The sequence below is a fragment of the Theropithecus gelada genome, chromosome 4 (genome assembly GCF_003255815.1).
Source record: "Theropithecus gelada isolate Dixy chromosome 4, Tgel_1.0, whole genome shotgun sequence".
NCBI classification, from domain to species: Eukaryota; Metazoa; Chordata; class Mammalia; order Primates; family Cercopithecidae; genus Theropithecus; species Theropithecus gelada.
The window spans coordinates 116,990,272-117,134,450 of NC_037671.1; the positions used below are offsets into that span (position 1 = coordinate 116,990,272).

Below are 144,179 nucleotides of genomic sequence, written 5' to 3' on the forward strand. Positions count from 1 at the left end.
TGCAATCTCAGCTCACTACAACCTCTGCCTCCCAGGTTCAAGCGATTCTCCTGCCTCAGCCTCCTGAGTAGCTGGGATTACAGGCATGCGCCACCACGCCTGGCTAATTTTGTATTTTTAGTAGAGATGGGGTTTCTTCACGTTGGTCAGGCTGGTCTCAAACTCCTGATCTCAGGCGATCCGCCCGCCTTGGCCTCCCAAAATGCTGGGATTACAGGCGTGAGTCACATTTTTTATTTTTATGTTTTGTAGGAACAGGGTCTCACTATGTCGCCCAGACTGGTCTCAAACTCCTGGCCTGAAGCCATCCTACCTCGGCTTCCCAAAGTGCTTGGATTACAGGCGTGAGCCACCCCGCCCGGCCAATTGTTGACGTCTTTATGTCTGTGTATACCTATCGTTTCACTCCCACGTGTAAGTGGTTTTCTGTTTCTGTGATAATTCACTTAGCATAATGTTCTGCAGCTGCGTCCACGTTGCTGCAAAGAGAAGCCCTGTTTTCTTTATCCAGTCCTCCACTGATGGGCACCTAGGTGGATTCCACGGCTTGGCTGTTGTGGACAGTGCTGCAATCAACATGTGAGTGCAGATGTATTTTTGGTAGAATAATGTATTTTCCTTTCAGTACATACCCAGGAATGGGATTGCTGGGGTGAATGGTGGTTGTATTTTTAGTTCTTTGAGAAATCTCCCAACTGCTTTCCACTGGGGCCGAATAATTTACATTCCCACCAACAGTGTATGAGCGTTCTCTTCTCTGCAACATTGCCAACATCTTTTATTTTTTGACTTTTAAAAAGTAGCTAAGAATGACTGACTTGCTAGATGGTCACACAGTGTGCACACAAACAAACATTTCATAAGATCATAATTAAGGAACATTTCAGAAGCTTTGCTGAGTAAGGATAGTCATTGCAAAAAACAAGCTTCCAAAAATGGTTAACTAAAACTAGGAGGGAAAGATATTGTAATACAGACAACTTACATTTGTGTGGCATGTTGGCATTCATCAAGCAAATTTCCATTTACTGTATTATGTACTTTACTGTATTATGTACATTTCCATGTACTGTATTATGTACTTTTCATATTAACGGTGAAAGTACCATTAATATGCTGTGAGGTAGGTTTTAAGTCCCATTTTATGGATAAAGTGAGGCTCATGGGGTGACTTGTCTGAGTCCTTCAGCTGATGGGTATTGGGTTCCAACTGTGAAGGACAGGGACCAATCCAGGGATCTCTCCAGTACACCTGTGGGCAGTGTTGGGACAGGGCTTCTTTGCTACCTGCTGCTTTGTGGCTAAGTAAGCCCGCCTTGGCCTCAGGCAGCCTAGCTGCTGATATCAGCTCTACCCCCTACTATTTGCTGTGTGTCCTTAGGAAAGTATCTTAGCTTCTCTGAACCTCAAGTTTTTCATTAGTAAAAAGGGTGCAAAGAGTATCTGACATATTGGATCATCAAGAAGACTAAATGAGCTACTGTAACTAGAGCCCCAAGTGCAGTGCTTGACAGCTTACAGCACAAAATGCTGGCAATGATCATTACATTGTTATCCAAGTAAATCATAAAACTAATTGAAGGAAGTGACTAGGGGATGCTCTGTAGCCTCTGTGACACAAATATTGCTCCATGAAGATATAGATTTTCAGTAATTTATTTTAATGTTTATTTTATTATTTATTTTGTTTTATTTTACTTTGAGACAGAGTCTCACTCTGTCGCCCAGGCTAGAGTGCAGTGGCATCATCTTGGCTCACTGCAACCTCTGTCTTCCAGGTTCAAGTGATTATCCTGTCTCAGCCTCCCGAGTATCTGGGATTACAAGCATGTGCCACCACGCCTGGTTAATTTTTGTATTTTTAGTAGAGACAAGGTTTTGCCATGTTGCCCAGGCTGGTTTTGAACTCCTGACTTCGGGTGATCCTCCCACCTCGACCTCCCAAAGTGCTGGGATTACAAGTTTGAGCCACTGTGCCTGGCCTGATTTTCAGTAATTCTGAAGCACAAAGTACTCAGGCTGTTGATGATTTCACCATCAATACAAGTAAGCAGTCAGCTTCGTTAGTGGTCTGCTGTTGTGCAGATGTAGAGAACTGATAAACAGCATGGAAGGAGAAAGGTACGCCTCATTGCATGGTGTGGGAACACATGTACGTAGTGCTAGAAATACTAGTATTTAGTATTTTAGTATATTTAGTAAAATTTAGTAACTTTAGTATATAGTATTATTGGGTCAATTTTGTTCTTAGTTTCACACTTACATTCTTGGACATTTCGATATTCAGATGCCTCGTGGGGAATTATTAACATATCTCTAAGGTCTTGTCCAGCCCTAACATTCCATGATTTCTAAAAACCACCCCAACACATTTACATAGCATCGCTGACCAACTTGCTTTGAAACGGAAAAAAGTATGTTCTCATTTCATGCGGTTTTTTCCTATCCTACTACAGAAATAGTTCTCCCCCTCAAATCTCACTTCAAATGTGGGTTTGAGGCATGATTTTTAAAGAGCTTCAAACATTGCCGTGGTGTTGGCAAGGATGCCGGGAGGGAGCCCTCCAGAACATAGGACTCCACTCCTTTAACCTCTGCAAGGCGGGAGGAAAAGCACAATCGAAATTCTCTGGAGGGGAAGGCATTGGTCTGCTTCAGCTAACTGAGAAAGGAGCTGAGCAACTGTAATCCGCTCCAGTCCTGAATCCTTTATTCTCTTTACACAGAGTGGCTAGAAACAGACTACCCAATACCCAATACCCAATGGTGGTGTCCCTTCAGACCCGGGGACGCATGTCAGAACCAGAACCGACCAGTAGGTGGCGCCATTGTAGCACAACAAGCATTGACCTGGATTGGCGACTATTCTGAACCTGCTCGCGATGGAACTACCACTGGCTCTCTCCCGTGTCATGGGGTTCCCACAGGCCTAGCAGCTCGGAGCCCCAGGTCAGCAGCCAGTGAACAGCTGAGGATGATGATGATAAAATACAGGAAAAAGCACCGGCACTTGCACCCTGGCAGTTACAGCTCTTTGTGATGGAAGATGTAACAGCTACAGCAAATTAAATACATTTTCATTTAAAATTCATAAGAAACTATTTTGAACATACATAAAATTAGTGTACGTATGACTATTGTAACAAATGCCTGATTTTTTTTTTTTTTTTTGAGACAGGGTCTTACTCTGTTGCCCAGGCTGGAGTGCTGTGGCGTGATCTTGGCTCACTGCAGCCTCCGTCTTCCAGGTTCAAGTGATTCTCCTGCTCAGCCTCCCAAGTAGCTGGGGCCACAGGTGTGCACCACCACACCTGGCTGATTTTTTTGTATTTTTGGCCATGTTGCCCAGGCCTGTCTCAAACTGCTGAGCTCAAGTGGTCCTCTTGCCTCAGCCTCCCAAAGTGGCTGCCTGACTTGAATTTTAACACCTTGCCATGTTTGCATTAATATTTTATTTCTTTTAATCATGATTTGTAATTTTCTTTACAAATGTACAAGTGCATACTTTGTTAAAATTATTTCTGAGTACCACGTAGATTTCTACCACTATTGTTATTATGAACGGGTTCTTTTTTCTTCACAGTCTGTTATTGGTGTATTTTGTGTGTGTGAATAAACTTTGAATTCCCTGAATACTTTATCTAAATCTACTGAGATCATTACATTTTTCTCTTTCATCTTTGCATATGGGATAAGCCAGTTAGTTTTCTCCTTTAGCACTGATCAAAAAAATTCTGTTTTTAAAAATAATATTATGGCCGGGCGTGGTGGCTCACAGCTGTAATCCAGCACTTTGGGAGGCCGAGGTGGGTGGATCACTTGTGGTCAGGAGTTCGAGACCAGTCTGGGCAACATGGCGAAACCCCGTCTCTACTAAAAATACAAAAATTAGCCAGGCATAGTAGCGGGCGCCTATAATCCCAGCTACTTGGGAGGCTGAGGCAGGAGAATCGCTTGAACCCGGTGGGGGGTGCCACTTCACTCCAGCCTGGGCGAAAAGAGTGAAACTGTCTCTTTATAATAACGTGAGCATTTCCTCATCTTACTATAAACTCTGTAAGGATGATCTGTGGGAACTACATTTTCCGCAGTGGAGAGACTAAACTTATTGCACATTATGTCTCCTTTTTTGCTATTATAAATAAAAATACCTTTGGCATAAATTGACCCAATTAGATGCAAGCAAAGTATGTGATATTTTTAGGCCTCTGACACCTGTTCTCAAGCTGCTTTTGTGAAAGCCGTGCAATCGTATACCATCACCATCACCAGCAATGCACGTCATCACTTCTTCACCAGCAAGACTTCATTAAAAACAATCCCCCAAATTACTGTCATCAGCACCACACCAGCAACGTGGTAAGTGAAAAGCTTCAGGTTCATTTCTTTAACTTTTTTCCCCCATAGGATTATTAACACGTTTAATTCCTCTTTGGTGAATCATCTATTCAAGTATTTTACCTGCTTGGTGATCAGAATCTTGGTGTTTTTAATTTATTCATGGTAAGAACACTGTAACTATTCAGAATAGCAATCTTTTGTCTGTTTTATTTGTTGTGAACCTTTTCCTCTGTTTGCTTTTTTAAATTCGGCTGTTTTGATGTAGCGATGCTTCCAATTCTCCTGTTTCCAGCGCTTTCTGCTGCTCTGCCTGGCTGTGAGTGCCGGCGCGGCTCTTTTTGTCTGGCCCCCTCCCATTGGCCATTTTACTCTGTGCTTGAACCATCACTGACAGGTGGCTGCCTCTCTCTGGGAACACACCTCAGGGGCCCGCTGCCCCTGATGGCTCTATTGGATGTCCCCCTGGCATTGTGCTGCTCCCATGTACCCACTGCTCTCTGTGTTCCCTAAATCCATGAATGCCACAGTCATCCACCTGGCCACCCCCACCAGTCGCGGGCGACACTCCCGATTCCCCCTCTGTCCACTTTCTCACCAAACCTCCTGGTCGTTCTGCCCTCACCTGCCCATGGCTTCGTCCCCACAGTGAGTTCTGTGAAATTCCCTCTGGATTATGTAAATTGTCTTTTTGCCCCCCATACTTTCTTTAAAAAAAGTTTTTAAACATATAGAAGTGCAGAAAATGTCATAACATATACCTATGCGTCTACTACTCAGATTTTATAAATGCTACCATTAGCCATTACGTGCTTTGAATTTTTAAAAGAATGAGACTCCTATAGATGTCACTGAAGCCCTCTTTACAGCTTTCTGGATCCTGACAAGAAGAGTGAGGATGATGGTAAATCAGGAAGAGCGTTTCTTAGCAGACACGTGATTTGGTAATGAGCAATGAGTCCGGGCTTGTTTGCATTAGGGAGGATGGGGAAGGAGGAGGAGCCCGGAGCCAGCTTCCCCCTGCTGCTGTTTGAGTGCTCCCCCATCACAGGCATTGTGCCCAGTGACTTCCATACATTACCATTTCATCCTTGCAGCCAATCAGAAAGTAGGGTTTAAGATGAGAACACGAAGGCAGGCAGGGGTAAATGACTTGCCCAAAAATCTCTTCTTTTCGGACATCACGGCTACTTTTACAGCTTTCTCTGGATCCAGAGCATTCGTAGGAATAGCCATCCAGCCAATGCTATCCTGTGCCCTTATGAAGCCCTTTCTTCCTACTGCCCAGGCAGAATACAGTTTAGGCCATGATCAGGCTATGGAGATATTTGAAATACATGGGGGGGCACAGCGGCTGCAGGGAGAGTGGAGTTGCTGTGACTGCTGAGCTGTATTGAGTCCCCGGGAAGGATAATAGAGCAAATGAGCAGTTTGAGGCTGGGTGTGAGAGCCAGTGGCCTCTCTGTAGCTTCTGAGGAGGCTTTTGTCTCCTGTAGTGAAAGAGCTGATGCAGCTGACCAGTGGATTGAGGATCTGATAGTCCCAGGACTTTGGGGATGTTTAAATACTCAGTCAAGGCAGCTGTGTTGTGCTGAGGTCATTCATCTGGCTGGGAAAACACAGCTTGCAAGCATGGGATGGGAGCATATACATAGATGCCTCCCAGGACATGGGCTTTGCAGACCCCTAGAGCCCCCGGAGCTTGCAGATTTGGCCCACCCTTCCCTAGTGAGAGGTGCCTTGTGCTGGGAGACACTGCAGAGGCCTCTGCCCAGCCACAGGTGCCTCCTTAGGAGCTGCAGTCACCTCCTCTCCTGGCTGCCAAACTGCAGACAGGCTTCAATCCCAGCACACACCTGCAGCTGCCCAGGGAGGACAGCAATTGTCCTCTAAAGGATCTGAGGGGTTGGCCAGTGTGTGCCTGCAGGAGTCAGGAGAGCACCTCTGAGATTGCATTTTGAGGGGGCTTGATCAAGGAGGCCAGAATATAAGATTGGATAAGCAAGAATCCATCAGTTTGGGGGTGTACTTGGGGGACACAGGATTTAACACCCTGGCAAGGACTCCAGAGGATGGGGAAAACTGCTTTGTGCTGTTGGGAGCCTGGAAGTGTGACAGTCAACACAGAGCGAAGCGACAATGCCCACATGGCTCTAACAGATAGACAGGAAGGAATAAAGAGCCTGAGGGGGCTCACACCTGTAATCCCAGCACTTAGGGAGGCTGAGGAGGGAGGATTGCTTGAGTCTGGGAATTTGAGGCTGCAGTGAGCTATGACTGTGCCACGGCACTACAGCCTTGACAATAGAGTGAGGCAGAATTAAAAAAAAAAAGAACCTTAGTTGAGTGGTCATGCTGTAAATCATCTTACTGAGACCAGAAGACCCCAAGTTGTGTTCCAGAGAGGGCCCTGGGGCACACTGAGGGTGTCAGGAATGCCCTGATGAGAGGGACACTGACGTCACTGGGGTGATCTCTAGTGGCTTCCTCTGCAGCCCAGGCTTGGTGGTAGAAGGGATGGTTGCAGAGCTGTGCTCATTCACGGTCATGCCCCACCCCATGGTGTAAAGGAGCTGTGGCAGCCTGACATCAGGCTGCAGTGACCCTGGAGAGCAGCAAGATGGGAGTGGTGGAGGTGGTTATCACAGCATGGTGACCCTAGAGGCCACATGGACGGGTGGCCAGTGGGATGCTGCTTAACACCTACAACCAGAAAAAGGCAAAAGTGGAAGAGCAGAAAGCTCAGGGCAGCTGCAGCTGCCCAAATAAAGTCATGAGCCTTTCCTCGGTCATGCACCAGCGTCTATTTTCAGATCTGGGACCAATTAACTGAGGAGGTGGCCACATTTCTAGGAAGGAGGATCTCATAACACTGTCACATGCATCCCATACTGAGCCCTCGAACCCTCCCCCAAAGGGAACCGTGGCCATTGACTCAGGTGGCTGAATGCTGGGAAGGGGCAATGCCCAGACATTTTGAGGACTGGTGGACACAGGGTCTGCACTGACACTGACATGCATGGCCCCGAGTAACTCTGGGACCCTATTGTTGGAGAAGTAGCTTACTGGGGCTGGGGTAATAGATGGAATCCCAGCTACAATTTGGCTCTCAGTAGTCCGCTGAGTCCACGGTCCCACCTGTGACCATTTCTGCAGTCCGTGAGTGCGCAATTGGAATTGATGTATTTGGCAGTTGGTGTCACCACTATCTGGGGTCCTTGACCCGTGGGATTCTCTATTCCCACTCCACCCAACCCCCATCCCCTGCCGAAAACATACATCAAAAACACCATTGCACCCCAGGAGAAATGGTGGAGATTAATAACCCCAGGAAAAATGTAAAGAGTAAAGAGGTGGTGGTCCCATCATATCTCCCTCCATTTCACTGACTGGCCTGGCCCCTGTGGAAACTGGATAGATCTTGGAGAGACAGCATGGACTGCAGGCTCAACCTCAACCCGATAAAAGCTCTGATGTCAACTGTAGCATCGGGTACGGTATTGTTAAAGCAAAATGAGAAGGCCTGAGGGACAAAGAAGGCCTTTGAGTTGGCAAATGTATCCTTTCCTATTCTAATTGGAAGAGAGGATCAGAAAGTTTGCATTCATGTGGATGGACAACAATATTCATTCACAGTTTACCTCAGGGCTACGTTAATTCTACTGCCCTCCCTCATAATCTAAGCCAGCGCCGTCTGAACTACGTGGCCTTCCCATAGAACAGCACAGGGCCCAGTGCACTGATGACTTCACGCATGCCCATCAGGTAGGACGAGCTAAAGGTGGCGAGTGAGCAAAGCCTAGGTAAGATGCAGGCCCACTAGCAGGTGGGAGGCAAACCCCATGAAGATTCAAGAACCTGCCACTTCAGCGAGTTGTTCGGAGGCCCAGAAGTTAGGGGCATGCCCGCATATCCGCTCCCCAAAATTAAAGACAAATTGCTGCATCCTGCATCAACAATCACACAGAAGAAAACAAAGTGCCTGGTAGGCCTCTTTGGGTTCTGGAGGCAACACGTTTCACACCTAGGAACACTTCTGCAGCGCACATACCAGGTGACATGAAAAACTGTCAGCTTCACGTGGGCTTAGGAGTAGAAGCGGCTCCCTCGCAGGTCCAGGCTCCCACTAAGCAGCCCTGTTGCTTGGGCTGTAAGGCCCAGCCAACCTCGTGGTGCTGAAGGTGCAGGTGGTAGAAAGAGATGCTGGGTAGAGCTTACAGCAAGCTCAGTGGGAGAATCCCAGCGCAGAGCTCGGAACTTTGGAGAAGGCGGTGCTATCCATAGCCAAGAATTAGCCTGCTTTTGAAAAGTAGCTCCTGGCATGTTACGGGCCCTTGATCACAGGGTACCAAGTGGCCAGGCATCCAGAAGTGTCTACTATGAGCTGGGTTCTGCCAGATTCACAAGTTGTAAAGTTGAATGGCTCCACCATCAGTCCATTTAATGGGGGGCATGGAGGGTCAGGCCCAGCAGAATCAGATGGCACAAGGTTGCATGAGCCGGGAAGGGGGTCCTGACTTACTGTCACTCCCTTCCTCAGCTTACACCTATGGCCACCAGGGAGGGTCCTATACAACCAGTTAAGGAGGGGGACAGAGCCCAAACTTGGTTTAAGGGTGGGTCAGCTCAGCATGGGGGTGCAAGCTGAAAATGCATGGTGACTACATTCCAGTGACATGGGGTGGCTGTGAGTGTCAGTGGAGGGAAAACCTTTTCTCTGGGTGGAACAACGAGCAGTGCCCCTGGCCATCCACTTTGAGTAGAAAGAGAAGTGGCTCAAGGCGAGACCCTGCTCACCAAGGCCAACCGAGCTGCTCCTGCCTCTGACTTCCCAGCCCGCCAGCACCAATGCCAAGCCTCTTGGTGGGACGGCTCTGCGAGGACAGCCACCCGCGACTCCATTCGGTCCAATCTACTCATACACCACTCCCTGCGACTGCTAAGCTGGGCAAACTGTGCCTGTAGAAGCCCCCTCTGCACTCGATCTCTGCTGCTGGGCAGGGCAGTGTGGAACAGGACCTGTGAAGTCACTGTGAAGGGGATGCCGTCCCCTGCTGGGCAGTGAGGGTGTCCGTGCCTGTGGGTAGGGCACACAGTACCACGTCTGTGCCCAGGATTCCTGCAGGCTGTTTCTAGCCACGGACCAGCACAGTGGGTGCTGATGCAGGTCACCCATAAAGACAGCTGCAGCTCGAGGGCTCCCACAGCCCTTTCTCAGCCTGGCACAGCAGCCCAGGAGCCTGTCCATCTAGTCTTTCCTTCTCCCATTCCCCATGTACCCCTTCTCTCTGTGCCTCTAGCCAGGCCTCAGTGGCTGCTGCAGCTGAGCTGTTTTTTGGATGTAAAAGATCCATCGCCGGCCCATTTCTCAAGGGGTGTGGGTCTATAACGAAATTTGAAAATGTTCAAATAAAAGACAGCCTTAAAAATCAGTTAAGCTGGCCGGGTGCAATGGCTTATGCCTGGAATCCCGGTACTTTGGGAGGCTGAGGCGGGCAGATTACCTGAGATCAGGAATTGGAGCCTGGTCAACATGGCAAAACCCTGTCTCTACTAAAAATACAAAAAAAAAAAAAAAAAAAAAATTAGCCTGGTGTGGTGGCACATGCCTGTAATCCCAGCTACTCAGGAGGCGGAGGCAGGAGAATCGCTTGAACCCAGGAGGTGGAGGTTGCCATGAGCCGAGATTGTGCCACTGCACTCCAGCCTGGGTGACAAAAGTGAAACTCCACCTCAGAAAAAAAAAAAAAATCAATTTAGCTCTGTAAGAATTCAGTATTTTGTTCTTTTCTTTTTTTTTTTTTTTTTTTTTTTTAAATTTGCTACAAATCACTGAAAAAAAAATCAGTTCTGGATTGGGGATGATGTGAAGTCTGGCCTCTGAGAACCACAGGTATAAAACGCACTGGGCACTCCTGGTTTCCCCAGCACAGGTGGAAGTTTGCACTTATATGGTGGTAATTGATGTGTATTTTTCTCATGTCTGTTTTGTAGATGGGCACACGTAAGTGTAAATGCCCTAACGCAGCAAATGGAGGTGGTGGGGAAGTGCCTATTGTAGGCAGAACTTCATTCTCATGCAGCAAAGGTGATGGCTTCACTCTGGTTGTCAAACAGCCTCTTCTGAGACAGAGTTGGGAGAGGACGGCAGGAGGGCTTGGACCTCGACTGCTCCCTGCAGCCCAGAAGCCCTGCAGTGAAGCTGTTGCTTCCTCTGCTTGGCACTCATGTCCTATGATCAATAATCAGGCACTTTGAAGTTGGCTGGACCTCATTTGTGCTGTCTTTTGGAATTAATTGAAACCTTAATACTCTGCTCTAATAGTTTCTTTTGAACTATGGAAATAGCAGCCCTGTAAGAAAATGTTTCTGAAGGGAATGCTGAAAATAGCTTAAACTTTTCTCTGTAAAGTTTTTCCCGGTGAGCAATGTTTTTAACTGAAAATGTTCCCTTGTAATTATGCCTCTGTCTGTATTTGTGCTTTTCTTTTGCTTGACTTCCATTCTGTTTATTCAGCAGTTAAGGGCCATGCCACAGTGATCAGCTGACCGAAGGACAGCCTCGTGATGTGCTTAGAAAGCAAGAAAGTGGAGCCCAAATAAAGAAACCAGACGCGCGGCTTCCCTCCCCAACACAGCAGTTAACGTGGAGAGGAATGATCTTTCTGAGATGCCCTCCACTCTCCCTTTCCTATTAAAGATGGGAGAGAGACAGAGAGAGAGAGAGAGCGTGAGCGTGAGAGACAGAGAGCGAGAGATCAGATGATCAGATTTAGGAATCCATCCAACCTAAAACAAAGAAAAAAGAAATCATCAGATGTGGCTGAGGTACCACAACTGCAAGACGCTGCTAGTGCAGTATCTGGAGCAGAAGCCGCCGGCCTTCAGGGAGTTGTGGCCCAAAGCTGTTACTTCCCATTTCTCTTTCCACCCCACCTCAACAACAGCAGCAACATCACAGGCAAAATCAGTACCAAGTACTTAAAAGCTAATTTTTATTTCTTTAAAATTTTTTTTTTTATTTTTTAGCATTTAGCAACACCCCTTGACTAATGAGTTTCTTTATTATATCACAAAAAGCAGAAGCCAGGAAAAGCATTAAGGTTTTAGGTTTATAGTTTTTTTTAGTAAAGTTCCCTTGCATCTATTTCTTATTTGTTTATTATTAAGACAGGGTCTCAGTCTATCACTCAGGCTGGAGTGCAGTGGCATGATCATGGCTCACTGCAGCTTCAAACTCCCAGGCTCAAGGGATCGTCCCACATTCAACCTCCCGGGCAGCTGGGACGACAGGTGCACCACCACACCTGGCTAATTAAATTTTTTTTTTTTGTTGTTTTGTAGAGACGGGGTGCTGCTCACGCTGGTCTCAAACTCCTGGCCTCAAGCAATCCTCCCTTCTTGGCCTCTCAGTGTTGTGGTTATAGGCATGAGCCACCCCACCTGCCTCCCTCTCATTTCAGAATTTTATTTATTCTTCTGGATTTGAACATATGCTACTAAAGAGGGAATCTACAATGAAAATAAAGCAAGACCACTCTCAAAGCACATGGCAGCACATGGAGCAGGGTCTTCAGCATGCACAGGGCCTGACAGCCAGTCCAGGCCCAGGGGAGCCAGGACGGTAGGTGAACACAGGGGTCTTTGTGTCTTGTTCACTGCGGTATCCCCAGAACCCAGGCCAGGCTTGGCACATGGGATGGCACTCTGAGTGAAGCAAATGAAAGTAAGATTTCTAAATCAAGGCTTAACTCTGGGAAGCAGAGGTGTCTGATAGTTGTCTGGGATTTGTTAGGCAGCATAAGATGCTACATAGTGAATGTGACCAGAGTTAGTTTTCTATAAAAGAGAATCACTGGACATACAGTCAGTCAGCCCTCTGAATCTGTGGGTTCTGCATCTGTGGATCAAACATATTAGGAAGACAAACATATTGGGAAAAAAATACCATAATAGAATATAAGCTGGGTGTGGTGACTCACGTCTGTAATCCCAGCACTTTGGGGGAGGCTGAGGTGGGAGGATTGCTTGAGGCCACAGGTTCGAGACCAGCCAGGGCAGCACAGGGAGACTGCACCACTGCAAAAAATAAAAAAATTAACTGGTGTGGTAGCGTGCACCTGTGGTCCCAGCTACTTGGGAGACTAAGATGGGAGGATCGCTTGAGCTGGGGAAGTCGAAGCTGCAGGGAGCCATGATCATGCTACTGCACTGCAGCCTGGGTGACAGAGCAAGACCCCATCTCAAACAAAACAAAACAAACAAACAAAAAATAAAGACCAATACAGTATAACAACTATTTACAGAGCATTTCCATTGTATTAGGTATTATGAGTAGTCTAGAGCTGATTTAAAGCGCAGGGGAGGATGGGCATAGGTTATATGCAAATACAACGCCATTTTATATCAGGAACTTGAGCATCCGAGGGTTCGGTATCCATGGAGGTTCTCGAGTAAAACCTCTGTGGATTCCGAGGGATGACTGAATATTTTAATGGAAAAGATACTCGAAAACAGAACTAGAGGTAGGCAGCTCCCTGGAGAACATCTCTTTAATCCAAGCTGTGAGGAGGCCAGAGGCCATGCCTGCAGGACGTCCATCCCTGACGTTGGTATCCCTTTATCGACCATCAAATAGTGGTTGCATGGGAGTGTGGGCACCACTAGGACAAGGCAGCTCTTTCCTCCCTCAAAAGAGTGATCCTCAGCAAGGACCGGAAGACCAAAGTACCAGGATGGCATGGATCTTGGTGTACATATGGCAACATTCACTTGCACAGTCAGTGGGTCACACCGAGCTCCCTGGAAGAAAATGATGACGACACAATGCTCCTAACACAGGGTGACCACAAGCAGTTATCTTTCTTAGCATTAATTCAGTAGTGTTATAGTTGGAGAAGAAAACCATGCAGATATGTGGTGATATATTATAGAGGAACTGATATATATATTACTAGTATAAAGTGAGTTTTAAATAAAACCGAAGTTAGCAACAGTATGGGTAATGGACTATCACACAGGAGGGCATCTCGTAGCTTTGGCTTTAGATACGACGAGGTTCTGTTTCACATCTGATCATTACTAAGGCAGTACCTCGTGGGTAGCTTGCTTTGTGTTCTGCTTTTCCCCTCGTTGGTCTTTCTCATGGATGTAAACATAGTAAACATTTCGTCTCCTAAAGATTTTTAAAAACATTATTTTTGTTAATTTTTTTGAGACAGGGTCTCACTCTGTCACATAGGCTGGAGTGCAGTGGTGCAATCTCAGCTCACTGCAGCCTTGACCTCCCCGTTCTTAAGCAATCCTCCTGCCTAAGCCTCCAGAGTAGCTGGGACTACAGGTGTACAGGTACCCCATGCCTGGCTAATTTTTTTTTCTTTTCTTCTTCTTCTTCTTCTTTTTTTTTTATTTTGTAGAGATGAGGTCCCACTATGTGGCCCAGGCTGGTATTTGTTCCTTTTTACTGCTGAGTAGCATTCCAATATGTAGACACACCAGCATCTGTTTACCATCCACTGTTGATGAACATTTGGGTGGTTTCCAGTTTTTGGCCATAAACTGCTCTCAACATTTAAGTCTTTATATGGACTGATTTCTTCATTTCTCTTGGGGAAATTATCCCCAAGCTTTTCATGGCTAATTTTTGCCTATTTCATTAAGTACACTCTTACTTGTCCTCCACAGAATATATGTTTTCCATCTTATCTTCCCTAGCTTTTAGCCAAACAAGGTTACCTGCAGATCCCTATACCACCCCTAGAGTTTCTAAACTCCACCATAGCTCCCACTGTTTCCTGTGTCTGGAATGTTTCCCCCTCTGTCAGAGTCTCACCCACCATTTGAGTCTCATCTCAAATGCCTCCTTTTCATTAACTGTCCCTGACTCAACCACGAGAAATTGTCTCTCTTCACTGAACTTTGTAGCTTTTTGTATAGCACCTGCCCACAGTTAATCTCATTATTAATAAGTGGTAGTTATGTTCTATAAAGTCTCCACAAACACTGATTTAGCAAAGAGTGAACAGTGACTTGCTCCTAGGGGAAATGCAGGGTTAGGTTCCCACGAGCCTCTGCCCATGATATTTTCACCAGCCCATGAATACATGACCTTGTTTTATGTGTTTCTGTTTAAAGATACTTTATTAATGAACATTGAACTCATAACCAATGGGGCTACAACTTGCGCATGAACAGTTTTCTAACACGTATTTTCTCGCTAAGGCCCATCCTGGCATTCTTGGGCTTACACTAGACAGCATTTCAGCAATGTTAAGGGCGTTTTAAACTGCAAAATCACCAATAAAAATGCAAAAAACGTATCACTAAATAGACTGCAGAAAGGACACTTGGTTCACAGTACAGGAGCTGACACAAGAGGCAGACCATTGTGTGGCTTGACCTGAGATGGGAATACGAGCATTGGGTGACTGAAATTTGTCACTGTTCTACACATATCTGCAAAGGACTATGAAAGTGCCATGAAAATTTTTAGTGAATAGGCAAATTCACAAACGAATCCACAGATACTGTACTTGCATGCTTACTTCTCCTTTATAAGCTCTAAGATGGTGACTGTCTCCCATGTCATCAAACACACTGCCTGACATGGCAGGAATGTGATATTGAAAAGCATTTGTAGAAAATCATAGAAAAATAAAGATAGATCCTGTCATCAAATTTATAACATAAAATTTGTTGCCCACGTACTATGTGCCAGGCCTAAGCTGGGAGCAGGGTACAAAGCAGTGAAGGAAATGAGAGAATGTGGCTAAGATTAGGAAGACTAGCAAAAGGAGGAAGTAGCAAAGTTGAAATGTGAAATTTTTGAAATATAAAGATGATTCTGCAGATTGAGAGCTGATAAATTACTATCGCTACCTTAGAACAAACTGGAATCAAAGGGACAAGATGACAGCTGACCTAAGGTTTTCAGTGAGTACTACTTATTCTTTACTTGTTTCCAAATTTGGGAGCCCCTTGTTTCTTGTAATGTGAAGCCAGTAGTTACCTGTTAACTGTTAGCATATTAATAATAAACAGTAGATGCTGGGCGCAGTGGCTCACGCCTGTAATCCCAGCACTTTGGGAGGCTGAGGCGGGCAGATCACCTAAGTTCAGAAGTTCAAGACCAGCCTGGCCAACATGGTGAAACCCTGTCTCTACTAAAATACAAAAATTAGCTGGGCATGATGGCAGGTGACTGTAATCCCAGCTACTCGGGAGGCTGAGACGGGAGAATCGCTTGAACCCGGGAGACAGTGGTTGCAGTGAGCCAAGATTGCGCCACTGCACTCCAGCCTGGGTGGCTGAGCTAGACTCTGTCTCAAAACAAAACAAAACAAAATAAGCAGTAGAAAGGAAAGAGATTGTAGTTAATAGAGTAATACAGGTGGAAGTTTAAAAATCTTTGCTGCGTGTTTTTGTCATTTGATATTGAATATAATCATGTTTTGAGATACTTCATAACAAAAATCACCTATTGTCATTCACTGGAATGGAAATTGCATATATTGCTTTTCATTCATTACCTTAGCAGAGGTTGGTTGTCTGGGTTAGCAAATTGGTGTTCTAAGATTTGTATGCTGTTTTATTACAAAAATAATTTGGCAGTTCAGCAAAAGGGCATGTGAAAGACTTCTGTTAAAAACTAAAAGGTAGTAGTTAAGACTTCAGTTCAGATAATAAAATGTAGGCTTGTTTCATGTCACTCACCATCAGGCAATGTCTTGGTTATCAGACCCAATGGAGTATAACCAGTGGAGTCTCTGCTCTCCACTGCTAATCCTTTAGTCAGAAGCCTGTCTTGTCACCTTTCTTAGGAAAGAAGACAGGATTATTACATACTTTGTATTTAATTTTCTTCTTTCTTTCCTTTTCTCTTGACCAGTGTTCTCCAGAAAAATATTCTCCCATGTCCCTGTGCTTCAATTTTGAGGAAAAAAAAAAGACATTCATTATGTCTAAGAAGAAGCCACTCAAACATTTAGGTCCATGAAAAAGCAAACTTTAAACTTTGAAGTAAAGTTAGATGTAACAGAGGCCTCAGGTTGAAATGCCAATTTCTGAATTTTCCAGAATATCCACAAAGATCTCTACTTCTTCATCCCCCTCTGGCACCACACGGAAGATACCAGAAACATTATTTCTTGGTTTCATTGTTACATTTATGTATCCCAATAGTATGCCTGTGCTTATTTCAGTTTTTCAAATGCAAAGCATTCCAGCTAATTAGTGGGCTGGCCTGGGAACTTACTGCTTGTAATGCTAGTTCTAGGGGAAAATACACACTACATTCAAAATGGCTGTACACATTGGTTAACTTGAATAAATGTTAGAAATTAACTTGGACTTCACGTTAAGTAAGAGTCATTATCATCAAGTCTGGGTGCGGTGGGGCGCGTTTGTAGTCCCAGCTACTTGGGAGGTTGAGATGGGAGGATAGTTTGAGCCTAGGAGTTCAAGTCCTGGCTGGGCAACATAGTGAAAACCTATCTTAAATAAAAAAAGAATCATCATCAACTACTGACCTTTTGCCACATATGAAGATATTTGCTATGGGGACACAAAGACACACCTGCCCTGACAGTCATACCTTGGAGATATTGCAGGTTTGGTTCCAGACCACCATAATAAGGTGAGTATCACAATACAGTCACATGAATTTTTTGGTTTCCCAGTGCACATAAAATTATGTTTACACTGTACTGCAGCCTATTAAGTGTGCAACAGCATTATGTCTAAAAACAAAATATACATTCCTTAATTAAAAATACTTTACTGCTAAGAAATGTTAACAATCATCTGAGCCTTCAGCAAGTCATAATCTTCTTGCTGGTGGAGGGTCTTGATGGTCGCTGAGCGATCAGGATGGTGGCTGCTGAAGGATGGGGTGACTGGGGCAATTTCTTAAAATAAGACAACAATGAGGCTTGCTGCAGCAACTCTTTCTTTCATGAAAGATTTCTTTGTAGAATGTGTTGCTGTTTGGTAGCATTTTACCCACAGTAAATTGGAATCAATCCTCTCAAACCCTGTGGCTGCTTATTAACTAAGTTCATGTAATATCCTAAATCCTTTGTTGTCATTTCAATAATGTTCACAGCATCTTCGCCAGGAGGAGATTCCATCTCAAGATACCACTTTCTTTGCTCACCCATAAACAGCAACTCCTTATTTGTTCAAGTTTGATCATGACAGTGCAGCAATTCAGTCCCATCTTCACGCTCCACTGTTAATTCTAGTTCTCTTGCTATTTCCACGTCTGCGGTGACTTCCTCCACTGAAGTCTTGAAGCCCTCAAAGTCATCCATGAGGGTTGAAATCAACTTCTTTCAAACTCCTATTAGTGTTGATATTTTGACCTCCTCCCATGAATCACGAATGTTCTTAATGTCATCTAAAATGGGGAATTCTTTCCAGGTTTTCAGTTTACTCTGTCGAGATCCATTAGAGGAATCACTATCAATGGCAGCTACAGCCTTATGAAATGTATTTCTTAAGTGATAAGACTTCAAAGTCTAAATTATTCCTTCATCCACAGGCTGCAAAATGGATACATTAGCAGGCATGAAAACAGTAATCTCCTTGTACATCTCCATCAGAGCTCTTGGGTGACCACGTGCATTGTCAGTGAACAGTAATATTTTGAAAGAATTTTTTTTTTTTTTTTTTTCCTGAGCAGTAAGTCTCAACAGTGGGCTTAAAATAATTCAGTAAACCATGTTATAAACAGATGTGCTGCCATCCAGGCTCTGTTATTCCATTTCTGGAGCACAGAGAGCGTATATTTAGCATAACTCTTAAGAGCCCTAGGATTTTTGGAATGGTCAATGTGCATTGGCTTCAACTTCAAGTCACCATCTGCATTAGCCCCTAACAAGAGAGTCAGCCTGTCCTTTGAAGCCAGGCATTGATCTCTCTTCTCTAGCTATGAAAGTCCTGGATGGCATCTTGACACCTTCTACCACCTTAAGGCTGTTTCATCTACATGAAAAATCTGTTGTTTCATGTAGCCACATTATCTTAGTTTGATCTTCTGGATAACTTGATGTGGCGTCTACATTGGCACTTACTGCTTCACCTGGCACTTTTATGTTATGAAGATAGCTTCTTTCTGTAAATCTCATGAACCAACTTCTGTTATTGTCACTTTCTTCTGCAGCTTCCTCACTTCTCTCATAGAATTGAAGAGTTAGGGCCTTTCTCTGGATTAAGCCTTGGCCTAAGGGAATGTTGTGGCTGGTCTGCCTTTCTATCCAGACGATTAAAACTCTCCGTATCAGCAATAGGCTGCTTCACTTTCTTATCACTTGTGTTCACTGAAGTAGCACGACTAATTTCCTTTGAGAACTTTTCCTTTGCATTCACATATGGCTGTTCGGTGCAAGAGGCCTAGCTTTCAGGCTATCTTGGCTTTCAACATGCCTTCCTCACTAAGCTTAACCATTTCTAGTTTTTGATTTAATGTGAAAGATGTGTGACTTTTCCTTTCACTTAAAGTTAGAAGCCACTGTCAGGTTATTAATTGGCCTAATTTCAATACTGTTGTGTCTCTGGGAATAGGAGGCCCAAGGAGAGGGAGAAAGAGAGGGGAATGACTGGTTGGTGAACAGTCAGAACACACACATTGGCTGGGTACAGTGGCTCACGCCTGTAATCCCAGCACTTTGGGAGGCTGAGGCAGGCAGATCATGAGGTCAGGAGATCGAGACCATGTTGGCTAACACGGTGAAACCCTGTCTCTACTAAAAATACAAAAACTTAGCTGGGCGTGGTGGCAAACACCTGTAGTCCCAGCTACTTGGGAGGCCAGGGCAGGAGAATCACTTGAACCAAGGAGGCGGAGGTTGCAGTGCACCGAGATTGCGCCACTGCACTCCAGCCTGGCAACAGAGTGAGACTCCGTCCCAAAAACAAACAAAAAAACACATATTATCAAGTATTGGTTAAGTCTCACACAGACAGGGTTCAAATATCAATTAAGCCTTAACGTGGATATGCTTCGTGGTGCCCCAGAACAATTATAACATCAAAGATCACAGATCACAAACCATAACGAATATAACAGTAATGAGAGTTTGAAATATTGTGAGACTCACCAAAACGTAATACAAAAGACACAGAGGTACATGCTGCTGAAAAAAATGGCACCAATAGATTTGCTCAATGCAAGGTTACCTCAATATGTAAAACCTTCAATTTGTAAAAAACACTTCTGTGAGGTGCAATAAAGTGACACACAATAAAACAATGTATGTCTGTATCTAAGTGGAGAGGTCAAAGTAGCAATGAGTGCCCAGTAGGCAGAAAATATAGCAAGTGCTACGAGAAAAGGTGCAGTTTGGAAAGGTGTCACGATGGTGACCCTTGATCTGATCACTGGAAGTTAAATTTAAGTACAAAGACAAGGCAAATGGCATGGACAAAAGTACACTGGTGGGGAGGTGCAAGGCCTATTAAGGGAAGTGATCAGACCAATTTAGTTTTAAGAGGGCTCTGTTGGAAAGTAATGATCCTGAAGAGACGGGTAAGGAACAAACAAGTGTTACAAGTAAGCCCAGTGAACAATGGGGAAATAATAAAGATTTCTGAACAGGAGCGTGGGCATAGTGTTATTTCTGTAATATACTGTAATCTAGCTGCAGTGTGCAAGGAAAGAGTAAGAACTTGGAATCAATTAGGTCACAGTGTGAAAGGGACAAAGCCTACCAACAATCCATAGATGAGTTCAAAGGTGAAAATTAAAACAAAAAAAATCTGTAGCCAGGTGCAGTGGCATGCATCTGTAGTCCCAGCTACTTGGAAGGCCAAGGTGGGAGGACAGCTTGAACCCAAGAAGAGGCCAGCCGAGGTAACGCAGCAAGACTTTGTCTCCAAAGAACAAAACCAAAAACCACTGGAAAGCATTTCCATGGTGAAGATATGGCAGTCTTTGTTCACGGCTATGAGGATCAATAAACACTTCTGGAATAAGATCAGTAAGCTGTATTGGTTCCACGTCACGTCAGAGGAAGGCTGCCCTCAGAAGAGGAAGAAGGGAGTAAAGAAGGGAATCCGTAAAGAGCGAGGCACTAGAGAGAAGTGTGCTTTGGGTTCATTTTAGGCTTAAAACAAATATGCAGACATGCAAACACTACAGTAAGTTATTTGTTTATCCTGGAGAAATAATTTGTTATACTCCATCATAAAATGTACATTCTTTAGACAGCTGAACATATAATAGAAATATAAACATACCTGATCTTCAGGTCAGCCTTCCAAAGTTTAATCTTTTCAAAGCTACCTACCTTTGACATTGAGGGAACAATTCAATCTCAGTGATTGAAACATCAAATTCTGATCCATTGAGATGTGCCTAGACCAATTCAGATAGATAGCAAACTTACCTGTTAATACTGTTGAGAGAAAAATACTTCAAAACCCATTCATGTAAAAACACGACCCACTTTTAGGACAACGCAGTTCCTAGTCAAAGAGAAGGGGTTGGCTCAGATGATAGTTTTACATTAATCCTTACAACACCCCTGTGAGGTGGGTTTAGCATTAATCTAATTACCTTGGTTCCACAAGGAGAGGCAATACAAGCAAGGAACTGTGCCAGGATTACAGGGTAAATCCATGAAGACATCTGAAATCACAGCATTTTGGGCCATGAGGATCACTTGAGGTCAGGAATTGAGGCCAGCCTGGCCAACATGGTGAAACCCTTTCTCTACCAAAAATATAAAAAAAATTAGCCAGGCGTGATGGCGTGCGCCTATAATCTCAGCTACTGGGGAGGCTGAGGCAGGATAACTGCTTGAACCCGGGAGGCGGAGGTTGCAGTGAGCCGAGAATGCTCCACTGCACTACAGCCTGGGTGATAGCGTGAGACTCTGTTTCGTTTAAAAAAAAAAAAAAAAATTGGTTTTCTTAGGCCTTTTCTCTCAGTTGTCTAATTGTATTTTCAGATGGAAGCAATACAAATTAAAATGCAGCTGAGCCATTTCAAGTAAAATGGACATAAAATTGAAGCACCAAAAAAGCTGAAGCCAAAAATATATTCATCTGCCATACAGAAATAGAAGTACTTTGTGATATTATATGGGAAGCTATGCTGATATCCAGCATATAGTTATTAAATCTGGAGCAGTCCCTGGTGCCACTACGTTATTTTCTAGGGCAATATGGCCAACTTCCATTACTCATGGGCTGAATATTTTATCTTTCATTTTTTTTTTTGAGACAGAGCTGTGCTGTTGCCCAGGCTGGAGTGCAGTGGTGCACTCTCGGCTCACTGCAACCTCCACTTCCTGGGTTCAAGCGATTCTTGTGGCTTAGCCTCCAGAGGATCTGGGACTACAGGCGTGTGCTGCCATGCCTGGCTAATTTTTGTATTTTTAGTAGATGGGGTTTCCCCATGTTGGTCAGGCTGGTCTCAAACTCCTGGCCTCAAGCGATCCACCCACCTTGGCCTCCCAAAGTGCTGGGATTACAGGTGTGAGCCACTGTGCCCAGTCTGAATATTTTATCTCATACTGTTTACCTCTTAAACCTATCCTTGCTCACTAGAATTGCTTGTCAACATTATGTTGGGATAGAGAATACTGGTGACACGTCAGCTAGTTTTGCTATTTACAGCTGCTTTAATAAGTTTAAAGCTAACAATGAGTTTTGGACTACCCGTGCAGCTGATTTTCTGCATAATTTCCCCAATATAAAGTTAATTAATATTAGATCAAAGGCAACACAGGTTGGTCATTTAAACAAAAATTTTGAAAGAAAAATAAAATTTCAAATTTTTTTTCCCATAAATATCCGCAGTGTAACACACATCTTTGTCTAAAGTATTAGTTGTCACAGGAGGCATTTGGCTGACATTTTGTTAATATAAAAATTTTCCTGAGAAGTCTAGTTTACATGAACTGCCAGTTCCTCTACCTCCGAACCCCAAATGACCAACATGTCCAGTCCTCATATTCATTGACAAAGAGTATTTCCTTCCTATTAAAAGATCACTTAAGGAAGACCTTTCTACAACTGCATCATGGCGAGATCAGCAAATGCTAGTTTGTTCTTTTCAGCCTGAGAAAAACACCTGAGTTTTTGTAATTTTTTGAAAACTGTAAATATAAAAGTTCTCTTCAAGAGAAGCACCACCATCCTCATGAACTGCATTACACATCAAGGGACAGAACTAATATTAACGAAGTGTTTACTTCAGGTTAAATGGTCCCATAAATCACATTTGTCTTTAACAATGGGGTAAGTTTTGAAAAATCCAAAGGAAATCAAAGGGAAAGCTATCACAAACTATGAAAAAAGAAGTCTAGGGCAACTGATAAAAATACTCCAAGAAATGCAGCTGAATGTCATAATGTCACAAGGAGACTCTACAGAAGAAGTTTTCTCTGATTTCCATTAATGTTTAAATGATCTGATGTATAAATTATCTCCTGTCCCACAAACTGAAAACAAGTCACAAAATCCACATTAGAATATAAGTTTTTTAATTTTTATAAATAACTTATCTGTTACAAAGATAGTTTACCCAGCTAAATCACAAAACCATCAACTCAAGATATCCAAATTACGTTTTATTAATAAAACAAGTAAAAACTGATTTATCAATCTTCACATAGAACTGCAGATGAAGCTGAAAAACAAGGCCTATTTTTAAAATAAAATGCATCAAACCTAAGGGCTTTGGGTCTACGGTTTAATTACCTAGGATTGTCTTATTTCTTCCCATATACAAAATGCAAAGCCTGAAAGTTAAGGCTCTGACATTCATAGAGATCAACTTTAATAATCCCATTTAAAACACAGCCACTTGCAAACATTTACAGTGGGTGATAGTCTATATTATCTTCCATCCTTTGCTCTATTTCAGCACTTCCCTTAGCCCCATTCTAAGCACTCATATAATTTCATAATTCTGTCCTTTTAAATGCATACTGTTATTTTTTCTTGATTTCATTTAGTTATATACATTCCTGATCATCTGAATATTTATTTTCCTTACAAAAATATATCATCAAAATAAAGAGATGCTTGAGGTTGCTTCAGTGTTCAAGTTTGCTTGTTTTTCTTTTTTTCCAGCTTTTCTTCAGTTGTCCTAAATATGGCTAGCCTTGTTTTATAAATACACATGATACTGTCACCAAGTCAGGATTAGAAATGGACTGCCCCAACAGTAAAGCATTTAAACTTCTCTCCAAAAAAAGGGCTGCAGGTACTGCTGCTGTTGGTGGTTTTGAGACTGTACTTTCCCAATAACAATCGCTTGTGCAAGTTCTGTGGGACACCAAGCAGATGAAGTTTAACCTTGTTGTTCTGTCAGTGGGTTAAAAATATCTTTTGTTTTAAGCTTCCCTGTGGAAGACAAAACACTGTGTTGTGTCACCCACTGCTCAAGTCAGTATTTAATGTGACCTACAGACATCACTTCTGTAATATCATCTGCAATTCACTGTGCAGCATCTCCCTGTCTTCACACAACATTGGAACTCATGAGGGCAAAGTACAGAATAAGTAGAGGAAAGTTATTCTGTGCATAGTTTCATCTCATTAATGCTTTTTTATTTTAAGGCATTGTTCCTCTCAGGTAAGGCGTAAAAAGGGACATGATCGTGCTTAATTACTAAAAGGAAAAAAGAAAATTAGTTAACAAAAGGCTATTACACTATACATATAGAAATATAAGAAAATAATCAAGAAGAAAAGAAATCACTTAAAGCAGACTCGAGAGATCTGTACAGTAGGAAAAGCTTTGGGGGTATTTCACTGCACATTTGTACAGACAATGCATGCTGCTTTCCTTTGCATCTTTAGCCCCTAGATGCTGGCTTCACAGAGTGGAGACGTGTTCAGGGAAGACAAAGACAAGGCCAAGAGTACCACAGATTTCTGAAGTTCTTCCCCTATCCAATGGCATTATGCGGCAGCAGTTCTTAAATAGTTAAACCTTGTTCCTTTTCTTCATGTATGTAGTGTTTCACTGAAAGCTTTACAAATAAAACAAGCTATCATTCTATTCCTTCCTCCTGTCAAAATTCAGTAGTGACATGAGGGGAAAAAAGTAATGGGAACACCTAGGCGTTAACATATTGAGAATTATCCATAATAGGATACTGGTAACACTGTACACAATTAGGCAGTGGGCAACCAAGTCTTTTAGCAGATTACTTTTCATGTGATGAATTTCAACTGCTCATGATATTATACTGAGGTATTATTAGCTCTGTGGACTGACATTTAACATTAGCACAACACCATCTTGTCACACCTTCAATTTGACAAAATCCTATGTAGCAGTGAAACTTTTTCCCGATGACAGACAAGTTTCTTGAAATTTAGATGTGGTTTTAGAGAAGATACAGGGCCATTTGGCTCAGAAATGCCTGGGCATCTCACACTGTTCACAGCGAATTAAGGCTGGATGGTTCAAAAAAGTACAGGCAGTACAATTCCACTGAGCTCCCTCATCATCTTCTGTGTCTTGAGTCTTTGGTGTTTTGATGATGGACCTTTGATCTGTAAGAAAGAAAAGAAATGGTTTTATAAGTAAGAAATCACAAAGTCTAAAAAATTACAGACAACTTTAAACACCATTTGTAGTGCACAGCCTGAGGCAGCTTGCTCCCTAAATGAGGCATCTAGCTGAAACTGACACACATGCTTGATCACTACCAACCTCTATCTAGCTGGCACTTCTCCCTCTGGGAAATACAACATGAACATGATGTAATCACCTCCATATCTCCTTAAAGGAGAAAACAGCATCATTATCTCCAATTTATAGTTGAAGAAAGGGTATCTAATTGCAAAGATTCCCATAATACTACTCAAGATTGTAAAAAGGTGTCCTGCTGCAAAACAATACTGTCACTGCACGTAAGTCTCATTAAAGTTAGAGTTTCGTTTCCCACTGCAGTAGTATTTATATTTGTTTTCTACCAGACAGGGAAGTTTTTTTGTTAATTCATGTTCTCTATCTGCCAAAAATGTAAGCCTTGGATGACACAAATAAAATATAAACTAGTATCTAACGTCTTATCCACAGACTCTGGAGAAGTAAATCTATATAAAAATTTTACCATACTTTATTTTTAAAAATCACATTTGGTATCGTAGAGTAGAAAGAACACTAGAATTTACAGTTGTGAGAATGGAGTTCTGTTCCAGGCTCTGCTACTAATTCCTGAATATTTTGCTCCGTGATCTCAGATAAATCATATACATTGTAGGTCTCTTTGTTTCTTACTTATAAAATAAAGGTCACTGGAGCTCTAAGAGACCAATGTTCTAGAATGTTTATATGGATAGTGGTATCTTAAATACAGAGAATAATTATATTCCTCAAAGATTGTCTCTAACAAGCGATCACATTTATAAAACTACTTTTAAAAATCTGGGTCGCACAATGAAATTACAACAGTATTCCTACAAATTAATTTTGGGAGGTTTAAAGTAAAAGGAGCATGCATTGTTGAATTTTTCTGGTCAAGGTTACTAATTCAAAGCATCAAACCTATGTTAAAACAATGTACATTAATATGCAAATTCTACTTACCCTACTGGTATCTTTTCTATTTTAAGAGAGACATTGTAACAAGTAGATAAAAATATAGAAGTCAAATTTTATGACAAATTTTAAATAATTAAATGATATTTGGTACTCTGTATCCCTTTAGCACACCTTTCTTACTCATTATATAGAAATTTTCTTGCTAAGTCCTCAACTTTAGGTGTTGGCTTTCCATTGTCACAATTTTTGCCACATGCACGACTAACTTGAATAGTATCTATACAGTATTTTCCCCAAACTGAATAATTTTAAAACAAACATCGAATTAAGTCTTATCCTAAGTAAAAATATCTAAAAAAAAATCAAGGATCTGACAATACCAGTTACTATGCCCAGAAACACATGAAAAGAAATACATTTTAAAAAACTTTGACTTTTTACCATGTAAAATCATTTCACATTCCACATCTGGGAAACATTTTACAGAATAATTGTTTTAATCTGGGGATCCATCCTACTTATTAGAATTTTGGTCTCAGGCATTAGAAAACATTTTCACCTAGCACGTTTTTAGTAAAACCTTGCTGATTCTGTTTAACTGCAAAGGTTAAAATTTTAGGAAGAGTGACCATAAAGAAGTACCTTTTTACACTTCAATGTATTACTAAATGCCAGCATATTTTTCATTATTTAAGTAATATCTAAGGCAATCAATAAGGGATCTACAAATTTTTTTTTTTTAATGAAAAATCTCCAATGTTTTCTTATAAACCCACTTGGTACTTAGAATTATGAATTTTTTTTTAAATTAGAGGTGTTTGGAAACTAAATAACCAAAAAATCGGAAAAAAGGAAATTAGATAACAAATAATGGTCTAAACACATTTAATTTTAGCTGTTAAAAAAATCTCTACATTGTGAAGCAGAACTGACTTCAAGGACTAAATAAATTTCTATTCATGAAGTTAATGTGTATTTTAGCCTTATTGCAAAAAATTATTGATTCCTTATTTCTCCCAAAACAGCCGGCATACAAACTTCTATCTTTCATGTAAAAACTTTTAAGTAATGGATGTTTTTATTGGACCTTTCATATTTATTATGGAAAATTTCGAACATATATAAAAGTAGAGAGGATAGCAAAATGAACATGTACTCATCCTACTTCAACAACTGTCAAGACCAATTTTATTTCACTTATGTGAAATAACAGATTATTATTAATCTGAAGTAACAGATTATGTTGAAGCAAAACAGGAACCTTTTCATAAGAAAAAATTCTTATTTTTCAAAAAGAGTAGGAAGATTGTATTCAGGAAACTCATTTAGTGTCTGAAATACACATCTTGCATATTTTTTAAAGAGTTAGCGCTTATACTGCTGTCATCTCTATTGCTTTATTCAATTAACATCCAAATAGCATCTGAACATTTGCTTACCGTGTCAAATGCCTTAATCTCACTCTGATCTTCTGTAATAACTGTTCATTGTATTCTAGCTATATTTAAAAACATTTAAATAAAATACAAGGACAGACCTACGTCTAATTATACATAAAAATGCAGGGGACTGGGTGCGGTGGCTCAAGCCTGTGATCCCAGCACTTTGGGAGGCAGAGGCGGGTGGATCACCTGAGGTCAGGAGTTCGAGACCAGTTTGACCAACATGGAGAAACCCTGTCTCTACGAAAAATACAAAATTAGCTGCGTGCGGTGGCGCACCTGTAGTCCCAGCTACTCATGAGGCTGAGGAAGGAGAATGGCTTGAATCTGGGAGGCAGAGGTTGCAGTGAGCCGAGATCATGCCATTGAACTCCAGCCTGGGCAACAAGAGCTGAAACTTTGTCTCAAAAAATAAAAAATAAAACCAACAACAAAAAAATGAAATAGAGCACAATAAATGAGAATGTGAAAGGAGAATGTGAAAATTCTTGTAACAAACTGAAGACCAGTAATATACTAGTTCTTCCTTGTTCCCATTTCTTTTTCTTTTCCTGCAATAAAACTTTATTGACAAAAACAGATGGCAGGCTGGATTTGGTCCATGGGTCACTGTTTGCCAGCCGCTCTTCTAAAACCCAATTTAACATGGTATTCCTACCAGTATGTAAGCATGTGAACAACTGCCTGATTCGTAAAATGTTTTTCTCAACCTCTCCTTTTCCTCCCCTATGTAAGGCACTGAATTTCTCAATGACAGTAACTATACATTTTTTTTAGGGTGTCCTGTTCAGCTTCACAGGAAAAATGTACATTTTCCTGTCCACAATTCATACTTTCCTGTTCCTACAAACCATAATGTTTCTTAGGAAGGAAGAAGTAACACAAATAATTTGTATCTCTGAAGACATTTGAAAATATAAACATATGTGGAACAAATTGTAAGTCTGGAGTATTTGTTGCAGCACACTAGTGAGGATGATGTAACCCTATGAGTGCTGACCTGATTCACCATATGACTGCTGACTTCCAGAATTTGTGTGAATGAAAACTGTTGTTTTGCTGTCTTTGTTTTGTCTCCCCCACAACTTTATTGATGTATAGTTGACAGTTAAAAATTGTAAACTGTACAACTTGATGATTTATGTATACACTGTGAAATACTTATTACAGTCAAGTTAATTAACATATTCAGCACCTCATATAGCTTATCTGCCCCCAACCCCACTGTGTTGAGAACACTTAAGATCTCCTTTAGCAAACTTCAGTTATATAATAAACTACTGTTAACTAGTCACACTGTTGTACACCAGATCTTCAGAGTTTGTCTTATATAGTTGAAACTCTGTACCCCTTTGACCACAATCTTTCCATACCCTCTTCTCCCAGCCCCTGGTAACCACCGTTCTGTTCTCTGTTTCTAGGAGTTTGACATTTTTGAATTCTACATATAGGTGAGAGATCATGCAGTATGTGTCTCTCTCTGGCTTATGTCACTTAGCATGACATCCTCTAGGTTCACCCATGTTATCACAAATGAAAGGATTTCCTTCTTTCTTAAGGCTGAATAAATATTCCACTGTGTGTGTGTTATGTGTATACCGCTCACGTTTACTTTATCCATATACAGACATTTATGTTGTTTTCATATTTTGGCTATTGTGAATAATGCTGAAAGGAACATGAGTGCAGATTATCTCTTTGAGATACTTATTGAATTTCCTTTGGATATATGCTCAGAAGTGAGATTGCTAGATCATAAAATTTTAAAGTTTTTGAACCTCCGTACTGTTTTTCATAATAGCTGCACCAACTTACATTCCCATGAAAGTGTACAAGGGTTCTCTTTTCTCTATGTCCTCATCAATGCTTGTAATCTTTCACCTTTCTCATAGTAACCATTATGATAGGTTTGTAAGATGGTATCCCATTGGGTTTTAATTTGCATTTCCCTGATGATTAGTGAGGTTGAGTACCTTTCAATATACCTGTTGGCTATCTATATACTTTCTTTTGAGAAATGTCTATTCTGGTCCTTTGCCCATTTTAAAATCTGGTTATTGGTTTCTATTACTATTGATTTGCATGAGTTCCTGATACATTTTGAATATAAACCCTTTAGGAGTTACACAGTTTGTGAATATTTTCTCCCTTTCTGAAGGCTGTCTTTTCACTGCTGATTATTTCCTTTGCTGTGTAGATGCATTTTAGTTCAATGTAATCCCACTTGCCTATTTTTGCTTTTGTTGCCTGTGCTTTTTGTGTCATATCCAAAATATTACTGCCTAGACCAGGTCAAGAAGCTTTTCATCTATGTTTTCTTCTAGGAGTTTTATGGTTTCAGTTCTTATGTTTACATTTTTAATTCATTTTGAGTTTATTTTTGTATATGGTGTGAGGTAATGATTCAATTTCATTCATCTGCATGTGAATATCCATTTACTGAAGAGACTATCCTTTCCCCATTGTGTGTTCTTGGCACCCTTGTCAAAGATAAGTTGACCATAGATACATCAATTTATTTCTGGGGTCTCTATTCTGTTCCACTGGTCAATATGTCTGTTTTTATGTCAGTACCATACTGTTTTACTATAACTCTGTAATATTTTTAAAAATCAAGGAATGTGAGGTCTCCAGCTCTGTTGTTCTTACTCAAGATTGCTTTGGCTATTCAGGGTTTTTTCTGGTTGCATATAATTTTAGGATTTTTTTCTGTTTCTGTAAAGAATGCCACTGGTATTTTGATAGGGATTACATTGAATCCATAGACTACTTTGCGTAGTAAGGATGTTTTAAGAATATTAATTCTTTCAATCCATGAACACAGGCTATGTTTTTATTTATCTGTGTCTTTAATTTCCTTCATCAATGTTTTACAATTTTCAGTGTATTCCTAAGTACTCTTCTTCTTGCTATTGTTAATGGGATTATTTTCTTGATCTCCTTTGATAGTTCCTTGTGTACAGAAACACAATTGACTTTTGTACATTGTTTTTGTGTCTTGCAGTTTTACTAAATTCAATTATTACTTTTAAAAGTTTTTGGTTGAGTCTTTAGGGTTTTCAACATATATGATCATGTCACCTGCAAACAGAGATAATTTTACTTCCTCCTTTCTGATTTGGATACCTTTATTTTTCTTGTCTAATTGCTCTGGCTAGGTGATATGGTTTGGATGTTTGTCCTCTCCAAATCTCATATTGAAATGTAACCCCCAGTGTTAGAGGTAGGGTTTAGTGGGAGGTGTTTGGGTTGTGGGGGTGGATCCTTCATGAATACCTTGGTGCAGGTTTCTCAATAATGAGATACTGCTCTGAGTTCAAGCAAGATCTGGCTGTTTAAAAGGTGTGGCACCTCCCTCCATCTCGTTCACCATGTGACATGCCTCTGCTTGCTTGCTTCACCTTCTGCCATGAGTAAAAGTTCCCTGAGGCCTCTCCAGAAGCTGAGCAGATGTCGGTGACATGCTTCCTGTATAGAAAGCATGTGGATGTCCGTGACATGCTTCTTGCAGAACTGTGAGTCAATTAAACCTTTGTTCTTTATAAATTACCAAGCCTCAGGTATTCCTTTACAGCAACACAAAAATGGATACTACATTAGAACTCCCTGTCCTACACTGAAAATAAGTGGTAAGAATGGCACCCTTGCTTGTGCCAGGTCTCAGTGGGAAAGCTTTCGGTTTTCTCCATTGTTATATTACCTATGGGGTTTTAATATATGGCCTTTATTCTGTTAAGTTCCTTCCATATACATATATATATATATATATATATATATATATATATTTTTTAAGACAAGAGTTTCGCTCCTGTTGCCCAGGCTGGAGTGCAATAGCGTGATTTTGGCTCATTGCAACCTCTGCCTCCCAGATTCAAGTGATTCTCCTGCCTCAGCCACCTGAGTAGCTGGGATTACAGGCACCGGCCGCCATGCCAGGCTAATTTTGTATTTTTAGTAAAGATAGGGTTTCTCCATGTTGGTCAGGCTGGTCCCAAACTCCTGACCTCAGGTGATCCACCTGCCTCGGCCTCCCAAGGTGCTGGGATTACAGGCATGAGCCACTGTACCTGGCCTGAGAGTTTTAATTATGAACAATTGCTGAACCTTTTCAAATGCTTTTTATACATCTATTAAGATGACTACATGGTTATTCCTTTCATTTTACTTCAATGTGTGTGCTGTATCACATTAATTGATTTGTGTATGCTGAACCATCCTTAAGTCCCAGGGATAAACCCCACTTGGTCATGGTGTATGGTCCTTTTAATGTGCTGAGTTTGGTTTGCCAGTATTTTACTGAGGATTTTTTGTGTTTATGTTCGCCAGGAATATTGGTCTGTAGTTTTCTTTAGTTGCAGTGTCTTTGTCTGGTTTCGGTACCAGGGTGAGGCTGGTCTCAGAATGAGTTTGGAAGTGGTCCATCTTCTCATTTTTGGGAGAGCTTAAGAAAGGTTGGTATTAATTCTTGTTTGAATGTTGACAGAATTCACTCATAAAGCCATCTGGTTCTGGATGTCTCTTTGTTGGGAGTTTTTTTTGTTTTGTTTTGTTTTGTTCTTTAAATTTCTAAATCCATGCTGGGTGTTTGTTGGGAGATTTTTGATTACTGATTCAATCTCATTTGTTATTGGCCTATTCAGGCTTTCTAATTCTTCTTGATTCAGCTTTAATAGGTGGTACGTTTCTAGGAATGTATCTTTTTTCTAGGTTATCTAGTCTGTTGGCATAAAATTGTTCCTAATATTCCCTTATGATCCTTTTATTTCTGAGGCATCTGTTGTCTCCATTTTCAGTTCTGATTTTGTCTTCTTTTTCTCTCAATTTATCTAGCTAAGGGTTTGTCAATCTTGTTGATTTAAAAAATCACCTCTTAGTTTTACTGACATTTTTCTGTGTTTTTAAATCCTCTATTTTTTGCTGTAATCCTTATTATTTTCTTCATTATGCTAACATTAGGCTTAGCTTGTTGTTCTACTAGTCCCTGGGGTATAAGTGAGATCTTTTTTTTTTAACGTACGTATTGTCTCTATAAACTTATCTCTCAGTACCGCTTTTGTTGCGTCCCATAGATGCTGGTATGCTGTGTTTTCATTTTTGTCCGAAGATACTGTTAAGATTCCCTTTTGATTTCCTTCTTGACTCAATGATTATTCAAGAGTGTGTTTAAGTTTCCACAAATTTTCTGGTTTTCTTGCTGTTACTGATTTCTAGTTTCATTCCACTGTGGTTAGAAAAAAATACCTGGAATGATTCGTATCTTCTTAGGTTTGTTTAGACTCGTTTTGTGAACTAACATATGATCTATCCTACAGAATGTTCCGTGTGTGCCTGGGAAGAATGTATATTTTTTTTGCTGTTGGCAGAGAGTTCTGTGTTTGCTATATCCACTTGGTTTAGCATTTTGTTCAAACCAGCTGTTTATTTGGTTTCTGTCTGGATATTCTATAATATTGTAAGGGGGGTACTGAAGTCTCCTACTATTGCTGTCAATTTCTGTCTTCAGATCTGTCAATATCTGCTTTACATATTAATGTAGTCTGATGTGGGGTGTGTATATATTTATAATTTTTATATTTTCCTGTTAAATTGATCCTTTTACCATTATATAATAATCCTTGTCTCAACAGTTTGGCTTAAAAATCTATTGTTTCTGATATAGCCACTTTTGATTTCTTTGAGCTACCGTTTATATATAAAATCTTTTTCTATCCCTTCACTTTCTGCCTGTGTCTTTAAATATAAAATGAGTCTCTTGTAGATAGTGTATTATTGGATCCTATTTTTATTTTTCTTATTTCATTTTAAACAAACAGTTTATTTAAACAAGAAGCTTGACTTGAAGGGAAAACCTTCTAGGATTCTTTCTTTTTTTTAGAGTAATTTATCCCTACTTAAAGACGGACTGCCCTACACGTAACAGCTACATACACAAAAGTTATAAAATTGTCCTTGGTTTTACAATGATAAATGAAAAACATTAAAATCCTCCAATTGAACAACGTATATGAGAATTTTTTGTTGTTGTTGTTGTTAAAACAGTAAGAGCAAAATAACTTACTGGAATATAAAGATAGGAGCTGAATGAACATGCCACTAATGGAGAAAGGTGGTATTCTCACAGAATCAGTATTTTTTCCCATCCTGTCTCCACTTGACGTCAATCAAAACATACCATTGGCTGTTTGGTTTGAAGAAAAAAGCAATATGCTTGTGCACATATGCCAGTTACGTCATGTATAATAAAGGAATGTGGAAGGGGAAAAAAAGAATAAACTATAGTAGTCAGAATGTGGTGGAACCAAACTGCAGTTTTCTAATTGAGAATGTAATAATCGTGGTCTTTAAAGAACAGCGTTCTGGAGTAAAGAAGCTGTGCAGGTGTGTCTGTTCCACTGATTGATTGGCCATCAAATCAGAATCTGATCTGCTTCATTGACAATCTCTGTCGTTCACAACAGGCTTTCATTAGTTTACTAATTGGTGTATGCCTCTTAATCTTAAACACCACCACAGAATCACCATGTCCCGCCACCTTCAAATTAATATGATCCTTGTTCTCAGTCTTGATTCCTTCTGTGGGCTTTTCGTCAGCCATGGGGAGCATCGGAGTCTCCTCAGCTGCTGCTTCACAAAAGAAATGGCAAGTCCGCAACTAACGAGCACACAAGCAGCAGCAGGAGCAGCAGGAGGTGACAGTGGTGGATGAGGGAGAGGGTGTGTGCACGTCATGGGCTCCCTCCCCTCCCACTGTGTGCACTAGCAGGAGTTCTTGGGGCCTCCCGTTGGCTGCTGCCAGATCCTGTTTTTAAAATCCATTCATACAAACTCCTTGTGAGTGGTGAGTTTAATCCATTTACAGTTAAGGTAATTACTGATAAGTGAGGACTTACTATTGCCAGTTTGTTGCTTCCTGTCTATTTGACAACTGTTTTGCTCCTCTTTTCCTGTTACTGTCTTCCTTTGTTATTTGATGACATTTAATCATGATTTACTTTGATTGTATTTGGTTATACTCTTCTATTTTAAGTTGATAACAACTTCAATTGCATACAAAAATACTATTGTATCTTTACAACCTCCACCCACCCACACTTATGTGCTCTTGCAGTTTGCTTCTTTTAATACTATATATCCATTAACAAATTTTTACCTTTTAATTAGAGTTGAAAGTAAATTATATACTACAGATAAGTGTTAATCTATATATATGTCTATATCTTTACCTTCAGCAGTGATATTTATGTACCTGTTTCCATTTCTATGCATATTTTAATGCCTGGATCAAAACACACAGATATACGGTTTGGTGTGCATATATTCTGAGAATATCAATGATGTAAAATGATAGAAGGTAAAAAACTATTCATCTGGAATTTAGGGTATTTTGATTACTTAAAGTTATATATAAATTAAACTGAATATTCATGGGGGGAAAAAAAACTTCCCCAAGGTATCTTCCTTATCATTTGTCTAAGGTTTTGAATGATACAAATTTTAGTACTTAGTAATTTTTTTTAACCAAGACTTGCTATTATTGGTTGGGAGTGTATAGTGCTTCCTAAGCTCGTGCATATTACTCTTAAAAAGCTAAGAATATTACATCTTTGCATCCTCCCCAACCCCAAGCATGTAAATGAAAATAAACAAACATCTTCTTAACGAATTCATTTAAGAATGCCAGAGTTTGAAGCAATTCTAGAGAGGAAGGTTGCTGAACAGGAAAATTTTTCTAAAATTTTGCTTTTCAAAAGTAACAGTTTTCACATTTAATGGATACACTAACCTTTGGGTTTTGGTGGCACAGGACCTACAAATCCAATATTGTCATAAAAGTTATGGATAGCGCTGGGATTAAAATGCGGTCCTGAAATATATAAAAAGTAAATATATCAATGCTTATAGCTCAAAAACAACTTTACCTTTTAAAACAAGTATTTCTTTCTAAAAAAAAATCATGCTATAAGAAATGCTTTTCATTTATTTTGCCCTTCTAATCTCCAATTATATCTAAGATTTCAAAACATATTTCAAATATATTATCTTAGGTATAACGTAGTACTCATAAAAAATATATTATCTTAGGTAAAACGTAGTACTCATAAACATAAATTTACCACTTACTCAGGGTAAGTGGTAAATTGTGAAAGAAGTCAAAGTAATGCTGGTAAGACATTAACAGAAGTAGAAGTAGACCCCTGTTCTATGTGGCAAGTTAAAATAACTTAAAATTTCACAATTTAAAATGTAATTTTAAATGATCAAATACGGACTAAACAGCTTTACCTCAAGTAAATATAAAAACCTTGCATTAATGTAATAGAATGGTTAAAATTTTACACAAAAAGAGTAAGTTCAAGGATTGTAGTTTCTAGAATAGCACCAACTTTTTCTCTCCAGAGTTAAATTATGGTATTTTTCTATGAATGTTTAAAGTTAAATAGCTTAATCAACATTTAAAAATAATAAAAATAAAAATAATCATCTTCCAGTTTTACAGATTCTGGAACACAGTCCCAAATGTATTGAAGACTTCTCTTTCGGTTAGATTCCTTCCCCTTCCTGTCTTTTCCATTTTATATCTTTTTATTATTTATCCAACTTCAGAATTAGGTTTAAGTGATAACATTTCCTTTTAGTTCTCTATGGAACTGAATTAAATTGTAAACATTATTTACTATAAATCATTGCTTGTCATTAACAGCTCAAGTATAAAAAACTATCATTGTCTAAAGAGTGTATAAACCTTATTTTTATTATCTTCTCTATTTTATCAGTTAAGATAGTGCCATTGAGATGGGGGTGACTTTTTAAATATATTCTTAAAACTGTATCTGGTTCTAAAGCCACATGTTCTGAGACAGTGAGATTATGATTGATAAATCTGTTTTTAGCCACAGGAAAACTGCTGGTGAATTAATACGATGAATTTCAGCTACGTATACACTGAACTTTACCTCGGGCTTGAAAAAGATCAATTTCTTTGGTTAGGCAGTCAATGTCAATCTGGAGTTGTCTATTACAACTTCTCAACTGCTGCATTTCTTCGAGCTGAAAAATAATTCTATGTAAGTAAGATTTGCACTGAATTCTTAGTCATTAATTAATAAAGAATGGAGTTTGGCAGGGGAAAGTTAGGACAGAAAAACAAGAGTTAAGAACATCTGAAGAAAACTAGATCGAGATATTATACTTATGTTAGATGGCCTACTCTCACGTTCAAGCAGAGAGATCACAACAGTTACATAAAGACTTACGGAAGGTATTTGGGATATAGAATTTGATCTTTTCAGGCGCCTTCGAGTTAGATTATTTTCCATTTCATTAACCTCAGATTTTAATTTATCCAGCTTTTTCTTTTGAATCTCAAGTTCTCTTTGAAGTCGTTCCATTCTGGCCTTCTGGTGTACCAATAGAGCTGCAACACATATCAGTAAACATGAGGACCTACCCACTTTAATCAATTAACCTTTAAGCAGACTTGGAAAAACAAACAAGAATTTGTCAAAAATCCCAAAGCTACATTAAAACAAAATATGGTATGTTTAGGCATTTAAAATCTCAAGTTTTTTTTTTTTTTGACACGGAGTTTCACTCTTGTTGCCCAGGCTGGAGTGCAATGGCGCAATCAGCTCACTGCAACCTCTGCCTCATGGGTTCAAGCAATTCTCCTGCCTCAGCCTCCCAAGTAGCTGGGATTATGGGCAACTGCCACCACACCGCACTAATTTTGTATTTTTAAAGAGATGAGGTTTCACCATGTTGGTCAGGCTGGTCTCGAACTCTTGACCCCAGGTGATCCGTCTGCCTTGACCTCCCAAAGTGCTGGGATTACAGGCTTGTGCCACAGTGCCTGGCCAAATTCCAAAAAATTTTTACTTAAAAATTGTTTTAGTTATTTAAATAAATGCTACTTTTCAAATGTTTTTTTTTAGGATTTGGAGAAATTCACTTTATGAATGAAGACAGCATTTTTAGGCTACAACTTCTCTAAAGGTTTTAGTATTTTTAATTAACCTACTTACTGTATCTAATTTACATCTACCCTCGGAAAGGACAAGCTCTCTTACTTCAGAGTGTCATGTTTGGTCTATGAATGAAGCATTCTAATATGAAAATGTTATAGATATTTTAGCAGGGAATGTAGAATGGGTTGAATCCATTTTGATGTATGCAAGAAATAAAACAGGAAGATTGATTTTACTCCACATGAATGTTAACATTAAATTATCCCAATTGCCACTTATATTTTTGTATATTCAGATTATATTCTGTGAAAATATTTTCCAAGATCTTTAGAGAAACAAAATAAGCAATCAATCCCGCAGCATGAATGAACTACTTGGGAAACCATAATAAACTACAAATACTGGTATATGTTTTTGTGATCTATCCCTGGACATGAATCTCATCCTTTAGGATACTGGACTGGAAGTGAAGATACTGGAATCTACTTTTTATAAAGAAACAACATGGGATGATTCTATCTTGAGAAAAAAAAAGGCAGATTTGGAAAAGCACTTTAAACAACCTCTAGAAATAAAAGTCATTGAAATGAAAAAGCCAGACAGATTACATACAAAGACAGCTGGTGACCTGGCAGATAGACGTAAGAATATTACCCAGAATGCACAATGTGACAGAAAACATGAGAGAAGAGTTGAAAGGCCTCACATACATCTAAGAAAAAAATTCCAGGCTGGGCGCGGTGGCTCACACCTGTAATCCCAGCACTTTGGGGAGGCTGAGGAGGGTGGATCACTTGAGGTCAGGAGTTTGAGACCAGACTGGCCAACATGGTGAAACCTCATCTCTACTAAAAATACAAAAAGTAGCTGGGCGTGGTGATGGATGCCTGTAATTCCAGCTACCTGGGAGTCTCTGAGGCAGGAGAATTGCTTGAACCCGGGAGGCGGAGGTTGCGGTAAGCCGAGATCATGCCACTGCACTCCAGCCTGGATGACAGAGTGAGACTCCGTCTCCGCTGGGGGTGGGGGTGGGGGTGTAGGGGGTGGGGTGGGGAAAGACAGGGAGAAAAGAATTCTAGAAGGAGACAATAGAGAGGATAGACAAGAGGCAAGATGTGAAGAGATACAGGCTGAAAATGTTCCAAAATTGAAGGGAAAAAAGGAAGTAACAAATTTTAGAAGATAAAATAATTTGTTCACCTAATTAAATTATCCAAGAATACAGATGAATAAAGGTATTTCCAGAACAAAGTCTGGGGAAATTCAACAATCACAGATAGCTGCTGAAATAACTACTAAAGATATGTTTTGATAAGAAGGAAATTAAATACAAAAGAATGGAATAAGATGAGTAAATCTGGGAAAAAAAAAAAAAAGCTCTGACAATAAAACAAAGGAAAAGACTATGGCAGGGCAGGGGAGCAGCAGACATTGTTTAAAACAAAGTGAAAATAAAATACTGGAAAAGAATAACAAGACACTGAAGTGCAAAGATCAGAGGTGAAGTATTCTAAGGTCTTGAAGGTATTTAAGAAGAATACACTTAAATGTTGCTAAGCCAAATATACATGCTCAGTATTTAGGGATCAGTACTAAAAGAAGTTCAACAGAATGTGCAGTTTCTAAATTAAAACAACCTAAGGAGAAATGAGGGAAATTTAATTAAACCTAGGTAGCAGGAAAGGAGGGGATAAAGGAAAGAAATGCAAAACAAAAACCTGACTGGGATAATTCCAAATATACTAGAAATAACAATGAATGCAACCAAATTAAACATATCTGTTGAGATGAGATCAGTAGACTGAATTGTAAAAACTCAGCAATATGCGGCTTATGAAAAACACTCAAAACATAATTCACTTATCTATTCTTGTAATAAGTTGAGGGTCTAGGTTTCAGGTGTTGTTGTAGGCATTTTGGAAGTCCACGAACAAAATAGGAAAACATCCTTGCCCTTGTGGAGCTCACATTACAATGGAGCATAGATCAGGGCCAGGGAGTAGGGCAAGAGAAAGACTCTAAACAAAGGGTAAACAGGTAGGCAAACGATGGCCCAGGGGCCAAATCTAGCCCACTGCCTGTTTCGTCATTAAAGTTTTACTGGAAAATACAGCCTTGCTCATTTGTTTACTTGCTATCTATGGCTGTTTTCATTTTACAACAGCAGAATTAAATAGTTGTGACAGAGATTATGTGGCCTACAAAATCCTAAATGATATACTATCTGGCTGTTTACCAGATCATGTAGAGCCTTGCTGACCATATTAAGGACTCTGAATAGAATGGGGATCTATCATAGCACAGAAGGGTTCAAAATAAAAGGACTCAAGTAAAATAAGTATCTTGCACTTCAGGCACTACTCTAAGAAGCATAGAGTAATAGCAGTCAATTGCTGGAAGTATCTGAAGACTGTGGTGCACTGAAGGCAACAACAAAACCCAAACCCAGCTCCACTCCTGACTAAATTGATGCAATGACTCATAATAATAACCTGAAAGAAAAAGAGATGTCCTCATTTCTGGGTGTAAATACCATTTACTTTAGTCTCCTCTGTTCCTTTACATACAATATGTGGCATTCAATAAAAAATGAGACATACAGAAAACCAGAAGAAAAATGGAATTCATCATCAAGAGATAAAGTGATCAACAAAACTATACTCAAAGATGATATAGCTGGAATTACCTGACAGAAAACTTAAAAGATTTAACTATGATTAATATGTTAAAGGATCTAGTTTAAAAGGTGGACAGCATGCAAAAAAAGATCCACAATTTGAGGAGAGCGGTGGAAATCATGAAAGGGTCAAATGCTAGAAATAAAAAATTATTTATCAGACATAAAGAGTTCCTTGGACAGACTTAGCACACTGGACACAGAAGAATCAGTGAACTTGAAGACAGAAATTACCCAAACTGAATACACCAAGAAACAAGTGAAAAAAAGAACAAAAAAACCTTAAGAGTTGCAGAACTAATATCAAACAGTCTATGTGTAATTGGCAAAAGAGGAGGAAAAAAGGCAGGAGAAATATCTGACATGATAAAGACCAAAAATTTTCCAACATTAATGAAATACAACAAATCACAGATCTAAGAAGCCTATAGATCACCAAAAAATGCTAAAACAAAACCCCTAGACACATCACAAAGTGCTGAAAACCAAAGATTTTCATATATTTCAGAAAAAAATCTGACTTTAGGGCAAAACATATGAGATAAAGATGTCCTTTACTTAATGATAAAAGGAAAAAATGCTAGTATACAACTCTGCATGGAAAATCATAAAAACAATCTAATTTGTTTCCCAACAAATTCATTATAAAGTATACATTCCAGGATAAGGTTGAGCATTCTCCCAGTCACAGCTCCATCAGCAATCCCCAATCCCATATCCCTAACATCTTCTATCAAAACAAGAATAGAGTTTGAGAGATACACAGAAGGCCAATATTAGTAGGAGCCAGACTTTAACAGCAGGCAGAAATCTGATTCAAAGATGATTTAGGAGACTTGAAAGAGTCACAGTTGCTACACATACGGTTGTGAGGTGTTTTGAGGTTCAAAAGTAAATTTTTCAGAATATATCTGAAATAAGCATTGCATCCTTAGATATTCAAAGAGGTTTTTGCAATGGCTGAAGATGTGGCTTACCTTTGGGAGTAAAGGCAAAGCATCTCTTATGATTAGTCTGAAGCTCTAAAGTAAAATATTGCAAATCCATTTACAATTACTTACAACTTATTTATGAGGCATTTCTTTGCACTTTAAACAAAATTATAGAGTTATAATGACTATATTACTTAGAAACGACATACCTAGTTGGTTGACTTGTCTAGGTATGGCTGTTATAAACAAGCTAAAAATGCTATGAATATACTAGGAAAGCAGTTCTCTGTTTCTTAGCATTTTTTTCTTCTAAGTGGCTGAATTTTTATGTGTCTAGTTCACTTTTCATTTGTGGTTTGAGATCTTTAGATAGGAATCTGAGAAAGACGAATTACAGAGAAAAAAGGGATCAAAGTGAATTTCTAAAAATCACTGTAAAAATTCGGCTAAAGTCAAAACTCTTCTCGAGCTGTGAGTTTTGTCTGCAAGTTTAACCTTGACTATACAAAATAATATCCAATATTTGTCCATTATGAAAAAATGTGATTAGATTCAATATGAAACAATGTTGGTAGATAAACAGCAAAGACAGTTTTGCTCTAATTAGCCTCCACTAAATGAAAAAATCTGTCTCCTGAAACCCCATAAAAATGAGGTATGAATGACAAAGGTTCAATCTACCAACAAATAAGAAAAAGAAGGCAATTAATTGACAACAGATGTCAACAAGTTTCTGGAAAGCTAGAAGCAGATGAAATGACAGCTGAATGAAGGAGTGGAGAAAGCTGAAGTCTCATGCACAAGGAGGGTGCTGTAGACAAAATGGCAGCTCATCTGCCCAGCAGAAACCTAAAAAGGCTCTTGACTTTGGAAAAAGGAGGTAACAACAGAAGGCAGGAGTTAGGAAAGGGCCAGAACACAGAGGCTTAATTAGCTATCTGTATATGGAACAGTCAACTTCTCCCCATCCTAAAGGGAAGGTAGCTGTAGGTTTAAGGATCACATAGTTGAAGAAAATCTGATATGAAGGCAGGTGGATCATCTGAGGTCAGGAGTTCAAGACTAGCCTGGCCGACATGGTGAAACCCCATCTCTACTAAAAATACAAAAATTAGCCAGGTGGTAGTGGCTTGTGCCTGTAATCTCAGCTACTCAGGAGGTTGAGGCAGGAGAATTGTTTGAACCTGGGAGGCAGAGGTTGCAGTGATCGCGCCACTACACTCCAGTCTGGGCGACAAAGTGAGACCCTGTCCGCCCCCCCCCCCCCCCAAAAAAAAAAAAAAAAAAAAAAGAAAATCTGATATGATTGTGAAAGATCTGCATAAACAGAGAAAAAAACTAAATCCAGATGAAGACAACATAGTAGAGAGACGAGAACTTAAATTCTAATTATCATTAAGAGATTTAAGTACCAATAAAACAACAATCTTCTTCGAAAAGCAATCAGAGAACTAGCTCTTGGAAATTAAAAACATAACTGCCAAAATGAAAATTTCATATGGGAGTTGGAAAAAAACTTAAGGAAATCTCCTACAATGTAGAATGGAATGATAAGGAGGGGCCGGGTATGGTGGCTCATGCCTGTAATCTCAGCACTTTGGGAGGCCTAGGAGGGAGAGTCATTTGAGCCCAGGAGTTTCACCAGCCTGGGGAACAAAGAGAGATGCTGCCTCTACAAAAAAATTCAAAAATTAGCCAGGCGTGGTGGTGCACACCTGCAGTCTCAGCTACTCGAGAGGCTGAAATGGGAGATCACTTGAGCCTGGGAGGTCGAGGCTACAGTGAGCTGACAGCACCACTGTACTCCAGCCTGGGCAACAGTGACACCCTGCCCCTGCCCGACACCTCCAAGAAAGACAAAGATGTGAAATATACTGAAGATGTAACGAGAAATAGATAGAAAGCTCATTCAGGACATTAAACAGCTGAACAAGAGGAGGTCTAGAAACAGACAATAAAGAAACCATAGTGGGGATCAGAAAAGCATTTCCCAAGGCTGAAGGGAGACACTAGCCTGTAAAATGGACGAGTCTAATAAATGTGGGACAGGATGATTAAAAAAAAAAACCCTATACCATTGTAAAATTTCAGACTACTAAAGACAAAGAAAGATCTTAAAAATTTCCAGAAAGAAAAAAAGTAGATCACATACAAAGATACAAGAATCATATTGACATCATATTTCCTCAGTAATAAGGAAATCACTACATTTTTCTGTGGAGAAATGATATTCAACCAATAATTCTATATCCAGCTAAAATTATGAGGGGATTTCCAGATATTTAAGGACTTAGAGAATTTACCTCCCAAGTCTCATTAGGAAAATACTTAAAGACATGTTCTAGCAAATTGAAGGCATAAACCAAGAAAGAAGACAATATAAGATCCAAGAATGGTGACTCTAATTTATAACAGGGAAGAGAGAACTCCAGGAAAAACGAACAGATGGTATCTTGGAGGTGCCGAAAGGATATGATAAAGGCAGAGAACAACAACAACAAAAATTAACAATTCCAAGGAAAACAGATAAATACCTGGGCTTTGCAGTGAACAGATGATGAAGAAGGAATTACAGGTAAAGAAAACAATATTCAGTATCTTTTAAATCCTCTTTCAAAGTTAAATTTTAATGGATAAAAGTAATTTAAGCATGCAACTCTCTCTTGTGGTTGTTGTTAAAAATAAGTGAGTACTAAGTGAACTCAAGCAGCAGGGCTCTTAAACCACTGCTACAAGCATTCTAAATGGTTTATACAGAAAGCTCAGTACTTACCCAACTTTTGTCAGCTCATGAACAATGAAGAAAATTTCTTCGTTACTCAATTTTATTTGAAATTTAAAAAACACACTTGAAGTTCCAGATGGTGTTAGTTTTATTAATTTTAGTTATTCTTTACTGTAAATAATGTCAAATTTCTCCAGAAGTTAAAAACAAAAACACAAGAATTTGCTTACTGAAAAGAGACATATGTCATTGGAAAACATACTAGGGACTTGTAGATACAAAGATTTTAGGCTTGTTTAAATGAAAAAAGAAAAATTTTGCTATTGAACAACCTAATAGGTACTTACTTCTGGAATCTTTTTGTTTTTTGTCTGTAATGACAATTTTACATGTCTAAGTCAGGTACATGCCTAAGTCATGCCTAAGTTGTTGTACCTAGGAAAGTACAATGTCAGCTTCTAAAATAAATCAAGATTTTTCTACGCTGTAACTTTGTTGACAACAGGAATCATATCTGTTTTATATATCACTGTATTACCATAGTCACTTATTTGGTGACTGAGTCATAAAAGATTTAAAGATGGCAATTATAACTTTAAAGCAAACTGTTTTAATCTATTTTGTCATTTTTTTTTTTTTTTTTTCCTGAGACGGAGTCTGGTTCTGTCGCCCAGGCTGGGGTGCAGTGGCCGGATCTCAGCTCACTGCAAGCTCCGCCTCCCGGGTTTACGCCATTCTCCTGCCTCAGCCTCCCGAGTAGCTGGGACTACAGGCGCCCGCCACCTCGCCTGGCTAGTTTTTTTGGTATTTTTTAGTATAGACGGCGTTTCACCGTGTTAGCCAGGATGGTGTCGATCTCCTGACCTCGTGATCCGCCCGTCTCGGCCTCCCAAAGTGCTGGGATTACAGGCTTGAGCCACCGCGCCCGGCCTATTTTGTCATTTTTAAAGGCAGTTTGAAATCAGATCAGTGCTGCAACTGGGCCCACAATTTGGGCAACAGATGTAAAACAAAAGTATGAGGAATGATGCTTAATCTCTAACTATTTTTAATAACTTAATAAGAGATGAATTTTAGTCATTTTAGCATAACTGGTGAGACCTCTTGCTAGATGATTTGCTGGCCTTTATTTTACATAATTAAGATTCTGCATGTAATCTTACGGCATTAAGATATAGGTATTATCTAAAACTTTTATTTTAGACAGAAGGAAAACAGGCCTAGAGGCACCAAAAGAGCCTCAGAACAATAAAACTGGATGAATCATTATGCGACGTGGGCGTGTTTATGGCTTAGGTTTATACTTTTTTTTTTTTTTTTTTGACGCAGAGATTCGCTCTCTTGTTGCCCAGGATGGAGTGCAATGGCGCGATCTCAGCTCATGGCAACCCCCGCCTCCCAGGTTCAAGCGATTCTCCTGCCTCAGCCTCCCCAGTAGCTGGGATTATGGGTATGTGACACTACGCCCAGCTAATTTTGTATTTTTAGTAAAGACGGGGTTTCTCCAGTTGGTCAGGCTGGTCTCGAATTCCCGACCTCTGGTGACCCACCCGCCTCGGGCTCTCAAAGTGCTGGGATTACAGGCATGAGCTGCCATGCCTGGCCAGGTTTATACTTTAAAAGAGGATATGGTAGCTGTTTTCAAGTTTTTGAAGGGATGCCATGAGACCCATTCAATATGGTTTCAAGGCAATACTAAAGAGAAAATATACTGTAAGATTTCTGGCGTGGGGTGCAGGGGCTCACACCTGTAATCCCAGCACTTCGGGAGGCCAAGGCCGGTGGATAATTATGAGGTCAAGAGATTGAGACCATTCTGGCCAACATGGTGAAACCACGTCTCTATTAAAAATACAAAAATTAGCTGGGCATGGTGGTGCATGCCTGTAGTCCCAGCTACTTGGGAGGCTGAGGCAGTGGAATTGCTTGAATCTGGGAGTCAGAGGTTGCAGTGAGCTGAGATTGCACCACTGAACTCCAGTCTGGGTGACACAGCAAGACTCGATCTCAAAAAAAAAAAAAAAAAAAAAAAAAAAAGTTTTTTTTTTCCCCCCCTCAAAATCTTGGAATACGGAAAGGCTTTCTAAATAAGACACAAAACCCAGAAGCCATAAGAGTAAATTCTGAGAAGTCTGAATATGTAAAAGTAAAAAATTTGTAAGGCAGAAAAAATTTTATTGACTAAGTAAAAGGTAGTAACAAAGTAGAAAGAATAGACTAGGCATTTTACAGAAATATGTAAGTTCACAAGATGAGAAATACAAATGGCTGGAAAAAGAACACATGAAAAGATGTTCAACCTCAATCATATTTAAATATGCAAATTTAAGCTCCCAAGAAAAAGATGAAAACTTAAAAAAACCCAAAGCAACAATATATTTTTACCTATTAAACTGACAGATATACTTTTTTCCACCACCTACAAAATATGATGAGTGGAGAAGGGAAAGAGGAAAGATTATCCTTATAAATGTTACCAAAAATGTTCCCTATTTATAAGTACGGGAGTATAAACTGGTAAAATCTCTTTAGAGAGCCTCAAAATTGAAACTGGCAACATTTACTGGCAGTCATTAGTGTCCTTCCCCACATTCTTTTGTCTGTCTGTCTCCCAGGTATGTGGTAGAACTGTGCCTCCCTGTTGCTGCTGAATTAGGTGTGGCTGTGTGCTTTGTTTTAGCTACAGAGTAACATGCGTTGAGGCAGAGGCTTAAGGAGCCACTGCTCACCCTCTATGTTTCCTTGGTCATGGAAGCACAGAAATGGAGCTTCCCTTAACCTGGGTTGCTGGGTGAGGGTGATGCAGAACAGAGGCCACCAGCTAACCTATATGGGATAAGAAATGTGAGATAGAAATAAATCTTTGTTGTTTTTAAGACATGGTTTGTTACTGCAACATAACCAAGCCTAAATGATACATCTATCAAAATTAAAAACACATATATCCTTGGACACAGCAGTTTCACTCCTAGTAATCTCATAGTCTGCCAAGATACTTGGACATGGGTACATCTATGTATACACAAGGATTTTTATTGCAGCACTGTTTGTAAAAACAAGATTAGCAACTACTTAAGGTCTATCAAGAATGGACTGGTTAGATATTATGGTACACAACACTATGCAGCCATTTCTTAAAAAGCAGATCCTGCTGACATGGAATTTTCTCAAAGAGATAAAGACAAAAAAGAGAGACATAATCCTAGAATACAAAATGAACTGTTTGAGAAACTAGTTATCTCTAGTAAGGGGAATTTTTCATTATATACCCTTTAGTTCTATTTTCAGTTTTTTAAAAAACCAAGTATGTAGAAAAAATATTTTAACGTAATTCCTATCAGAATTCCAGTTGACTTCTATATAGAAATTGACAAACTGATTCTAAAATTTACTTAGAATTTCAAGAGACTCTAAATAACCAAGCCTACCTTGAAAAAGAACCAAGCAGGAGAACTCACATGTCCCGATTTAATAATAAAATAATTATAGTAATTAAGGCCATATGGTATTGGCATAAAGAACATATAGAACAATGGAAAAGAACTGAGAGTCCAGAAATGAACCCACACATTTATGGTCAACTGGTGTTTTACAGGGGTGCCAAAATCACTCAATGAGGGGAAAAAGTCTTTTCAACAAATGGTGCTGGAATACTTGGATAGCCACATGCAAAAGAATGAAGTTGGATCCTTACCTCATGCCATGATATAGAAATTGCATCAGAATGGATGAAAGATCAAAGGTTAGAATATAAGAACCAAAATTATATAACTCTTAGGAGAAAAAATAGGAGTATCTTCATGACCTCACCTCAGAGTTAGAAACTGATTCCTAGGACACCAAAAACAAGAGCAAGAAAAATACATAGAGTTTGGACTTCAGCCAAATAAAAAATTTGTGCTTAAAAGACACCATCAAGAAAGTGAAAAGACAACACGAATGGGAGAAAACTGCAAATCATGTAAGGGACTTATTTCTAGAATATATAGAGAACTCACACAACTTAACAATAAAGATGAATAACCTAAAAGTAGGCAAAAAAGAAAATATGCAAATGGCCAGTAAGCACACGAAATGATGCTTGACATCATTAGCCAATAGGGAAATGCAAATCAAAATCACAACGAGATACTTTGCAGCCACTAGGATGGCAAGTAACATAAAGTCAGATAAAAGTGTTGGTGAAAATGTGGAGAAATCAAAACCCTCATACACAGCTGGTGAGGATGTAAAATGGTGCAGTCACTTTGGAAAACCGTATGGCAACAATTCCACTGCTGAAAAGGTGGAAAAAACCAAAATGTTCATCAACTGATGAATGAATAAATGAAATGCAGTATATTTATATAATGGCGTATTTGGCCATAACAAGGAAAGAACATCTTGCTACACTACAGATGAGTCATGAAAGATCAGATTCCATTTTATATCAGGTGTCCAGAATATGTAAATTTATAGAGACAGAAAGTAGATTAGTGGTTCCTAGTGCTGAGGGTGGGGGGTAATGGGATAGGGAGGTGATAGCTTACAGGATATGGGGTTTCCTTTAGAGGGGATGAAAGTGTTCTACTGGCTGGGTGATGGCTGCACATATCAGTGAATAAACTAAAAACTGACGTTTACTGTAAGTCAATTGCACTGTATATTAACTACATCTCAATAAAGATGTTAAAATAATGTCTAAACATTTAAAAAATTTAAAGGATTTATATAACAGTGTACTGTTCTCACATTTAGTGAATGTCTGTCAGACATACTGTAGAATATGTATATATTATATAAACCCACGTGTTCACAGACCCATGTGTATAGTGTGTTCCTGCTTTAAGAAGTGTGTGTATATACATATATACACACAGGTATGTGTATGTGAATATAATGGGAATGAATGTAATGGGAAGGGGAATATAATGGGAAGGGGATAAGTAACTGCTAATGGAGAATATCCCTCATAGTTAAATAATGGAAAAGCTGGAGGAAGTGACAGGTCAAAGGTTGAAAGCAGACACATTTTTATTGCATTTGTTTTTTATAATTTCTTTTACAGACTGGTATTTTCATAATACTTTTTAAAGGTATTGATTTAATGTAAGAAATTAGCAGGTAGAGCTCTCCAAAACCAGAATATGCTACCTTAGGAGGCAGTTTGTGTCTCATAGGAATTTAAAGTACAGAATGGATTTACACTTGATAGGCTGGATGGGTACGTGGACTGGATAACCTATGGAGTAGAATTCTTCACGTCCTTTAAAGTCTCTTCCAACTCTTGACGTTTACCCCAAATTAAAAAGGTATTTAGTCTTAAGACTGAGAAGAACCTACAAGTAGCAGGGCTAATTTGAAAAAAATATTCTGTAAGTGGTCCAATGTCAACTAATCTTAATTACTGAGTTTATTATTATTATTTTAGAGACAAAGTCTTGCTACATTGCCCTGGCTGGTCTTGAACTCCTGCACTCAAGCAGTCTTCCTGCCTCAGACTCCCGAGTAGCTGCAACTACAGGTACATGCTACTGCACTAGGCTTTTATTTAATAATGTGATTTCAATGTCAACAAAGAACAACAAAAAGGCATTTCCAATCAAAAGATACATAAAGTTAAACAAAGTACAAGTTTTAGAATCTGAACTAAGTAAAATTATATTTCCTTTTGAAAAGAGTATCTTACTGAATTTGTGCCACAATAAACATTTTTTTTATTAAATCTCATTAAAAAGAAACATGTTGTGATTTCTGTAGATGTACTGGTGAAAAATGGTAAGGAATGAGAAACACAAAGTCCAAGAAGCTAATTTTCAACTCATAATTTTTCTTCCTTATATTTCTATTTTAGGTTCAAAGTCAAGGCTACTGCTTAACACTATGGTAGGACTTTAAACATAACTGAGGAAAAACCATTTTAAAGTATCATTAAAAATATTTATGATTTTATATATGTAATTTTTTTCTTTAAATAATAAAAACAGTTTACCAGCTAAGTCAATACCACAGATGGAGTTCTGTGGAAATCGTATTTGGCAGCAATCTTAGTTTTTTAAGAGTTCCTGGCTCCTGTAACAAAGTAAGAAAGTAGGCCCTTTTCTCTCCACCACGAAAATTTGTTGGAATGCGTAATGCACTTTGTCCTCCATACCTATAAAAGTTGCCAGTGTTATAACAGGCATACCACTATGAAGACACTAGAATGTCTCAGAATATGCTGAATGATAGTTTTCAATATTTTTTGGAAGCTAGAGTTGGGTGGTATAACTTAAGGGGGAAAAAATGTAGCTATATGTGACCACTGACTATCAGCAAGAAAATTTCACTTCTATACTTGTTCTTAATGGGTAACATAAGAATTTCCTTCATACCTTTAAACTGAAAATTTCTCTCCAACCTTAATTTGTTCTTTTCACTTTTGTCTCTGATTCCTGTAGTACTTTAAGGAATCAAGTTTAATTTATTTCCTTTAGGAAGGATGATGGTGCTGACAGACTTAGTGCTGAGGTGAGTGGGGTCTTGATGTTTCATTAATTTACTTCTTTTGCTTCTGATCACTCTATAGTAGAGGCTGTATCAAACAATGTATCTTTCATAAACAGAAATTCTCACTTTTGATAGTTTTTATCACAGTATTTTTAGATTTCAAATGGTAGATTAAAAGAAAAAAGAAAAAAATGCATTTTGGTTACCAAATTTATGTATGTATATATGTTCTCTTCTCAATTTGGAAAAAATATTTTCCTATCATTCTAGTGCCTGGCTCAACTTATTTTTCTACTCTAAAACGGTATTTCCAGGGGCATTAGAAAAATCAGTTTCATTGCAGGAGACAGAGATATTTCTTTCCTTTTTCTTACCATACCACATAGAGTTTAGAAAATATACTTGCTTAAAGATCGGGATTACTCAGGCCACCCCGTTTAGTAACTGCAGAGTGTTTGTGAACTATGTAGGGTAAAAGCAGAAAAGATGTATTTTCCAGCAAAGGCCTCCTTTGTCTTGAATTAAGTGAATGAAACACTCGATCAAGATTGTGTCACTGAGCCAGGCATGGTGGCTCATGCCTGTAATCCCAGCACTTTGGGAGGCTGAGGCAGGTGGATCACCTGAGGTCAGGAGTTCAAGACCAGGCTGGCCAACATGGTGAAATTGCGTCTCTACTAAAAATACAAAAACTAGCCGGGCGTGGTGTCATGCGCCTGTAATCCCAGCTACTCAGGAGGCTGAGGCAGGAGAATTGCTTGAATCCAGGAGGTGAAGGTTGCAGTGAGCTGAGACTGCACCACTGCACTCCAGCCTGAATGACAGTGAGACTCCATCTCAGAAAAAAAAGACTGCGTCACTGGGTGATAGGTCCATCTGGATCAATACCAGTTCCATAGTAAACAGAAACAAGGAGAAAAGCTGGAGAACACTACCAACCCCAAAACTGTGCACACACACAGATAATGCAAGACTATGTAATCATACAAATGTTATAAAATTCTGTATGTATGTAGGTATGTTTAAAGGAGGTGATTATGAAGGTTGTTAGAGCTGTCCGAAGGCTGTTAAGCAATTTGAGTGGCAGATTCTGGAGAAATCTGCTTTCTTGGTAGGCTTAAACTCTCAAACCAGAGACTTCTCTCATCAGAAAGTTTTTTAATTTTTACTTTTAGGTACCCTCCGAAGGTGCTCTCTACTTCTATCCAGGGTGTTACTTTATTGTTTAGAGTTCTTTCTTTCTTTCTTTTTTTTAAGACAGAGTCTCACTGTGTTACCAGGCTGGAGTGCAGTGGTGTGATCTCGGCTCACTGCAACCTCCACCTCCGAGGTTCAAGCAATTCTCCTGCCTCAGCCTCCTGAGTAGCTAGGACTACAGGTGCATGCCACCACATCCAGCCAATTTTTGTACTTTTAGTAGAGACCATGTTGTTTCACTATGTTGGCCAGGCTGGTCTCGAACTCCTGATCTTGTGATCCACCCACCTCGGCCTCCCAAAAGCTGGGACTACAGGCGTGAGCCATTGTGCCCGGCCCCTAGTTAGAATTTTGACTCTGCCCTTGTCCTTTGACAAGTTCCTTAACCTATCTGTTCTTCAATGTTTTAATCTAAAAAATACTAGTGCAAGTAAAAGGGCCCTAAGGTTTGCCTTCTATGTTTAAGGAAGAGAGTAAAGCCAGGAGGGCTGGAACACAGTGAGCAGGTTGTGAGCAAAAGGAAAAGAGCTGGGGGGAGAAGCTGCTGATCCTGGAAGACTTCATAGCTTTTACACTGAGTGCAACAGATAGTGATCATGTGCAGAGAAGTGATATGGTTTTTAACAGTATCTCCCTGGATGCTGAGTTGAAAGAAGACTGCAAGGAGGCAAGGACGAGAACAGGTAGGTCACTGCAATAACCCATTTGAAAGGTGATGATTGCTCAGACCACAGTAGTGATGATAGGGGAAGTAAGAAGTCACAGGCCACGTGTGGAGATACTGCCTGTAATCCTAGCACTTTGGGAGACTGAGGCAGGCAGATCACTTGAGCCCAGGAGTTCAAGACCAGCCTGGGCAACATAGGAAGACCTTGTCTGCAAAAAAATACAAAAAGTTAGCTGGATGTGGTGGTGTGTACCTGTAGTCCAGCTACTAGGGAGGCTAAGGTGGGAGCATCACTTGAGCCCAGGAGGTTGAGGCTGAAGTGAGCCATGAACATGCCACTGCACTCCAGTTTGGATGAAAGAGTGAGACCCTGTCTCAAAAAAAAAAAAAAAAAAAAAAAAAAGAATAGGAGGAGGGGAATTGGAGACAGCAAGTTTATGAAACACTTTATTTTCACATTCTAGTTAAACATGAATATAATATCTTTTTAATATTAAATATGAATGCCTATTTTACTTGAAAATTTCCCTTATCAAATTATCTTCATAAAAAATTTGCTACTTGAGAATCAGCAACTATCCAACCATAGGACACCTGATGTTTCGATGGAAGGAGAGGAAGAGAAGACGATTTTGGGAGAAGAGGAGAAGTAAGTTATCAGTGGAAAAAATAATAGTATATAACATTTATAAACTGCGGAAACTAAACAAAAATGTTTGTAGTTAATCACAGATATATGGAAAATAAAAGTTTTAACATAATTTCTAGGGCAACTGAAATCACTCATGTACTCCTAAAATGCACACACACAAATATATGCACACGCATACCTAGGATTCACTTTACGTTTGGGTAGAGCCCTGGGTACTTTATTTTTGAGATAGGGGTCTCGATATGTTGCCCAGGCTGGAGTGCAGTGGTGTCCTGCAACCTCAAACTTCTGGGCTCAAGCAGTCCTCCCACTTCAGCTTCTGAGAAGCTGGGACTACAGGTGGGTGCCACTGCACCCAGTTAATTTTTTAAAGTTCCATGAATGATAATGGAATTCGAAAGGACCACAACCCAGCTTGGATTAAGAATCACTAGTGTAGCTGTTTAAAACATAAAATAAGGCAAAACAATTAGGACCCCCTAAGAGACTCAGCAGTAAAATCACTTGATCAGAAATGTAAAAAAGGATGAGGATATTAGTGATAGTAGGGGCTGCATGCTGCCTAAGGGTGATGTTACAGTATTTTCCAACCTACAACTGATACATGAAACAATTCCCTGCAGATACATATATGACTAAGATATGCCTTTACTCTAAAAGATTCAGTTCATCTACAAACTGGCACAAATATTCAAGAAAACGAGTAACCTCCACCTTCTTATCTAAATGAATTTATTTAACAGTCCTACTGAAAATTATGTAACTTAAGAGGTTAGATAAAACATATGACAGAAATTTCCCTATTTGAATTAGTATAGACATAATGTAGTATTATGCCAATATCAGTCTATTTCAGAAAAGGATAATCAATTGAAATAGATTTGAAAGTAATGTCCTTACAATTCCATATAAAAAGAAATACATTAACCAACATTTAAGGGAGGATGAAAGGGACGAATATCAGGAACAAGATTCAAACTTCTTTGATGTAAATTATTCTAATACTTATGTAGCAATAGATTTAATAAAATAAGTCAAAAATGTTGTATTAGAAAAAGGAAGAATTTCCCCCGACCCCAGAGAAGGGTCTCACTCTGTTGCCCAGGCTGGGCAGAGTGGTACGGTCATGGCTCACTGTAACCTTTGAACTCCTGGGCTCAAGCAATCCTCCTACCTCAGTCTACCCAGTAACTGGGACTACAGCTGTGTGCCACCATGCCTGCATAATTTCTAAACTTTTTGTAGAGACAGAGTCTCCCTATGTTGCCCCAGGTCTCAAACTCCTGGGCTCAAATGATTCTCCCACCTTGGTCTCCCAAAGCACTGGAATTACAGGCATGAGCCACCATGCCCGGCCACGAATTACTTATTCTTCAAATATCTGGTCAAAGAAGGCAAATTTATCATATTAGTCAAGAGAGTCAACTAGTTGCTTATTAAAATATGTTTCTAGGAATTTTTATTTACAGAAAATTTAAAGAGAAAGTCAGCATCACCACAGGTATAAGAAAAGAAAGTGTTATAAACATTAACAAACCAACCAACCAGAGTTGGTTACTCTGAAGAGCTGATAACCCAATTACTCAAACTTCCAGTTTTATAATAATAAAATAAAATTAAAATTAAAATGTATATGTATAATACTCTCAAATGTTACAATAACATCATTTGGGGCAATATTTAAACAATGAAATAATAATGCTAACACCCATTTCTGTTGTGAAATCAAACGTACACCAACAAGCCCAGCATGGAAAACTATCCCACCTTTAGTATTCATATTACCTTGTGTGTAGGCAGCATCGTCAGATCCCATACTCAGTTTCCGTGTTTCACTTATTCTATCCACATGTGCTAACGTAGGGTCCGTGAGGTGCTGAATATTCTCGGTTTCTACATAATGATCAGGATGATTTAGAAGATTTGTAAGTTCAAAGGTAGGGGACACTACCCCTGGTGAAACTGCAGGGGGTTTATTGGGAGAAACTGTAATTTTGAAAGTGTATTTTGTATTGGGCTGAGTGACTACCACTCGAGGAGAAGTTGCAGAGTTATTGCCTATTGCTCGACTTTTGGGAGGATGGTGATGAATAAAGGCAGGACCCATGCTCACTTGCCCAGACATGTTCCTGGAGGCAGCAGATGCTCCAGAGTTTGTGGATATGAAGAGTGTGGGCTGATTCCGCATGACCTGTTCATCTCCTGTGGTGGCATTAGCTGAAATATAGACCTTAGGTTGACTACGGGACATCAGCTCATCCGTACTTGGGGGGCTGGCAGCTATGTAAACAGTGGGCTGATTTCTGTTTAAGGTTTGGCTATTGACTGAAGAGGAAGTGCTGGAGGTTCGAGGTCCAGAAGAACGCAGTTTTGAAGAATTATTTCTTTGTGGGGGTTCAAGTTTGATTTCAATCTGGTTTTTTCGAGGTCCTGTTGAAATATTCTGAATGTTATATTGGCTATGGGCAGAAGACTGTGAGCTACCAGATGAATGAATGGTGGGTGGTTGTGAAGTAGTAGGTGAACTGATTGGCATGTAGACATGAGAGGTCTGGTGGCCTTGCTGATTTGGCTGCTGAGATGAGGTATGTGACAGAGGATTAGATGCAGGACAAGTAGTCCAGGGACCAGGCTGTGAAGGTTGATAAACTTGCTGAGGGTTCATGGGATTAAACTGAGATACCCAGCCAGAATGCTGTTGTGTCTGTCGAGTTGTACCACCAGGAGTTGTAATGTAAGGCCTAATATAGATAGAATTTCCCTGTGGACTGTTAAGTACAGGTGGAGGTACACCATGTATGTGCAAAGATGTAGGAGTATTACGACCAGTCTGGATATTTGGGGCTAAAGTTACCATAATGGGATTAAATCTGGGAGTTTGTTGAGAAAGGCTAGATGTTCCTTTGCTGCCTAAGTGAAATCCAAGATGTGGTGCTGAATTTGAAGCACCAGAAGAACTGGACATTCCAAAAACATTAAAGCCTTGAGGAACTTGAGCTGGTGCTGTCTGTGGCTCCTGCTGAAATAGTTCACTATTGGACTGGCCACCTTGAAGTTGTCCATCACTAATGCTGTGCGTTAGAGTCCTACTTCCATTCATCCTACTTCCTTCTCTTCCATGGTGGTAAATGTTCTGTGATTGCAAGTCCAAGTTGAGAGAAGTCATGTGATTGCATAGACCAGAAATTCCAGAATCATCTGAAAAATTCAAGTCTCCTTCACCATAAAGATATCTTGTACTCTCCTGAGAGAGAATAGCACAGCAGGCATCCAGGTTATTATTATTCTATGAAAACAAAATAAATTGATTGATGTTAACAATCAGAAGCTAATGCTTGTATTTGCATCTCTACAAATACATGATGAACAAGTGACTGGCTAATACAATTATAACACATATTTGGATATTTAAATTTGAGAAGTATTTTTATGCAAATGATTGAATTAAAAATCCTTACTACTAATGTAATAGAAAAGCTCTGACTAACAAAGTGAATCAAATCATTGTTCCACTTTAGCAGCTACAATGGATAAAAGGAATAAAATGGATTCAGACAGATATATTAAAATTATAATCTAATTTAAAAGGCAATTTTAATGTTGAACAAAATATAATCATTCAACTTACGTATATAATACTGTATAATTAAACATTTTTAAAAAAGCTAAATAGAAAAAATATCAATGTTTGATATATAGCACAATGTATCAAGTGCTATACACATTTGTTTAAACTAATAAATGTCTAAAAAGTTACATTTGTAGCATTTAAAGTTCTGAAATTCACACCAAAGTCATCTCAATTCTTCCCATGCTTCCTCCTAACTTGTGTAATCTCTCTCTCTCTCTCCCCCTCTCTCTCTGGAGGCTCAAGGTAGCCTCCAGAAGAACTAGTTCCTATCTCTGCCTTTAGACAACATCATAAAAATCTACTCGAGGTGGGGGGGAACCCTCAGATTGTTTTTAAAGAATTCTCAAAAGACACTGACTAACCAGTAGTCATAAATCATCCACGAAAATGTTTGCCAAACACCTCCTATATGCATAGCACTGTGAGCCTGTGGAAGAATCAAAGACATATAAAATCAAACTTTTCCCCTAGAAAGGAAGACAAACCACAGATATCTGAAAAGGTAACATGAGTACATGCCAAATAGTAAGTGGTGATGAAGTTCAACAGAGAATTAATATTGTAGGCTACTGAAGAAAGGAATGGGTTAATGAGGAAGGTATGGCCTGATGTTTTTCATAGAATATGCAGAACTTCAACAACAACAACAACAACAACAATTCTTAGTGAAGCGAATGGCACGAGTAAAGAACATAAATGTGAGAGTTAAGTAAAAGCATGTTCCAAACAAGGTGGCTGGAACAGATCTGGCTGGAGCTAAAGATTTGTAATGAAAATGTTGTTGAACAAATTGTTGCAAAAGCAGATTGGATTTAAATAACGAAGGAGTTTTGAAAAATGAGTCACACTAGAGTTTGACTGTATTATAAGCAATGAGGCGAGCTACTGAAAGGGGATGAACAGAGAAGTAAAAACACAAAGGGTATTCAGGGAAGAGAAGTCTACTGATACTTAAGATGAATAAAAAGATGAAAAACCTTTGGCAAGATGACCAGTTAGAAGACATAAAGTAATGAGAGTTTGATAATGGAAATAAATTTTAAAAGAATATAAATTGTCAACACAATTTGGCCACAAGAGAGAAAGAATTCAAATAAGCCTGGAAGATTAAGAACCTGACAGAAAGGAGAGTTTTAGACTTAAGAAATATGAATAGCCAAGTTAAAATGTCCACAGGCAGTTTGATATGAGATAAAATAATATTAAGAAAGAAGTAGACTAAAAAGGCATCCTGATGCCTTGTTAAGGAAATGACAGCTCACATTGTTTCAACTGGTAATTTAAAAGGATAGTGAGCAAGGTTTGACTTCCCCCTTCCTAAAACCAACAACTTAAATCTCTCATGCTACAGAAATCCTTTTATCCTACTAATAACTCTGAATTGATACATACTAATTTTTCAAATAAAGTTGAAAAACTGATCACAATCTTTATCAATGATTCCTTATTAAAATTAGATCTTATCTTTTGCCAAACCTGATTGGTGCTTTTTGCTTTAAGTTAAATTTATTGCCATTCGAAGTAAATTCGTCTTCCTTCTTAGCCAAAGCTCGGAGACTTTATCTTCTTCTCACCTCCTCTCTGTCATCATTCTCAAATTAAAATTTACATGCCCTACCAAATTCAATTCCACACCTCCTTTGTAAAAGTTTGATATTCATATTTAGTCTTCCTCTTTAATTCTCTTGAGCACTCAAAAATCTTTCCCTTTAATCCTTTGTAATCTCTGTAATTATTCAATATGTTCATATTAAAAAGCAATATTCTAGCTCAGCTATGCCATAATTTATGTGCACTCAAATTATTTATACTCTACAGACATTACTTTCTTATCAGCAAAACATAAAAGAACTTACAGGGGTTTTATAAGGTTACAAGAGGAGAAAATGAAATGTACTTTTTATTAAAATTTTTATTTTAGAAAATTTTAAACATACATAAAAGTAGAGAGGAAATATGATAAACTCCCACATACTTATCACCCATCATTTTTCATTTGATATATATGCCTCAGCTACTCCCCCTACCACAACTAGATCAAGTCTCAGACATCATCTCGTTTTCATCTGTAAATACTTCAATATGTACTGTAAGAGACAGGGACTTAAAAACATAACCACAATGCCACGATCATACCTTAAAATAATCAATAATTCTTAGTATCACCTAATATTCAAATAGCATTAAATTAAAGCATAAAAATGTCTTTGTACAGTTAGTTTAAATCGGGATATAAATAAGGCCCACATATTTCATTTGGCTGATAAGCCTTTTAGGTTTCTTTTAATAACCAGCCCATCTCCTCTTTTTTTTTTTTTTTTTTTTTTTTTTTTGAGACGGAGTCTCGCTGTGCTCCCAGGCTGGAGTGCAGTGGCGTGATCTCGGCTCACTGCAAGCTCCGCCTCCCGGGTTCACGCCATTCTCCTGCCTCAGCCTCCCAAGTAGCTGAGACTACAGGCGCCCGCCACCACGCCCGGCTAGTTTTTTTTGTATTTTTAGTAGAGACGGGGTTTCACCATGTTAGCCAGGATAGTCTCGATCTCCTGACCTCGTGATCCACCCGCCTCGGCCTCCCAAAGTGCTGGGATTACAGGCTTGAGCCACCGCGCCCGGCCCCATCTCCTCTTTTAAAATATTTTCCAGTCATTTGTTTGTGAGAAAACTTGGTATTTGTGTAGCAGAATTTCCCCTATTCTGGACTGCACCCCGTGGTCAATCAATTTCCCCTGCATTTCATTGTAAACTAGTAGTTATATCTATGGATGTGATCAAGTCCATGTTTGAATTTTTGGTGACCATCATAGACGTCCACTGTCAAATCACACAAGGAGACACAGGAATGTTTGCCTGTCTTTTTGTGATTTTAAAACTGACTGGTAGATTCAGATGTTGTCAGCTGGATCCAACTAATGATTTTTAGCAGCTATTGATGATCATTGCTTAGAAACACTATTTCATTAGGGGTGCTAAACAGCAATACTGCAATGTTCCAATTGTAAGATTTTGGCCAGGCACAGAGGCTCACACCTGTAATCTCAGCATTTTGGGAGGCCAAGGCGGGATAATCGCTGGGCCCAGGAGTTTGACACTAGTCTGGGCAACACAGTAAGACCCTGTTTCTAAAAAAAATTTTGTTTTTAATTAGCCAGGTATGGTAGTACACCTGCAGCCCCAGCTACTCAGAAGGCTGAAGTAGCAGGATCACTTGAACCCAGGAGGTTGAGGCTGCAGTGAGCCACGATCATCCTACTGCTGCATTCCAGCCTGGGTGAGAGTGAGACCCAGTCTCCAAAAAAACATAAAAAGGATTTAGTCTTCATTCTTAGCAGCAATTCTTCCTTGAACACTTGCTCTCTTCAACTGTTTGGTTATGTTCTGCACAGAAGAGGCAGGATAAAAAAATTCTTTTCACCAGTTGCCAGAATAGTAAATTTGGTCCCTAGGAACCTCCAAAGGTGACTATGATTTATTTTTAGTATCATTATAAACTCGTGTATCTTTAATATTTTGATGTGTTTCAATCACTTTTGGTCATTATATCCCCTCTTCAGGTTACTGTGAACAGCTTCAAGTTGGCTCCTGGATATATGACATGAATCCAGTAGTTTTTCAAAGCTTCTCTGCTTTCTGATATGACAAGATGTTCCAGCTCATCATATGCATCTACTCCAGACTTGGAATCAGCCATTTCTCAAAGAAGCCCTGGTTACTTTTAGTGAGAAAGGGTAGAGGACTCTCTTGGAGTGTATCAAAAGGGGTGGAATATGAGTTTTTAAAAGGTGGAAAATCACTGCTTTTTGGTATACAGCCACAAATCTGCATTCTCTTCAAAGCTATAAAAAGATCTGAATCATTAATTCCAGTTTCTCTTTCATTTTTCCCCAAACTCCTGCACAGACACAGAAATTACAGATAGTATCAAAGTATATATACCCTACAGCATTCATTCACTCCTTTAACCAACATTTACTGAGCAAGGAGAAAGGAATATGATCACTGATCGCCAAGAATCTCACAGTCTAGTGGAGGAGATTAACGTGAACACAAATGAAATGCAGCATGATAGGTGTTATCATAGAAATATGGGTAAGGACGATGGGTGAAGGTCATTTGAGAAGGTTCCACTAAGTACAGTACATGGCACTTAAATATTAAGTGTTGCATATACTGAATGAACAATACTTATTAATGCAATACTTTGAAAAGAAATACCAATTTTAAACTTACAGATTCAATCATCCTGTTAAGAGAATTTAAAAACAGTAAAAAATTCAGTTAAAAAATCAAAGTGAAAACTATGCAATATTTTCATATTCTTCTAAGGTTTAAGATTTAATTATCAAATATAAAAATCAACTTTAAAGATACAAATTACACCTGCTGGTTATAAGCTATCTTAGAGAATTCACAGTAGAAGGAAAAGATATGAGTAGTTTCAAAAAGAGGGAACTGTGCAACAGATAAACTTAAGAAGAGAACAACAGAGGATAGATACTTTTGTTCTCTTCCTGACAAGCAAGATGTCTATAAAGAACATGTACACAGAACTGGTAGCATGGCATGATCCCTCACTATTTTTAAAAAGTTCTGAACCAGTATACTGTAGGAAGGGTCTGTCAGAAGAACAGAAACCCACCCAACTGAGAAAGGAAGAGCAGCCCCAAAAGAGACGCTGTCATTTAGAGGTAGCTTAATTTGCCTTTTCAGTTTAAAAATATTGCTCTAAATTTGGGAAAACTTGCACCCTAGTTGTAACCCCAGAAGAAGGAGCTCTTCCTATGCCTTTCTTGTCAGATTTCTTGTTATATCAGCTAAAAAGTACATTACCTGGATACCCTAAATTATTATCAACTCACTTTTAAAAAGTGTGGTCTGTTTCAGGCAAGCAAAATATTTCATTTTAGTTAACACGAGGTGTTGGGAAGCATGCTAAGTAGAGGAGTTTGCTTCTGTAAAGCCAGATTAACATTGTGAAGGTGATATTACTAGATGCCCAAAGGAAATGGAAAACCATTCATTTCTTATTTCTGGGTTAAAGCTGAAAACATGCTTAATTATTTTACTTTTAAATAGGTAATTCATTGACACAGGTTAAAACAATAAAAAAAGATAACTGTTGAGAAATCTGAGTCCTAACTCTGTCCCATCTGGCCTGTTCCCTCTGGCCTACTATGGATAACTATCTTTTATTAATTTCATTTTTAATTCTTCCAGTATTTCTTTATGCAAACAGGGACAAATACATGGGTGTGTAGATATTTATTTGCCTCGTTCTATCTATATACTCTGCTCCGCATCTTGTTTTTCTTAACACGTACTGGAGATTATATTGTAAGAGTGCATTAGAGCTCTTTTTTTTTTTTTTTTTTTTTTAAATATTTTAAAGTAATTCTACAAAAGGCTCTATGTTTTACTCCCAGTTAGGGTATTTCAAAATCTCTATGCCTGTACTATATGTAGGGAAATGTTCTGGACAGTTCTTTCAAAACGAAGTCTACAGAAATTTATCAAAGAACTTATAGTTATCTTCCTGTTAGTTTTTAAATAACCTACTGAATAGCATAGCTTTTACCACAAAATTCTCTTTTATTTGAAAAGTTAGGGAGAAGTTACTTGGGTTCTAGGGGGGAGACTATTTTTCCCCACTATCTCTGCTCCTTTCCCACACTTTCTTTTAACTTCTGACTCCATCCTTATTACATGTTTTTATTCTCTCATTTTTTTTCACATTCTATATTAACAAGTGTAAACTATTGATTCATTTACCAAATATATATTATGGGCTTTCTGCTGTTGTTATTCCTTTTAGTACTGGCTGCTAACATTTATTGAATACTCATTATGAATCAGTTACCCTATTGGTTGTTTTACCTACATTGTCAAATTTAACTCTCTGTTAAGTTTTATTCCCACTGTGCAGTTGAGGAAATGAAAGTCAGAAAATGAGGGTCAGAGAAGTTAATTATGTTACTGCTAGTAACTGTCAAAACTTGAACTCAGTCTGGTTTATCGCCAAAAGATATGCTCTTAACCATTATACCATAAGAAAAGGCATTGCTGGTGGAAGAATTCCATGCAGCTCAGGATGACTAGAGCATACGGTATGAAGAGGAAGGACTGGACAAAGATTAGGGTGTAGAAACAGCCAGGATTCCAGATCACAGACCTTGTATGCCCTAGTCAAGCTATATAAGCGTCATTCAGAAGGGCACAGGGAACAATCAACAGGTTTTAAGTGTGTGAACAGCTCTGCACTCTGGCAGAAGAGGATAGATTGGAGAGACCAAAACTGGGTTAGGTAAAGCAGGTAGACCAATTAAAAGGTGATAACGGTGATAAGGGTGTGAACAAAATGTAGTCATTTAATATAAAGTATAGATTCAATAAAAATTTCATATAATTTCAAACTTTAAAAATCACTTCAAGAGTAAATATGCTTGACTGAGCCCCAGATACTTTTTTTTTTTTTTTTTTTTGAGATAGGGTCTCTTTCTGTTTCCCAGGCTGGAGTGCAGTGGCACGATACCAGCTCACTGCAACCTCTGCCTCCTGGGTTCAAGCAATTCTTGTGCTTCAGTCTCCTGAGTAGTGGGACCACAGGTGTGGGCCACCACGCCCAGTTAATTTTGGTATTTTTAGTAGAGACAGGGTTTTGCCATGTTGGCCAGGCTGCTCTTGAACTCCCGGCCTTAAGCAATCCACCCACCTCAACCTCCCAAAGTGCTGGGATTATAGGAGTGAGTCACAGCACATGGCCCCAAATACATTTCTGATACACAGATTTTCAGTTTAATAAAACAGAAAGGCACAACTATCATTCAATATTTGGAATTGTGAATTTCTAAAATTGGGTATACTAAGAACAAGGTACAAATTAGAGGGTTAGTGATATTAATTGGAAAACTTACAAATTAAATTTAAAAATATAAAAACAGACTTTTTCCCCACTTTGGAATTGGGACCTTAGGCATTGTCTGGTCAAACTCTTTTATTTTACGGATTAAAAAAACCTAAAGCACAGAGGGCATATTCTTTATCAAATATGCTTGGGGTGCCCATTTAGGATTATAACCCAAGTTTCCTGGCTCCTTAATCATTTTTCTCACTTTCATACTAAGGTCTGAAATTAGCTCTTCTGGCAGAACAGGTGGGAGAAAAGTTAAGACAGCTCATATCTAGTAAGTACAGAGATTATCAATGCTTTACATTCAGATCTCATTTAACTCTCACATCTACTCTACATGTTAAGTATTATCTATACTACAGATGGTACAGAAAGCTCTATCTTGCTAAAGGCCACATGACTATCAGACACCAAAGCTTATCTCTTTTCATCATAGTACACTAATACCAACAAGAAGATAACCTAAAAGACCTTTTCTTCCAATGTTTAAAAAAAAACAGGTTTGTATTAACAAATTCAGAAATCATTGAACACTGACCTGTAACATGCACCTGGATACAACAACTTCAGGTACTTCAGGGAATTTTTGTCGCAGGTCATGTAAAACCTGAAAATCAATTTGGTGGCTTCCTTGGGCCATTCGTATATTGCCTGATCAAGACTATTTGTACAGTAGGCAATTCTAGGCCTTAGTGGAAATAGTACTCATCTCTTCTGTCCAAGCATTTTCTGTGAAAGAAAGAAAAAAAAATTTTAATGAGAACTGATTATAGAAGGAATATTGTGGATTTAAAATTTCAGTACAAAAGAATATGTGCTTTAGCACTTAACATTATAAACTAAAAAATATTTAGACCTAAAGTGCTTTCCATATAGTTACACTATCTTTTTAGTATTAACTCTGATGGTAAACTTTTATATTGTCTAACTCCTATATATTTATATGCTCTATAAATGGCTAAGCCAAAAAACATTCAAATAAGAAATTACTGTCAAGGTTGTCTTCCCAGAGTCTTTTAAAAAGGGAGAAGGAATAGCATCACTGATTTTTTTCTTAATGATTACCTCGAGGTGAGTAATCTAAATTCTTAAAGTTTGGATACTGAAAAAATATGTTACGACAAATGACTCTGTTTTGTCTAAAACTTAATGATTCAAAACCCAATGCATTCAATATTTTGCTTTATCTTTCAAATATACTTAATCCTTAAATGCACAATCAATTCATTCTCAGGAGCTTAATAGCATTTTATTCCCTCTGCTTCTATTAAATCAGTATTTTAAAAATACTAATATTTCTCAAGGGGTTTGACTTAATTGGCTGAGCAGTAAGCAGCCTGGGTATATGGAGTTTTATAAGATCCCAAGGTGATTCTAACGTGTGGTCGAAGTTGAAAACTACCTACCTTATTTTTATTCCTGTTGTTTCTAATGTAAACCATGTTTAATGTTGAAAAATCTTTTGGGGATATAAATAGAAGGTAAGTACATTAACTTAAAATATTAAGACATTTAAAATCATGCTATTTGAAGACACCTTTCATTAGGACAAATTTCATAAGAAGACAATCTCTTTAAAACTAATTTCTTATTTGTGGTATTTCTCTTTTAACCTCATTAACATAAGCCTAAAAATACAGGTCTATATATTACATTAATGTAGGAATTCGGTCTCTTTTATTATTGTGTATCTAGCACTTCATAAACAGTCTTCAGCATAATAGATATTTAAAATAGTTTTGAATAGATTTAGTTATAGAACTCCTCAGTGCTCAATAAAATAAATGCTCACTTAGATATCATGCATAGTAATAAGCCTTTTAGTTTTTTATCATCACTTGATTAAATTGTACTTAATTATTCTGTCTGTGTGGCTTTAGCTTAGTTTCATCTCCTGTATAAAATCACTGCCACATCAAATTATTTGCATTATAGATTTTCCAAACGTATTTCTATGTAAACATACACACACAATTTTCACATTCAAAAGTAGTTTTCCTATAAATGGGTTGCAGGAGAGAAAGTACTAGAAATTAGTAAGTGACATTTTAAAATAATTTAAGTGGTGATAATCATGCTATAGAACTGCTCATTTTAAGGAAGCCTTCCTTGATTCCTATCAGCTCATTTCTCCCCCTTCCCCCAATTTTGGGCTAAAACTCCTGGAAAGGATTGTTTATATGTTAAGTGTCTTCACTTCCTCCCTCCCTCCTAATCTCTTTTAAACCTACCCCAGTCAGGCTTTCATAGTTTTTCTCCACTGAAACTACACTTATCAAAGCCACCATACACTTTCAGTTTATGAAACCCAATGATGAGTTCTCAGTCCTCAACTTACTAGATCTCTCTGTAGCTCAGGACCCATTCAACCACTACTACACCTCATTCTTTAAACAATTTCTTCATGTGGCTTCTGAGGTTTATACTCTTCTGGCTTTCCTTCTACTTACTGGCAGATTCTTCTAAGTTTACTTTGCTGGATCCTTTCCCTTTTCTGGACATCTGAATGTTGATGGCTGGTAGAGTTCAGATCTATGGCTTCCTTTCAACTATATCTACATTCCTCTTCAAGACAATTTCATTCAAATATATTGCTTTAAACAATATCTATATATTGGTGCTTGGCATATTATTATCTCCAACTCCAATTTCTTCCCTGAGACTAACATATCTAACTGGCTAACTGACATCTTTTGTGCATCAACTTAGTTCAAGCTTGGTTATGTCCAAAATCGAACTCTTAATTCCTCCCCCATCCAAATAAATCCTTTCCCAGTCTTTTCCACGTCAGTAAATGGTACCATCATTCATCCAGTTGGTCTTTCTCTCATCCCACATCTAATCTACCATCAAGACTTCCTTGCTTATATACAAGAAGTGTTCTGAATCTAACCAATTTTTCCCAGTTGTTACTGCTCTTGTCCAAGCCACTATGATAATTCATCTAGACTACTATTGCAAAGGCCTCAATAAGTCTCCTTGCACCTTCATTCTTTTTGCCAACATACTACCTCTTCCCCTGCCCCTAGTATTTTCTTTACTGAGCAGAGTGATCTTTGTAAAAAGTAAATCAGAGTCATCATTTTCCCTGCTCAAAATAACAAGGCTATCTACCTGGCTATCTACCACCCCTCTAACTTCATCTTCTACCCTCTCCTTGTTCCCTCAATTAAAATGGCAGTCTGGTGATTTCTCAAAGAAGCCACTCTTGTTCCTTCCTTAGGGCTATTGGATTTGCCACTCCTTTACTACTGGAACAGTTTTCCCTTAGACCCACTTGCATGGCTCCCTTCTCTTATGTCATTAAGAATGTTGATCAAATGTCACTTCTTCAGAGACAGTTTCCTTGACCAACCCCTCTATCTAAAATAATGCCATAACTCTTCCTATCTCCCACCATTGCACCCTCATACTGCTTTTTCTTCATAGCCTGTATCAATACGTGATATATTTTATTATCTCTCCATCCGCAAAACATTAGCCCAACGGGATCAAGGACTCTGAAGTTCATTGATCTATCGCCAGGATCTAGATCACTCCTGGTTCACAGAAGATGCAACACATTTATTGAATAAAATGAATATTTTATTATAAGGTTTCTTTATAGTTTCTTTCTACAAGGCTTCCAAAACATATTTCAAATGATCTAGATTTGAAAAAAAAAAATTTTATACACAATTTGAGGGAGAGGCAAATAGTCTGAGACACATTTTTATTATTTAAAGGAGGATGAACCCTGAAAACAAATTTCAACATATTTCATTATTAAAACATATACTGAAATCTCTCACCATACTTGCCTGCTTTTCTAATAAAGACTATGACTTACACAATTGATAACATTCTTCAATTGTACAATTTTATTTTATGGGTTCTACTTCCTGTAATGGCTGAATAACACCTACCAGACCAAATCTCTCATGAATAACAACTATAAACAGCAGAAATGCATAAAAAACTACCTGAAGGCAGAAACAAATTGGGGGAGGGAAGAAGAAGGGGTCAGCACTTGGAAGAAGGAAACAGCAAGGGTAACTTTCTATTTTTAATGGCTTTTACTCAGAGAGCAGGTCCCAATTAGTTTGGGTAGCTAAAACTCAGACCTGCAGTCTTACTTGCTTGATGAACCAAAAAGGACAGACGATGGCACAATCGCAACAGCTGAAAGCTTAGTGAGTAGATCACAGGAAGGAGAGAACCACAGAGAGGAAGCCCTAAATTCTGTGCATAAACTCTGTATATATCTTTGATCTCCAAACTATACATACGTATGACAAATTCCATTCAAGCAGCAAGGATAAGGTTAAAATAACTGAACTGAGATTTCAGAGCTTATACTTTAAGTGTAGTCAAGTTATTTGGCTTGAAACAGGTAACAAACCAAACACCAGTACTCACTGGAGGAATACAGAATCCAGAGTCTCTACATGGCATTCATAATGTTCTAAATAAAACCCAAAATTGTTACACATAAACAGAAAAAAAATGACCCATACTCAAGAGAAAAGGCAACCAATGGAGACCAAGCCCAAGATGAGCCAGCTGCTAGAATTAGCACATAAGTATTTTAAAGCAGCTATTTTAACTATGCTAAAGGATATAAGTGCAAATATGCTTGGAACTCTCAGCAAAGAAATGGAAATTATACATATATAAAGCAAATAAAAAATTAAGAACTAAAAAATAAAATATCTGAAAAACTTCACTGGGTAGACTTAACCATGGATGGGAAATGGCAGAGTCAATGAACTCGAAGACAAAGCAATAGAAATTATCCAATCTGAAGGATGAATAGAAAAGTGACTATGGGTAGTGGAGAGGAGAGAAATAGAACCTTAGGGATCCGTGGTAAGGTATCACAAGCTTTAATACACCTGTAATTGGAGATTCAGAAGGAAAGGGAAAAAAGAATGAAGTAGAAAAAAAATGTGAAGAAATTAGGGCTAAAAATTTTGTTAGTAAAATATATACATTTACAGATTTAAAATATCAGCAAATCCCAAATAGAAAAAAACAAAGACTACACACAGGCACAAGACAGTCAAACTGCTAAAAACCAAAAAGAAAATCTTGAAAACAGCTAAAGAAACAGAATGACAATAATTCAAGTGAATGATGACTTCTCATCAGAAACAATGGAGGTATCAGAAGATAGTGAAATGACGTAATATAAGTGCTGAAAGAGGAAAAAACCAAACTGTCTATCAACCCACATACTATATCCAGCAAAAGTAAACTTTAAGAGTGAAAGCAATATAACTATTTGAAATGTAGCCTTTGTGGAGCAATAAGTCATTTGTAAGGACAGCCCAAACACATTACTGAAACAACTGGTATTTACTAAATTTCAAAATAAAAACCAAGAAATACCTTATGAACTTACTCTGTAAAATTATTTCTCATAATAAACAGACACACATTTCCTATGTTAAGATGCAAAATAACCCCTCTCCTGAGAAAAAGAATAAAGAAATCATACTTTATAAAATGTTTGCAGCAATAAGTATAAAGTTTTGGCATCTAAACTTCCACCAGCTAAAATGATCTAGGAGGGTTAATTCCTTAAGGATTCTAAATAGCAGAGTACATACAGTACTACAAAACATAAGTAAACATATTGGAAAGGTTTATAAAATGTGCCATATTCTTTCCTTTCTTAAACAATTTTTGATTTCTCAGTAACTACAACAGTGAAGAGTACTAGGCACTGGTTAATGGCTCACTCAGACTACAAGTTATGCTTCATATTCAGTGCAGTTTACCATGGTGGATGTTTCTAGGACCATAAGAGTATACAAAAGCTACCTGTTTAACACGAGACCATGTCTCCAGATTAAAAAACAAAAACAAAGAATGCGACTGGATATATAGGTCTCATGAAAATTCTGGGCATTTATGAGACAACTAGATAAGAGTATTTAAAACTGGGACTATCATCTATTTATCTACCAACCATACATTTAATGAGTGCCTAGTATGCAGGAGATATCACGCTGGAGATAGTACAAGTATTAGAGTCAACGTCCTTGCCCTGCAGATCACAGAAATTGCTAGGTTAAAGGCACACAAATACAAGCTTATAATTTAGATAACTATTTTAACTTGCCCATTATTTTATCTTCTGTCTACCTTCTTCTGCACTGGGTCTGCTGCCTGCCATCTCTCTTGTGGCTATCACAGCCACTGTTTTTATCTCTTTCACATCATTCCAAAGCAGAGCATGGGAACATGGTACATTAGAAAAAACTGTAGAGAGCAAAGATCAAGAAAAATAGGTAGGTCCCACATCATGAAGTGCCTTTAAAATTGGGGATTTTATCTTAAGAACAATGGGAAGCCACTGAAGGATTTAAAGCTCAGAGGTAGGAAAGGTGACATGATGAAGAAATCATGTGTGTATAAAAAATGGCTATTGTATGGAAAAAGGGTGAAAGAATATATGAGAAGACCAGTTAGAAAACTACTGCTGTAGTCCAGCCAGGAAATGGTAATAGCTTGTACTGTGGATAGCAATGGAGACTAGGTAGAGAGAAGTGGAAAACCTTAAAGGATATTTAGGAAGTAAAAACATATAGAAATTTGGTGATGGATTAGAAATTGGGGTAACAGTGAAGGAGGTGTCAAGGTTGATTTCTGATTTGCTCGACTGGACAGTGGTCTCATCTCTGAATTAGGAAACAAGGGGAAAAATCAAAGAGTACAAACAAAGAGAAGATTACAGGCTTGTTTCTGAATCTGTGGAATCTAGGGTACCTTTAAAACATCCAAATACAGATATCATACAGGGAGTTGTGATATACGGGTCTAGCGCTCAAAGGACAGATCTGACCTGCAGAGAAAAATGTGAGAGGCATCTTTGATACCGGCGTTAATTAAAACCTGAGTGTGAATGAGATAATCCTACCATATAATTTAAATATATCATTAGTTATATTATAGATAAAACATTATATAATAATTATTAGTTTTTTCACAGTGGTCAACATTCTATCCTCAAAAAACTGAAGAGCATGTTTAAAGATGGATTTTCAAATATCTTAATGAATTTTCTGTTCAGAAAATATTTTAATGTGACATTATCCTGTAATGAAACTTTAAAAAATGTTTAAGAAAGAAAACATGTCAACAGTTTAAAAAGCCAGCAAGTGCTACAAAGCTCATCAGGGAAACTTTCCTGCCTCATGTCTCTACACCTTTGATTCCTACCTATTGTTGGAGGTGGGGCTTGGTGGTGAATGAATCATGGGGGCGAATTTCTCATAAATGGTTTAGTGCCATTTATGAGAAAATAAAGATTTAGCTTTATTTTATATACCATACCTCTCCACTGCTATACTCCTCGGCCCAGTTGCTTATTTTACAATTTTTGTTTAATCAATATTAAAATACATTTTTCCCCCTATAAATACTGTTAGCCTAGATACTTAGTCAACAATGAGGGATGGACTAAATCTCCAAGGTCCCTTCCTGTAGTGGTACTTAGGGAAGAAAAGTATAATTTTAATTAAAAAAACTGTAGAATATTAATCATATGTGACCAAAGCTGGTATTCAACCAAGTCTGATAAAATAACAAAGCTCTTGCAATTCTAACACTAGCGAAAATGGGGAGAAATGGGAGGGAGGGGACAAGGGAGAAACATGGCTATTGTACTTAAGTTATAGATTTAGATTAGATATATTATTTTCTGGAAAACAAGCTGCCTTGATACTAAAAACAAAACAAAACACCAAAACAATGACTATAAAAACATGGCAAAGTCTGTCAAAGATTGAAGCTAACTGCTCTTGACTAGTCTCCCCTTTCCCAGTACACCAAACCAGATGGGATAGTTTTCTAAAACTTTCCAAAAAAAGGTAATTTTTGTGTAGTTTAAATTGTTCCAAAGTCCAGACAAATTTCACTTTTCAATTTACTTTAAAAGGTTATAATATAGTTTGGGTATTATCCCCTCTAAATCTCATGCTGAACTGTGATTCCCCGATGTTGGAGGTGGGGCCTGATGGTGAATGAATCATGAAGGTGGATTTCTCATAAGTGGTTTAGCACCATCCCCTTAGCGCTGTCCTCGCGATAGTAAGTTCTTGTGAGATATGGCTGTTCAAAAGCATGTGGCACCTCCTGTCTCTTGCACCAGCTCTATGTGATATCCAGGTTCCCCCTTTGCCTTCTGCCATAGCTGTAAGCTTCCTGAGGTCCCACCAGAAGTGGAGCAGATGCCCAGCACCATGCTTCTTGTACAGCCTGCAGAACCATGAGCCGATTAAATCTCTTTTCTTTCTGAATTACCTAATCTCGGGTATGTCTTTACAGCAATGCAAGAATGGTCTAACACAGAAAACTGGTACTGGGAATAGCGCACTACTATAAAGATACTTGAAAAATGTGGAAGCAACTTGGGAACTGGGTAACAGGCAGAGGTTATAAGAGTTTGCAGGACTCAGAAGAAGACAGGAAGATGAGCGAAAATCTGACAATTCTTAAGAGACTGGTTAAATGGTTATAATCAAAATCTTGATAGTGATATGGACAGGGAAGGCCAGGGTGATAAAAACTAAGATGGAAATGAGGAACTTATGAGGAACCAGAGCAAAGTCATCCTTGTTATGTCTTAGCAAAGAGCTTGGCTGTATTGTGTTCATGCCCTAGGGATCTGTGGAGGTTTCAACTTAAGAGTGATGATTTAGGGCATCTGACAGAAGAAATTTCGATGTGGCTTGGATGTTTCTAACAACCTATACTCAGACGTTGGAGCAAAGAAATGACTTAATGTTGGAAGTTATATTTAAAGGGGAAGTAGACCTATAAAAGTTTGGAAAACATGCAGTCTGGCCATGTGGCAGAGAAAGAAAAGGCTTTTTCGGGAGAGGAATTCAAGCAGGCTGTGGAGTAACCACTTGCTATAGATTGGCCTGACTAAAAAGGAGCCAAGTGCTAACAGCCAAGACAATGGGAAAAAGGCCTCGAAGGCATTTCAGAGATCTTCACAGCAGCCCCTCCCATCACAGGCTCAGAGACCAGGAGGAAATAATGGTTCAGGCGGCCAGGCCCAGCCCTGCACAGCTCAGGACACTGCTCCCTGAATCCAGGCCGCTCCAGCTCCAGCTGTGGCTCAAAGGGCCCCAAGAACAACTTGTGATGCTGCTGCTTTGGAAAATGTAAGCCACCATAAACCCTGGCAGCATCTATGGTGTTAAGCCTACAGGTGTGCACAGTGCAAGAGTGAAGGAGGCTTGGCAGCCTTTACCTAGATTTCAGAGGATGTATGAGAAAGTTTGGGGGGCCAGGCAGAAGCCTGCTGCAGGGGCAGAGCCCTTACAAAAAAACCTCTACTAGGGCTGTATGAAGGGAAAATGTGGAGTTGGAGGCCCCACAGTCTCCACGGGGGAACTGCCCAGTGGGGCTGGGGAAAGGGACCCCTGTCCTCCAGACCCTAGAATGTTAGGTCCACCAGCAGCTTACACCTTGTGCTAGAAAAAGCTGCAGACACTCAACTCCAACCCATGAGAACACCTGTGGTGGCTGAACCCTGCAGACACAGGCAGGGCTGCTCAAAGGCCTGGAGGTGGGACATGGAGTCAAAGGAGATTATTTTGGAGCTTTAAGATTTAATGACTGCCCTACTGGGTTTTAAACCTGTATGAAGCCTGTACCCTCTTTCTTTTGGCCAATTTCTCCCTTTTGGAATGGGAATGTTTACCCCATGCCTGTACCCCCATTGTATCTTGAAAGTGAATAACTTGTTTTAATTTTACAGGCTCATAGGTAAAAGTGACTTGGTTTATCTCAGATGATACTTTGGATTTTTGAGCTAGGCTGAAATGAGCTGAAACTTTTGGAGGACTATTAGGAAGGAATGATTATATTTTGAAATGTGAGAAGAACATAGATTTGGAGAGGCAGGGGCAGAATAATATAGTTTGGATGCCATCTTCTCTAAATCTCATGTTGAATTATGATCCCCAATGTTGGAGATGGGACCTTGACCGGGAAGTGAATGGACCATGAGGGTGGATTTCTTATGAATGGTTTAGTGCCACCCGCCTTGGCACTGTTCTCATGATTTGAGTTGTCATGAGATCTGGCTGTTTAAAATTTGCTCCTCCCCTGCTTCCGCTCTTGCCATGTGACACAATGGCTTCCCCTGTGCCTTCGGCCATGATTGTAAGCTTCCTGAAGTCTCACCAAAAGGCGAGCAGATGCTTAGCAACATGCTTCCTGTATAGCCTGCAGAACCAGGAGCCAATTAAACCCTTATTCTTTCTAAATTACCCAGTCTTGGGTATTTCTTTATAGCAATGCAAGACCAAACTAACACAGGCTAACATAAAAAAAAAAAAATTCAGAAAAAAAAGGCTATCATCTTCTGATGTAGAAATTTAACATGCAAATAAAGTAAACAAAATACCTATATATCAAGAGCATTTACTTTAAAAAAACTGGCACAAAAATTTTGAATAAAAGATTAGGAAACAGTATACAAACTATAGAGCTGGATTTATTACAGGTATCTCAGTTTAAAGTAAACTTATTAATGTACTTCCATTATATTAATAGTTAATGGAGACTACTTATACTATTATCTCAATAGATACTAAAAGCACATTTAGGAAAATTTAAGTCTTACTTTTGGGAGAAAAAAACTTGGTTTCAGTTCCAGAATGATAGTGTACTGAGCTAGTTCAGAACCTCTTCTGTTATGAAAAACCAAAAATAATGAAAAAATGATTGCTTTTGTTTTATAACAGCAGAGCTTGCAAGAAAATAATTCCCTGGTGCCAGAAACAAAGACAGAATTAAAAGCCACTATAATAAGTGTTTAAGTTAAAATACTGTGGTGACATGTGGGGGAGAAGTGTTTCGAAGGAGAGAGATACAGTTATTAGAACTAGACATACTGGAGCTGGGGTTTTAATGCTATATGGAAAGAAGACACACTATAGGACCACACCAGGAAGACATTTTATTTAAATGAAATAGTTGCATAAATAAAGCCTAGATTCTGGAAGGTCCTTTCTTACTAGGAAAAAGCAGCTAAACCTCTATCCATTGCCACATAGAAGCCACAAGAACTGAAATTCACCAGAGCCACGAGTGGGAAGGAAACATCTCTCTCACAAAATTAAAGACATGAGCCTGCACCATACACAGGTGTGGAGTCCAAATTTACACTACAGGTGTAAAAAAGAAACTTAAAATAGAAATTAACAAAAAAATTGGTCTGAGGCTGGTAATACCATAGGATTTCTGGCAGAAACAAAAACAAAACTGCTATGGACTTATTTCTGTAACCCAGGAAGCAAAGGATTTCTAGAGGTAAAACATGAAAAACAAATAACATTATATTGAAAATGAGCTCATGTTAAATAAAATTCAAAAGCACAAAGAAATAATCCACCATGAGTAAAGATCAGGAACACTAATTAGATGATTAATATCTAAGAATGTAAAAGAACAGAACCTGAAAGAAGCTATAAAATAAAAATATTTAAAATGACTGTGGAGATAAAAGGAAATCATAAGAATAAGATATAAAGTGAAAAGGCAAGATCTGAAAAAGAATCAATTAAGGCTTCTAGCAAATATATCATCATAAAATGTAACAATCAATGAATAGGTTAAACAGCAGAAGGTACTTGAGACCACAGAGAAAAGTGAACTGGAAGATGAGTAACAGAATAGCAACCAGAAAGCAGCAGAGCTTATAAAGCAATGGAATATATGGAAGAGAAAATGAGAAACAGAATGAAAATACATACTGCATCTAATAGAGGACTTGTAGAAAGAAAGATGTGAAAGAATAAGGGAAAGGCGAAATTCAAAGAGATAATGGTTGAGACACTGACAGTATGTTTCTTTATAATATACTGAAAACGCGCGCACGCTCACACGCTCACACACACACGCACACAAAGTTCTGAAGAGAAAAATAAAAAGAAATTTGCACCTAGATATATTGTAGTGAAACTGCAGAGTACCAAAGACAAAGATTTTATCTTTAAAACAATCAGAGAAAAGAGCCATAATCTACAAAGGAATAACTAGATTGATGAGCTTCTAATTAGTCATAGTCAATGCCAGAAGACAGAATAATACAAGTTGAGCATCCCTAATCTGAAGATATGAAATACTCCAAAACTGGAAACTTTCTGAGTCCAGCTGGATGCCATGAGTCGAAAATTTCACATAAGTACTTAAGATAAACTTTGCTTCATGTACAGAATAACTTAAAATATTGTATAGAATTACCTTCAGGCTATGCGTATAAGGTGGACATGAAACATAAATCAGTATCGTGTTTAGACTTGGGTCCCATCCTGAAGATACTATATATATACAGAATATCCCCAAATCTGAAAAACTCCAAAATCCAAAACACTTTTGGTCCCAAGCATTTCTAAAAAGGGATACTCAACTTATATATACACATTTCTGAGAGAACATAACTGCAGATCTAATTTAAAAATTTTGCAGACCCTATGATCCAGCAATTTCACTTCTAGGCACTTGAGAAAACAGACAATCATGTAAAGATATATATACGAAAAGGCCGGGCGTCGTGGCTCATGCCTGTAATCCTAGCACTTTGGGAGGCTAAGGCAGGTGGATCACTTGAGGTCAGGAGTTCGAAACCAGCCTGGCCAACATGGTGAAACCTCGTCTCTACTAAAAATACAAAAAATTAGCCGGGCTTGGGGGTGGACGCCTGTAATCCTAGCTACTTGGGAGGCTGAGATAAGAGAATCACTTGAACGCGGGAGATGGAGGTTGCAGTGAGCCAAGATGGCACCACTGCACTCCAGCCTGGGTGACAGAGCACGACTCTGTCTCAAAAAAAAAAAAAAAAAAAAAAAAGATATATATGAAAAGATGTTTATTAGAGTATAATTTATAACATGATAAATACAGAAACAAGCTAAATGTTGTAAAGTATTAAGTTCATCTAAATGTACTGACATGGGCAGATGTTCATTAACACCGTTCAAGGGGGCAGAAGTATATGACTAAACAACATATAATGTAATCCATTTACATATTGATAAACAGTCTCTACTATTACTTTATACCCATCAAGGCTAAAATGTGTTTATTTATTTATTTTTTTCTTGAGATGGAGTCTCCCTCTATTGCCCAGGCTGGAGTGCAGTGGCACAATCTCGGCTTACTGCAACCTCTACCTCCTGGGTTCAAGCGATTCTCCAGGCTTAGCCTCCCAAGGAGCTGGGACTACAGGTGCGTGCCACCACGCCCAGTTAGTTTTTGTATTTTTAGTAGCGATAGGGCTTCACCATATTGGCCAGGCTGCTCTCGAACTCCTGACCTTGTGATCCACCCACCCTGGCCTCCCAACGTGCTGGGATTACAGGCGTGAGCCACTGCATGCGGCTAAAATGTTTTACACTGAAGACACACTACTTTTAAAAAGTAAAAATGAATTAAAAGTAAATAATAAAGACATGATTATTTCAGTTTTCAGCCACTAGACTGTTACAAATGTCATAATACTGGTGAATGAAATAATTTGAATAGTCAAGGTATCTGTAAAAAGTAATGTATGCTCTTTTGAACTGACAGGTGCATTTTTATAATTTACTGTAAAAAAAATTCTATGGAAAGGTAAAAGTCTGTCTGTAGCAAATTAATCATGTAAGAGATTTTGTTTTAATGCTGGAATTCATTTCAAACCAAACAAAAACTCCTAAATTCTACACTACAAGAGTGAATTCTCAACATCTGATGTCAAGATCTACAGATGAAGTCTGGAAAAATTTTTTTGCTTTAGATCCATCCTCGCCTGCTATGGTCTGAATGGTCATGTCCCCTCAAAATTCATATGTGACATCCTATCCCCCAAGATGACAGTATTGGGAGGTGATCAGGTTTGAAGGAACCTACATGAATGGGATTAGTGGCCTTATAAAAGAGGCCCGAGGGAGCTCAGTTGCCCCTTCTACCATGCGAAGACATAGCTAAAAGGTGCCACCTACGAACCAGGGAATGGGAACTCACCAGACATTCAATCTGCTGGTGCCTTGATCTTGGACTTCCTGGAATCTAGAACTATACGAAATAAACTTCTGTTGTTTATAAGCTACCTAGCTTATGGTATTTTGTTACAGCAGCCTGAATAAACTAAGATTATCATCCTATTTCTGTAACCTTGTTTAATGGTTGCTTATTTTGACAATCCACATCTATGTGTATAAAATGAAGCTAAGTCTCACTTTCAGTTAACCCCCAATTTTAGTCACAGAAGCACTGTGAAATCTTGCCTTTAATAAGGCCATACTAAGTTTTCTACAAATACCTGTTGAATGGCAGTTTCCTACATTTCCATGTGCTAAAGTAGAACTACCATTACCATTAGTTAGAAGGAAATAAGCATTTGGAATTCTCTAGGACATTAGGAAATATGATTAAATTAGGAGGTATCAGAACAGATTCAGTAATTCAAATTTTACGAAATCTATTTGAAAACCCAATATATCACTTTGTCATTTATCACTTCTCAAAGAGCCTTTCAATGGCTTTTGTTAAGTGTTACATGGAAAAATAAGTTTTTTTTTTTTTTTGGCAATATGTTTGAAAATGCTGTTACTTAAAGTTAAGGAAGTTTCTTTATTTCTGGATTTTAACCTCCACTGTGAATCCTTGGGTAGCCGCAACAGACGCAATATTTCCCAAATTTAGTTGGGCATGATCCTATTTACCTATAAACATCTTGAGGTAGGAAGCACATAGGTAAACAGTGTCATGTAAGTAAGGTAATCAAAAGACAGCAGTACCCTTCTCTCTTAGGAATTTATGCTAAGGAAGTAATTCAACATAAGTTTAACATAGTTTTTTTTTTTTGAGATAGAGTTTCGCTCGTCACCCAGGATGGAGTGCAATGGTGTGATCTCGACTCATTGCAACCTCCACCTCCTGGGTTCAAGCGATTCTCCTGCCTGAGCCTCCTGTGAAGCTAGGTTTACGTGTCTCTGTCACCACACCCGGCTAATTTTTGCACTTTTAGTAGAGACGGGGGTTTCTCCACGTTGGCCAGGCTAGTCTCAAACTCCTGACCTCAGGTGATCCACCCACCTCGGCCTCCCAAAGTGTTGGGATTACAGGTGTTAGCCACCACGCCTGGCCTAAGTTTAAAATAGTTTTCTAACAGTAAAAACCAAAAAAGAACCAAACAGCTTAACTTTTGGAAAGCAGCTTTTTGAACTGTAATTAATACTTGACTATTATGCAGACATTAAAACTTATTAAAACCTCAGAAAAGGCAAGGAAATAGTCATGTAATATTTGGTAAAAACAGAAAGACATTATTATGTAAAAAGTTTTCACCGGGGAAAATTTTAAATTGGAGACAAAACAAAAAAGTATGGGGTGGCGGATCATGGGAGCTTTGATTTATTAATCTTTAATTAACATCCAAATGTCTGTTAATACATCACTTGGTGAGGGGAATCTTCACCTCAGAGTGCAGTCTCTATAGCTGTCAATTTGGCAGTCTCTATCAGAATTAAAACTGCATTTATCTTTTCACTTCACAATTCTACTTTTATGAACCTGTTTGCAGATACAGTCACACAGAAAACTATATTTACCAAAGCATGTTTGTAATGATAAACAACCAAAAATTACTTAAGTATCTGTTAATAGCGATGTGTAAACTATGGTCATTCACAAGAGTATAATGTACTATACAGTCATTAAAAAGAATGAGGTGCTAATATGGAATAATCCCTAAGATACAATACTCAGTTAAAAACTACCACCACTAAGTGCAGAACAGTGTTCTGCATTCTCTTACATACAAGAACACACACACTTTTACGTGCACAGAACATCTTTGGAAGGATACACAAGAACTGGTAACACTGGCTGCCTTTAGGGAACACAATTAAGGGAGATTTACTCTTCGTTATACATCTTCTCTAATAAAAAAACACATAAATAATTTAAATTAGAAAAACCTATTTAATATATTGTTTCTGTAATAAAAAATATTCAATAGAAAGTGAAAATAATGTGTTTTATATTTCATCTTACAATTTAGACTTGGGAAAATGAAGATGCTTCAAAGTGTTATGTAGTCCGAGACTACCTGAAGTTCTAAAATTGAGATTACATTTTATGACATGATTTTGTGACACGATCTACCTTTCTAACATATTAAGTACTTATTTAATCAAAAGTTTTGAGATTTGCACAATCCAAAATGAGGCTCTACAGAGTACTTGTTTACCTACTTCTCTTTCGATTTCAGGATCAAATAAACAAACTGATGTGGTAACATAAGACGGCATACAGATACACTAATTAAGGTAAGCAAGTGTTTGTGTTCAAAGGGCATGATTGCATTTTGGATAGCAGAAGCTAGGACCAATTAGATGCACATAATTGAGGTTTTGATGAATGTTATAAAGAAACCACTATCCAGTAAAGGACACTGTAGAGAAATTTAAATTTTATCTAGACATCTGTCAACACTGAGAAGCAAGCAAATGGAGAAGCAGGATTTAACTTTTATGCATAAATGTAATTTGAACTCCAAAGTTTCAATGGGTTAAAATTTTGGCGTTAAAAAACATATACGTGTATGTATGTCTCTTTACATACGTATACATACATAAATATATAAATATATATATTTAATCTCTCTCTATATAGAGAGAAATAAAATATACACCTGAAGAAAAGTTAGAAAATAAGCATTGTTTTAAATGACTGCATAACAGTCCATCAGGTCAATATATTACTATTTAGCCAGTCTTGTAAACAAATAATTAGGTTGTTTCCAATTTTTCTCTAGAAAGCTATGCAAAAAGTTTTTTGTACATGGATAATTTCCATATTTAAATTATTTCCTCAGAACATGACTTTATATTCACAATGTCAAGGCAACAATATGAAGGTCAACCTTTAGTTTTTTTTTTTTTTTGAGACGGAGTCTCGCTCTGTCGCCCAGGCTGGAGTGCAGTGGCCGGATCTCAGCTCACTGCAAGCTCCGCCTCCCGGGTCTACGTCATTCTCCTGCCTCAGCCTCCCGAGTAGCTGGGACTACAGGTGCCTGCCACCTCGCCCAGCTAGTTTTTTGTATTTTTTTAGTAGAGATGGGGTTTCACCGTGTTAGCCAGGCTGGTCTCGATCTCCTGACCTCGTGATCCGCCCGTCTCGGCCTCCAAAAGTGCTAGGATTACAGGCTTGAGCCACTGCGCCCAGCCAGATTATTTTATAAAGACTTAAAGGGGTCGTTTCCCCACTTACTTTTTTCCTAATGCCTATGTAATATCCTGCTTGCTAGCACTAAGTTAGTGTTTCTCCATTCTGGATGCACATCTAAATCACTTGGGGAAGAAACTGGTAACAATAATTATCTGAGGAATAAGAGGGAATCTGGGAGAATAGAGGCTGGGCAGGAAGGCTTAAGAGACTTTCTCTTCACTGTACACTTTTTTGTGCTTGTTGAATTATGTATTATATTCCTGTGCTACCCAGTAAAAGAGGGAAGTAAGGGGAAGGAGTAAGGCGGAGAAAGCATCAGCAGCAGCAGCAACAACCCAGCAGCAGCAGCACCTACAGAGCTTTGAAACGCACAGTCCAAAGTTGGGGAGGTAACTCAAACCTAACAATGAGTATTAGAATTTCTGGATGTAGGGTCTACACATGCATCTCTGTTACTCAAAGTAAAAACAAGATACTCCACCAGTAACTGTGATAGGAAGTCAAGGTAGAGAACCATGGAATGAATAATTCCACTTTACAAGGCTGATGATGTTCAAAACAGGTAAATCTTAGAGCAAACAAAGTTGAGTGTGTAAGCAGGAGCCAAAACGTTAAAAGCTCCTTAAGATTTAAGACATGGTACAAAAACGACAACTCTCTCCTCATCAAGAAAAGGGTGTGTTTCCTAGACCAGCATTTTTTAGTTTGTTCTGTGGACCACCGGAAACAAAATCACTGGGCTTCATCCTGGACCTACTGAATCAAAGTCCCTAAGTATAAAGTCCAAGTATGTTCACTGATTCATCTCTGAATCCACTGTGATGAGCCCTCTCATGACAACTGCTCATCTGAATGTTTCTTCAAGTAAAGTTTACTCCAGTTCCTACAAGACTTCTAGTTGATAACACAGTAAATGAAAGGCAGGGAAGGGACTAATCAAAAACCAAGATGACTATGGTCAAAGGATCACATATAAGAGGTGCTCATAGTAAAGTATTGATTTAAGGAAGGAAAACAGAGATGGAAAGGGGTGTGGAATTTCATGAGTTTAAAAAACTAGGTGAAAGGCAATGAAATAAAAAGATTTACTAAAATGAAGTCAATTACCAACAAGCCTATAACAGGAATGGTTAGAAACTTTTATGTAACTTGATTCAATGGGAAAGAAGTAACTAGGGGAAGAAAAATTACCTCTATTAAGTATACACAAACAGGTTCTGCAGCTACTATATATTTAAGAGTGTAGGAAAATGTAGTTGTACAATAAACACATGTGGATCACCATAGGTCAGCTAAAAATGAGGCTTACTATAAAATAAAAGCTGTTTTTGGGCAGGTAAATTTATGAAAAATCTTTTACTATCAAGAAGGTGCCATACAAAGTAAATGGTGGAGCAAAGCTAAATTCCCAGAGATCTAACTTTTAAAAATAAAAGGAATAACTAGTAATGTATCTCACATAAACTACTCAATTTACATAATTTAAACTTGACAAAGTATTGGCCTTTACTATTAAAATCTTAACAAAGAAAAGGAATCAATGAATAAATAAAATGTTACTCTGAGACAGGCATAAACTTTCCTGAAGAGTAGAGTTTCCTAAGAGTAAGATTAAAAGAAACAGTATTCTATCTTAGCCATGCATGCTTCTAAAATTTTCTGGTGAAAGAACATGTTAATAGTTTAAAACAGAGATAACCTAATGTTGCTAAATATTTCGACCTCAGTTTCATAAGTGTACACTGTCTTATCTAACTAGATGAGACAATTATGATATAATGTATATAAAACAGTATTTGATACATAGTGACAGCTGGTTAAGTGTAAATTCTAGGATTCCATGGGTTCATTTATGAAGTTTAATATGCTACTTACTTGCAGTAACTTCTTGGGCAAATCATTTAATTTCTCTGTGCCTCAGTTTCCTCATCTATAAAATGGTGATGACAGAGTAGCTACTTCATAGGATTGTTATGAGAATTAAATAAGTAATCCATGTAAGATAATAAAAAAGAGCACATAGTAAGTACACATGTAAATAAAATATCAATACTATCATTTCATTCTTTGTAAAATGGAGAAAACAACTCGAAGAGCTTCAAGGATAGTGACAACATAATTAAACCCAACTGCATTATATCTGTCCTGCCTACAGCAAAAAGTACAAACTGGTAGTAGTAGTAATTATTTATTCTAAATATCATGGACTTCCACAAAGTACAAAGGAACAAAACCTTACAGGGCTGCACATTACCCTGGTTGCAGAATATTGTAGGGCTGGATTGAGTCTTTAGGGCTTTCCTTTTCAATGTATATGGGACAAAAAACTTGCAGTTGGGGAAATCTGACAAAGCTACATGACAAACTCAACAGTATTACATTGTGCAAAGTACTAGATAAGTGGCATAAACTGTGTTATAATAGGTGTTTAAAGGGATCTTGCTGGGCTGAGGAGGAAGTAGGAAAGTATTGAAGCATAGGAACTTAAAGTATAAAAGAAGACAATTAAGGCAGATTCTGGGGATCGTGTTACCTGTCTTGCAGGAGGGACAAAGAGGAAAGAAGGGGATTATGAAGAAGGTACTCAGGATGGGGAGTAGTTACAGGAGAAGATGAGAAGATGAATGAAGGTTTCAAGGTATAGTGGTCTTTATCCAAGAAGACCTTCAGATATGCTAATGCTAAGGTTTTAACATATGTCCAACTATATATACATCATTTTATCTTTACCCCATTCTTATACAATTATGAGTTTTGTTGGAACAAATTTAATTACATTAACAAAGTAAGCTGGGCACGGTGGCACACGCCTGTAGTTCCAGCTACTTGGGAGGCTAAGGAAGGAGGATCCATTGAGCCCAGGAGTTCAAGGATGCAGCAAACTATGATTGCGCCACTGCACTCCAGCCTGGGTGACTGAGATCTTTAAAAAAAAAAAAAAAAGACATAAAATATGGTTCATGCCGAATATCAAACAGTAGTAGGAAGAAATACATAAAATTCACTTCTCAACCACATTAGGATTCTTCCTTAGCTTGTGTACAAGAATGTAAGGAGATTTTTCCATTTCAACATACGCTAAAAGCAAATTCTGGTTTCTAAAGTAACCATTAGAGGCAATAATTTTTTTCTGTAAATCATAAAATCCTGAATTGGACAGAATTCTAGGAAGTTATCTTGTAAAAGTATAAATCAAGAGATCTGAAAAATGCCTTGGTGCCCAGTCGTCTCCTTGTTAGACTTCCTCTTCTCCCAGTCAATCCAATTTACCTCTTAAAACCAAGCCCTGGTCACAAAGAAAATTCTTTACGTGAGAAATACTAGTTCCCAGCCGGGCGCGGTGGCTCACGCCTGTAATCCTAGCACTTTGGGAGGCCGAGGCGGGTGGATTATCTGAGGTCAGGGGTTTGAGACCAGCCTAGTCAACATGGTGAAACCCTGCGTCAACTAAACATACAAGAAGTAGCCAGGCATGGTGGCAGGCGCCTGTAATCCGAGCTGCTTGAAACCAGGAGGCGGAGGTTGCAGTGAGCTGAGATCGCGCCACTGCCCTCTTGCCTGGGCGACACAGTGAGACTCCATCTCTGAATGAATGAATGAATGAATGAATGAATGAATGTTAGTTCCCAAGCAGAGAGACTATTTTTCACTGGTGTATCCTAACTACTTAGCATATGTCAAGTGGATGCTCAGTAAATATTTGTTGCAATAAGTCTCTAAATAAACATCAGAATACATATAGCTTTTAGACTACTGTAAAAAGTGTTTATCTATCCCCCCAAACTCAAGCGTTTTCCTTAACCTCACCTATAAGTCAGTGCTGCTATATCTGTTTTGAAAATGTAAATATGTTCCATCACGATTGATATGAAAGAACAATTTGAACATTAAGTGAATTTTGCTGTAATTTCATTTGTAAGAAACACTGGGTGAACACAAAAAGCCATATCGAGCTAAAACGAATATACGAATATACAAAACGTATATTCATATATTGATTGTGTATTCATATGAATATACAAAAAGTAAACATGAAAACATCTGAAACATTTACCAGCTATCTCAGCTTAACAGATCTGCATGTTATTAATCACACCCAGCCACATTACTGATTTCAAAAAACTTTTTTTTTTTTTTTTTTTTTGAGATGCAGTGTCGCTCTGTCACCTAGACTAGAGTGCAGTGGTGCGATCTTGGCTTGTTGCAACCTCCGCCTCCTGGGTTCAAACAATTCTCCTGCCTCAGTCTCCCGAGTAGCTAGGATTACAGGTGCATGCCACCATGCCTGGCTAAGTTTTTGTATTTTTAGTAGAGATGGGGTTTCACTGTGTTAGCCAGGATCATCTCAATCTCCTGGCCTCGTGATCCACCCACCTCTGCCTCCCAAAGCACTGGGATTACAGGCGTGAGACATGGCGCCCAGCCACAACTACTTTACAATAACTCACAACCTGCAACTCTTCTTGTGTTCCCTTCCATGAGCAAACTTTAGGTCTTATTCAGGGAAAAGTATAATATTCATTGTAGTATTTACATATTTCTTAATTTATTTTACATATTTCTTAATGTATTTATTTCTTTATTTAACATGAATAAAATTGTTATCTGTAAGTTTTTTTTTTTTTTTGAGATGGAGTTTTGCTCTTGTTGCCCAGGCTGGAGAGCAATGGCGTGATCTCGGCTCACTGCAACCTCCACCTCCCGGATTGAAGCAATTCTCCTGCCTCAGCCTCCCGAGTAGCTGGGATTACAGGTGCCTGCCACCACACCCGGCTAATTATTTTGTAGTTTTAGTAGAGACAGGGTTTCATCATGTAGGCTAGGCTGGTCTCGAACTCCTGACCTCAGGTGATCCACCCGCCTCGTCCTCCCAAAGTGCTGGGATTACAAGCATGAGCCTCCTTGTCCGGCCTTATCTTTTTTTTAATGTTCACAGGTGACGTTTCCAAGTGTTATACCCATAATTCCATTTTTCCCCATAAGCCCTGTGTGTTTTTTCGCGTGACTTTGCATAGCATGGTGATATTTAGGAACATGCCTCTGGCTCAACAACTGACTATTAACATTAACCTCTCCAGGATGCCAAATGGGATGGCAGAATGTTTCAGTCTATCTATTTAGTTGTCAAAATGATGCTAACAGTTTCTTTTTCTTTCTTTCCTTCTTTATCTTTCTCTTTCCTTCTCTGTCTTTCTGAGACAGGATCTTGTTCTGTCACCCAGGCTGGAATGCAATGACACAATCATGAATCACTGCAGCCTCAACCTCCTGGGTTCAAAGGATCTTCCCTCCTTAGCTTCCTGAGTAGCAGGACTACTGGTGCACACCATCACAACTGGTTAATTATTATATTTTTTTGGTAGGAGCTCCCTGTATTGCCAAGGCTGGTCTAGAACTCCTGGACTCAAGTGATCCTCCCACCTTGGCCTCCCAAAGTGCTGGGATTACAAGTGTGAGCCACTGTGCCTGGCCCAGCTTCTTATTAATTACAATTTCTCTCTTCTGTGAATTGGCTGACATTACCACACTGCCATGAATTACTCTTAAATAATATCTTTACCACAGAAAGAAGTGTTGATAATGCAGTCAGAATAGCTGGATGATGCTATAATATTTTTGAATTAAAGCAAATTTTAAAACCTTTTGACTTCAAAGAACATTTCAAAATTAAACATAAAATAAGAATCATATTACCTAAGTACATATACTATTTAAATACCTTTTACATTATTGACATATTATACAAGTATCATATCATATACCAGTTAGGTAATACTTGATGCACTTCAGATTTAATTAACTTTAAAAGAATTTATAAATGTTAATTTAACAAAGTTTTTAAACTTACTTTTTGTAGTAAATTATTGGAATTATATTTCTTGGAGCATGATGTTACAATTCTATCAAGGCAAAGCAAACTTTACTTAATCTCCATTTAAGATAAAAATGAGATAACTATAATTAATCTTTACCATAAACTTTATCACAAAACAGTTATAATACTAAATCATTTCACACAGATAATCAGTTATCTGCAAAAATAATATAATCCAAATGCTACTTATTTTAAGTTAGCTATTATGTTCAGATTTAGAGTGATTTAAAACTTAAAGGGAGCAAATGATTATGTTACTAAAAACTAGATTTTATAATTTTATAAGCCTTAATAATTTACTTTCTAAAGAATAACAATAAACATTAATAAATAAAGTAGCATAATAATCCACACTACTTCCTCTTAAAGAGAAAATTTCCCATTTTCTCATTTAATGCACTGCCTTAAGGCCATGAATGCTGACAATTTCTGATGGTTTACAGGCTTACCAGTTATAAGTTCTTCTAAAAGGAATGTGCAAGTCGGCCACACTTGGCAATTTATGTATTGTGGTTTTGTGGTAGGTACTACATTTTCTAAGGATCAAGAAAAGTGCAATAAATCTAAGACGGAATGGTTATACTTCATCAAAACATATTATATAACTGACTACCTTTTGTGTATTTTATAATTCATATCTCATTATTGTTTTGCAATATATTATCGTTCACTGCCCTCTTTCACTCTAATTTTTGGATAATCTATCCTATGCATAAATATCATCTATAAAAGAAAACAGGAGCTAAGTATGATAATAAGTTCCTATTTATGGGTAAAAGGGAAAGAGGAGAAAATAAAAGCACCTGAAGGAACCAATTTTCATCTTACATCAACCATAAACATTTATAACAAACCAATTAACTCAATGATGTGTAGAAATTTTAATAATTTGGTTAAATATTAATTTAAAATGGCACCTTAATATTCAGAGAAAGTTATAAGAAGTATCACCGGCTGGGCGCGGTGGCTCACGCCTGTAATCCCAGCACTTTGGGAGGCCGAGGCGGGCTAATCACCTGAGGTCAGGAGTTCAAGACCAGCCTGACTAACATGGTGAAACCCTCTCTCTACTAAAAACACAAAAATTAGCTGGGTGTGGTGGCAGGCGCCTGTAATCCCAGCTATTTGGGTGGGTGAGGCAGGAGAATCACTTGAACTCGGGAGGCAGAGGTTGCAGTGAGCCGAGATTGCACCATTGCACTCCAGCCTGGGTGACAAGAGCGAAACTGTCTCAAAAAACAACAAAAAAGTATCACCCAACTGATCCCCATGCAGTTTCAATCCCTTACTTGATCCCATGGTTTTTCCTGTTCATCTTATATAATTCTGCTCATTTTCTTTCTAATGTCATGGCCCTCAGCTGACTTTTTCCCATAGTCCCATAGAGGACTACTGGCCAGCTGCTAAGGGAGAGGGGTATATGTGTGTGCACGCGCACATGCGCGTGTGGCATGTGCACAATAGCACTAGGAGTATGATAATTAGTCCACAAGTTAGACAAAGTGTACATGGATATTTGCTACTACTAATAAGGTACCAGAGTTCTAGCTTTCTATCCATCTATCCATCCACCCATCCACCCCTTCCTCCCTCTCATCATCTATCCAGCTATATGAATTAAAGCATCTAATCTAGAAAAAACACACATGTGTTTAAAGTGGCGTAAACAAGAATGGTCATCCCAGTGTGTGTTTCTAAAAACAACCTCAATGGCCATCTAGGAGGAATAAATAAGTACACTATTGCATAGCCACACTAAGGAACACCATGCAGCTTTTTTGTTGTTGTTATTGTTATTTAGTGGAATATGATATCCAAATAATTATATGGACCTATAAGATATTATTGATTGAAAAAAAATCAAGATGCAGATTCCATGTATAACACCTTTTGTGTAAAAATAAAGATACACAAAAGATGTATTACATTAAAAAGCTTTTAAAAAATGTTTTGTCCCTTCCTATGATGCTGAAAATAGATGTATTTTAAACAGATATTTTTATATGACTGTATAGGAAATATTCTGAAAGTATACACACACTAATTATTCTGGAGAGGCGGCTGAGTAGAATGACACATGGATGAAAGGTATTCCAAGGAGGTTTAGTCATCTGTTCCAATTTTTATAATAATACATATTCATGCATTACTATAAAGTTATTCCTTACATATTTCTCCACAACATTACTTGTATTCTGATATGTAGATAGAGTAAGAATAGAACAGAATGAGTTATTTGAAAGTAACCGTATTAGCCAACCACAGGTACTTTCAAATAACTCAAAGCCTGTGTTGTCTATGCTAAAACTGTTATGGATGTGCAGTTTACAGCTGCAGCATTGACCAATCATCAGGATGCTTGATAGATGAGATTTACAGTTACTTTCTAACTTAAATGTTACTTATGAATTTATATATGTAGGTCCATCCATGATTAACCATGTCTAAGCTTAGTGTCATAATTTGTAATCCTTGTTTAAAACAAAGAAGCCAGGTGACTTTTTTTTTTTTTTTACCTAAAGGCTACCTCAAGGTGAACTATTTATTACTCAAGCACTTAAACTAAAGTATTACACATCTACCAATGAGACGGTTTAATTAATTAAAGGAAAGAGGTAAGGGGTGGTAGAAAGAGAAGTAGGCTTATTGTTACTACTAAATGTAAGAGTCCCCCAATAAACACAGTATCTTTATGGAAAGTTATTGTACTATCATACACAATGGTGGACAAGACACACTGCTTTCTCTGAGCCTAGAGTATAATCACTTTGGTTCTACACTTACTATGAGCCAAGTCCTGTGATAAATGCCTTAAACATGTATTATTTCAGTTACTTTTTACAATATTCCTGTAGTGAGGATTAAGTGAGAAACTGAGGGTAAAACTCTTTACACAATGCCTGACAGAGTAAATGTCCCTTATTAGGCATTACTACTGCCTAACCTCTAACTTCATCAATTCAACCTTCACTCTACAGTAGTCAGCTTTTCAAAAGATTCACTGATTTAACACGTACCAGTTCTGAGAAATCTTCAACGGATTCCCAATCCTACTAAAGTCCAAATTCCTTCATCTGACATTCAAAAACATGTCATAGCTCCATCTCCCATCACACCCCTCTATCCAACTATCCTCTATGCATACTGGACTGCTCACAATTTCTATAATATATTAAATACTTTCATCTTCATAACTTAGAAATACTCTTGCCACTTTCTCTAAAGAATTCCATCTATCCTTCATGGTTCAGTAAAAACATTACCTTCTCCACAAAGCTGATTCTCTCCAGTACTCTTAAGTATGCTGTATGCATCTCTATTATGACACTTTCATATTACTTGTCTGTAAGCTCACTAAAACAAGGTTTATTCATTTCTACATTCCTGCTGTGTCTAGCATACTGTTGTACACACAATTTACACTGAATAATGGAGAAAAATTTCACCATTAATAGCACCACTGAAAATAACTAAGACTTGATATTCATATGTAATTCCTTCTTTAATTTCTACTTCAATTCACACAACAGTGGTAATGACCCTAACTAGTAGCTCCCTTTCCAGCTCTAATTAAACACTCAGTGACACATAATTCTTTCAACACCAAACAAATAATGTGGCACACAATCAGTGAACTAACACTGACTAAATTACTAGATATTAAATTCATTATGCATTAATACTGCAGAAAGGGATATAAGGAAGGAGTTAAGTACATGTTAGAATATTAGAATTGCCTTTTAAATTCACAATTGGGATACAAAATTCCTCTTCAATTTTGGGTAATCTCTAACCTAGATGAACTGAACTTTAAAATCAAAAGACATGTATGATTATCTATCCATTTAGTAAATAAATTCATCTTTCAGGGATTCTGTTTCTGCACCTATATAAATTGGTAAAAGGAACATCCTTAAAAGCTAATTGATCTTGGCCCTCTAGCCATTCATGAGTAGCTTTCTCTTGGTTAAAATCTAAGGCATTAGGAAACCTCAGTTTTTGGTTTTGCTGTTACACTACAGGATGATTCCGACTATTTATAACTTCCTTGGCTAGCTTCTTTTGGGTAATCAAGTAAAAAAATTAGCAAATATTAGTTATACACTTAGTTTAAAAATATAGCTAAATTCTTCAGGTAAAGTACTATAAAACATTGCTTGGTTCTATCCAGAAATAATATGTATAATTTCCAATTACTGAAGAATATATTAACTTTTTTTTCTTTGAGACGGAGTCTCACTCTGTTGCCCAGGCTGGAGTGCAGTGGCGCAATCTCAGCTCACTGCAACCTCCGACTCCCTGAGTTCAAGTGATTCTCATGCCTCAGGCTCCCAAGCAGCTGGGACTACAGGCGCAGGCCACCGTGCCTGCCTGATTTTTTTACATTTTTAGTGGAGGCGGGGTTTTGCCATGTACAAATATATTAATTTTTTAGGTAAAGGCATTAGTAGCGTAGAATAGTTGAGGATCTCAGGAAGAGGGAAGTAGTTTCATTAATCGAATTCCCTATACTGCTTGTACTCAATGTAAACCTTTTAAAGGAAGGCAGTTTTGTTGTTGTTTTTCAATTTTTTTTTTTGTACGTTTATAGGGCTTCACTCAATAGCATTTCAAATTTATTTTTCTTATATTTTTGCATTAGTTTGCTAACACTAGCAAACAAGTTAAATTAGAAATATTCAGGCAAAAGGTATGTTAAACTCAGTACTAGCTGCATGTTACCTAGATGTTAGTGTTACTATACTTTAAAGCAAGATGACTATACATTTTGAAAGTCAAGTTTTAGTTACTATAGATTTAATAATAAGGCAGTTACACAGGCTAAGCTTGACTGGTGCCATGGACTTTAGCATACCTGGAAATAGAAAAATTCAAATTGTAGCTGTTCTTGGTTGGCCCATTGCCATTTTTGCAGCTTACAAATTGTTAATTAAGTAACTGCAGTGAGCTCATCTCTACAGGATACTTCTTTTCCAGGGCAGGTCCAGGAACTGGGTCTGGAGCCTTGAAAGCAGAAGAGAAACTAGAGTAAACTAGAGGTAGACAGAACAAGAAATGTGACCAGATAACATTATGAGATGTAATAGAAGTAAGGTAGTCCCCAAAGTCTCACATAAAATATTCTGAAGGGAAAGTGGGTCTCTTAAATTGCAAGTTACCAAGGATGCGGTTTACTTAAGTCATTATTTTAACCTACCCAACGTTATTCTGGACTCTCAATTCCAGCAACTCAAAACAGTAGTTTTTATGAAATCTCTAATGGCTTTTAGCAACAGACTGTCCAACAGGAGACCACAGAGTAACTCTAACAGAAAGAGAAAAACAACAAAATCCAAAATTGGAAATGTAAAGTCCTCATTTTCAGGTCATTTTGCTCTTCCCTTTCACTATCGTATTTCCAATCATCTTCTAAATGCTCCCCTGATTTCCTACGATCAATTCCCAGGGGTTTCTAAAGAAATGCTTTAGATATATCCAAGCAATGAACTAAATGTTAAGTTCCAATTTTTAAAAATACTTGGTAATTCTTCAAGAGGGAGGCAAAGAACAGCTCATAAGATGTGGTTCTTAAACCGCACTGGAAAATCTTTTTTTTCCATTACCAAAATAGATTCAATGGATTTTTTTTTAAAAAAATTTTTGTTAGGGCCATATAAAACAAAAACCAAAAACAAACTTGCAACTATGAAGGTTACAGAAATGATAAGATATTACAAATGGTAGAATTTGTACTATTTGATTACTAAACCTGGAAATGATGTCCTTATGCTTGGTAGGCTGGTACCCTTAGGAATTTCTCTAAGAAACTAATCCCACAGGAGTCAAAATAAATAGAATTTTCCTCTACTCTCAAATGATCATAGATATTGTGAAAATTATAATAGGACAAAAAAAAAGTAGTGAAGACAAAGATCCAAACACTGAACTCCCTGCATTTCCAGTAACTAGCAATATAAACAGCAAAACAGAGTAAAAGTAGTTTTTGTGAAAAATATAAATTTCCCATCTATTGTGATGGCACATTATAGGACAAAGAATTCTACGAGACAGAAGTGTAAGTTCAGATCTGACTTCAGTATGGCCTTGAATTTAAACTGCAGAAATCTCCCTTCTATTAAATGGAATATCACTACCCACCCTGCTGTACTGTCCATGAGATTTAGCTAAAGTGTATCTAAAGCACCTAACAGTGTGGCACATATAGGCATTCAATATATTTTTCTGCATTATTAAAGAATGTAACATATTTTCCTGTTCTAAACATATGGGTATACTTAAGTTTTCGTTTTCACAAATGCTAAAGCAAACAACTAGGTAGCAGGCTTTCAGTTTAAATAATTCAACTATAATCACATTCTAAGACATATAACTGATTATCTTCCAGAATAGCCACAAAGTGAGTATATGAGAGAGGTCAATTTTGAGAGCTGATGATAAATAAAAATATAACAATTTATATTTAGGATATAAAAAGAGTTAGTAGTAAACAAGACGACATGGAATTCTTCTCCTTCCAAGTAAAGTATAAAATACTTCTGTCAACACACCTCTTGTTAAAAAGTTATATATAGATCCGGTATAATGCTTTTTAAAAAAACATACAAGCAATCAATGCATGACATAATTTGGTCTTTAAGTCAGGGAATGTTTTAAGGGCAAAGAAAAGCCTTATATATGGGCAATAATTTTCCTCTTACTGATAGAACAGTAGGTTCCACACAAAATTATTATTTACCAAATAAGGCTCAAAGATCAGATTACACCCTCTCTAACATTACCAAGTAACAGATCAAGTATCACAAGCCACAAGGAATTTTTAAAAATGATTTCCTTATAGTCGTTTTAAGTGTATTCTCTGCCACAACTTTATTTTAAAATAGTTTAAAAAAGTTTACATGGAAGTGTCTTATTCAAAATATACTAAAACTTAGATAAGACTGAATTACTGTATTCCTCAGAAAGAAGGGGAAAGGGTATTTAAGTTTGAGGATTTCCATTCAGTAACCCATATGGATAGGTTTTCAGTTTAAAGACCATCAAGTAAAAAAACCACTTCAGATAAACCATTACTTTTTAAGTTTTTTAACTAGTCATCCTACTGAAATCTCATTACTTACAGCAATATTTCAGTTGATTCTCTTGGCTTTTCTAGGTATACAATGTTATTTACAAATTATAATGAATTTGCTTTTACTCTTTAAAAAAAACATATTGAGTAATTTTTAGCCATTATCAAAACTCCAATAAGCAGCAGAATTAAAACCAGAAATGTATCTGTAGCTTTCTAACCTCATGTCCAAGGTTCCTTCTTTATTGTACTAGCTCGACATTACTAATACTTTTCTTTCTGAAAACAACTTTTCCGGTCAACACTCTGCATTTTAGTTTCTTAGAATTCTTATTTCTATGCCTCTTATTAACGTTTGCCAAAAGGATGTAGGTGTAAAGTTGTAACATTCATTCTCTCACTTGTTCCTCTGGCATCTTATTTATACTCACAGCATAATCTAAGGAGAATCTCCTTTAAATTGTAGTTTAAGCTTTTTATTCTACTTGATGAAACTTAAAAGATTCTGAATCATAGATCTGATGTTGAAAGGAGCCTTACAGATTATCTAGTCCAACACCCTTATTTAATAGAAGAAAAACAAAGTTCAAATAATACGTCAGTAGAATCTGAATAAAAGTTTAACACAGAAAAAAATTAGTCTTATTACTTATGAATTGTAAAGTAAATGCCTACAGTTATATAAAATATAAACAAAGCAATTAAACAAATTTCAAGAGTAATTATTGAGGGCAGGCATGGTGGCTCATGCCTGTAATCCAGCACTTTGGGAGGCCGAGGCACGTGGATCACCTGACTCAGGAGTTTTGAGACCAGCTTGGCCAACACGGCAAAACCCCGTCTCTACTAAAAGTACAAAATTAGTTGGGCGTGGTGGTGCACACCTGTAGTCCCAGCTACTAGGGAGGCTGAGGCAGGAGAATCACTTGAACCTGGGAGGTGGAGGTTGCAGGGGGCCGATATTTCTCTTCAGCTACAACCCCCTCAGTGTGGTTTTCATTGCCTTCTCCAGTTTGGTGCCACTAGATCAGGGGTCATGAATCCCTTTGGCAGTCTGAAGAAAGCTACAGAGTCCCCCTCAGAGTGGTTTTAAATACATAAACTACAATACCTAAGATTATAAAGAAAACCACTTTTACTAAAATATAGTTGTTTTTGAAAGTATGGTTTTAAATGCATAAAATAAAATATATATTACCAAGAAAACCGATTATACTGAAACAGTTATCAAGTGTTTTTAAAAACCTTGTATGTGATATATTTATACATATGCTTCTTTAGTAATACTTAATACAATAAAATCTAGCGGGAGTCTAACAAAAACCATAATTCTGAAGTAGTAATATGCATAAAATATATTTAGAGATATCAACTGTAAAGTAATCTGAAAATATCTGTGCTTTTTCTATTAGTAATAAAAAGATACAGGTACTGCTAATACTACTGTAGTCTGCTGCTTAAACTCTCATTAAAAGGAAATGCTAAATTTCAGTTCAAAGTTAATAAAAATATAAAGATGTCTTTTTTTTTTCTCATCTAAATGCATGCAGCCCTCTAAATTCTATCCCTGGATCCCTTCAGGGTCGTGCAGATTAAAACTACTCTATTAAACTCACCTGCTTCTATTTCCCAGCAGTCCCCACGCCCTTAGGAATCCGGGCAGGCTTGTCTGAACATGTTCAATCCACACTTTCCTTTCTTTGCTTACTATGCTACTGCCCTTGCTTAGAATGTTATGTCTTCATCTAGAGGCTTATCAAAATCTTAACTACCTCTTCAAAACCAATTCCAATTTCACCTTCTACTTGAATTATTTTTATCCTGCTTTAGCCCACATGGATCTTTTCCTAGAACTACTAATGTAGCTGTAGGTCAATGCTTTATGATTCAACATTTAATTATTTTCTTACATAGTTCTACTTCTGTGTCTCTACATGTAAGTTATAAGATCCCTGGAGACATGTGCTATGTGCTTATGTTTAGAACACTGCCTATACATAATGTAGGCACATATAAAGTACTCAGCAAGTGCCCCCAATAAATCAAGCACAGAAGATCATCTGTTTGGCAACTTTCAGCACCAGAAAATACATCAAGATAAGCCAAAAGTTCCACTAAGGAGTTAAAACAGACATAAATTATGCTTATAGTTCACCTCTATCAGAATCTAGATATTCCTATTTAATTAAGAACCCAGAAGCTTATTTACTAGGCAGCAATGAATTCCAAGTAATAAATCAAGGAAGGAGCACTAAAGTCAGCACGAGACAATAATTCATTCCAAACATATTGGTTAAGCACTACTACATGCCAGGCACTGTTCTAGAGTCTATGATTCAGTTCTCATATAGTAACTTAGTGCCAGGCCTTGGACTAGAACCTGGGGTTCCTGACTCATTCTGAAGCTCTGAAACAAAAAATTATTTCTATCTTCCAGAAAAGGTTTACTATGCAGGGTAAAAGGGTGGGGAGGGGAGGAGGTGTTACTATTTCAGAAAGCAGCAAAGTATGTGAAACATTATAAAGAAATAGATTTGGAGATATGAATATCTATATTTACCTACACACAATATATATAATATATTGTAAAATCTCTATAAAATCTCTAAAATAGATTTGGGGTAAGTTTCAATCATTTTATGTACTTACTACCTAACTATACTAGATGAATGAGGTGTTACTCTGCTTATTAATAGTTTAATCAGAAACACTTCATAAAATTGCATTTTTCTTCAAAGAGCCCTGCCAAGTTGCTTCGTTTATTTGATATAAAAATAAAACACTAGGCCAGGTATAGTGGCTCATACCTGTAATCCCAACAATTTGGGAGGCCAAAGCAAGAGGATCTGAGCCAAGAAGTTCGAGACTAGCCTGTGCAACACAGCAAAACCTTGCCTCTACAAAAAAATTAGAAAAAAAATATTAGCCAGGCATCGTGGCTGGTGCCTGTAGTCCCAGCTACTTGAGAGGCTAAGGTGGGAGGTTAAGGCTGAGCCCAGGAAGTTAAGGCTTCAGTGAGCTATGATTGTATCACTGCCCTCCAGCCTGGGTGACAAGAGTAATACACTGTTTCAAATATATGTATGTATGTGCATGTGTGTGTACATATATATACACACACACACACACACACACACACAAACTTTTCTACCAATTTCCTGGAGGGTGGTATGGTGGTAATGATGGTAGTAGGTATTATTCTAAATAATCTTAATCTTTTTCCCCTGGGGAAACAGACCAAAAGAGGATAATGAGAATGTGGGTAGGAAATGAGGAATTGGTCTCCACACATTTCAAGCTCTACTGCTGACTGTGACTAAAAAAAAATTACTTTCCTAAAGGGAAGTTCTTAGACTAATAGCAATGGAATTCAGTGAGTGAGTGAGGGAGGGAGGCGGAAGGGAGGGGTGGGACTGCAGCAAGTAAACTAATAGCCTGACAATACTATGCTGGCAACCTAAAGCTATCTTGTCCAAAACTCAACTCACTGCCTCCTACTCACTAATGTATTTCTCTGTTAATTATAAATGACATGCTTCTAAAGCTAGAAACTTCAGAGTTCTCAATTCTTTTCCTCTCCACATATAATCAATGGCAAAGTGTCACTGATTACTCCCACAAAAATTTCTCTATTCCACCACAATCTCCTTGTTCAAGTATCTGTTACCTGGGCAATCACCTAACACCATAACCTCTTGTCTGACTGCTTGTTCTACTCTTAAAAAGTTTTTTTTTTTTTTTTAAGCGACAAGGTCTTGCTCTGTTTTCCAGGCTGGAGTGCTGTCGTGTAATCATAAATATGCAGCCTCAAACTCCTGGGCTCAAGCGATCCTCTCAACTCAGCCTCTTGAGTAGGTAGGACTACAGGGGCACCTTACCTGCACCGCTAGTTTTTTTATTTTTAGTAGAGATGGGGTTTTGCTATGTTGCCCAGGCTGGTCTCAAACTCCTGGCTTCAGCAATCCTCTTGCCTCGGCCTCTCAAGCCACTGGTATTACAGGTCTCATGCCTGGCTAAGCCTTTCTAAACTGTATTCCACAGTGGTAACAAACTTGGCTAGCTTCCTAAAATACTGGCTGAATTATGTCACTTTCCTCCCTAAGAAAGGCAAGAGATTTTGTAGAGATAGGCTGTAGTGAGTTTCAGCAGAAGGTGTTGACACTGACGTAGGAAACAACGGAAAAAACAAACAAACAAACAAACAAAAAATGAAAAAAAGGCAAGAGAGAGGAGACCTGAGGATGAAGAACTTAAAGTCAGAAAAATTAGGCAGAGAAAATGCTGGGAAGAATGGTATCAAGAAAGCCAAATGAAGAGTTATAACAAAAATGATTATGAAGTTTAAAGTTTATTATTTTTATAATTTTATAGCAATAAATTTTCTATTAATAGCTTACATTTACTAAGTGCTAGGCACTAGGTCAAATGACTTACAATGCATTCACTCATTTAATGCTCCCAATAATCATGTGAGGCAGGTACCTCTATATGAGACTCAGTTAACTACACAGTTCTGTCCTACTAGAAAAAGAATTATTTTATACAGTTCCCTTTCCTTAGTCTCTGAAATGCTTAATGCAAAGCACTTAAACATTCTTACTATGTTGGTGTCAACAATACACCAATACAAAGTTTATAAGAGAAAGACATTCTTCTTACAAACTTTACTAATTTGTCATGGACTAACACAACATATGTATCTGTACACACATATAGACATATAGACAGACACACACACACACAATGGATCTGGAAATAAAAGAATATGTGGTTTTAAAAGTACTGAATCTCCTAATATTTAAATCTGCATTGGAATAATAAGGGCTAAGGGTATTTTTGTCTTGTAAAGCTCAAAAGTGAAAAGGTATATAAAAACACTGAAGAGAAACTTGGCCTATACATCTACCACCTACCTGAAAATGGGCAGAAGGACTGGGTAGAAGATAGTCAGATGAACATTCCTTTCTTTTAAAATGTGCACAAGAAATTTCCTAGCAGACATGCTATTATGGACTCAACTCTAAACCTAGCCAACTATTTGCAATGTGTACTCCATTCAACACAAGAAATCTGGGCCAAAGTTTAGATGAATTTGCAGAAATCCATTACCACTAGGGAAAAGAGAAAAAAGAGAGGCAAAAATGTACGCCTCACTAATCCTGGGTTGGGGACGCTGCTATGTATGGGTGCAATCTCTAGGGTTAGAATGCTTGTTGGAAGCATCAGAAAGACATTCAGCCACAACCTGTACTCCAGAATCCCAAAAACTCATTTACTTTTGAAAACGATCAAGTTTACTAGCTTTAAACTCTAGTAGTCTGTGTCCACTCATTCACAAATATTCACTGAGCACTCAAGTGCCAAGGTATCATACTCATGCTATAAAAACCGACATTTAGTGGGAGAAACTGAAAGGTAAATAGATAATTAGAATACAACATGGTAATCTTGCAATGGGGGTAAATAAAACAAAGTGCTAGAAAGATATAAATTATCAATAAGGAAATATTATTGGAGCTAATAATCAGTTACAACAGAAAAAACGTGGCATTTTAAAAATTTTCCAAATTACATTAATTTAAAGTAAACATGGTCAGAGCGGGACTCAGAAGGTATGTCTTTCTACAAATTCTCTGTGACTAAGACTGACCTGCTCCCTTTACTGATGTATTTCTGGCCTAAACCTCTCCTTGCTAGCTATTTTACATTCTTGTTTTTCATCTTTATTTTTCATTTATCTCTCTGGCTGTTTTTATCTGTAAGATAAATGTTGCCACAGAAAGTCATTCGGGCACTTAATAACAGCGTCAAACCCTTTCTTTCCACAACATGGAGTTACTTCCTTTTATAAAGATTTAGGGCAAAGCTCTAAAAATTAGTAAGACACTATTAGATGACCACTATTACAGCCATTTACCTATCAAATAAGTATGATTAAGTACATATTAAATATACATCCCCAAATCACCTCCCAATCCCATAATTTCTGTTGCATTTCATGTCACATACACAGCAGAACTAATCCAAATTTTCACAAAGCTCTTTCACATGTTAGAAGAGTCTGGCTTTTTGCTAATAAATCTGAAATTACAGTAACTAGACAGCAGTCACAGGTATAGTTTTAAACAAATACCACTGTAACTTCTTTCACATCAACTCCACTGATACTCCCAAATTCATATTTTTAGTCTGAATCTCTTGCCTGAATTCCATTATACTGAATGAATTGCCTAGTTGATATCACCGGTTATATGTCTAAAAGGCATTTCAAAGTTAACACGTCCAAAAAAAAAGGCTCCTGATTGCTCAGTCTAAACTTGCTACTTTACCACGCTCCCACACTGAGTCAATGGCAACTCCATACTTCCAATTGCTTGCGCCAAAAATCTCTTGTCATCCTTGAATTCTCTCTTATGCCTCAGATCCAACTCATCAGCAATTCCTTCCCACACAGAGTTTGAAACATATCCAAAATCTGATCTGTTCTCACCCTTTCCTATTACTGTCCTGGTCCCAGCCACCATCCTCTCTTATCTAGAGTAAGACAATAATTTCTAATATATTTTCCCTATTTAAATCTTTGCTCTATCTCCAAAGTCTACTCCACATATAACAGAGTGAATATTTAAAAAGGTAAGTTACCACTAGTTACCAGCTTAAAGAAGAAAAGCCATATGACCATATCAATTGATGTAGGAAAAAAAGCATTTGACAAAATTGAAGACCTACTCATGATAAAAACACTTAACAAACTAGGAATAAAAAGGGAATTTTCTCAACTTGATAAACAGCATCTACAAAAAACCTACAGCTAACATATACTTAATGGTGAAAGACTGAATGCTTTTCCACTAAGATCAGAAACAAGCTTGTCAGCTCCCACCACTATTATGAAACAGCATTGCAAGTAGCAGAGCAAGAAAAGGAAATAAAAGGCATACAGATTGTGAAGAAAAAAATGTAAATAACTGTCTCTATGCACAGGCACATCAGAAAACCCAAGGAATCTACAAAATAAACCTCCTAAAACTGGTAATTTAGTAAACTCTCAGAATCTAAGATCCACTCACAGAAATCAACCAACCATACTGCCACATATAAGACATGAACAATTGGAAATCAGAATTGAAAACACAGTATCACTTACAATTGTTCTAAAAAATATACATCTAGGTATAAATCTAACAAAATATGCATGGGATTTTTATGCTAGAAATGAAAAAATGCTGACAAAAGAAATAAAGGAATTAAATAAGAGACATACCATGTTCATGGATTGAAGACTCAACAAAATAAAAATATCAATTTCCCCAAAACTGACATTGTTATAGATTCTAAATTTCACATGGAAAGGAACTAGAATAGCTAAAGCAATTCTGAAAAGGGAGAATGAAGTTGGAGGAATTTCACTATCTAATTTTAAGACATTATATAGCTATAGTAATCAAACAGTGTGGTATTGGTGGAGGGACAGGCACAAAGATCAATGGAACAGAACAGAGAATCCAGAAATAGACCCTCACAATTATGACTATCTGATTTTTGACAAAGGTACAAAAGCAATTCAATAAAGGAAGGATAGTCTTTTTTCTTTGGGACCTAAGGTTAGCCAGTGTTCTCAGACTTGACAAGAAAGGCACAATCCATAAAAGAAAAAATGCATAAAATGAACTTCATCAAAGCTAATTTTTTTTCTGCTCTGCAAAAGACCCTGTTAAGAGAATATAAAGACATGCCACATACTAGGAGAAAGTATTTGTAAATCATGTATTCAACAAAGGACTTGGATCTAGAATGTGTAAATAACTCTCTAAACTCAACAAGAAAACAAAACAATTCAATTAGAATATGAGCAAAAGGCTTGAACACATTTCACCACAGAGGATACGCAGACAGCAAAGAAGCACACGAAAATATGTTCAACATCATTAGCCATTAGCGATATGCAAATTAATGGTCACTATATACTATTAGACCGAGTGAAGTAAGAAATACTGACAATACTAATGCTGGGGAAGATGCAGAGAAACTGTAGGTTTCTCACATACTGGGGGTGGGAATGTAAAATGGTACAGCTACTCTGGAAAAGTCTGGCAGTTTCTTACTTAAACATACATTTATCACACATCCCAACAACTGCACTCTTGGGAATTTATCCTACAGAGATGAAAACGTATTTTCACATAAAATCTTGTAAAAGCTGTTCACAGCAGTTTTATTTTTACAACCCAAAGTTGGAAATTCCAAAGTCAAATTGTGGTACATCCATATAACGGTAAAATCTGTAGCATTAAAAAGGAATGAACTATTGATACATGCAACAATTTGGAAGGATCTCAAGGGGATTATATTGAGTGAAAAAAAGCCCATCTCCAAAGGTAACATCATGTATGATTTCATTTATGTAATATTCTTAAAGTGACAATTACAGTGATAGAGAACAGAAGCAGGTAAGTGGTTGCCAGGAGTTAAGGCTGGAAGGAAAGGTGAAACTTAAGGGGTAAAACAAAGGAGTCTCTTTATGATGAAACAGTTTTAAAACCTAATTGTGAAGGTCACATGAATTTATACATATACATAATAATGTTACAGAACCACACACATACAAATGCCAAGAAATAATGTTCTAAGAAGTGAGGGGGGAAAATACAAATTAGATTTTATCTTAAAGCCCTTTGGTGACTTCTTACCCCATCCTGAGTAAAACCTAAAGTCCTTATCACAATCCAAACACCCTACATGAACAGCATACAAAGTTGGGTATCATCTACCCTACTTCCTCCCCACAACCCCGCTCAGCTCCAATTATATTTGCCTTCCTGCTCTTAGAAGATGGCAAGCACATCCCACTTAAAGGCCACTGCATTTGCTACTGCCTCTATTTTCATTCATGTACCTGCTCAAATGTTATCTAGTCAGAGAAGCTTTCTCTATCTCCTCCATATAAAGTGAAGTCTTCCTCTTTCACCCTCCACAGAACCTTAAAATTAATAAACAGAACTCAAATGTCTTCCTCACCTGTTGCAACCCTAGTCTGTTATGTATTGGTGAATATCACCATCACAACTATGCACCCAGGAACTCAAGCCAGGGCATGTGCGATCTTCACTGCTTTACTTCACATTCACTATTTCCTTCTCAAACACATTACCTATACTTCTTAATTACCCCATTATCAGTGCCTTAGTTCGGGTCCTAATCAACTCTCAAATAGATACTTATATGCCTGCCTCTTCCTCCCACGCCTGGCTCTTTTCTAAAGTATTTTGTGCACTACAGCCAGAGAATCTTTCTAGAATGTTAATTTAAGGACTTGTCTTCCATCATTTGAAGGATAAAGTCAAATCTCCTTTATGGAGTATACAGATATCTTAATGCTCTTTTTTCTAATTTTCCACCTCATTTTCAGCTAACCCACCACTGGTACCTAATGCACTGTAGAACTACTCACAGTTACAGTGTACATGTGGACCTTCCTACCTCCATCCTTCATGCATGGTGTTTCTCTGTCTAAAAAGACCTCTCTAACTGCAACCTGTAACTCTCTTCCTTGCCTATCTGATACACTCAGATTAAGTGTCACTTTTCCTAGGAAGATTTCCCTGTCATATCCTTTCATCCTTTACTGAATAGGAGATACTGCCTAATCCTTATCCATAGGAGATACTACCTCCTATGGATTCCTAAAGTATTTTATGTTTAACCCTGTCACAGCATTTGTCACAGTATATCACATTTGTTTGTATATATGTCTCTTAAGGACAAGAACTGTATCTTACACATCTGTCCACCCCTTTGACCTAGCAAAGTATAGGCACACAGCAGGAACTCAAAACTATTGGATAAGTAAGGCAGTTTGAATAATAAGGAATGTAGAGGCCGGGTGCAGTCACTCACGCCTGTAATCCCAGCACTCTGGGAGGCCGAGGCGGGCAGATCACGAGGTCAGGAGAGAGAGACCATCCTGGCTAACACAGTGAAACCCCATCTCTATTAAACATACAAAAAATTAGCTGGGTGTGGTGGCATGCGTCCGTAGTCCCAGCTACTTGGGAGGCTGAGGCAGAATTGCTTGAACCTGGGAGGTGGAGGGTGCAGTGAGCTGAGATTGCACTAGTGCACTCCAGCCTAGGGGACAGAGCAGACTCCGTCTCAAACAAACAGAATGTAGAGATGAGACACAATGGAAGAATGAGTAAGGCAAGATTTCTTGGGTTAGACAGCTATTCTGCATAAGCATGTCATAGAGGACATATGAAATACGCTCTATGGAGTTTCTGTTCTTTTGATAATTTTATATTCTATAAAAGTTGATGTACTGATAAATAGCTTGGTTTGGTTAGGATCACCACTTCAATCTTCCCATGAACTAATTACCTTCAATAAGAGTACTTACTTCTTGTTCCACTTGTAAAATTACAGCAATGGCTCTGTCATCCTTTAAATGTATGGCATTGTTCATGAGGGGAAATATCTCATGAAGAGAATGAGTATGTCTCATGTAGGCCAAACAATTACCTTAGCTAGACAAATCTCAAAGGGCATTCAACATGTGTCAATGTACTTTTATACGCAAAAAAGCAGAATCGTCATATGTGGAAGTGGGAATTTTCTTCTGAAATCCCCATTTCCATGTGCTTATATTTCCATTTCCTATAAAATCACCCTAAGAGTGGCAAACAGTACTTCAGTCAAGTACAATTCAGGTACATGCTAAGCATAGGGTAAACAGTAACAGTTCCTCTCAACGCAAATTATAAAATATCTGTATTTCTAGCAACTTTTACTTGACATGGATCCCTTGGATTGTTCCTTGAGCACATTTTCTCACAATTCTAGTAACTACCTAACTGTGACACTTACATACATCTGCAACATACAGCTGCTCAACTTCCGAAGAGCAGACGCTCATGTTTGTCAGGTCACTAATTGCCTTTTAAAAATTAACCAAGTTGCCAGGCTCAGTGGCATGCCATACATAGTCCTAACTACTCGGGAAGCTGAGGCAAGAGGATGGCTTGCGCCTAGGAACTGAGACCAGCCTGGGCAACATAACGAAACCCCCATTTCTAAATAAATAAATAATAACAGAAACCTACAACCAGGAAATGCTAGTATAAAAGAAAAGCGTAAAAGACAAAATAGTCCATAAGATATCAAGAATGTGGAAGCAAATATCTATATAATAGGCTTTATACCACAGATCTGAATATTAATATTTAAAGGGCAGTTTCTCCCAGTTAAATTTTTATGCAAGTATTAGCTTTGCTGAACATAAGATAAACTCTTGCAAACTACAAAAAAGCAAAATTAATTTGCTGACCTAATTATTACTGATATGAAGTGACCTATCCAAAAGGATTTGAAAATGTTAGGTTTTCTAAATAATGGCATTTCATCAAAACAAAAATAAAACTTCTGTGCATAATACTTCACTCTACATGTGATTTTTTCCAACAGCAAAAGCTAAAAACCACTTAAAAAAACATGGCTGAGGCTGGGCGTGGTGGCTCACACCTGTAACCCCAGCACTTTGGGAGGCTGAGGCAGGTAGATCACCTGAGGTCAGGAGTTCGAGACCAGCCTGGCCAACATGGTGAAACCCCGTCTTTACTAAAAATACAAAAATTAGCAGGCATGGTAGTGGGTGCCTGTAATCCCAGCTACTCAGAAGGCTGAGGCAGGAGAATTGCTTGAACCCAGGAGGCGGAGGCTGCAGTGAGCTGAGATTGTGCCACTGCACTCCAGCCTGGACAACAGAGCAAGATTCCATCTCAAAACACACACACACACACACACACACACACACACACACACACACACACGGCTGAAAAGACCAACATGTACCTTACAATTCTTTCTGCCATGATAACATGTCATTTATCCAGTGATTAACGGTTCAATCTCCTATTTGCGCTTCTGGTTTTATTGTACAGATTGCACAAAAACTGCACATGTGTAAGATTAAAGAGTATTTATTACCTCTAGGCTAAGAGATTTCATGTATATACGTTACAGAACGTTCTAAGCCTATGAACTTAATAAAACGCAACGAGTTTGTTTTTTTTTTTTTGAGATGGGGTCTTGCTTTGTCACCCAGGCTAAAAATTTTTGTCTTAATCTACTGAGTAAACCAGTGTACCTGCTGTAGACTATTTTGCTGTAATGATCAGTATTGAATGCTATTTGTGTAACTAACATTTTAACATAATAATACCATTTGTTTACTCTTCCTGGTACTATAGTAATATAGATAACTTATTACCGAAATATAAATCCATTGCTATAATGTTAAAACAGACTGGGTGTGATAGCTCACACCTGTAATCCCAACATTTAGGTAGGAGGCCAAGGCAAGATGATTGCTTGAACCTAGGAGCTCCAAACCAGCCTAAGCAAAATAGGAAGAACTCTCCTCAACAAAAAATACAAAGTAAGCTAAGAGTTGTGGCGCGCATCTGTAATCCCAGCTACTCGGAAAGCTGAGGTGGGAGGATCGCTTGAGCCTGGGAGGTCAAGGCCTCAGTGAGCTGTGGTTGTGCCACTGCGGTCCAGCCTGGGCAACACAGCGAGACATTCCCTTAAAACATAAATATAATAGAAAAGTACACAGATCAAGTGGCACAAGTTTTGTAGTATTATATTAAACCTCATATTTGAGGTGTTTTCACAAGTTTATCCATGCCAATTTTCTAATGCTTTTCCTACAAAGAACTATATTATAGATTTGTGGACTAATTTCAAATCAAAAATGCAGCTTTTCCCACAGGAATACGTAAGAAAAATACAAATAATTAATAATCTGCATGTTTATTTTGTAGTTAAAAAAATAATGGTGATGTTCTGTTTGTTTCATCTTTGGTCTAAGGAGTTACAGTAAATTAAAAAGTATATAAATTCTTTTTCATTATATTTGTTGAAGAAAAATGAAGTGGACAGATACCTTAAAGAAAAAACCTAACAAAGCAAAATTCCAAATGTAAAATTACTTCCCATTATTTAAACTACATATCCTAATGTAACTAGAACAAGAATTCACCTGTTCTATGAAAGGTAGGTAATACTATATCCATTTTTCTGAAGAAAACTCCTTGGCTCAGAGATTGTGAATGATGCCTAAAACCACATAGCTACAGTCAGCAACAGAACTCAGATTTGAACTTGGGCTCATACGGTTTTAAAGCCCAGAGCTTTTCTTATTATACTTCACTGACTTCCAACATGGTAAAGTTAAGATATTTAGTTAAAGCGGTGGGGGCTGAGAAGCTGACAAATTAACAAAGAGATCAACTCAAAATCAAAAGCAGTATTTTCCTAGCCTGGGCAACAAAGGGAGATCCTGTCTCTACAAAAAATTTTTAGAAATCAGCTGGGTGTAGTGGCGCACACTTGTTGTCCCTGCTACTCAGGAGGCTGAGGTGGGAAGAAGGCTTATGCCCAGGAGTTTGAGACTGTAGTGAGTTATGATTGTGTAACTGCACTCCAAAAAAAAAAAAGGAATATTTTACACAGTTTAAAACCAGGTAAAGTCTCTTCTACCCCATGGCCCCAGTTCATACCAGAATTACTGCTTTTGTTGATTTCTCTGACTAAACAAACCTTGCCTGGCCTGAGAACAATGTTCTGCAAGGTCAAGTTGCTGAGTTCAAGTTTTCATCTGCATTAGCAAGTATTTTCTCTCATTGATGAGGAATGGAAAGTCACTCCCCTGAACTGCCACTGGCTCTATACTGATGAGCCAAGCAGTATCTTTGGCCTGCTTCACTGGCAAACCGACAGGAAGCAAACTTGTGATGTGCTCAATTTTGCTAACATTAAAAAGGTAAACATTAAGATATTAAAGGTCAAAAATAATTTTCCTTAATATCAATGTGAGAGTAAAACTTTAAGCTAAAATTCAAAATATGAATAATATTATTTAATGATTCAGATGATGGTTAATAAACTGGGGAATAAAAATTTACAGAGCAAAAATTACTCTTTCACACATACTTAAATACATTATTTTAGACAAGTCTACTATTAACAATCGGCATTCACATATTTCTACCAAAATCTCTGCTAAAATCCCCATTCCTATACTCTTGCTGCTTCCTTCTCCCTCTCTCTCTGCAGGACCTTTCCAACCTCTACTTTATTATCTGGCTTCTGTGACTTGTACTAGGAGCACTGGTACTAGGCCGGTTTTTGTTTTTCTTGTTAAGTGAAACAAGAATTCCATTTTCTTTTAACAAGGCAATTAAAATACTACAAATTCTTATACTGCTCTTGTCTCTTGTACTTGTTGGAGGTAAATCAGACTTCCTTTCTGAAGCCACTCAAACTGACACCTTGTAGGAATTATTTCTGTCCTATAGTAGATGGTTGTTGTTCAAAACAAGCAAAGAAACAAAAAAATTACAAGAGTATAAAATGTTCAGTTGTATGTATTTCTATCTGATTTCTAAAATAGTAATGTGGCACACCAACTACTAAAATGAAATACTTTTCACCCTATTTGTTCATATTCAAATATAAAGCACACAATACATGCTTTGTCGGGAACTTTTTAAAAATCCAAGAAATATTTTGGGTAAAAGACTAAAAGCCTCAGAACTTGACAGAAGACTTAAGTTTGGGGAAAGCTAAAATTATTTTCTTTAGGTAGAGGATAACTTACAACAGAACACAAAAGAGTTGACTGGTACTAAGATTTAAGCATCTTAAGAATGGTTACTGTGAAGATGGGAGGTGGGATGCTGGTGGGACGTTTTCATTTTTCAGTGAAAACACCAATATTTCCTGCATCACAGGAAATATTGTAAGTAAATGACTAAGCTATTTAATCCATAAAGCCAGGACAAATCTACACTTTCATTGAAATTATCTTAAAAAGATAAGGTAAACTTGTTCTTTAACAGTTAAGAGCAAATAATTATTCATGAATTTTCTTCTACTGTTTTAAAAACTGCTATATTACTTTTTCACTTTGATGCCAACATCATCATAGAAATAGGTTAATGAAGACTAATCTAGCTACAAATAATTGATTTCTTCCTCTCAATTTCTAGAATATTTTTTGAACTTCTGGCTAGATTCAAAAAAATAGCATTTAAAAGACTTTGCATAATAATATCTTATTCAGTGCTTAAAATTAAAAGTAGAGATTCCAGTGCAGCCACTTTTCAGACTCAGGAGTTCACTACAAAAAGAGCTGTAATCTACAGAAAAATGATCACTAAGAACCATTCAACATTTAACACACAGTATTTCTTGAGCTCTTAACTACAGGCCAAGCCCTGAAAATAATGTGAAGTAAAGACTGAAAGGAAGACATGTTTTGCCCTTGAGGTGCTGTTTCGTGATCTTCCAGTCTAAACATGAAAATAAGTATTGCAACTTGCATGGTTATTCCACTTTTCCTCAAAAATCCCATTCACAATTTGAGTTATCTTTGCAAAAACGTTCCTTAATAATTTATGTAACAGATTCTTTGAATTAACAAGTAAAATAATGACAAAAAGCAAACATTTACTCTATACTTACTATGTGCCAGGCACTGTACTAAATATTTTTAAAGTATTTACATGAATTGGAATTTTATACAATATTTGTTGTTTACTTGTTAAAATGCTGAGATCCAGCTCATCAACCTATTCAACAAGATATGACACAATGTTCTTTCACCAGAAAAAGAAAGATATCATATCCATTTTACACAGAGGAAAACAAGCTCAGAGAAGCTAACGAATTGTAACTGGTCCCAAATCTAGTGGCCAAGCTAGTAAGTGGCAAAATCGGGATTCAAAATTCCAATTTTCTATCCAGCCATAAAACAGCTTTCTGAAGTACTAACAATAGGAAATCGCGGTTGAAACTCTAACTTTGAAGTACAAATATAATTGTGTTCTGAAATTTGAAGTGTATTCTTAAAGCAAAAATTTTATGTATGGGATAGGCTTTGCTTTTTGAAATCAAGGATAATACCCATTACACAGCTTTTAAAAAGATCAATAAGTAATGTTCATTCCCTAACTCCCTTTTCTGTTTTATTTTTCTGCACAGTACTGTTTTCTCCCAGGCATATTACACTGTACTCATTTATTAAGTCTTTTGCCACTAAATGTAAACTATATGAAAACAGCTATTTTTGTCTGTTCTTCAATACAGCACCTCCAGCATCTGGAAGAGTCCCTAGCACATAATAAGTGCTCAATAAATATTTTTGAAATGAAGAAAAGCGTGGCACACAGTAGGCATTCAATAAATATTAGTTCCTTTCCCTTTATTATGCAGGATATCACTCCCTGGGTATCATATTCTTAACTGGAATACATGATGAGAAATGAAATAAAATTTCTTACTAAAGTTTTACATTAAACATGAATAAGGCAAATCAAAAAGTCACATTCAGCAAAGCCTCATTTATGAAGCATAAAGGTAAGGGGGTGTATGTAAATTAAATTTTGAACAAATGCACTTTTAAGTGCCAAAACTTTAATCAATTTTCATAGACATCTTTTATTCATATAAACATACACAATTTTACTTTGTGATAATTCTGACTTGGATGTCCTGAAACATTACTCGTCAGCTGACACTTCTCACTGTGCTCATTCCTTCAGGAATAGGAAATAAAGTAAACATATTCTGTAAAATAAGCCAATAAAAATCCAAGTAAAATGCATAACCTCAATGTAGGAGCTGTGTGATCATTATTCTGGCATCTTTTTCTTTTCTTAGGAGGCTGAATGAATGTAGGTAAAGTACCACTTGCTAGTAAACAGGCTGTTTTGAGAGATGGGATACTTAGAAAAAGATAGCACCCTCTTAGCAATCTCTAATTCCTTAGTTTTATCAAGATCAAGTTTAGTGATTAACTAAAGAAAACATAAAAAGTATAACTCCTAAGAGTACTTACTCAGGTTTTTTAGCTTTCTGAGTAAGCAGCGTCCTTGATTTTTTTAGGACCAGAATAATCAGAAACAAAACGTTAAAATACTTTAAGTATACTGGAAATATGAGTCAGAGGCAAAAACACATGAATATGCATACATTTAAATTCCATATAATTTCAATGTCTCCAAATTCTTATCATTTTAATACAGAGGGTTTTAAATAAGATGACATATAGAGAGTGCCAGAACCTATGAAACGGCTCAGAGGCAATCTCCTTCGTACAGTTCAGCATGATCATTTTCCTGTGCTTGGCAGCCACCGCTGCCCACATCTCCACATTCCTAGCTGCCTAAAACTTTTCATCTAATTCTCTGCTAGCATCTTATCCTCTGTCTCTCTTCCTTATTACTGTTTTGCCCAATCTTCACATGTACCTCTGTTACTACCTCATAATCCTTCTATTCTAGAGAGACCCAATATTACATCAAATAAAGATGACATAAGTGAAACAAAGGGAAAGTGCTACTAGTGTTCTGGGTCATGGGAACCTGGCCAGAGAGAGATATAATGGAATTACAATTTCGATTTTTCAATTACAGTTTAATTTATGAACTTTATATATTGAAAAGATTATCAGGAACTTCCCCCAAAATATCTATAACAAGGCAAAAATTCTAAAATATGATAAAAAATAAACTTTTAGTCTTGATCTGCTTATATAACAAAAAAAAATGCTGTTTTAGAAAACAGACATTCTCATAAAGTAAAATAGCCTACATTATACTTACTTTTCAAAATGCAGTACGTTCACAGATACATATATGTACATTTCATTTTAAACAGTATTTTGTGAAAATAAATTTTCCTTACTGGGAAAACTACGGATGTAGAATAAACTATTTCTGCCAAGACACAAATGTAATAAGACATTTACCCAAGTGTAAGATGTTATTAACACTAAAGAAGCAATTCTCAATACTGACCTAAGTGGGGATCTGCTTACGTAACTGCGGAGTTTAAAAACCTCCTCATTTCATTAGGTGTTCGGGAGGCCAAGGCAGGTGGATCAGCTGAGGTCAGGAGTTCAAGGCCAGCCGGGCCATCATGGTGAAACCTCGTCTTTACTAAAAATACAAAAATTAGCCGGACGTGGTGGCGGGCGCCTGTAATCTCTGCTACTTGGGAGGCTGAGGTGGGAGAATAGCTTGACCGCAGGCGGAGGTTGCAATGAGTCAAGATCGCACCACTGCACTTACTCCAGCCTGGGCGACAGAGTGAGACTGTCTCAAAACAAAAACAAAAACAAAAACAAACAAAAAAAAGAAAACAAAAACAAAATTTAAAAAAAATTGTTTCCCAGTCTTAGCAATACCCTCAGCTGAAGGCAAGTGCTTTTTTCCATTAAATAGAGGACCAAGCGTAGGTGTGATTTCAATCTAATGGGATTAAGTTAAAATTTATTTTTCAGAGAACACGTATTTGATGAGGTTCTCATTATTTTACCCACTTCTTAATGAGTCACTAAAGCACACGTTCTACTATGAAACAGTTAACTAAAGGGGATTCAATAGTAGCATTTCATCGGTGTCGTTAAGAGAATACTTTTAAACTCAGGAAAAGTTATTCGATGCACACAAGAGAAAAAAGAAATAATGGAGTATATGCAAGGGATAACTTATTCATCTATAATTGATATATTCAACTTTCAGTTTGATTCTTGAAAGATTTAAAACTTATGCACCCTCTATTAGAAACTGATTAGACTTATGGGGGAAAAACCCAAACAGAAGTTCTGAATCACTGGAATTTTTGTTCTATTTCCTGTTAACACATTGATAGTACCATCGTTCAACATATTCTCTCCACACATGTTTTTTAAAAGCAGTAGAATCCTTAAACTAACTGTACCCTAATTTAGCCTATAACTCAAGTATCTAACAATTCTTCCCATTGTTTCTAATTAAAATGCTTAGCCAAAGCATACAACAAAAGAAAAACAAGTCTTCCTTTATTACAAACTGCCATGGTTTCAAAATTTAAAGTTTCAAACCGTCAAAGTTTAAAATCGTGATTTCATTGTTACAAAGAATGTAAAGATATTTTTGAAAAGGTGTCAATACTCTGCTACTGTATGAAGAGTGTGGTAAGCAGAAGTGAAAAAACTGAAAGCAAATACTCTATTCCATGCCCACCAAATTTCCCGGCCAAATCTGGAATTGCATAATGATCATCATAATCTTTAGAGTATACTAAAGCGGAAACGAAATTCCTTTTCTAAAATGTGAATCAATCTGACCCCAAAATTAAGACACTTTACAAACTTACCTGAAACAGACAAAATGGATGCAAAATTGTATTGCCGTACAGTTGCTCTGAATACGATCTTAGCGTTCAAGAACTTTCCAATGAATAAGGGCACTCAACAGCCTGCACTGGGGGCCTGAATTTCATGAACTACGGAGAAACCCCTGTGAAGCTGCAAATTCCCTTCACTCTCCTGGAAACCCCTCTTATCAGAAACATTTGAAGAATTTATCCACAACAATTAAGCTAACTTGAAGAATGGAAACCTAACATCTCAAATATACTATATATGGAATGAAACATGGCCAAACACATAAATACAAACTCACACGGTCTCTGACACTTTGGTGTACAACTCTGCCTGAACATCTCAGAGCATCAGCAACAGAAAGATCCACCTGTCACCTGTTAGGCAACGCCAAGAGACCCTTGCAGCCTCCCTGCCTCAACCACAATCGTAGGGTTTGAGGTTGATGGGACAGAAAACTAGAAACATCCAGTGAGATCTAAGGGGCCACATAATCACAGCAAGGCTTGCCCCCCACTTCAAAGAGCTGCAGAAAATCAAGATCGGCAAAGGAACGATGTTCTCCCCCTCGCTCGACTCTCATATAACTGCCCCATGTCTCTCCCCAAAAACCCCCGCCCCTAAATCATCTTTAACTATACCTCGGCTCCCCAAAAGGAGATTTTTCCTCCCCCGCCCCCACCTCACACATGCCTGGGGGCGGGTCGGGGGCGCCGACGCAGGGAGGGGCCCTCCCCAGACCCTGGGGCCCTCCCCCACCCGGGGCTCTCCCCGGCGCACGATTCCAATGAAGCTCCCCCTCCCCCCCGCACGGACGCCCCAGAGCCCAGGCCCGGCCCGATGCTCCCCACCCCCACCGGACTGGGGGACTCGGGGGGCCTCCCTCTCCGCCTCGCCACTGGGGGAAGGAAAGAGGCGGAGGGAGGAAGAGTGTGAGTTAGAAGCGGACGCCCCGCACGGGCCTCGCGAGGCGGCAGAGCCCCTTCCAGACGGAGGGGGGTGCGGGGCGATGAAGGGAGAGCCGGGCTGGGGATCCCGCCGAGGCCCGGCAGCGCTGTCCGCTTACCCTTCGCCGCCGCCGCTTCCCCCTCCTCCTCCTCGGCCGCCGCCGCCGCCTCTCCCACTAGGGCAGCCGTCTCCACCGTCGCCGCCGCCGCCTCCGCCACCACGGCCGCCGCCAGCGCCGCCGCCGCCTCCGGTTCCACCCGGCAGGGGGGACACCTCAGCCCTCCCTCCCTCCCCGCTCAGCCCCCTCCGCTCGCCCGCCGCCGCCAACTCCCTCCGGCCGCCGCCGCCGCCACCGCTCCTGGCTGAGGGGGAGGGGAGGGGGTCGGGCTGGGTCGCCCCGCCGGCGGCTGCAGCAGATCAAAAACGACGGCTGGGCGGCGTCGCCGCTCCCCGATCCTCAGCTCCGGCTTGCTCGGCCTCCCCACCTCCCTCTGCCCCCACCCCCCTCGCGTTCGCCTGCCCTCCCCCCACCCCCCCAGCTCTCGCTCGCTCTCGCCGCGGCTCTGCCAGCCCAGTCCAAATCAAAATACTGTCACACAATATGGCGGCGCGGCGGCCGGCAAACACCGCGAGATCTGCGGCCGCGGCTGAGGCGGCGGCTGCGACGAGGCCTCCCCTAGCCGAACGGCGGGGGAGCGGCCGGCGGCGGCGGCGGCCGGTGGATGCTCTTTCGCCGCCCCGTACCCCTCCCCTGACACTCGCAGTCTCTACGCCTGTCTTACAAGGGCTGGATGGAGGACGCGGGCCGCAGCTGGGGACGTGCGAGGCGGGCGTCGGTGCGGGCAGCCGGGGGAGGGCTGGGACCCCCCTTTCTCGGCCTGGGCCCCCCATCCTTGGGGGTAGGGTGCGGGTCACACCTCCCGCCACGGGGGCCGCTAGCAGTTTGGGCTGAGGGAAGAAAAGAACTGAGCTCGCGTCCCAGCTGCACCTAGCGGAGGGGCTGGCCGGGTACGGAAGCGGGTGGCGGGACTTGCGGGGCGGCCCGCGGCGCCGCGCGGGTGGGGTCCGGGGGTCCGGGCGGACCCCGGGGCGCAGCGGCGGTCGAGAGGAGCAGGTGGGCCCGCGGCGGAGGCGGGCGCCGGGTGGCTGCGGGCCGGGACACACCCCCTTGGAGCCCGACCGCACCGAGGCCGCCGGCTAACGGGAGGGACCCGTGCGGAATCGTCCCTGGGGTGTGCGGGAGACGTCTTGGGAGCCTCACAACTGGCAACTTCGAGACTTGAAAAAAGTGTCGGCTTCTGACTTTTCTTGAGCAGTTGAGGGGGAGAAAAGAAATCTGAACGCTGCGAGGGTTTCGTTGTTTCGATTTATTTTAATTGCACGTTCCTAGAAGTCCTAGAAGCAGAGCCAAAGACGCTTTAGCTTTGAGGGGAGGAGGGGGGGCCTTCAAGTTTCTATCTCCTTAAATAAATATTTGTTTAGTTTCCCCCTAGGGGGAAAAAAAAGTATTTAACACTCACACACGTCTCACAATGTAAAATATTTACTTAAAAATGCTAGCGCTTTCATGGTGTCCAAAACACTAGGGCATTTTTCTGCCCCTGTCCAAAATGTCCATATCCCTGCCAGTTTCTTCCTTGAAACAATTCTTACTCCCGAGAAAAATCCTAAAGGACCATTTTTATTCTTATATTTCCAGTGTGAGCACTGTAGCTACAGTGAGAATTTTTTTAAAGCATCTTTTAAGTAACAGAGCCTTCCCCACAGTTAAAGTTCTTTCTCCCCACTTCCTTTTTCCTCATTCATCCTTTAAAAAATACCTGAAGTCTGGGCTATAGCACCAATTCAAATACTTTGCCACTTCAAAAGCTGAACGTACTTATGATTTACAATATCGGAATTTAATTATTCTCCATTGGTGATATCATTAAGAGAAGCAAAAGTAAAATTAGGGTTTACAAAATTGGAAAGATTCTAGTTTTACTGGCAAGAAGAAATCATGAACTTTAATACTTTACAGCAGTTCTCTGAGGAATTATTTCCATACTCAATGATAAAATAATTGATTAAATAATTTTAGATAAATTGAATCCATTCAGTAAATTTAACTTGTCTTTGAAACCATTATAAAGTACAGAGCCAACAATTGCTTTTGAAATGGTAGGATAATGTATTTTATGCAAATTTTAAAAAATTTATGGAATGTATATGTACGTATTTTAATAGAAATATAATGCCTTATAGACTTACAGGTGTGAGTAGGTCAAGTCTAAAAACCAGTGGGGGGCAGAGAAGGTATGTATAAGAAATACATCCTTGCACCAGCAGTGAACTTAAATCTATCTAGTCATGAGGAAGCATCAGACAAACCCAAGTAGAGGAAAATAAAATATAGAATAACTAGCCTGTATTCTTAAATCATGGTCAATGTCATAAAAGACAAAGACTGCAGACTAGAAGTAACTAAAGACATGGTAACGAAATGCAATACGTGACCCTAAACTGGATCCTTTACTGGAGGAGAAAAATGTTATATAGGACATTATTGGGATAATTGGTGAAGTTGAAATATGGGCTGTAGATTAAAGAATTGTATCAATGTTAAGTTTCCTGAATATGTTTGCATGAGAATATCCTTGTTTATAAGAAAACACACTGAAATATTAAGGGGTAAAAGAACATGATATATGTGATTTTCTCCCAAATGGTTCAGAAAAAATAAAACACATGCATATACACACATACACACATCTCTGTTATACACATATACAGAAAGAAGAGATTGATGCAATTTAAACCTTGGTGGTGAATCTGGGTTATTTTTAAAATAAAACAATTAAAAATTGGTGAATCTGGATGTTTCCGTACTGTTCTTGCAATTTTTTGGTAAGTGTGAAATTATTGCTAAGTAAATAGTTTTTTAAAACCCAAGAGCTTTAAACTTCAGAGAGTTCCTTTATCTCACTAAGAGGAGGACTGTTATAGAGAGATGATAGATCCTTTTACAATGGAACTATCCCTCTGTTCTGAGTAACTAACCGGAATTTTGGTCATTCAGCCTTTTCTTCTTCCTTATTTAATCTGTTTGAATTTGGGACAAAAATAGTTAGAGGAGTCCTTGTGTATTTGGTAAATGTGATTTCTGTATTTATTGATTCAGTAAATATTCAGTGTCTTTTATCTTCAAGACTGGAGAAAATAAGGAAAAAACAAGACTGTGGCTTTCAGGTGCTCTCTGTAGTCATTACAGGAAAAAAAAAAAAAAAAAGGTCCTGGACTATGTTCAAGAGCTTTTTAGTCTAGTATGGTCCTAATACAGTAGCCACTTGCTACCTGGGGCTGTTTGAATTTAAATTAGCTAAACAAAATTAAAATTCAGACCTCCAGTTGCACTAGCCACATTTCAAGTGCTCAATAAACCATGTGTTCCATCTGTTCTATCGAACAGGGCTTCTAGTAGAACAGACTGTACTATATAAATAGCATTGATGCAAGGTAGCTGGCAATAAATACCATTGAAACTTAGGGGAAAAGGGATTACTTTGCACAGGGTGGAAGTGGAAGAGATATCAAGGAAAGTTATTAAAAAATTGCACATAAACAGGTGAAAGTGAAGCAAGAAGCAAGAGTATTCCAGGCAGAGAAAACATGCACATAGCAGAAAAGGGAGGGATATCTGTGAGAGCCCTTCATTCTGTGTATCTGTAACAGGAGGTAGGTAGAGGAGGGAGAGTAGGGCTGTACGAAACCACAAATGCTGAGCTGCTGTTCTCTAGGCAATAGGAAGTTTATAAGGTCTTTGAACAAGACAAACAAAATGAATGAATGGTTCTTTAGGCAGGATAATCTAGCAGGTACATGAAATAGATTAGGTTCGAAGGCAGAAAGACCAGATAGCACTGTAGTAGTCCAAATGAGAGATAATGGAGAGTTGATATAGTGTGGTCTATTGCATATGTTTAAAGTTAAATCCCAATCTGTAATGGCTTAAGTAATAAAGAATTTCATATCTCACAAATTTGGAAATTTGGAAATTCCAAAGTAGCATAGACTTCAGGTCTGAAGGATTCAGAAACTCAATAACATCATCAAGGACAGGTCCTTTCCATTTCTGCTTTGCTATCTTGGGTGCAGGCATCATTGTCTGGTTAATAGTAAGATGGAAGATGGTAGTGGTCATTCCAAGCATCCAAGTCCAGAAGAAGAGAGATCATCTTAAGAGAGGGAAAATGTTTCCCAAAACTGCTCCCTACACCTCCTGACTGAATTCCCTTCCCTTCCTCTCCCATCTCCTGGGCCATAGTTGGATCGCATGCTCATTCCTGAATCAGTCCCTGGTCTACATGGTGGAACAAGTGTCAAGGAGTCAAAGATGGAGAAGTAAGAGTTAAAGATGACTCTGAGGGTTTGAGCCAAATGAGTAGGGAACAAGAGAAGAGAAGTTGCGGGAGGAAAGAAGATTTTTGTAATAGTCCTCAGTTTGAGATGCTAAAGAGATGTCCAGCTGGATATGACCAGCAGGTGAAAACATGGGACTGGAGCTGAGAATGAAGATCAAAGTTGAGGATGTACATTGGAAGTCATCTGCAGAAAGAATAAATAAAGCCATGAGATTGCCAAAGGAGAGGAAGGGTGAGGAGAGCCCACAAAGCAACCCTGGAGGGAGAGGTGGAAACAGGGAAGGCACGGTCAGCAAGCTAGGCAAACCTGGGCCATGTATAGCACAGAAATCAGGGGCAACAGATGGAGTTTCAGGAGGGCCAACAGTGTTAGGAGCTGTGGAGAGAGAGGCTGAGATGGGAGGATCTCCTGAGGCTGAGGTGGGAGGATCTCTTGAGCGTGGGAGTTTAAGGCTGTAATGAGCCATGATTGCATCACTGCATTTCAGCCTGGGTGACTGAGACCCTGTCTCAAAACAATAAATAATAAAAATAATATATCTGCATATATTTTAAAATATTAGGTGGCAAAGAGAGAGGATGGTAATCTGATGGAACTGTAAGGTTAAAAAACGTCTGTTTAGGCAAGAAATAAAATGCCACGGCCACGTTTTTAGGCTGAGAATAAAATTCAAAGGTGAAAGATTGAGAGTAGGAGAAGATGAGATAATGGATACAAAATTTCAGTTAGACAAGAGGAATAAGTTCAAGAGATTTATTGTGCAACGTGGTGGCTACAGTATTGTACTCTTGAAAATCAGAGAGTAGATTTTAAGTGTTCTCACCATGAAAAATAACTATGTAAGGTGATATGTTATCACAATTCAGCCATTCCACAAGGTATACACTTCAAGATATCGTGTTGTACATGATCAATACACAGAATTTTTCACCCAGCGGTAGAGAGGTTGTGGTGGCCTCCATCCTCTCAAATATGTGAAAAGCAAAGAATCTTAGGGGTTTCAAAACACATGGAGGCAGGGCACAGTGACTCATGCCTGTAATTCCAGCACTTTGGGAGGCTGAGGCAGGTGGATCACTTAAGGTCAGAAGTTCGAGGCCAGCCTGGCCAACATGGCGAAATGCCATCTCTACTTAAAATACAAAAATTAGTTGGGCGTGGTGGCATGCACCTGTAATCCCAGCTACTGAGGAGACTGAGGCACGAGAATCACTTGAACCCGGGAGGCTGAGGTTGCAGTGAGCTGAGATTCTGCCACTGTATTCCAGCCTGGGTGACAAGTGAGACTCAGTCTCAATAAATAAATAAATAAATACATAAAAATTAAAAAAAAAAAACCATGGAAAGGAGATATCAACTGATGTGATGTAAAGGAAGAGCATCATTCATTCATTTTTGTCTTATTTCTCTAACATAAATGAGGTAATTTATGTATGCATGCTCTTATGTGCACAAAATGTGATATGTATGTGTTGTGTGATGCCACTGTAGGGAGAAGCACCTGAAGTTGTTATGAATGATTAAAAAATTATTTCAGAGAATACTAACAGTGGGGTCCATGAGAAATCAGCAGTCCTGTTCACCTACTCAGTTACCCTTTGCATCAGGACTAGACTTGAAAACAGAAGGAATTAGAATGAGGTAATCTTCTCATCTCTCCCTTCCTTTCATGACATATTGTAGTCTCTTTCATAAAAATCAGAATGGTGTTGGTCAGCATAATTGGCAATTATTTACAATCTGTCATAACATCACCTATCTTTAAGCTGAACTTGGGTGCTCAATACATTTAAGGTTCTTCTTCACCTTTGGATAGCTATCAAACTGTTGTTTAAAAATTCTGTTATCTTCCCAACTGGCCAACAATGATGGTTTCCATTTTTGAGACTAGGTTCCAATATAAGATCTTAGAAAATATTGCTAAATGTAGGACATGGCATATTGATACAAGGTTGTAAAGCACGAATGTGATAGGAATTTAGAGCATACAAAATTTACTAATTATAAACCAGTTACTACGACTAGCATTGATAGTGGTATCATTACTACTACTACCAATTCACAACTAAAGATAGGGAGGTTTAAGAGGTTAAATGACTTACATAATCTAAAACAACTAGTAAATGAACAGCGGGGCTTTGAATAGATCTTCTGACCCCATACATTGGGTCCCCTCACCATACCATCATACAAGACATATTCTCTGTGCTTTAACAATTTTCGAACAACTATTAATGACAATAATAAAATGGGTAGGCAGTTTAAGAGAAACTAAGTTACTCTGGGAGTTTTGAGAGGAGAAGATCACGGGAGAGGGTTATTGGAGGTGATATTCCACATGAACTTTGAACAAGAGTTGAAATTTCAATTGACAGAAAAAACAGGAGGGCATTTCAGGTGTCTGTGATAGCTGGAGAAAAGACAGAGAGTCAGAAAAGATAGAACATATTTAGGGAACATGAAGTAGCTGATGTTGCAGAACTGTAGGAAAAATGTAGGATAGCGGTGGGAGACAAGACAAAGCAGGTAGCAGTGTGAACTAAATTTGGTAGGTGGAGGTGTACCATTCAAGTTTAGTGAATGATGGAACATAATTAGATCATAAATAGATCTATGCTTGATCTACCCTCAATTCAGGTGGAGAAGGAAGAGAGCGGAAGTAGGGAGACCATGGAGTCAGTCATCACTCAGCAAAGGTATGGGGAACCCAAACACACTTGTGGCAATAAAAAAAAGAGTGAGAAGCAAGATAAATTTCCATGGTAGATTTTTCTTTTTTTATCACTTTAGACAAATGAAGGAAAACACGGGGTGAGGGAGAAAGATATCAAAGAAGACTATGTGATTTTGAGACTGAATAATGGAGAACTGTTATTCTATTAACAAAAATAGTAATGTAGAGATATTGCTTTTGATGGGAATAATGAGTTAGAGTTTTTCATGTATTGAACAATGATTTTAGTTCTCCTGGGGGCCTTCTTGAGCCTTCTATGTCATTCAGATATAAAAGGATGAGAGGCCAAACTTACAGAGAATGCAAATGCGCAATAAACGTACAAAAGACTTCAGCCTCATTGGTAATCATGTAAATGCAAGTTTCTTTTTAAGAATATATTATTTTCCAGCCTATTACATAAAGGTTGAGGAAACAAACTAGACAAACTACTCAGCAATAAACTTAAGAAAAACATAGGATTTGTAAGAAGAAATCTAAAAGGTCTACTGAAAGACAAAGAAAGTTGGAAATAAATAGAAATAACATATACTTGAATAGAAAGTTTTAATATTTTAAAAATGAAAATTGCCCCCACATTTCTGTTTTATGTTTTTGTTTTTGTTTTGTGATGGGGTTTCACTCTCACCCAAGCTGGAGTGCGGTGGTACGATCCTCCTTCACTGCAACCTCCGCCTCCCGGGCTCAAGCGATCCTCCCACCTTAGCCTCCTGTGTAGCTGGGACCACAGGTGCGTGCTATCATGCCTGGCTAATTTTTTTGTATCTGTGGTAATAACGGGGTTTCACCAGGTTGCCCAGACTGTTCTCAAACTCCTGGGCTCAAGCAGTCGGCCCATCTCAGCCTCCTAAAGTGCTAGGATTTTAGGAATGAGGCACCACACCCTGCCCTGCGATTATAAGCTTAACTCAGTCACAGTCAAAAGTTGACAAAATGAGTTTAAAAGCACCTGGATATTTTATTAAGTGAAATAAAATAACCAGGTTGCAGAACACTGTGTATAGCATGCTATGATTGCTGTAAAGAAAGGAAAAATCACACACACACACACACAGACACACACACACACACTGTCCTGGGAAGGGAAGGGAAATGGGCAACCAAAGGAGAGACAGACATTTCATTTCATCCCCTTTCCTATTTCTGAGTTTGAAAATGTAAATACATTATATATCAAAATTAATGAAATCAATGAAGAAGAATAGTTAGACCATTTTTTTTTTTTAAAGAGGAATAATTGAGGCCAGGTGCAGTGGCTCACACCTGTAATCCTAGCACTTTGGGAGGCCCAGGCGGGTGGATCACGAGGTCAGGAGATCGAGACCATCCTGGCTAACAAGGTGAAACCCTGTCTCTACTAGAAATACAAAAAAATTAGCTGGGTGTGGTGGCACACCACTGTAATCTCAGCTACTCTGGAGGCTGAAGCAGAAGAATGGCGTGAACCCGGGAGGCGGAGCTTGCAGTGAGCAGAGATCACGCCACTGCACTCCAGCCAGGCAACAGAGCAAGACTCTGTCTCAAAAAAAAAGAGGAATTATTGGTGTTGGGGTAGGGAGGCATTGGTATGACATACTTGACCACATAAAAGACTTGTTACAAGGATTAAATAAATGAACATATGTAAAGAGTTTGCAACACTATATGTAAAGCATATGTAAAGTATATGTAAAACAGCATATGTAAAGGCTTTACACGTGAAGTATCACATAAATATTTGTTGCTATTATTGTCACAATCTTGATATGTGAACTGTATGACTTAAATGCCATCTATCACGAAGGAATATATCGATAGATTTTTACTATATGAAGTTTAAAAACTTTTGGAAGAGAAAAAATAAAAAAAATAAGATGAAACACAGCAAATGGGGAAAATAGACTTAGAACATATATGATGAGCAAGGTCAGTCATTTCACAAATTTTTTTAATAGCTATCCTGGGTCAGGCGTTACACTAGAGGCTGGCTATGTATATGATGATTAAGAAGATGGTCTGGCCCTCATGGAACTTATAGTCTACAGAAACTAAGAGTTAATATTCTTAATATGCAAAAGATTATTAAAAATCATAAGGGAGAAAAACCCACAGGGTCCAAAGAATTTTTTAAAAAGAAAATATCAGCTGGGTGTGGTGGCTCACCCCTGTAATCCTAGCACTTTGGAAGACTGAGGCGGGTGAATCATGAGGTCAAGAGTTCAAGACCATCCTGGTCAACATGGTGAAACTCCGTCTCTACTAAAAATACAAAATTAGCCAGTCGTGGTGGCACATGCCTGTAATCCCAGCTACTCGGGAGGCTGAGGCAGGAGAATCGCTTGAACCTGGGAGGCAGAGGTTACAGTGAACCGAGATTGCGCCACTGCACTCCCACCTGGGTGACAGAGTGAGACTCCATCTCAAAAATAAATAAATAAATAAAAAGAAAATATCACTAATGGTTAAAAATATAGGAAAATAAATTCAATCTCTGTAGTCAATTTCACTTGAAAAAACTAATAAGATACATTTCTTTCTTCGTTTGTTTATTAATGGTAAAGATTTTTTTAAAAAGCCAAACTCCAGTGTTGGTATGGTGGAGACAGAGGCATTCTTGTATCCTGGGAGTGGGAGTATAATCAGCGTAAGCCTCCTGCAAGGCTGTTTGACGACATGTATTGGAATTTTAAATATGTAAACTGTTTGACCTCTTCCACTCCTAGGAAGAAATAACTGGGTGTATATTTGAAGATGTGTGTCAAAGGATGCTTACCTCAACATTCCTTAATAATAGTAAAAAAAAAAAAAAAAAAGAAAACAACCCTAATACGTCTTACTAGGTAATGAGTTAAATTATGGTGCATTGGTACAATAAAATATGATGTAGTGGTTAAAAAGAATGTAGATTTACACACATTGACATGAAAAGATGTCATAATATAATATTATGTGAAGGAGGTAGATTTCATGATAGATTGTCAAAAATACTATGATCCAATTTAAAAAAATGTGGGTGTATGTCTGAATGTGGGTATGTATAGAAAAAAGTCTGGAAAGATAGATTCTAAAACATAACAGAATGCTTTGGGGTGGTAAAATTAGGAGTGATCTTTGTTTTATTCTTTGTACATTTTTGCTGGCGTTTTCTGAATTTTTAGCAATGACTAGATTACTAAGATGTCAAAATAAAATTATTCAAAAGTTGTTCCTAAATATTTCTGAAAAACTCTTTGGGAATAATTTTGGTTTAACCAAAGCCATGATAACTGAAATTTTTATTATTTGGACTCTCAGGTTTTGCACATTTATATTTTTTCCTGTCCTAAGTCAGTAGGGAAACCTTTGTAAATAATAAAATATTCCAAGAATTTGGAACAAAATGACAATCACAGAGTACTGACCTCATTTCCACAACAGTTAAAAGTATTGAAGAAAAAGAAATCTTGAGAGGGCAGCAGACAAAAAAATCTGAGCAGCATTGACCTCTCTGAAATGGGTTCCTTGGCAGGGTTGGGGGTGTGGTGGAATGGAAGATAAATGAGGATTTCACGTCTTCCTTGGTTTGCTACTGGCCTTATTGTTCCCCAAACTTCATAAATTTCCCCAAATAGTAGTCTTTAGGACTCACCTTGTCCGTGTCACTCTTCTCCCATCCTGGTTGAATTTCATCTTATTTGCCTTTTTATCTGGACATAGAGTTCTCTTGGCTTTGCAACTGTGCTAAGGTGGCAGAAAAATTCCCCAATTCAACCCAGTCTTTTGTGAGACTTGGGGGCCTAATGCTGATCATATTTGCAGCAGAATTGCTCTGTAACTCACAACACTACCCATCTATGAACAGACAACAAGGATGTCTCAGCCCCAGATCTTGGGGCTGGAGGAGGGGCAGCCTTTGGGGACTATGGGGTGATTGTAATGAATCTGTGATTTCATATAGGTCCTAAGTTTAGAAAACGAAATAGACAAAAAGACAATTACTGTCATGTGGGGACCAACATTTTGAAACACAGATTAAAAAGGAGTTCCTGTTTTCAAAAGTATACAAACTACAAATTAAGAAAATAAACTCTGTATGGTCTTTCCTGTATTTGTATTTCTGTACATGCAGTTTCCCTCTCCCCATCCCCACCCGCAACTTTCCTGTCCTGCTGAACCCAGCAGTGGCAGGATGCCCAGCATACAGCAAGTGTTTTTTTTGAGACAGAGTCTTGCTCTGTCGCCCAGGCTGGAGTGCAGAGGCGCGATCTGCGCTCACCGCAAGCTCCGCCTCCTGGGTTCACGCCATTCTCCCGCCTCAGCCTCCTGAGTAGCTGGGACTACAGGAGCCCGCCCCCACGCCCTGCTAATTTTGTGTGTGTGTGTGTTTTTTAATAGAAAAGACGGAATTTCACCGTGTTAGCCAGTATGGTCTCGATCTCCTGACCTCGTGATCCGCCCGCCTCGGCCTCCCAAAGTGCTGGGATTACAGGCGTGAGTCACCGCGCCCACTGCAAGTTTTCTTTTCTTTTTTTTTTTTTTTGAGAGAGAGTCTTGCTCTGTCGCCCAGGCTGGAGGACAGTGGCGTGATCTCGGCTCACCGCAAGCTCCGCCTCCCGGGTTCGCAAGTTTTCTTTTTTGAGACGAAGTCTCACTCTGTCGCTTAGGCTTGGAGTTCAGTGGTGTGATCTCTGCTCACTGCAACCTCCGCCTCCTGGGTTCAAGCGATTCTCCTGCCTCAGCTTCCCAAGTAGCTGGGACTACAGGACTGCGCCACCACACCCAGCTAATTTTTGTATTTTTAGTAGAGATGGGGTTTTGCCCCGTTGGCCAGGCTGGTCTCGAACTCCTGACCTCAAGTGATTCTCCTCCCTTGGCCTCCCAAAGTGCTGGGATTACAGGCGTGAGCTACCACTCCTGGACACATAGCAAGTTTTCAACAAGACTGTTCAGTCCAAATTGTATAGCCCTGTAGAACAGCCCACCCACTTCTTTCCCTTCATCTTAGAACAAAATTCTCACATGAGTTACAAAAAAAGGGAAACAAACTGATTGTGGTGGTACTTAAAGGTGGACGAAGGAGAGGCGTTGATCATCTTCATATTCCTAGGCCTCATTATTGCTTTACCGACTAGAAAAATTCACAAAATTTTCTGAACATTTCTTTTCCAAAATAAATGTGGAAATGCTTGCTATTGTAAAATGGAAAAGCTTATGCGTTCTGAAGAGCTTTATAATCATAAGTCTGTGTATCTGAATTGGAGGAAAAAATGACATGTGAAGGAAACATTTGTAGACTCCAGTTTCAGCTACTATAGCATTTCTTTAAATAAAAGTGAAAAGAATATTACCTCAGATTTATGAATAACTGCTTTGTCTATGTTACTCTCAAAGTCAGCATTTCACGAAAGAACTTTGTGTTCTATTGTTTTTTTTTTCTTCTTTGAACTACTTTTCTTTCCATGTGATAATGTCAGGATTTTTAGTTTCTAACAACTCATCTATTAACAGCAAAGAACAGGCAGGATGTTTGAGATAAGGAAGTAATTAGGAGGTGCTTTTATGTGTTTAATGGTTCCTGAGTCTGAACAGTCTTGTGAGATTTGGATAGGGCTCTTTGAAAAAGGAAATGTATTCAAAGTGACAAGCTAATGCAGGATTTCAATTTTAAGCTTGTGGTGAGCCCAGTAACATAGGCTCATGTAGCAGAATTTGACATTAGATTATGTTAATAAGGCACACTCCTACCCCGACTCTATCCCATTTATACTAATAATCAGTATATCAGACGGGCATACGAACAGGCAGAAAGACATTCTATCCATGACAAAACAATTTAAAACATTTTCTGAGTGATGTTTCCAAACTTGGAAAGACTGCAGTACAGTCGGCCCTCTGTATCTGTGGGTGCCACATCCACAAATCCAACCAATTGTAGATGGAAAATATATAATAAAAATAACAATAACAAAACAACAAGTAACAATATAATAAAAACTAATACAAGTAAAAATACAATAGGTAGCATTTACGTTGTATTTGGTATCATAAATCATACATTGTAACTAATCTAGAGATGATTAAAGTATATGAGAGGATGTCTGTGATATGAAGATACTATGTCATTTTATATAAGGGACTTGAGCATTTGAGGATTTTGGTATCCATGGGGACTGGAGGTGGAGGTATTCTTGGAACCAATCCTCCCAGGATACTGTGGGAGGAGTGTACTAGGCCACTTTTAAACAAATGATTCTAGTCCTTTAGATAAAATGAGAGACAATCCTGATAATGGTGTACCTATGCTGTTTTCCATAGAGAAATCAGATGTGTGTTGCATATTTGTAAAGCCAACTGCTTTGTGAAGTGAAGGCAGAGTGTCAGGACCTAGGCTTTTGCTGTTGTGTCTGCCATTTCTTCTGTTTTTACCCATCAGTATAGGACCTGCTCCATAACATGTCTTCTTCTGGTGAGCCCGGACATGTCTCACTTTTGAAGCTCCAGAAACAGAGCTGATCCAATTAAAGCAGGCACTTTCAGATGGAATTCACAGATTTTGTTACTGAAGGAACAGGGAGAGCCAGCAGGAAACTGGGCTGCCTGGCAAAACCCACGGTGACCATCAGTAGAAAGGGAGATGTGATCACTATAAAAATGAAAAGCATCTTTAAAAATAATGAGATTGCTTTTAAACCTAGAAATGAATGTGAGGAAACCACATCAGGTGGCCATAAAATCAAGAGTACTGTAACCTTAGATAATGACTCCCTGGCTGAGGTTCAGGACTGGGATCACAAGGAGACCTCATTGGGAGAAAGATGGTGGGTGAGAAGATGGGGGTGGAAAGTGGTGAGCAATATTACCTGTGCTCAGAAACAGGGGATAGAATGAACAAATTCAGTCTCAAACTCCTAAGGACTCCTAAGCTGTGATCCAAACTGCAGAGGTTGTTTACACAAAATTCCAAATTAAAAAGAAAGTTTCCTGTTCCTTCAGTGTCTAACTGAAATGCCACCTCTGCACTCACTCTTCCCAGTCCTCCAAACAGATACTCTCTTTTCATCTTTTGAACCTTTAGCACTGGCTTTGCGCCTCCCTCGAGGTACTCACCACTCATCGCCATTTAGATCCCCACTTTCCTGACTTCACTGATTCACCTTTACCTTTCCATCTGCCATGGCTCCTTGTACAGGACCTCGTCCATAGTAGGCATAGCAAATACTTCAGTGAAGAAGTAAATGAATATATTGATTATTTAAATAGTCCGGTAAAATGCAAAGTTAGGTACAAATAAATCTGTTGTGGATTGAACAAAATCAATACATGTAAAAGTTTACTTTTTTATTGCACAATAATACATATTTATCATAGAACTTTAAGAAAATACAGGCAAGTAAAAAATTATCTATAATTATTCTATCAAGAGAAAGCCACTCTTCTGTCTTTTCTTCTATTCATAGACATACATAGATCTATGTATGCTTATATTTATATGTATAAATATATAATGTGAACACAAACACACACGGATACATTTTTCCAACCAAAATATAATAATGGGGTATCCTGCTTTGTAGCCTGTGTTATTTCAACTTCTCTGAGAAGCAGACATCAAGACATGATTAGATGCAACGGTCCTCAACACTTTTAGCACTAGGGATGGGTTTTGTGGAAGACTATTTCTCCACAGACTATGGAACAGTGGAAAGGATGGTTTTGGGATGATTCAAGAGCATTACATTTATTGTGCCAAGGCCACAAGAGCATTACATTTATTTCTATTATTATTACATTGTAATATATAATGAAATAATTATACAACTCACCATAATGTAGGATCAGTGGGAGCCCTGATAGATAATCCTATCTGGGGTTGATGGAAGACAGTGACAGATCATAAGGCATTAGATTCCTGTAAGGAGTGCACAACCTAGATCCCTTGCATGCACAGTTCACAATAGGGTTCGTGCTCCTATGAGAATTTAATGCTACCACTGACCTGACAGGAGGCAGAGCTCAGGATGTAATAGGAGTGATGGAGAGTGGCTGTAAATACAGATGAAGCTTCACTGGCTCACCTGCTGCTCATCTCTTGCTGTGTGGCCCAGTTCCTAACAGCCCCCAGACCAGTACTGGCCCGTGGCCTGGTAGTTGGGGACCCTAATAAGATAAGAATCTGTGAAAGAAAGTCGGGAGAGGCTGGGAGTTAGATAGATAGATAGGGGAAATAAGTCTGACCCTAAGTGAAGCAAAGAAAGATAGGAAGGTGACTGGTAATATCCTAGACTGCCATGTAGTGCAGAGAAAGTTCAGCAAGACCTTGTGGAGTACTTTAGTAGAAGAGCTGGGAGATGTGGACTCCTCTGCCATCAGAAGAGTCTACATTTCCCAGGAAGGAGACTGCAATAGTAACTCTGTCAGGTTCAATCACCATGGCCTTGGCACGGATGCAGAGACAGATTTTCGGAGAACAACAGCAGAGGCCTTTGAGCAATTATACTCCCTGTAGTTGGAAGTGCACTACCAATTAACCACCTTTTATTAGGGCCATCTTTCCAAGCCATAAAATACTCATATATAGGGTTTCAATAATATTTATGCTTCAAAAATAATACATAGATATTTTAGAAAACCTGGAAAATGAGCTGAAAGAAGATAAAATTTATAAGTAAGTCTAAGTCTAGAATTGCCCACTATTAACATTTTGATATATGCTTTTTCAGGTTAAAGTGTATATATGTAATGTTATATGCTTATATATTTGTATAAATACAAAATATAAATACATATATATGTTCACAATTTTCTAGCATTTGGGAAAATGACAGTATCTGCTCTTTAGTGTATCTTGGACATATGAAACAGAACAGGCTGTAAGTTCGTGGAAGCTGATTGAGAGATTTTTAACATATACAATGATAAGACATTATATCTGCTGAAGTAGTTTTCTGCTTGGATTTTAGAGATAGGCTTGATTTCATACCTCTTCACCAAAGTTATTTTATAAATTGTATATACAGTTTTGTATTAAATGATAAGAATGTAATGAGCAAATGTGCCGTAATCTTTCAAAGTTTACTTGTGTTTTCCAAAGTAGTAGCTTAGTGACTAAGCCAATAGCTTTATAAAAGTGATTTATTTTGAAATTATAAAAATAGCCAGGCGCGGTGGCTCACGCCTGTAATCCCAGCACTTTGGGAGGCCGAGGCGGGCGGATCACAAGGTCAGGAGATCGAGACCACGGTGAAACCCCATCTCTACTAAAAAATACAAAAAATTAGCCGGGCGCGGTGGCGGGCGCCTGTAGTCCCAGTTACTCAGGAGGCTGAGGCAGGAGAATGGCGTGAACCCGGGAGGCGGAGCTTGCAGTGAGCCCAGATCGCGCCACCGCACTCCAGCCTGGGCGACAGAGCGAGACTCTGTCTCAAAAAAAAAAATAAATAAAAATAAATAAATAAATAATAAAAATAAGATTTTAAAGGTTGTAACATGTTCAGTAAATAGTGTTTGTTGAAAAGTTGTGGTTAAATACATAGAGCTCTTCTTAATCACGACATACATAACTAAAGAAGAAATGTTATGTGGAAACATTCAAATGAAGATATAGTTCTTGTGATATGTAACAACTTTTACATGAATGAAACAAACAAACAAAAAGATTTGAGAATGTGAACTGGTATTCATTGAGTTAGCACCTACAAGGATGGGTTCTTATTTCTCCCCACCATGCTTTCTTGATGAATGTGTATGTGTAATGTACAGAAATGATCTTATTAACATTCTCTTATTAACTTCCTGCTGGCCTTCACTTTAAGAAATTTTTATAGTTGAAATGTAATCTATGTCGGCAGGCTTCAACAACCTCAATGTATAGATAAGATTATAATTCCCTTAATACTCCAGTTTATAATGGCCCTAAGCACCCACCACTTGACTGGCAGGCTTTCCAGCTTTCTTCTAGCATTGTTGTAGTTCCCCTGTTACTGTCTGCTGGTGGAGAGAGAACTCAAATGTCCCTTGAGGCTAAATTCGGTAACTGCTGGCTTCTTGTTGTACCTTCTGGTTTTGGTTGTCCTAAGTGCGAGGGATTTGTCCCTGGTAATGTTCAGTGGTTGCTGACCACCCTGCCAAGAACCTCTCTTCTCCTGCAGAGATGTGATTCCAGCCATCCCAATGTGGACCTCTGCCTATTAGCCTCGTTCATGATAATTCCAAGGGTGAGAACGAAGATGGCCTCTCATCATCATCCAAATTCTACCAGGGTTCTCCCACAGCAAAACTCCCCAAGCTCTGAATGGCATAGCACCTGATATAGCAATTTCAATTTGGATATAGGTTCGTTTTTGCCAAGTTGCATCCAATACGCTTGAGTAGCTGAGTCAGGATTCTCTCTTTCCAGGAAGCAGGATGCAGAGACTGGGATACTTTAATTCCATGATTTAGGTCTTGAAGCTAAGAACCGATGGTATGGACTCTTTTCACCCCGCAATGCTCTCCTGGCCTTCTGCCCACTCTTCCCTGACACTGCCTCCTTAGGATGAATTTCCTCAGTCTGACACTGGGTCTTTCTTTTAACCACTGTGGAAGGTGTATGTTAGGGAAGAGGGTGAAGGTGAGGGTGGGGAAAAAGATGGTTCCTAACCAATGATTGACAAAAGGTTATGTTGCATAACACTAAGCTATGCTCAAGAATTAACACTGAATCAGGAAAAGGCTGAAGGAAAGAGAATGATCCCGAAGAGTCATCTTCAATCCAATATTAAATTTTAAAATACCTCACAGAATTGTGTAATTTTACAACTGGAAGGGATTTTAAAACCTTTTTCATCCAACTCCCTTATTTTATGTGTGCAGAAACTGATGTGACTTGCTCAAGGTCAGGGTTATTGACAGAACCAGCTCTATAATCAAAATTATCTGACCCTGTCAACCTCGCACCCACAATTCAGCAAACACATCTTACAGATCAAAACCACTCTGTTCTATTCTTACTTTTATTAGAATCAAACATACAAACAAGAGCTTTAACTTTATTTTTTAAATCAGAATAACTGTTAGCAATGTATAGATGTTTTAGGATGGATCCCTTACCTGGATTCACCAGGATTACAGCGATCTATTTTTAGTTTTCCATCTTCCTAGTCCTATACAAGATACTGTTTCTATATTGTTAATACATTGAGACAAAAATTCTTCAAAAATAGTAAGTAAAAAGGTGTATTTCTATCTTTATCCAGAAGCTTCTATCTAGCAAAATTTAAAAAAAATTTTCTTTTTTAGAGACAGGTTCTAGTTCTGTTGCCCAGAGTGCAGTGGCACAATCATAGCTCATTGTAACCTCAAATTCCTGGGCTCAAGTGACCCTCCTGCTTCAGACTCCAGAATAGCTGGGGCTACAGATACGAACTGCCATGCCAGCTAAGTGGAAAAAAAAAAATTGTAGAGCTATCCTATGTTGCCCAGGCCAGTCTCGAACTCCTAGTCTCAAGTGATTCTCCTGCCCCCTACTCCCAGTGTTGGGATTACAGGTGTGAGCCCTGCCCCTGGTGTAGTGAAAATTTTATCTAGTTTATCTAGCTTTATTTAGCTTCATTTTAATCTAACAGATACCTGAGTACAGGATAGAATAGGTTTGCCCTAATTTATAGCACATTGTCAGTTGTATTCACTTTCCTTCTGATGTAAATTATTATTGTTATTATTTTTTGAGACAGAGTCTCTCTCTGTCACCCAGGCTGGAGTGCAGTGGAGCGATCTCAGCTCACTGCAACCTCCCCCTCCCAGGTTCAAGTGATTCTCTTGCCTCAGCCCCCTGAGTAGTTGGGACTACAGGCCCATGCCACCACGCCTGGCTCATTTTTGTGTTTGTAGTAGAGACGGAGTTTCACCATGTTGGCTAGGCTGGTTTTGATCTCCTGGCCTCAAGTGATCTGCCTGCCTCAGCCTCCCAAAGTGCTGGGATTACAGGCGTGAGCCATTGCACCTGGCCTCTGATGTGAATTATAATGGCTGCTGGTAAGACCCAGCGGCCAATAGACACTAATGTAATTACTATAATCTCTTGACCAGAATTAAACATTTCAAGCCAATGCTATACCACGACAATTTTCTACTAAAATCAGACAGATTCTTAACACAGTTTTTCTCTTCCACTGTAATACTTTCATTTTCTGCTATATATGAAGTACATAAAAAGGTTAATAGTTGTGCAGTAAAGGAAGAAAAATAACTCCCATATTCATTTAGCATGAAAAGATTCTTTAAGCAAATCTCCAGTCAAGAGTTATGATTGATAGTAATAATAGAGATAAGCATGTTTTTAATTCAAAATTAACATAAGCAGAAGGAATGTACTTTGCCAGTTATGGAATTAATCCCTCTAGCTGAGATTATCTTCAAAATTTTCAAACAGGTTCTGTCAAGCGGGAGAATATAATATCATTTTACAGAATTAGTGTCTGAAATAAAAAAATTAACATTTCTTTGTGTGTGTGTCTTAGATTTTGTAAAACATCTTCCACATTCTAATTCTTCCTTAGAATAAACTTAAAGAGTAAATACTATAATCTCCCAATTTATAAATGAAAAAAAATCCTGAAGTTCAACAAGGTGAAATGACTGCTTTAGGTTACAAGTGTAGTAAATAGTGGAGTCTTTTTTTGTTGTTGTTGAGACAGGGTCTCTGTCATTGTGGTGTGATCACTGCAGCCTTGACCTCCCGGGTTCAAGCAAGTCTCCCACCTCAGCCTCTGGGAGAGCTGGGGCTACAAGTGTGCACTACCACACCTGGTTAAGTTTTTGTATTTTTTGTAGAGATGGGGTCTCCCTATATTGGCTAGGCTGGTCTCAAACTGCAGTCTCAAGCCATTGCCTACCTTGGCCACCCCAAGTGCTGAAATTACACATGGCTGAGCCATGGGCTGGGCCAATAGTGGAGTCTTGATTTGAAATAATGTTTTCTGATTTTATTTTTCCTTTTTTCTTTCTCCTTTTCTTCCAGTGATTTAAAAACTGTATGCCTTTTCCCAAAGAATGCCTTTCTGAGGAATAGCATGCATATTTTCAGATACCTAGACTAGTGCCACTTTACTACAAAATACTATTGTAGCTTTGAATATAATCTCCTGAAATCCTTTAAGATTGCTTTTTTTTTTTTTCAATTAAATTGTGATTTAGTACCAATGGGTTCTTTGAGTATTTCAAGTTGATGACTCTACTTTTTAGGCAAATAGACTAAATTTATAATGACATTCTCAAGTATAAAGTAATTGTTTTCAGAATTTTCCTAATCCAACATATTGTCCCAGAAAATCAAGTATTTTTTAGCAAATAGGGAACCTACAGTATAATAAGAGAAAAATCTAAGCAGAAATATCAATATTTCATGAACATCATAAATTATTTTAAAAAGTGGTCCTTCACTAAAACGTATATTGGTTTAAGGCCAGGCATGGTGGCTCACACTTATAATCCCAGCACTTTGGGAGGCTGAGGTGGGAGGACCACTTGAGGCAGGAGTTCAAGATCAGCCTGAGCAACATAGTGAGACCCTGTCTCTACAAAAAAAAAAAAAAATTATCCAAGTGTAGCGGCATACCCCTATAGTCCTAGCTACTCAGCAGACTGAACTGGGAGGATCATTTGAGCCTAGGAGTTCAAGAATGCAGTGAGCTATGATCATGCCATTGCACTCCAGGTTGGACAATAGAGCAAAACCCAATCTCAAAAAGAGAAAAAAAAAAGTGTGTGTATGTATGTATTTAAAAATTACATAAGTTGGACATGCTAGTTGAAAAAAATTAAAACAATGCAGCAGGGTATGAACTAAAAAGTTTGCATTCCTCTTCTCACCCAAATCATTATTTGTGTGCATGTATCTTGTCAAATCTTTCTAATCATTCGTTTTTAAAATGAGAAGTCATAGATATGACTAATAAATGAAATGCATGATCCTTGATTGGATCCTGAATTTAAAATTGATTCTATATTGATAATGGCATTGTATCAATATTTACTTTCTTCAGAGTGATAATCGTATTGTGGATGTAGAAGAACGGCCTTGTTTTTAGAAGATATGTGATAAAGTATTGGGTTGAACTGTCAAAGTGTCTGAGTCTAACTATCAAATGGAAGAGGAAGGTATGGAAAAAGGAAAAGAGGAAGAGAGGGAAGGAAGGAGGGAGAAGGAGAAGAAAGAGAGATAGAGAGGATGAATGAAAGAAAAAGTAACTGTGGAAATTTTACCAACTGGTGAATCTAAGTAAAGAGTATCTGGATTTTATTGTATTATTCTTGAAGCTTCTCTGATGGTCTAAAATTTTTCGAAATGAAAAGAACAAGAGGGAAAAAATAGAAGATATCATAACAATGTGCTATAATGAAAATAGCTATTTGGTGCTAGAAATATCTGTGTTGAATTCCAGACTACAAATTACTTAATAGCCAGGTGACCTTGGCCTAGCTAGTTAACCTCTGAATAATTCAGCTTTACCTCTTTAAAATAAAAGTACTATCTACCTTGAAGCATTCTTTTAATAATTGTATGAAAGAAGTCCTGACCTACAATATTCTCAATACATACCGGTTCTCCTTTCCTCTGAACTAACACCCATTTTCTTTAATAATAACTTATGTGAGAACTTTCTGTTTATAGTAATGTTGATCTAAATTATTCAAATCAATTTCCCCTCTCCGTCCCCCAGCTGAAGACAACTAAAAAGGCTGGATATAACATCTTAAAACATTTCTTGAAATATTAAAGAGATGACAAGACAGTAAGACATTTTTAGGCCAACAATGGAAGGAAAATGAGAACTTAAAGAGAAAAGCAAGAAAGAAGTCACTTTTGTGTTGACGTCATTTTATAATTCTTTAATATTAGAACCTTCATTTAACAGGCTTGAGGACCTGGAAGACAAAAATCAAAGTCCAGATCTTGCTTGGAGTGGGGTTTGAAGCAGTGATGCCTCTCACAAATAAGCTGAGCCTTCAAAGGGCTACAGCCTGGGGGTCAACCACAAGCAAGACAACCAGCTCTGTTCAAATCCCCTAGTCAGTTTGAATTGCCTCTGACCCTCATGGGCAGGAGCAAGCACAGATCCTCTCTTGAGCAAAGTTCCTTCACTGTAAGCCTTAAATTATTCCTATAAATCCTTTTAAAAATGCATTTGTAATGCATCAAAGATAACCAGGCATGGCCTGGTGCAATGGCTTACGCATGTAATTCAGCACTTTGGGAGGCTGAGATGGGCAAATCACGAGGTCAAGAGTTCAAGACAAGCCTGGTCAACATGGTGAAACCCCGTCTCTACTAAAAATACAAAAATTAGCTGGGCGTAGTAGCATGCACCTATAGTCCCAGCTACTCAGGAGCCTGAGGCAGGAGAATTGGTTGAACCGGGAGACAGAGGTTGCAGTGAGCCGAGATTGTGCCACTGCACTCCAGCCTAAACGGCAGAGCAAGCCTCTGTCTCAAAAAAGAATAAAAAAAGATAACCAGTCACAAAGATAAGTGATAACTGAGAAGAGTAAATATGACACATTGGAAATAATCAAATGTAACTACCAAAAGCAAATTAAAAGCATAACTAAAAGTTTTGAACTTAGCAGATAGTTTTAACATTAGAGGCAACTAAAGATGAAGTCAGTGAACTATAAAGTATATCAGAAGAAATTATCCTGGGAACAACATATAGAAACAATATGAAAGAGGATTATAAACATAAAGGATACTGTGTGAAGATCTAACATAGGTTTAACTGGAGTTCCAGAAGGAGGGGACAGAGACAAGGGAAAAGGTAATATCTGAAGAGATAATGGCTGAGAATTTTCCAGCCATGAAAGGTAACAATTCACAGATTACAGATGACCAGTGAATCTCAAGCTGAATAAATTACAAAAAAAAAAAAAAAAGAAAAGAAATCCTTACTTAGAACCCACTGTAGTGAAACAGCAGAAGACCAATGACAAAAAAAGTCTTAGTGTAGAAAAAAAGAGATTATCTTCAAAGGAGAGATAATGGGGCCAAGTAAAGGCCTAGATAGCTTCACTGGCAGCTCTACTAAACATTTATGAAAGAAATCAGGTCTCTCACAAATTCTTCCAGAGAATCTTGATCCTGTTTTAGGTGTTCACCATAACCTCCACTCAAGATGAAAACTCTATTCAACTTTGTATGGGAGGTTTTGGCAGTACAGTAAGGTGAGAAGAAAACATAAAAGTATAATGACTGGAAAGAAGAAACAAAACTGTAATTTACATGATATGACTGTATATTTTTCTTTACCTGTGTGTTATATTTCACACTAAAAATGTTTTAACAGCCTTATATCTTCATAACATTTTATGGTTTTTCAAGGCACTCTTACAATAATGATCTTATTTGATTGTCACGGTTCTGTGAGGAAAAGAAGTTGAGTCACAAAGCTGGCCAGTGGGAGAATTTGCACCAGAACGCAGGTCTACTGTGCCTTTCCAGTTTGTAGGTATCTTTCTATGGCATTCAATTTAATGACAGTTGTTCATAAAGTAATCCTTTTGTTTGGGAACATAATTTACATTATGTGATGTGCTATTGGTTATAAAGTGATACAAAACTGTACGTGACTGTGGAATTAGATAGGAGGAAGAAGCTATAACTTAACCAAAGCAACTGTTTTACTTTGGTTATGAAAAGAGCAGATGCTCAAAGTATATTAGAAGCCATTTATAGCGCTAGTGTTAAAGGCTAAATTGTGTTCCTCCAAAATTCATAGGTTGAAGTCCTAACCCTCAGTATCTCAGAATGTGACTCTATTTAAAGACAGGGTGTTTTCAAAGCGGTAAAGTTAAAATGAGGCCATTAGAATAGACTCTAATCCAGTATAATTGGTGTCCTGAGAAGAAAAAATTTGAACACAAATGGGCACAGAGGGAAGACCATGTGACGACACAGGGAGAAGATGCCATCTACAAGCCAAGGAAGGAGGTCTGGAACACATCCTTTCCTCAAAGCCTTCAGTAGGAACCCAACCTACCAACACCTTGATCTCAGACTTCCAGCCTCCAGGACTGTGAGAAAATACATTTCTGTTGTTTAAGCGACCCCAGTCTGTGGTACTGTTATGGCAGCCCTAGCAAACTAACATAGCTACTGACTAAAATAAAATAAAGGCCATTACTCTCTAGCAAAGTCAGATATAATCAGATACTGGATTTATACAGCAATTCTTAGTAGTTTTTTTAGCTCTTCACTTGTAACTTTAAAAACCTATTGATTTTTTTTCAGGGAAAATAACTTTGCTACTGAGTGTTTGATACTCTGTAGTCTCTATCTGCCTTTTCACCATTGAAATAAATTTTTTATAACATTATATATTGAATCAATTGAGATTTCATAGTAATTAAATTATTATGTTATAGCAGAATAGCTGTTTCTGTGATGGTTCTTTTCATATTATCAGATGATGTAAATGAGTTCGTATTATCTGTGAAGTGATCCAACAACATTTTGGAAGATATCATAAATTTCACTTTAACAGACCATGTTAAGCTTACATTTAGGGGGACATATTTTTGAAGAGTTAACATGAATGCTAATATATTAACTATCTGAAAAGGCACTGGGACCCTGTCATTTATGCCCTTCTCTACCCAGGCTGAATGTACCTGGAACATCTGGTCTTTCATTCATTAAATTCAACATTCCAGCGGAAAATGCTATTGGAATGTGCAAAGATTCAAACAACAAGCCAGGACAGCTGCATCTGAGACCAGTTCTATTTTGAAATCAGAAAACCCATGCAAATAAACAATAGCAACACACATAAGAAGTGAATTAATGACAGCTTACTGGAGATGACTCAAAAAGAGAAAAATTTCAATTGCACTTTCCAGCCTTCTCTCAAGGATTAAAAGAGGTAGATTGCTAATCATCCTGAATTAGATGGTAGATTTATGTAAAACGAATTTATACTATATTACAAAGAAGAAAAAATTTCAGAACATTTTATACTCAATGACTTTTTCTAAATGAAATAATTCCACTTACACTTCCCCCCACATTTCTCTCTCAACAGTTCTAAAAAGAGGAAGAAATCAGAAGTTTTCTAATGCATTGCCATTATTGGACCCTTCTAACCGAAGGCCTGAAGTCACGAAGCCTGGCCCGAGAAGGCCATTTCTGGAGTTCTCATGGTTGTTTTCATGGGAAGCAAAACTCATTGGGAAACTCTCAACTTGCCAACATTTCAATCAGGAAAACTAGTGAAGATATACCTGGAGAAATTAATTTATTCATCTGGCCAAAGAATTTTAATTCAGTCCTCATATATTGAGTAACAACGAAAAATTTTATAATTAGCTTAAGTTATATGGTACTTTTATTAGTGAAAAACAAAGGAATTTAATTCAGATTAAGAACATTCAAGAAATAGGTCATACGGTTAGCTATGAAAAAACTCCAGAGAAAGCTCATTGTTGCTTAACTAAGGTACAGTATATTGATTTTAGAAACTTCAGGGGTGCTTTTGTTCCAAGTCAAAAATATGCTGTATTTCTTATATGTCATTTTTATGCTCCTTAATTTACCAATTTGAATACTGTCAACAACATAGTTCAGTGTTTTTTCAAAAATAAAATTTAATGACTGGTTCTTTTTCCATTTAAAACAATTTCTTTTAATCCCTTTTTCAAAGTTTATTTTATTCTCTTTTTCAAAGTAAGGGGAAATTCTAGAAATGCTTGCTGGCATAGTCTGATTGTTTAAACTTGCTACTTTATAGCCAATCTGTTGCTTACTAATAATTTTAATTGCATCAATCACTCATTCTAAAATTGTGCTTTTTATCTTGACTTGTTCAGTTCACATGCACTCCTGATTATGAAAGAGTTTTTTTCTGATGCTCCAACTCACTGGAAAATGAGGGGAATCAGTTTTTCTTGTAAAATATGTACTAAACCATTTACTCTTTACAGAGCATTGTACTAATCAGAGGCATTATGCCTCTGTCTAGTGAATCAATCTGCTTAACATTCTTATACTTACATTTTGCAAAACCCAGTCCCTGATTACATCTCTAGAAGGTTTCTAAGATTACTCCTTCATAAAGTTTCTCATTTAGGTCTTAATTTGCAAAAATTTTAATGAATGTTCATTGGTATGTTGCTTTATAACTTTTCTAATTATTTAGTTCTTATGATCTGTCTTCATAGCTTGACTATAAACTTTCAAGGGTTGGTACCATGTCTTCTACTATTTATATAACTAGCAACATCACTGTGATTGGTACTCATTCACCTAGAAATCTAAAATAACATATAGAGGTTTTTTTTTTTTCTTTTTTTTTTTTTTTAGAGACAGGATCACACTCTGTCACCCAGGCTGGAGTGCAGTGGTGTGATCTTGGCTCACTGCAACCTCCACCTCCACGGTTCGAGCGATTCTCCTGCCTCAGCCGCTTGAGTAGCTGGGATTACAGGTGCCCACAATCACACCTGGCTAATTTTTGTATTTTTAGTAGAGACGGGGTTTTGCCATGTTGGCAAGGCTGATCTCCAACTCCTGACCTCAAGTGATCTCCCTGCCTCGGCCTCCCAAAGTGCTGGGATTACAGGCGTGAGCCACTGCACCCAGGCCAGTGTGAGAGTTTTGACCTGCTTCATTTCCAGCCTGGTCAGGTTCACCCCTCCTTAGGCAACCTGGCGGTTCTCTGCTCCAGGGAGGTCACTATATGGATGCCAAACTTAGTGCAGACACCTGATCGGCTTAGAGAACTATGGTCCAGATCTCTTGTGCTCAGGTGATCCTCTCACCTGAGCCTCTGGGGTAGCTGGGACTACAGGCAGGCACCACTGTGCCCAGTTTAAAATAATATTTCTACCGATGACATCCAGTCACAGTAAAATTCTGAAGTGTTTTCTGAATAATTGAAGAAAATGTGAACTGAGTTTCATGCTGTAGTCCAATATTTTGAATTTCAGCAATCTTGAATTATAAATGTATGTCCTCATTTTCAGATCCCAGATTATGTTCTCCCCAATCATTCCAAATGAACAAGAGTTCACTATGTGGTGTTCTGCATAAAGCAGGAACTCAGGGCTTGCGTTTGATTTTAACAAATTGGAACAAAACCCCAAAGAGAAGAAAAACTTTTCAATTTGCATCCCATTAATTTGTATTTTGTGATAAAAAAACAAAACAAAACAGGGAGTAGGCTGAAGTATACCTTTGTTTTAGCTATGAAAATAGGGTTTACCCTGTAAATTTTTAATGTAAAGAAGGTGAAGAAACTTAAATAATTCATTCATTCAACAGCCAGTTATTTAGCCCCTACTAAATACCATATGCTCTTCTTCTTCTTTTTTATTTTTGAGACAGGGTTTCACTCCTGTTGCCCAGGTTGGAGTGCAGTGGCACGATCTTAGCTCACTGCAACCTCTGCCTCCCAGGCTCAAGTTATCCTCTCACCTGAGACTCCTGAGGAGCCGGGACCACAGGTGTGCACTCCCCCACCCGGCTATTTTTTTGTACTTTTAGTAGAGATGGGATCTTGCCATGTTGTCCAGGCTGGTCTGAAATTCCTGAGCTCAAGCAATCCGCCCACCTTGGCCTCCCAAAGTGCTAGTATTACAGGCGTGAGCCACCATGCCCAGCCTAAATACCACACGCTTTTCTAGACTCTTGGGATATATAGGAAAGCAGAAGGGACAAGGATTTCTGCCTTTGTGGAGTTTACATTCTAGTGAAATAGAGTGGGGCAGGAAATATAATTAAAAATTAGTAAATCTATAGGATGGTGATAATTGTTATTGAGAAAAACAAGGAAAATAGAGAATATGCGGGGTAAAGGGTGCAGAGGGTGGTTAGGTATGGATCCTCTGAAAAGACGACGTTTGAGCAAAGACCTGCAAGCGTGAGGGATGAGCCATGAGTTCCTGCAAAAGCACTGTTAAGCCCCTCCAATATCTGAATGGACTTCTCCTCTCAGACAAGGGAATTCCAAAGTTAACCTGAAAAACTAGTTCAGGCCATGGTGGGAAGTGGAAGTTGGACATGCCTCACAGCTGACCAGCATTAACATCAACACAGAGAACTTAAGACTGATAGCACAGACTCTTTTTAAGTCTAGTAAGAAACCTTTACAATCTTTTCTCTCTGAAGCCTGGAGGCTTCATCTGCATGATAAAATCTTGGTCTTCACAACCCCTTATCATAACCAGACATTCCTTTCTCTTGATTCCAGGTCTTTAGATAATAACCAACTGCCAACCACCTACGACCTGGAACTCCCCGCTACCACTGTGCCCCCCACCCCCACACCCCACATGCTTCCAGTTGTTCCTTCTTTCCGGACAGAACCAATGTCCATCTTACATGTATTGATTGATGTCTTACGTCTTCCTAAAATGTATAAAACCAAGTTGTAGCCTGACCGACTTGGGCACATGTTCTCGGGACCTCCTGAGAGTTGTGTCACAGACCATTGGTTACTCACATTTGGCTCAGAATAAATCTTTTCAAATATTTTACAGAGTTTAACTCTTTTCATCAATAGCAGCGAGGTGTGTAGTTTCCGGGCATAGGCCCAGCAAGGGGCCCAGTGACTGGAGTGGACTGGGTGAAGAGAGAGTTGGAAAATGAGGTCGGGTCAGGCAGGACTGTGATTCTCCACATGGCTGCACGTAGGAAACACCTGTGGAGCTTTTAAAGGACTCTAGCCCAGGCCCTGACTCACAGTCTCTGGCTTTAAAGGTCTCCCCAATGATCTACGAGGTACTTTAGGCCGCGGTAAGGACTTCGGCTTTGTTTTTTTTTTTTTTTTTTTTTTTTAGAGACAAGGTCTTGCTGTGTCACTCAGGCTGGAGGGCAGTGGCATGAACATAGCTCACTATGACCTTGTTCCCCTTGGGCTCAAGCAATCCTCCTGCCCTTGCCTCCCAGAATGCTGGGATTACAGGCATGAGCCACTGCACTCTGCCTGATTTTGCCTTTTATTTAGAGCTAGATGGAGGCCATTGGATGGTTTTGAGCAGATACATGGTCTATCTTTTAAAAATAATCACTTTGACCAGGCATGGTGGCTCACACCTGTAATCTCAGCACTTTGGGAGGCTCAGGCGGGTGGATGACTTGAGGCCAGGAGTTTGGGACTAGTCTGGCCAACATAACGAAACCCCATCTCTACTAAAAATACAAAAAATTAGCCGGGCATAGTAGCACACACCTCTAATCCCAGTTATTCTGGAGGTGGAGGCATGAGAATTGCTTGAACCCAGGAAGCAGAAGTTGCAGTGAGCCGAGAGTGCACCACTGCACTCCAGCCTGGGAGACAGAACGAGACTCTGTCTCAAAAAAAAAAAAAATCACGCCGGTCCTTGTGTTGAGGGGCAAGAGCAGAAGCAGGGAACCCATTGCCTTAAAATAAAGCTATTTGTGTGCAGTCTTACAAAGAACTAACATTAATTCAAGTGAGTTATCAGAATATAAGACATCCTATAAGTCCTGCTATCAATTATTGCTTAGTACTTATAAAGTGTATTTCAAGTTCCTTCATGCATAGTACAATTGGATTATTTGAGAAGTGTTCTGGAATTAAGCTTTTCACTAACTGGACTTACTTTTTCTGCAGTAGTTGGGGTTGGTGAGGTTTTGGGGAACAAAGGGGAAAAGGCCCTTTTCCTGATGTTGTGGCAGTGCCACATCCCTCTCCCTTATCATTCACGTCTCAGGGGGCTGGGAGATGGGCAGGACTAGAGAAAAATGAGCTGGTGACAGATGATGGGGCCGCGGAGGAGCCATGTCTGTTTGCTGCCGTTGCCTGGAGGAGTGCAGAGTCTACAAAGGGGCAGGAGGCCCATAGTCTCTGTGCACTTGTAACTCTGTTCTCTGCTATTTTGCATTGAGGTGAATGGAAAGGCAGAGGGAACCATGATAACATCTACTCTACTAAGCAGATTGTGGTGTGGGGACTGAGTGACACAAGGACCATTTTACTGGGATATTTGCACCTCAGATTTGTCATCTGGAGACAATAAACCACTTTGTAAAGTGATTTGAACATTTAGAAGATAGTCCGCATATGGTAGTTTGCATAGTACTAGGCCCATAGTAAAGGCTTAACAATATTTACTGTTATCATGCTATTTCTTTATTGTTTATGTGTTTAAAAATTTAACTAACAAATCATAAGCATAATTTAATTCTTTGCTTAACATAATTTTATGATTGAATTTAAACATTTAACGTTTTTAGGAATGCATCAAAACTCCAAATACTATATACTGAGAAACGATTTAGTGAAGCTTTGCCATATCAAGATTAATGCTTAAGACCTCCTTATAAATAACATGCCTCATGAATAGGTGCTCAGGGCTTTTATTTATGAATCCATTTGAGCAAATGTGTAGTACTAACCTGCCTTTTCCTGAATTTCTCTCTACAGGGAATAGTGATATGTGGCAGTTTAAACACGCACAATGTCTTTATTTTTAACACATACAAAAAATAAAACTAGGCACAGTACCACATTGAAAACAAGTTCAGTAACAAGCTGACTGAGAGTGGCCCTGTGTTTTGTCTGCTGGCTAGGAAGTTAATATATACATCAACAGTTTGGATTCAAAGAAATGCCTTACAACAACTTTTAAAAAGCAGAATTCATTGACCATTTGAAAAAGTCACAA

General features: G+C 38.5%; 1 protein-coding gene across 1 annotated transcript; it reads right to left on the reverse strand.

Moving 5' to 3' along the window:
• Window positions 1-22,803: 22,803 nt before the first annotated feature.
• Window positions 22,804-113,263, reverse strand: TAB2 (TGF-beta activated kinase 1 (MAP3K7) binding protein 2). Its single transcript, XM_025383078.1, has 9 exons — window positions 113,174-113,263; window positions 96,078-96,167; window positions 91,057-91,205; window positions 63,645-63,835; window positions 54,357-55,857; window positions 36,543-36,703; window positions 36,243-36,336; window positions 35,072-35,152; window positions 22,804-24,852 (listed from the first exon to the last, which is right to left on the reverse strand). Exons 4-9 carry the CDS (start codon window positions 63,744-63,746, stop codon window positions 24,710-24,712), a joined length of 2,082 nt encoding a protein of 693 aa, XP_025238863.1. The 5' UTR covers window positions 63,747-63,835; window positions 91,057-91,205; window positions 96,078-96,167; window positions 113,174-113,263; the 3' UTR covers window positions 22,804-24,709.
• Between the last annotated feature and the right edge of the window lie 30,916 nt (window positions 113,264-144,179).

What these genes read in the sequence shown, in the direction of transcription:
- TAB2 (XM_025383078.1), bottom strand. Translation starts at nt 63,746, where the DNA reads ATGGCCCAAGGAAGCCACCAAATTGATTTTCAGGTTTTACATGACCTG. An exon ending in CGATGCTGCCTACACACAAG is followed by an intron (nt 36,704 to 54,356) that starts GTAATATGAATA and finishes TATGTGTTGCAG; the next exon opens with CTCTATTGGTACACCAGAAG. An exon ending in TGTGCCACCAAAACCCAAAG is followed by an intron (nt 24,853 to 35,071) that starts GTTAGTGTATCC and finishes TCTTTCTTACAG; the next exon opens with ATCAAAGGTCCATCATCAAA.